At 40.7% G+C, this 141,259-nt stretch overlaps 5 protein-coding genes across 5 annotated transcripts; 4 read left to right on the forward strand and 1 right to left on the reverse strand.

The window, feature by feature from the left end:
- Positions 1-682: 682 nt before the first annotated feature.
- rtkn2 (rhotekin 2) lies at positions 683-7,483 on the forward strand. Its single transcript, XM_070916404.1, has 12 exons — positions 683-826; positions 2,419-2,618; positions 2,932-2,990; positions 3,202-3,255; positions 3,359-3,476; positions 3,676-3,876; positions 4,573-4,667; positions 5,147-5,253; positions 5,347-5,478; positions 6,008-6,176; positions 6,373-6,480; positions 6,798-7,483. The coding sequence occupies exons 1-12, from the start codon at positions 683-685 to the stop codon at positions 7,481-7,483; spliced, it is 2,073 nt and encodes a 690-aa protein (XP_070772505.1).
- A 4,909-nt stretch (positions 7,484-12,392) lies between these two features.
- On the reverse strand, positions 12,393-82,614 carry arid5b (AT-rich interaction domain 5B). The gene is made up of 10 exons (XM_070916205.1): positions 82,594-82,614; positions 82,007-82,261; positions 72,439-72,673; positions 50,628-50,858; positions 30,715-30,878; positions 28,959-29,235; positions 23,908-23,960; positions 22,745-22,842; positions 14,637-14,847; positions 12,393-14,424 (listed from the first exon to the last, which is right to left on the reverse strand). Exons 1-10 carry the CDS (start codon positions 82,612-82,614, stop codon positions 12,406-12,408), a joined length of 3,564 nt encoding a protein of 1,187 aa, XP_070772306.1. The 3' UTR covers positions 12,393-12,405.
- Positions 82,615-95,141: 12,527 nt separating this feature from the next.
- Positions 95,142-102,319, forward strand: LOC139294572 (transmembrane protein 26-like). The gene is made up of 6 exons (XM_070916488.1): positions 95,142-95,335; positions 96,309-96,408; positions 96,662-96,751; positions 99,414-99,622; positions 99,927-100,006; positions 101,881-102,319. Exons 1-6 carry the CDS (start codon positions 95,142-95,144, stop codon positions 102,174-102,176), a joined length of 969 nt encoding a protein of 322 aa, XP_070772589.1. The 3' UTR covers positions 102,177-102,319.
- A 6,168-nt stretch (positions 102,320-108,487) lies between these two features.
- Positions 108,488-120,254, forward strand: perp (p53 apoptosis effector related to pmp22). The gene is made up of 3 exons (XM_070916257.1): positions 108,488-108,847; positions 114,941-115,081; positions 118,247-120,254. The coding sequence occupies exons 1-3, from the start codon at positions 108,643-108,645 to the stop codon at positions 118,456-118,458; spliced, it is 558 nt and encodes a 185-aa protein (XP_070772358.1). The 5' UTR covers positions 108,488-108,642; the 3' UTR covers positions 118,459-120,254.
- Positions 120,255-126,108: 5,854 nt separating this feature from the next.
- On the forward strand, positions 126,109-136,209 carry tnfaip3 (tumor necrosis factor, alpha-induced protein 3). Its single transcript, XM_070916011.1, has 9 exons — positions 126,109-126,244; positions 127,856-128,270; positions 132,344-132,534; positions 132,880-133,021; positions 133,425-133,595; positions 133,712-133,892; positions 134,163-135,154; positions 135,342-135,547; positions 135,765-136,209. The coding sequence occupies exons 2-9, from the start codon at positions 127,964-127,966 to the stop codon at positions 136,044-136,046; spliced, it is 2,472 nt and encodes an 823-aa protein (XP_070772112.1). The 5' UTR covers positions 126,109-126,244; positions 127,856-127,963; the 3' UTR covers positions 136,047-136,209.
- The last annotated feature ends 5,050 nt before the right edge of the window (positions 136,210-141,259 follow it).

Raw genomic sequence — 141,259 nt, forward strand, 5'->3', positions numbered from 1 at the left:
ATCTACAGAAATCCGTATCATGCTACAAAAGTGAGAAATAAACGTCTTATATGCTGCCAACTATTAATTGTAGGTTTAAGTATTTTGAATGGTATTCTTTTTAAATGTATTGTTCCACTAAAAATAATAGCCTGAAAGATAACATCTTTTTTTTACCATCTAAAAAAATTCAAATCTAACACGGTGTACTTCTCTAGGTTGCCTGGCACGATGACGCAATGACGCTCCCTCCCTGTCTACGTGAAGCACTCGGTTTATATCTTTGGAAGTCACGGCAGGAAAGGCGGAGCGTTTATTTTCGAATTGTACACCTGACCCCGTGCACTTTTATAACATTTTCTGGTTTCAGCTGTTGTAGGCTACTTCACCACGATTGGCGTTTGATTGCATTCAAATGTTTTTTAGTCAGTTTTAAAGTTGGTGGTGCCCTTTTGAGAGTTAAATTAAACATCATGGGTAACATGTAACCTGATTCTTAATTTGTATTCCATTTTAACGTTTCTAAAGAGTAACAAATTGTATAAAAGATGTATTCATCTTTTGAATTTAATTACTTGTGTATTTTCTCGACAATATCGTCATTGCGGCGGACGGCGTGGCACAAATCGAACCATCCTGTCCGTTGGAGGGGCGTTGGAAGTTGGAGCAGGAATGCGCTGCTCTTGCTGTTGCTAGCGAATGGATGAACAACATGGACGACCCGCGGGGTGTTCAAACTTCCAAGCGAAACGGGAGCTCCAGGTCGTTATTATCGGCCGGTTCCGCGGTGGCAATGGAGATTAAACGGAAGAAAATACGACAGAGTGCCTTATTCCTGCAAACAGAGGTAACGTTATCGGCAAAGAGATAAGCTAACTTACGGAGTGGTCTTGTGTGTTTTGCCGTTAACTCTGAATCATAATGACAGCTCAGTTGACGCTGGAGGGGGTCCAAAGTGCAACGATACTAACGTAATTAAGCTAATATACGGTGCTTTTTAGTTAACACAGCTTCAATAACAACAAGCTTATTTGGTAAGCTGTGCTCAAATAACTTATTATGACTTGGGTTTTCTAACGTCTGTCTCATTCACTCACACCAACACACAGTGGCTTTCAGTTCCCAGGGACAAAGCTAGCGAGTTGGGCCAGTTATCCAATATGGGAGTTTCCCCTTTTCTCAGTTCCCTGAAACCAGAGCCGCGTACTCTACATGTTGAATGTTGCTGAGCATGTGCAGAAATAATGCTCTTCTATTTGCTCTAACACCGCTCAAACTAATGTCATTTCAGACCAAAAGCATGAAACGAAGCCCAAGTCTTCTGAACGACACTCTGCAGATAGTAGGGGACATGAATTTGTTGTACATACGACAGATTTCTAAAAAGCTACAGGTGCATATATTTTAGTTTGTAAAATGGAGGATGATGATGTTTGTATCCCTAAATCAGCTGTGCATGTACCTCTGAACTTTACTTCTGAACTACTTCTAACCCACCAAGACCAAATTTCCATACCACATTGAAAAGGTATTTTGAATGTAGCATGAGATGTTTTCAGACCAGATTATATCAGACATCATCATACTCCATTTAGGCCACAAATATGTTAGCTAGAACTACCCTGATACATTTTTCCTGCCGCTGTTCTTTTTTTTGCAGCATGCCATCCATACATTTCTATACTACGTTTTTGCCATCCTAATTGCATATGAGCTACATACATTCATGTACTCACTGTTATTGTCATCCCATCTAACATATTCAGTATGTTGGTCATTATTTTGCATCATTTCACCTCACACTGCCACAAAAAGTTGCTCTTGAGTGATGAAAAGAAGTTGGCTTCACTGCCAAGAGTATGACATGTTTAAACATCCTTGTCAAATTAATTGTGGTGGTAGCAAACCAGTGGCGCTAGAAGATCACATTTCCTGAGAGCCTCGTAATATTCGGTTGTCTTATGTCTGTCATTGGCAAAGAACTCTTAAAACCTTTAAAAGGTTTGTGCCAGAAAGACTGTGCCTTTTTGTTGTGTGCTGCAAATCAAATATTCCGTCTTTGCCAAAAAAACAACTCAGATTCAGAGGCACGCAAGGTTAAGTGCACTGAGGCTAGAAGAGGCTGGAGGTCGTCTTAAAAGTGTTCTTGTTTGTGTATATGAAATTTATGTGCATTACTTGTTTACTTGACCTTTAACACTGGAGGTGATTTTCTTCTTGCCAAAAACAACATTCAAGGGCAGCTTCACTCTAACTCCACTTTAGCAAAATCAGCATGTTTGCACTCTCTGTCTCTGGTCTCATTATAGTGTATTGATTGACGGACTAACGCAATTCAAAACATTGCAATGCATCTTTTTGCAAGCTGCTTGTCTATGTTTTGACATGGATTCACTTGGTTGTTTTGAACTTTCTCCTTTGAATATTCTGTCCAAGAAGAACACCAACATACAAGAAAAGCTTGACTTTGAGATTCGAATGCGAGAGGGTGCCTACAAGCTGCTGCTCGCCTGCAGTAAGAGAGAACAGGTTCTTAACGCCTCCAAGAACCTGCTGACCTGCAATGGCAGGATCAAAACTTATCTCACAGAGCTGCAGAAGAAGAAATGGGAGCAGGACATGATGGGAGCAGTCAGGAGGTGAGAATCAGAATTGGGTGCTCACTGTGTTCACAGGAGAGGAAGATGTCTTGTAAAGGTTTTTAGGTTGCACAGTTGCAGTCCCCCGCATTCTGTTCAGTGGTGTTTTTATGTTCAGCAGACATTATCAAAATATATAGTTATAGATTTAATTGAATTGTAATATATAATGTATATCTCAACTTGAGACAGGACTGAGTGGGTTTTGGAAAGAGGGTGTTGAATTTGAAGTGCTGTTTCGTTACAGTGAAGTCGATGTATTCATACGCAGATTGTGATAAATTGTAATGTTATATTCTAAATTTTATTTCAGACTTTCAGATCCAGTTTCAGATGACCGTGTGCCCTGTAATGGGACAATTGCAATGTCTGGTAAGATTGCTCCCACTTTGTCCAGAATCAATCACCACTCGAGAGTGTCAGAAAAGAATAAGACTCCCACTCTTAAACAATTAGATATAGCATAAAATGAAGTCCCACTTTAATAGTTTTTAAGGTAATTAATTTCACAAAATGAATATAGAGCATTTCAGAAATTAACAGTGTTGCTTTGTTTATTAACTTTTCTTCTTTGCTGATGTAGATCTGCGCATTCCTTTGATGTGGAGGGATTCAGACCACTTCAACAACAGAGGGAGTAAGTTTGTTCTTGTTTTTCTAACATGCATGCCCTCTGTTTAGTTTTGCCTCGTGCCATTTTGTGGATACTTGTGTTTATTACATACCCTTGTGTTTATTAGGCTCTCGTCGAGTGGCGGTGTTCTGTCTGATGCAGATTGGCTCGGAGGTGTTTGACACACAGATGGTGGTGGTGGACAGATCAGTCACTGACATCTGCTTTCAGGGAGTCACCATCTTGTAAGTATTTATTGCAGCTGTAGCTTGCCACATGCTGGAAATGTACTCTGTATTTAGTATTATGAATAGCAGAATATGTATTTGAATTATCCTCTCCAAACACGGACACATCTATTGTTGTGGATGTTACTGGTTACTTTTAGTTGTTCTTACGTGATATATATACATTTAATTGAGATTTCCCTGTCCTCCCTCATAGTAAAGAAGCAGTTCCTCAGTTTGAGCTGAAGGTGGAGCTGTGGAGCTGTGCCCTGGAGGAGGAGTTGACTTTGGTAAACACGCCAAAGAAACTGGCCAAGAAGCTCCGCAACTCCTTTGGAAAGACTGCTGGGAAGAAGCTCTGCCCTCTGTTGGACACTCCAGACCCTGACACCTTCCTGCAGTACAACCCCATACCCGTGTATGTATTGTGTTGTCCCATAAAACCCTTTACAGACTCTTGGCTCTCCATTTAAGAATTTTGCCGACAGGAACTAACTCGATTATAGCTTGTTACTTGAACAAAGGGTGTAGCTGCAGGCTCACACAACGGGTTTGTAAACAAATCGCACTGAGTGAGTATTGAAATAAAAGTTAAACCAATATTTGTTATGAATACTGATATGTTTAGCCTTTGGGCATTCATAGATTTTTTTTGTGCCAATAACTTGTACTATTTTATTGTGGAAAAAAAACCCAAGTAAGCTTTTAATGTTTCTGCCTGTATTTTATTTGAGTCTGAGAGGAAAGCGTACTTAACAACATTTAGAGCATCACATGAAACTCAACTGAACATCTGTAAATGATACATACCACCTGTTCAGTGGGAATGAGAAACATTGGGATCATTAGGCCTTTGAAGAAGGACATCATTTACAAAAAGTAAAATACTGTTGAGTATGTGCACATGTTGGATCTTTGTATATTGATGTGTCTTTATTATTATTTATTTTTTGGGTTAGAGTTGAGCAGAGTTGAGTTTATCTTTTATGGTTAAGCCTGGGAAGGAATAAAAATGAGTCAGAGCAGTATACTTGAAAGATTGCTAAACTCTGTGTATGTGTATGTGTTTGTGTGTGTGTTTGTGTTTGTGTTTGTGTGTGTCTACCTGCACCAGTGGAGCCAAGTACAGCCTGCTGGCCTACACTACACTGTGTCTGCCTGAGGCTGAAGGCAGCTTTCAGTCTCACTCCCTCATTGTCCTCCAAGATGGTAAGAAGCAAAGGCACAGAAATGTAATATCTGGGGATATAAAGGGATTATGCTTTTTAGCTCCTGATTTGATTCAGTACTATGGTAATGATACAATCTTTTTACAAAAAGAAAGCTAAAATTAAACAAAATAACCTGTGATTGAAGTTCTGCTTGGATTACTTTTCTTCCTTGCGTGAGTGATTAAATGGATAAGGAAGTGGGTGCTCAGGCAGGTTTTTGTTATCCAGCTCTAATTTCAGGGGTAAACATTTGGTATGAAATTTCACCGTGGTACATTAGCGTTCCGGTCCTCAGTGCATATTATGAGTTTTTACATTACTGTTATTGTTAAATGCTCATATGACAAGAAGCTATGTGACAGACTTAATGAGCACCTTTATCTATACATGACGCATACAGTAGTTTATTAACATTAACGCATGTAGATCTCTATATTTATTGTGTTTTATTGCCACTGCTGCTCTTCATCCCCACAGCTGAGTGGTCATCTTGGCTTCCACTTTATGGCAACCTCTGCTGCCGGTTGGTGGCCCAGCCTGTCTGCATGACACAGAGCATGATGACCGGCTACCTGAGCCAGAAGGTGCGTTGACTGCTGTAGTCATTAGCATAAGCTCCATAGCTGGTTCCTGGGTTGAATGCTTCAGTCCCGTTTTGTTATTCTGGTCATATTCAGCAAAGTGTGGAGGGGATGTACCGCTGCTGCAGTCTTTACTGTGTGCTGAGTGCTGGCTTTTTGTCCTGTTACTTCACCCCGGAAGAAATTGATGCTAAAGTGCAGCCCACTCTCAACGTACCCGTCAACAAGGTGAGACAGAATCCAAACCTTCACAATCCCCACTTTTTTCTGTTGAGCTTGTTGATGAAAACTTTCTGGCACTTTACTACAGAGACAACATAATAAAACACAGTACTGGAAGAAGTTTCTGTACTTTCTGTGTAAATTAAAATTTTAAATTGTAAAGGCGTTAAAGTAATAATGTTAACAACACCAGAAATAGCTATTGTTGCTACCCATGTCACTGTTATTGCTATCACTACTTTATTATCTCTGTTTTAATTGCGCTGTCTGGTTAGTGGAATTTTGAATTGAATATAAACATCACATTCATTATTATTGATTTAAATCTCAGCTCAGAGTTTCCTCTAACATTGCAGAATAATAACCAAAATACAAAATGCCACATTATTCACTGAGATCCTGCTGGCATCTTTGGCATTTTGCTGTTGAATCATTTTTTTTCTGCATTATCAGTGATGTATTTCTTATATCTGACATTGTGCTCTCATTTGTTTACCGTGGAACTCATGATGAGTAATTTGTGTTGTTTCTGCAGGACACCCGGATCCGTGTGATGGAGAAGGAGTCAGCAGGCCAGAAGTCCAGGACTCTGTCCATCATCAACCCTTCACCTGATGGGTCTCACACCATCGTCTTCACCACAGAAACCAGTGAGGAGCTGGAGGACTGGCTTGATGCCCTCCACCAGCACCTCTTTGATCAGAGTGAGTGTGTTTCTGTGTAAACATACAGCAGAAGGGTGTGTATGTATATATAAACTATTACATACAGGACATATGCGTACAGAGCAGGAACATGTTTGTATGTTTCCTGAAAAGGTCTCGTGTGTGTTTGCACATATATAGCAGATAGCATAAACTTTTATCTGTGTCTCTCATGCCTCTCCTTGTTTACAACCAGGCCAGTGGCTGCACTGCTGCAACCAGCTAATGAAGATCGAGGTCGCGTCACCACGGAAACCATCTCTCTTCCTCACAAAGCAGGCTGACTCTGTTTACAATGACCTCAGTGAGTAGAGTAATTGTAACGAGTGGCTGGAGTGAGTTAGATGAGGGTTAATAAGTTGTTGACCGCTTGATGTCGACTATTTTACAGGATTTGTATTTGTATGTATCTATTTATAGAGGATATGATGCTCAAAAGAAATGGGACACCATTTCACATGCAAATTAGAATATTATAATGTGTGCTTATGTGTTCTTTGTGAAATATTATTTTGTCTTCTCTGCATTTCAATAATTCATCAAACATGGAAAAAAAACATGAACATTTGCTGCATCTGTCTGACTTTATTTCACTGTTTGTTTATTTTGTTTGACGCGCAGGTATAAATTCACCCAGCAAGTTTGAGAGCATCACAGACATTATCCACAACAAGATAGAGGAGACAGATGGCCGCTTTCTTATTGGCCATGAAGAGGAAAAGGAAGCGGCTAATTGGTCCACTCTGTTTGATGGGTCCCATTCAATGGTAGTGCAGAAGAGTATTCTGTCCCAGAGCAAAACCTCCACCCCATGTTCAAGCCCCAACCCCAACACCAGCTCTACATCCATCGGCAACAAAAAGCGCCGTGCCCCACCTCCTCCTTCTGACAGGGAGCCTTATGCCCCTCCCACCTGTCCTGCCAGACCTCCGCTCCCTTCTCTTCATCGTCCTCCTCCTCCCCCATACCAGGAGAAGGAGAACTCCGGCACTTGCACTTCACGCCCAGCCACAAAGCCCAAAACTGGCAGACCGTCTCTGGATGCCAAATTCTCTGCCATCATCCAGCAGCTCCAGAGGAACAACGCTGGAGGAGCCGGAGCCCTCAGCCGGAAAAACGCTCCTCTGGGCGTCCTGGATGTACAACCACAAAGTCAGCCCCCTCTTCAGCAGCTGGAGTACCAGAACACTGACCCCTCAGGTGAAAATGGCTTCCTCAGACCAAGTCACGGTCCTGGTCCTGTTCCTGCACCGAGGAGCAAACTGAGGAAGTCTTTCAGAGAGAGGATGAACCTTAAAGCCTTGTGACCTCGACCTTGACCTCGACTATATCTAGATTTAATCAACTAACCCTACCATACCACTAATACAAGTAAATATACTTTTCAACTGAGCTGGGTGACGTTGATAAAACCAGATGTCACAATATATTTGACTGTACCTCAATAGTGATAATATGATGATATTGTGGGCATGACCGTTGGTGTGGTCCTTCAACATTTAAAGGAACAGTGTGAAATTTGGGAAATGGGCTTGTATGCTTTCCTGCAGAGAGTTAAATAAGAAGATCAATACCACTCATACGTGTATGCTAAATATGAAGCTGGAGCCAGGAGATGGTTAGCTTAGATTAGCATGAAGATTGGAAAGTGGGTGAAACAGCTAGCCTGGCTCTGTCCAAAGGTAACAAAATCTGCCTACCAGCTCCTCTAAAGATCACTAATTAACACGTTATATTTCTTTTTAATCCAAAACCTGAATGTAAAAATTAGGTTAAAGGTGAGTTATGCTCAAGACCTTACCTACCGTCTTTATGCTAAGCTAAGCTAACCCTATCTCCCAGCTCTAGCTTCATATTGAGCTGATAGTAGAGCTTATCATATTTCCCAAAATGTCTAACTATTTTTTTTTAACCTGAAGGATGGATCTTAAGAAAAGATCCTCACAATGTCCATCATGACAACCCAAATCCCAGCTGACACCTCATATCACAGTATCAAAGTTATATCGCTACATCTCCAGCTCCACTGTCCATTTATAAACTTTTTTCATGTGCAGCTTAAACCACGGATGAAATTGAAAGCTGCATGTTGGCTTGAGCACTGCCATCATCAATCCCACTAAAATGGAAAGGCTTATTTCTCAGCTCTGCCACTGGAATATGGACCGAAGAAAGAGCCTTTGCAAAAGCACTCAAATTGGAATTGATCCATTGGCCGACTGTGGACGAGTCATTCCTTTTGGAACTATTGACTTATTCCACTTACTGTGACAACTTTATGACCACTATAGCTGATTTTAAGGGAACAGGATTTTAGGAGCAATTGCAAGCACTAATGTGACTTTTCCATTTCCCAGAGGTCTTAATAATGGAGTGACCTTGGTTTTCAGTGGCTACACACTATGTCCAACATAATTTAACACTGCAGCCCATAAAGGCTATGAACATAATTGAATGAATGAGTCTTTTGAGTGGCTAAAATAATGAATGCCCTTGTGTTTGTGTTTTGAACATATCCAATACTGCCAGCCACTAAATATTTCAACCACTTAACCATCACGTGTTGAAGAATGGTCTTCATAATTACACAGAGTGTACAAAACATTAGGTTTAGCTACTTTCTCTGAAATTGCCTGGCCAGATGGAGCAGCATGGTGAAAGCTACAATCCCATTTTTCTTTTATCTCACCCTCTAAATTCAGTTTAATCAAGAGGGGGAGATGTAGATTTGTGGGGAGGCGGATTACAGGAGGATTTAGTTTAAGCCTTGAAAGAACTGAGAATGGATTGTACAAAAGGGGGATGCTGCTCAATATTAGCAGTGTGCTCCTAATGTTTTCTACGCTCGGTGTGTACTGCCAATACACTCACTTTGATGTACTGTATGTACCTGGAAAAGCAAGGGAAGGTTCAAGAGTCAAACCTCATAGCATTAGTTTTACTGATGCTGGTGTTGTTAGACTAAACATGCTAGAGACAAAGAACATTAAATTACATGCCAATATTACTTACAGTTATTGTGAAAGCTAACATTTCTGTATAGTATTTCAGATTAACTGTAGCACTGCGTATCAGTGTAGAAGCATGTGATATAAATGTACACCTGCTTTATAAATAAACAAGGACTGAACATTCTCACTTTAATCAGAGCCAAACTAATGAGACAAATTTATATGAATTTACTGTTTTTAAAAAATGTCTTTTTTTTAATAACATTTGTTAATTACACAAGACGGCAATAACAGTAACAGCAATAATTTGTAATTTTTTTTCTGTAGTGTTTTTGATTTAAAATGTTCTGTGCTTCCTCTTCATAGTGTAGTACTGCTGTGTCATCTCAATGTTAGTTTTAGCATATGAATTATTTAGCCACTGGCACGGTGTTTATGTACTACTAAGTAGGAATACATTAATCTTGTCCTAGTGCAGAATCATTTGTGCATAATGCATTGTAATAAAAAAAGAAAAAAAAAAGATTGTAGTTATTTTTGGTTCTCAAAAAGTGCAATTTTCCCCTCACTGTGTTCACTGTTGTCTTGGAAGCTAACTGTTTTTTTATTTTTATTATTGCTGATCTGCAATAAAACGGCCTACATTCTACCCTGGTGAGGCTGCTTTATTTTTGCTGAGCTTGGAAGAATTACTGAATATTTTTCATGGTAAAGGTTTACCAGGGGGTGGCAATAAAAGTCAAAGCATAGCTTTTATTGCAGCCCAACACACATCCCATAGAGATACATGCACGGGCACATTTCTCTACTGCAGCAAATACTGGAGAGGCTTCTCTGGCTTTGAGCCCAGAAGTAGCCTGTTGTGAAGATTAAGGCGGATGGAATCTCATAGCCAGATAATGGTATTACAATAATAAAACCCCATTCACACTGCATTTACTCAGGAAAAAAACAGAACATTACATTGACATTAGTACACTGGTGTTAAATATCAGTTTATTCAGCCCTCACTATTTATCTGCAGTTCAGTTAAATAACACCACTGAGGAAACGTGTATAGATAGTAAAATATTTTAATTAAATATACAGGAGGTCATATCATACAAAATGTCTTTATTTTTTTGTCTTGCTCGCCAGCTGGGTGATTGGTAAACAGATGGCTACTGTATCAAAAACACTTTCAGGATGCACATTAATGGAAACAACGTGGAGGGAAAAAAAAGTGAAACGACAAACAAAAAGTATCCTAATCCTTAAGTTGTAGTGTTTGTTTAAATCTAACATGATCACCGTGACCTTGAAACACAGCAAACAAGGACACAGCTAGATTGTGTAACCGACTTTTATACTGTTTTTATACTATTTACAGATTATAACAGTTTATATGATAACAACCACGCGGTACTATCTACAGTGCTATTTACACAGAAAATAAGACAAGAGAGAGGGGTTGTCATGAATTGATCCCGTATGAATGTTCTGTACAGGAACCAGCACTAATGCCAGTTTTACCTACACACAGCAATGTACAGTACTTAATCCGATATGAATGTCTTTATCTAAGTATTCAGTAAAACTTTACACATAGACGTTTACAGCATTTTTTTTTCTTCTTTTGAAACACCAGACATGTTAACTGTGTATTTCGACTATCCTGGATTGCAATTATAGTGGTTGTAAAAAGCCAGAGCAGGTGTTGTCTTTCCACCTCAGGCTACGGAGCATGGCAGGCATACTTTATGGAGTCTGGTACCTTTTCATCACTGCTAGAAAACACATAGAGCACACATGCCCTGCGGATGACAGACACCAGACCTGTGTCAATATCAACTATTGGTAAATCTTTTTAGGTTCTGACTGACACAGTTAAGCTAAGTGAATAGATTTACTTAAGCATAAACACTAACCATCAGGTTAAAGCATAACTGTTTAAAAACTTTAAATTTTGTGCCTTACCTATCAAGTCTGGTGTCTGATAGTGTGCCATATAGTTTTTGTATGAGTGTCTGTGTGCTGCATTTCAGACAAGAGTGACAGTAATATTGATATTCCTACCCTGCTACAGAAGATAAACCTTAACAACTGTAGTGCTAACTCTAATCCAAGACTGCGAAAGGCACAGATATTTGCAAAGCAATAATATCCTAAGTGACAACATTCCTATCAAATCATACAGTGAGTCTTTTCAGCGTGTTGAATAAAAGAGTCTGTTCGCCAGAAAAAGAGCTTTTCAAGTCAAGAACAAAAAGATGAAATGCTGACTTCTTGTGGTGAGCATTCCACAGCAGACGGCTGCTTCATTATGCTGGTCCTACAGACAAAAACAAGCTGCTACAGTCTACTCATCACAAAGGGTTCTGAGGGTTCTGGGGGTCAAATTACTTTCAATTAATTATAATTAAAATGTAAATGGCTTACCATTTACTCTAACAAAAAGAAAACATTCATGATTTGTCAACAGATTGAACACGACAACTGCTTATGTTGTATGATCCGAACTGAAATACAGTTTAACGAATAAGAACCCAAACTGAGTAAAAAGTGAGTCTACAGTACATCTGTTACACACAGCACCTCTGAATGTTATGATGAAACTATTCCATGTTATGCAGCACCGTGGTGAGTGTTAATGTCTATTCCAAGGAGTCCAGGTGGATTTACTCTGGCACAAACAGGCAACAGCTTTCAGCGTGGAGACATGTAAACAGATGCAACACCACTGGCTGCCTAAAGTGTAATAATGCACTAAACAGCTGTTGAACATTGTTTGTGATGATGAACGCACCTCTAGTTATATAAAGAATTTCATTTACATTGTCATGTTACTTGTAGTGTTTTTAAGCAAAAAAGTTTAGCCCTCAGACGCAGTAAACAAATGGCTTTTCTCTGTTGCCCTCCACTTTTCACACATCCAGAGCAACAACCTGACTCATGGTGACTGAGAACGGCAAACTGATTTGTGAGCACAAACACATGAGCACTGTGCAAATAAGGATACGACGACAACAAAACAAGATACAGTAAGTGGTGATAAAAATAAAGAACAGTGCAAAGTATATAAACAAATGCATACACAAATAAAAAATAAAAAGAAAATGGAATTTTCACTCTACAGACTGATAAACTCATCAGTCAGGCAATCAGCCAAAGTTTTATAATCAGTGTTTATTTTCGACTGAGCCACAATCCCCGAGCAAGAGAGACAGAAAGACAAAGAGAAGCTGAAAAAGTTTCTGAGGATGAAGAAGGAGAGGGAGAAACAATTAATCCACTCTCCCTCACAGTCTGGTGCTGGGGTGTACCGAGGACAGCTGAGGTGGTGGGAGGGTAGAGAGAGGGTACAGGTGGTGCAGCAGGTCCCCGTACAGTGCTGCCCCACCCGGGTGCCTGTAGAAGGGGTGCGGGCTGGGGCTGGAGGCCAGCAGCTGCCTGTGGAACATCATGGAGTGGAAGGCTAACGGGGGCATGAGAGGAGACACTGCTGACTGGCTCTTCAGGTACTGCAGACCTGGGTGCTGCTGGAGCCCGTCCTGGGCTCCTGGTGAGACCAGGCTGCCAGGTGGGTACATGCCAGGGTAGAAGGGCACGGCGTGGTGTGGGGGATAGGTAGTTGTTGGGTGGCCCTCAGGGAGATGATTATTGAGGTGAACAGCGTGGGCCGGCTCAGCTGGCTTTAGCTCTTCTGGGTCACTGCGTCGGATTGCACCTGCAGGATGGATTGGCGTTACCACACGGACTTTCCTCTCTGGGACGTCCTCACTCTCGGGTTCCACTAGGCTCCGCTTACTGGGTCGAATGGGGCTGGTGAGGGACGAATCACTTGAAGCTTTTGGACTGGGAAATGGCTGCGATGACTCTGCTGGGCTCTGTTTGGGGGGAGAGATGGTCATAGGAGGAACGCGGCAAGCCTTAGGATGGGAATCTAAACCCTGGTGCATGAGGGGATATGGGAGACTGCAGAAGGAGGGCTTGGAGAAGGAGGACACCCTCTGAGAGAGAGGTTTAGAGATTGTGAAGTCTCTGGGCTCATCTTCTGCCTCTCTCCTCTCTCCGTGTGTTTGAGTCCTGTCACTGTAGTGAGATCTGTAGGCCAAGCCCTCTTGCTCCAGGCCGCCACAGACAAAACCCTGGCCGCCTTCGCGGTCCCTGGTGTAGTGCTCTCTCCGCTCTCTGTTGGGGAAGCCGGCCATCCTCTCCTGGCTCAGGCAGTTCTCGGTTTGCCTGTACAGACTGTGGAGGTGAGGAGAGGAGTAGCAGTCACCTGCGTAGCTCCGGGGCTGAGCCGCTGGGCCCTGGAGTAGCGTCTCCCCGGCGTTGTCTACACCATCCTGGGTGTGGGTTCGGGGGAGATAGGGCTGCCACGGCGGATTGACTTGAGGCTGGAGGTGATGGCTCGTCCGGCAGCTGTAAGTCTCTGAAAGCTCTCCGGCAGCACTCCTCTCTCCACTGGTGGCTTGTTGGTGAGGCTTGCTGCTCTGGGCATGCTGGATGACTGATGGCCTGAATATGGGTGCTACCTCCGGGACGTTGTCTGACACACACCCATGCCTCTGTCCTACCACCTCCTCCTCACCCTTCCTCTTCTCCTTCTCCCTTTCAGACACTGATATGACAGGGAGAGAGGAAGCAGCTGTGGGAGGTGGAGGCTGATGAGAAGGAGAAGTAAAGGAGAAAGGGTTGGACTCACTGACTTGGGAGAGGAGCTTCTTTTTGGCTAAAGGAGACATGACCCCCTGACTGGCTTTGCAGTAGGCAGCCGTCTGTGCGGGGCCCTGCGTAGACTCCTTCTTAATGACCCCATAGTCTTCTTTCTCTGGGAAGGAATCTGTGCTCAAGTCTATACACTGTCTGTCTGCCTGCTTACACATTGGTAACACCTTCCCCACTCTCCCACCATGACTTTCTATGGAGTCTTTGACCCTGGAGGAGGGCTCAGGCAGAGCAACATGTCCAGCAGGTTTGTTCTGATCCCAACGGTGAGGCAGGTAGGGGTTTTTAGGAATGAAATGCCCTTCAGTTTGCTGTTCACAGGAGAGTTTTGCTTGGAGGGCCTCGCTGATTTGCCTCCATTCAGGCTGGGGATCTGGCCCCGTGTGGAGCGGTAGACCAGCATGTGGGGCTCTGCAGTCTGGTTCTTTGAGGCAGAGTGACGATGGCTGCTCCACTGCCAAGGACTCCTCTTTCTTCAGGGTAAGATGTAACTCTTCCTCCTCTATTACAATTGGCTCATCTCTCAGAGATGCCTCCTGTTTTATGGCCACTGACAGCTCGTCATTTTCCTCTTCCCCCTTGGAGTCCTGCATGCAGAAAAATGATAGTTGTTACAGTTGTTTCTCAAAGTAAAATACACTCCTATATTTTCTTATCATTTGGCAATTTCAAAGACAACAGGAATTCAGGACAGAGGGTGAAGCATTGATGAGAAAGCACAAGGAGATTAAAATTAAATTGAGTTTAGAGCGAGAAGGAATCTTGATGAGGCAGCAGTTGGGAGAGGCCTGTGACTGACCTGTGATTGTTCTTGGCCTTTCACTGTCTCCCCTCCATCCTTTTTACTCCCCAGCTTGGGATTGTTGGGGCCTTTCAATTTCTTGGCCCCCACTCCTTTGGCTTTGGCTCCTGAAGCCTTCTCCTGGCTGCTCTCCTGCTTCTTGGGTTTGGCCAAGGGGAGGGGTTTGTCCTGCTCGCCTTTAATGTGCCTCTCATAAGGGAGGAGGAGCCTGAGGAAGAATGCAAGCAAAGGAATGCAGATGAGTTTGTGGTATGATCATGTTATGTCATGTCACGCTTGTACACAGTTACTAATTATGTTTTTGTTCATCATACACAAACAAAAATAATATTTTATCAAAACAACAATCTTCGATGGAAAAAAATACACAAAACTATACATTTGAACACCCTAACATGGAGAAGTGAAGCATTTTCTAAGCACATTTGGTGTCCATACCAAAGAGTAGAGAGTAAAGTGCAATAAACCACATAAGTATTTTGTTTGTTAATACCAGAAACAGAATGAGCTGCAGCTTTGCCACAGGCATGAGTATCAAATACCTTGCTTTAAAACCTCCTTGTTTTAATACCTGGCAAGCATTAACAATCCTATTGTAATTAATCTTGGTTAGGGGAAATCCAGGTTCAGATTGGTGCCAGAGTACGTGTGTGTGTTTGTGTGTGTGTGTGTGTGAGTGAGAGAGAGAGAGAATGTGAATAACCAGTTATCTCCTGCTGAGACAGATCACATTTGGTATTAGTTTAACCTTGAGAGAGAAGAATATGTGTGTGCGTGTTGTGTTTGTGGGAGTGTAAAGCTAATGTGGTTGGTAATGAAAAGGAACAAAATGTCTGGGAGGATTGAAATCAAACTGCTTAAAGGAACCTCATAGCATATAACATCTAATTTAATATACGAATATGATTCATCACAGAAGCCCTTAAAGTGGTTACAGTAATAAAACATTTCAGCTGGTAACAGTACGCTCTAGATTGTAACACACTGTCCATTTGACGTGATTAAACACAGGATAGCTGTATATGCTCCAACTTAATTAAGTGCATACTAAGTGACAAGGAACATTCTGTAGAAAAAACATTAAACTATTTTTGACTTCTGTTATTTCTCCTCTGAATACTTCCCAAGTCAATTTTCCGTATCTGATGTCATAACTAATGGGAACATTAAGATCTGGATAACATAACAATACCCATGTGTAAAATAATGACATGAAGAAACCAGCGAGGGAAACTTTTAGACTTTTATTGCTCAGAAAAAGAAAATGGAAATTGGCAATAGACCAGAAATAAGAAACATTGTGGAAGAGGAAACCAAGACAACTGAAAAACTACAACACTCCAAACTTCAATAAGCTGCTCTGAAAATCTCTCCAGCTACTCTGTCAGGTTTTTTTACAATAACAATCCATAAAAGCCAGACAGAAACATGACTTTCTCAGTCATGAGAAAAAATAAGGTCTTCTCGTGTAACGACAAGAGACGGTTGCAGTACTCCTTTTAAGGGACATGGCGGTAAAACAAACAATGAATCAAGAGCTGTTTCGCCTCCTCTTCAAAAGGAAGAAAAAAGCCTCAGAGAGTTCAAGAGGCTCTGTGGGATTTTTTGTTATTTTTCCTCTGAACAAAAGTGCTGGCAGGGAAAGCGGTGAAACTACATTTCATACAGCTGGTCTGGCACCAGGCCCCAGGCCAAGAAAGGAAATGTACTATTAAATGTGACTTATTGGAAAGACGGAGAGCAAAGGGGTTGTGAAAGAGAAGAGGGGAGGGAGAGAGAGCAAAAGGAAAAAAGAAACAGAGGGAGTGAAAGAGAGGATAATGACATGTTAATGAAGAGCAAAAATTATTCTGAATGAAGGAACGAAGAATCCTCGAAAACGGAGATAAAAACATGCAGTCTTTTTTACTTTAAAATAGCAGCAGTGGTATTTATTACAAATAGGGAAGTGGTTCTCGGGCTTTCTGTAATTACGCATTATTGCTCAGAAAAGGCAAATATATACTCTGTATATATATATACATATATATATATATATATGTATATATATATACACAGTATACCAGTGTGCACTATGGACTATCACGATGATCTGTGGGAAAGAGACGGCTGCCTTGGCCTGGGTCAACTTTATGGAATGTCAATATGGGGTGGGGGTTGGGATGTCGCAGGCCCGGATAATGTAAGAGCTGAGCCCGGGAAATTACTGGAGCCTTAAATAGTTCCAAATGCAAAGGTTGGGAAAGAAACCAAAAATCAGTCTCAGGAAGTTCCCTACATTGTCAGAATTATTTGCTTTGTTACGCTTAATAAATATAAGATGATTTACAAAAAGCCTATTAAAACTATTCTTTCTATAAGTAGGACTTTCAATTCCAAGTCATACACCTTTTACAGTTTTATGTAAATGTACAGAAATGGCTGAGTAAGCGAAGGTTCATGCTACAGGGCACTCACTCCACTTTCCATTTTTAACTCTTACATTAAAAGAAAAGCCCTCAGTGAGAAAGACTGGAGTAATTTCAAGCCGTGTATATATAACTTAGTCATGATCGTGTAAAATAGCACTCATAATACAATACCACTTATATAAGTAGCAATTTCCTCCAAGGAAGGGGAAGGGTTGAGCTTGGCAGCCACTGCATTAGTTGAGAGAGAGCCAGGTGTAGTTAGTAATTTATGCCACTGGGGGGCGTGTGCTGCACTGTGAGATTCCAGGAAAGAATTTCATTAAAGCAGGAGAGGCAACATTTTTATGAGGTCAATAAATACTTAACTTCCTCTCATGCCAATTTATCACCCGGCTTTTGTTTAAGCAGCCGTTTTCCATGTTGATAACAAGCAACTAAAATATGCAGAGAAGAGATTAAACGTTGAATAGGCAGAGATAGAAGATGTCTCATGTAATTAAGCTAAAAGATATTGTTTCATACGTGTGTATATATAATGCACTATATCTGGTCTTTTTTAGAATCAGTAAGATCAATAACAGTGTAAACCACAACATCACACCACAACTGTCAACTAAGCACGTCTGTGCCTTTGAAATAATGGATTGCACACAAAGCACCTCCCCCCAAAAAACACAACTTGGCAAAAACAAGGTGACTTTACCAGCAATGTGCTGCTCTCATCTGAGTTTTGTGTTACAGAAACAAGCAGTGTGCTAGAATCCAAGAAATGCCTAAGTCACCAAATAAGTGGAAAAAAGCCTGCGGGCTGTTCCATTTCAACTATTTCCCTCCCATCCGTGCTGAAATTAATTTTAACTGGTGTTGTGTTAAGATCACAAGAGCTGCTTCATGCGTAAAAAAAAAAAGAAAAAAAAAAAGGAAAAGAAACTATTTAAAGAGCTGGTGGACAAGCCCCGGGGGCTGTAGAAAGATCTGGAGGAGAGAAAATGACTTACTTTTACATGCCTGCGAGGAAAAGAGAATAAAATAAAAAAGATAAAATCAAATCTTTATCGCATCTAAATGCAATGATTAAGCATCATCACAGCAATGAGGAAACAATAACTGCTGCAGAGAAAGAGAGAGACAAAATGCCAGCAGAGGGATAAACAGACATTGTAGCTGGTCCCTCTGCTTTGGATTCATGCCTCAAAGCCCCTCTTTTGTCTCAAAGCCAAACCACTTGAGGTGACCCTCATTCATGCAGTTAAAACAGGAGGGCAGCACAGGAATGTATGAAAAACTTAAGTCCTTTGTCAAGTCTGAAAATACCAGATTTAAAATGACCTCTACTGTTCCCCCGGGGTTTGCTCTCATTAGCTGCTGCTGCTGCAGCTCGCAGTAAATGTTCGCCATGGCAGGTGTGAGCCAAGAGTGCTAACTGTTTAAAATAAATGTGTACTATTCCGCATAAAGAAACACTCAAGTATTAATACCCAAAAATATACAGCATATGTTCGCTCTTGCTGCCCTACAGTGGACTGAAATCTCTGCAAGAATGTCATTAATTTAATTTGCTACACTGAACTAGTTATTAATCTCAGTAGACTTGAATAGATTCTCATACAGTCGATTGCCTGTCACACGTCAGTGCCATAATTTGTGATTTCTCATCGCCACTGGGGAAAGAAACCTTGGACCTTTTCATTAAATCCCACGCATAAAGAAATCACCCAATAGTGTGATTTGTTAGATCGTTGCAAAAAAAAAAAAAGAAGAGGTTTTATCACTGAAAGCTCAATGAAGCATTTTGTCTTGGGGAAACCATCAAGCTCTCAGAAGTTAAAATAGCTGCCTGCTATTTTAGTGTAAAGAACAAGCAGCTCTTTGGCTGCATTCCCACTGAAGCTGAAGTCCAGATTCACTAGAGGAGTCACGGATATACAAAGAATTTGGCCATGCTTTTGATGTGGACAACATGTTGAGACATTGTTTACAGTGTTAAGGAATGCTGACAGACAATATGCATCCATCCTCTTGTATTGCAACTTTATTCTCTCCCACTTTAATTCTTAATACTGAATCACTTTTGTTGTTGTTTATTGTCTTGTTTTTGTCTTTCTCTCTCTCTCTCTCCCTATGTCTCTCAGGTTTGGGAATAAAAAGCAGGGAGGACATGGAGGTGATACTCCCTCCCCACCACCTCTTATTGTAATCCAATGATACCCTCTGCTTTAGAACAAGAGACCAGAGTAATTTAAATCTGTGTTTGAGCTACAGTATTAGACAAAGCAAGCCAAAGTGTAATGCACCACATTTGAGGTATCTGCAATACATCAAGGACAATGCGGAGAGATGCTGACGAGTGCAAGACACTGAGCATCCAGCAGAATAAAATTAAGAAAACAATCCCCCTGTCCCCTGTCTCTTCCCCAAATCTGAACTCTATTCTGTTACAAATGTGAGGACTGACTCAAGGTTTCCTAATAATCATGAGCAACAAATGTATTTTTAGTGAATGCAGAGGAACATTGATACCAGGAGGAATGAATAAAGGCTGAATCAATAAAACATCTAGTCGACTAAAATTGGAACAGGCGTGCATCTGTCTTAAGAGAAACACATATCTGCATGATCTGAGCCGGAGAATATTTCACAGGCCTCAGACTCTACGTACAGTACATCTGGCAAACATCTAATACTTTTCAGATGAAATGATCTAATCCGAAACCCCTCATCTGCGCTCTCTGCTATTGCCTAAAACCTCAGAGTTTTTAAATAGCAAATTATTCTAAATAGCTTTTCTGTTGCCATGGATACCCCCCCCCCCCTCCCGCCCCAATACCAACCCCGTTGTGCAATTACATTAGAGTGCCAAGGCATGGTGAGGTATTAAAACTCTGTAACAGGCAGAAATGAACAGAGATAGTGAAATGTGATGTTTCTGTAACAAGAGATCACGTAGGAAACCAGGAAGATTAAATATGTAGGAGCTGTTAAAAGGCGCTGACCTGTATAATGAAAGAAACAGCATGAAGTGCAAGGCAGGGAGTGGAAGAGAGGGAGAGGGGGTGGGGGGGGGCACAGAAAATGGCACAGCACAGAAGCAAAAGGCAGTCTATTTCAAGGTTATTGATGCCATCTTTTTCATGACCTCATTTTTAATTCAGAGCGCTGGGCCCTGACAGCTAATCTCGGGAAACGGTTTAAATAAATATCATTAAAGCTTCCCCGTAGCTGCAGCGGCAGACCTCGGCTTGGACATTTCTACATTGATTTTTCCCTGCGCGCTAATGAATGCCGCTCCACGACAAAAAAAAGAAAAGAAAAAACAGTAACTTTGAAAATGACAATTAGCTGAGGTTATCTCCTGTTCAATTCCAGCTATGTAACTCCATTACTACCAGTGATTACCGCCTGCTCCTGGACAGCATAAATATAGTGATTATGCCCCTGGCTCCATCTTTCACAATAACATCTCCTAGGAAACCATTTCATATGATTTTACCATTAGGGCTGTAAAGGGATAATGTGTATAATTTAAAATGAGAGCTGAATGCTTGTGGATATTCACAATCTTTAACCCAAATAACACCAAGACAGCCAAGAATATCCACTTAATCTAAAGCAATTATGCCCTGAAATATTATTTCCTTTCCTTCCTACCAGCTTTTTATTCCCTGCTCCACTGTATGTTGGTCCACTGAGACAAGTCAGAAGTGATCCTTCTGAGAGAAGAGGAAAACATAAGTGTTGTTCGAGTTTGTACCCTGTACATTCTTCCCTGTGAATTATATTTCTGTAGCACATTGACTAATGATTAAAGGTGGAAACAAAGACGCCTCTGGGGAACAAACACATACCTCAGCGAGCCCACAAACAGCCTCATTCATCATGCGGAGAGAATGGCCGTGTTTGCTGAGTTAATACAATGAAGCTAATTGCCCTCCAAGCAGCCCAAACACCAAGGCTCAGCTAAAATTATTCCCCTGAATGGAAACTTGCTCAGCTTCAGCTGATCTCTCCCTCTCTCCCTCTCTCTCTCTCTCTCTCTCTCTCTCTCACACATGCCCCATCACCCCCACCCCTCCCTCTTACACCTTCTCTCTCTGTCAGCCTGATATTCACTGCAGTGTGTGGATATTATTGCTTTGTATTGATTCAGCATTATTTTCTCTCAGCTGCTTCTCGGTGGCTGGAGAGGGAAAGGCCAGCGCAGCAGCAGTCACACCTCAGCGCTTCCCACGCGGTTTCGTCCCACCCCGCCCACCTTCCTATGACCCTATTTACACCTTATAAACTGATGAACAATGTAGCTTTTCACATCTGGCTTCAAAGTTATTTCCAGGCAGAGACAGATCAGACTGGCTTCAAAGCTAGATTAAAAGTCACAAAACAAGGGATCAAAGACATATTCTGTCTTTTGCAATAAAAGGACATTTGGCCAGCATCATCTCTGAAGCTAGGTGTTGAAAGTCAAATCTATTATTAGTATAAATAAGGAACTCCTTTTAAAACATATCCCAGTTTGAGGCAGTGAGGAAGAAGCACCCTTAGCCGAACATTTAGAGGCACAACTTGTGTACAAATACAACACACAATACACGCCTCACACTCATAGTTTCACAAATTTCCTGGAAAAGCCAAATTCGCTTACAGCATGCGATCTTGACCCAATATGAAGCTGCCCGACTCCCTCATATGATACTTCTGGCATATTGCTGTATTACTGACAGGTGTGAGTGTGTGAGTGTGTGTGTGTGTATGTGTGTGTGTGTGTGTGTGTGTGTGAGTGTGTGTGTGTGTGTCTGAGCTGTGCTGATGCGTGAACCAGCAGCAGCCGGAGGGACGTGGAGAGGGTCGCCGGCCCCGAGGAACGACCTGCCTCATGAGCGACTGGTTATCTCTTGTTGGGAAGATCGTATTTGGCATTTGTTTAACCTTGGGAAAGTGGGCGTGTGTGCAAGTTTGTGTGTGCGAGTGTGTGCAAGTAGTCCTGCATAATACCCTCACAGCTCCCTCAGGATCATATCCATATGCTTGCTTTGGTTTGGTAATACCATCTGAGTGATTATAATGTGGAGGTTCAAAATGCTGCAGTATCTGACTGAATGATTAGATGAATACATTAAACTGGTGTTTTCATTTTGTCTTGCAGCTCTGTGTGCTCGCAATGCATATATGGTGGAAAGTGTACTTACTATATATATGTGTATCCATGTAGGTCAGTTAATAATTTAAATCTCTGCTGTCATTTTGAGCTTTTAAATCCTCTTTATCCTGCTTGTAGAGCAGCATGGGTGGAGTTTACTGAGTAATTGGTTCCATAGTACCACACAACTAATCAATTAATGCTGAGAATATAACTGAACCTCATCTCATCATGAATTCATTTAGAACCATAAGGAATGCATTTCTTAATACTATTAAAACTGTATGCCAGAACAGCGAGAGACAGTGAGGAATGATTTTCAAACTGTCCCCCTGTTGTAGAAGCCCTATTCTTCACGTGTGTGTATAATGTGCATTGACTTCCCCTGAATAATATTAATACTTGTCTTGTAGCGTCCCGATGTCATAAATAAAGCATTGCGAAATCATATTTGATGCAGCTGTGGGGGGAGTTTACTCACTTCAGGCGATGCAAACTGTTCCATGTGTGCATGCATAGCAGTAATGTGTCATATGTAACCGCCGAACATAATAACTCACCTCTCGTAGTGTCTCCGTGTACACGTGGCGGCACTTGTGCTGCTGGGGTTCCCGCCCAATTCATCATATACATGCTTCCACTGTCTGCGGACCGTGATCTGGAGGGACGCATGAGAAGACAAAGACAAAAAGGAAAGAGAGACAAAGGATGACAATGAGATGAATGTAGAGTGAGGAAAATTGAAAAAATATGAGAGGAAGAAAGAATACCAAAAAAACAAAGAGAAAAACATAAGTGGTTGACATCATTTTGAGGTCTTGGGTCTTACTGAGTCATGATGTTCCAGTTATTGAATCCTCAACACTCAATTCTCTAACATAATAAGCTCCGTTAACATCATGCAGTCAGTTGTTCCTGCTATAACCTCTTATCCCATAACAGATGACAGGCTACAACGCAAAACACAAAACTCCAGGCTGCCACAGAGCTAACAAAGCCTCGACATGAAACGTGAGATAATCAGCTGCAGATATGAGGGTTTTAAAAGGATATGAGCCCCAATTATATGAGCTGTATCCTGTTTATGGTCTGGTCTGGCTGTCTGTTTGGATGACATTATGCCAGCTAGCTAATGAAGAAACAGGCATGAGCAATACACTTGACGACTTAACATCAAACATTGACTTCACTTTGGAAACACGTTGCACATGAATAGTGAATGAATAAACGGCAGGTATGGCTGCCAAGTTAAATGCCTCTGCCTCATACGTACTTATTTCTGACTCACTCTGGTTGTGTGTGTATGTGCACACGGCATAAGTGGGTATATATGTGCATTTCACTTCATCTCCAACATGGGAAAAAATGAGCGATTTGACCAATTTCCTTCTGACCAGTGCAGAGCTGAGGAACATGTGTTTTCCACTCCAAGGGGGGTTTTGAAACAACGGCATCATTTTTGCTAAATGTGGCTCTGAGCAATACTTTCTTCTTGGGAAAATAGTGGCTGACCTCAAGGGGCAAAGGGAGGGCAGAAGAAGAAAAGACAGGGAGGGAAGAGGAGAGGTAGGTAAGGAGACGGCGAGAGAGGAAGAGATAATAGAGAAAAAGAGAGCAGGAGAGGGGAGACGTCAGGGGGAGGGAAAGAGAGGGAGATGGAAGAAAGAAGGGAGGGACCTCGACGAAAGAGAAGGAATATATTGCCACATATGTGAATACTTACCAACTCATATCCTCCGAGTTTCTGAGCAGCTTGAAACATAGTCCAAAGGTTGACTGTGGGAGACAGAAGACAAACAAGGCAGTCAGGAACACTGGGTAAAGGACCTGAGCTGAAACACTTGACGTCATACACAGTCATCACACCAGAGAGAGATTAATACAGCGCAGGTGGAAGTGTTCAGATCCTTTAGTTAAGAAAAGGCAGCAAGTACTGCACTACACGTTAGAGTCATTTAAGTATTACCATCAATATTTACTTAAATATCAAAAGTCAAAGTACTCATTATGCAGAATGGCCCCTTTCGTTTATTATATATTACATTATAGGATTATTAGTAATGATGCATCAACATGTAAGCAGTATTTAAATGTTGTAGCTGGTCATTTTACAAACTCTGTATGCTGTTTTGTAGTTTAATGTATGACAATGCACCATGTTTCATATGCTGATGATATATTTGTAAGTAAAATTCAAGTAAACTATAGCTGTGAAATTAGATTATCAGTGTACGCATTAAGTATCAGTACAACAAATGCAGTTTAGCATCGAACCAAATAGTGCAAACAGTAGCAAAGTGCATATAGATATACATATACGAAGATGATATGTACAAAATAAACAAAAACTATATACAAAATGTACAGTACAAGTGATGTACTGTATGGAAATACATGTAGTGGAGTAAAAAATACAATACTTCCTTTTGAAATGTAGTTAAGTAGAAGTATCAAACATATTTATACTTAATATCATACCCAAATAGTTAACTAGACGGACGGACGGACAGACAGACAGACAGACAGACAGACAGACAGACAGACAGATAGATAGATAGATAGATAGATAGATAGATAGATAGATAGATAGATAGATAGATAGATAGATAGATAGATAGATAGATAGATAGATAGATAGATAGAGAGAGAGAGAGTAATAGTAGTTACATATTCCTGAACTGGCAAAATGAAAACAGCTTTTTATGATTTCCACACAAAGCGACGCTGCAGTTCAGCTGAAAGGATGCAAATGAATATTGAGTACTTGTACAATCACCGCTATGTGATAAAATACAGCATATGCTTCATCCTGACAAAGACATTTGTTAACCCTCAGCTGCAGCCTGCAGGTATGAATGAAAACCATTACAAGCATCAAACGCTTGGCACTATGCTCAAACTTCTGTTTGAACTAATGCAAATTCATTTGCATTGATTTTCCCATGGAAATACCGCATGACAGGCCATATCAAAATACAAGTCTTGTGTAACATTCTTCCTAAAAATAGCCATGTAAGCTTTCAGAAAGGCTTCACATGGCTGTCTATCTTTGAAAGAAAATATTTCCCACAAACAAAGAACCACAAGTTCATTGGGGGACTTTTTGTGCCAATGACATTTGTATTTGCTTTCTGTAACATCATTGTTTAACATTTTTATATGAAGGCCTATAAATAAGAAAAGGAGGCCTCGCCTGGGGAGAAATCCATCAAAATTCAATCTGTGCGTACACAAAGCCTTGCATTTGTCAAAATGACATTTTCCTATCTCCGCATTTGACAGCATTGATTTTTTCCTTCCCTCCTCTCTGCGACCGTTGTCAATGCACGGGTGGAATAACAAAGGGAGCTGGGTAGGTTTTTCTGTTTGAACTGAGCACTCCGGCGTATTGTGCTTTCTGACTGTAGAAACAGAAAGATGGTCTATTTAACTAGCTTGTTATGCATCGACTGTAATTACCACAATAGCACACGGGACTGGGAGGGAACAGAACAGATAAAGGAAATGAGCGAACATGCCTTTTCTTAGATGTCTTGTCATTAGCAATTTCTTTTCTTAATTCCCCTCTATTTGGCAGGGGCAATTATCACTGAGATAAGGATGACAAAACAGGAGCACAATGCAGCCTCAACGACACACCGATGGCATGGCAATTAGACAACAAGCCTGAAAGAGGGAGACAAATTGGAACTGATGTTCACAATCACATGCTGATGCCCAAGCACTGAAGCACACATGCGTCTGGGATAGTCACACACAGGCACACACCAGTAACCAGTTAATCTTGCAGATCAAGGGCATTCAGTATATACAATGTAACCACAACCACTCCTGTTTTATTCCCCCTGAATCCACTCTCATTTCTTTCAACGCCTGCACCCATACAACTTCAATGACTGCAGCTGTAGAGCAAAGTCAATATTAACCAAGTCATAAAAAATAGAAGGACAGCAACTCGCATGAATAAACTGCAGCACAAAACAGTTTTCCTCTCCAACTGTATGGCTCAAATGTAACAGCCAGCTATTTTCTGTCATTTCTTGTGATCCAGGTGCTGGTGTGTATTCAGCCTCTGTGAAGTCTCTACTGAAGTCATTTATAGCCACATATTCTATGTCTTTTTCTTTAAATAGTTAGTCAAGCACTATTGAATTTGAGCCATCTTGAGGCATTTCATATAGTAGATACAAAAAAAAGAAGAAGCATTTATTACAGCTGAAAGGATAAGTCGATCGATGGAAAAAATCTGCAACTCGATCACTTTACTGGATATTTTGGGAGTTTTAATTGTTGGTCACACAAAACAATAAATTTGAAGATGTCACCTTGGACTGAAAATATTATTATATAATAGTTACTTTCATAGACTAAACGAATATTTTATTAAATAAATAAAAAATAACAGGCACATCAATCGTTAATTGCAGCCCTAAATGTTAATGATAATTGAGTAATCGTCTGTTTTCAAGCAATACATCTCTGGTTTGAGCCTCTCAAACATTTTTCTGTTTTGCATGATAGCAAAGTGAATATCTTGTGATTATTACAGACGTGGAGTTACGAGGCCGATTGGTCTCAGATCAGTACCTTAGCGCTAAGATGTTTAATGCAAACAAACCCTGGAGTGAAATATAAATGCAGCATGAGAGTGAGGCAGGCAAACAAGTGGGCATTGTGTTAAACCAACAAAATTAACATTACTGGGTTTAAAACATGTTATGAGCCTTTCGACTGAATTTTAGTGGCTTGTATCTCTCTGCTGGGCTGTAAAGAGTCACAATAGCAGTCTTAAAAAAATCAGGTAAGACTCCACAGCTTGGAGATGAGGTGGAATATACATAAATAGTCCATGTTCAGATTCAGATAGGGTGTTTTGGAAGTGAATCAAATGGATATTTTAGTGGCCCAGCCAACAAAACATGAGTACGTCTGGTAAATCATTCAACCATCTGTTGCTTTGTTAAACTCCAGAGAACTTCATAAAAAGATTATTACTCAAACACAACTAAAATAACACAATTTCAATTTCCATTACAGGAAAGCAACTTCTTTGATCTTTTAATGCATTTGTAGCGAGTTTAAAGAGAAGAATATGAAAATGGCGCCTGATTACATCTAAGGGTTTGTTGTATTAATTATGATGTGTTTTCCTTTTTTCCCCCTCCTCTTTACATGTGCTGATGTGTGCTCGCTGCCAAGGACGAAGTTTAAACAGCATGATTTCACCATTTAATGAGGGCCTTGCTTATGATGTGTCTGGTTTTGAGATTCAAAGCATGTACTGTATGTAAAACAGTTGGCGCGTGGACCTCGACTTTATTCTAAGCTCAAACCGAGAAATGCCAACTAAAAGTAAAGCATATTGGGTATGTAATTCTCCCTCCACGTCTTCCTCGCTCCCTCTCTCTATCTCCCTCAACCACAATGACCTATTTAAGCAACAACATGTCGGCAGTCAAGATGACAGGATTGTCAAAATACCGCGGTGAGGTTAGCAGAGTCGAGGCGGCCACAGCTTACCTTCATGTAATAGTTTTAGTGTAATGAGTTTTACTGTGCTGTAAACTGTCACCGTTAAATTCAACAGACGTCTCCCTCTCCCTCTCCCGCCTCTCGTTAATTTGCAGATGTTGTCGTACTACATTTTGATGTGAACGGCTAAATCTTTCTTGGCTCGTTTGACATGAATGCAAATGTGATTTCCTTCCTCGAATAAAGACTGAGAAAGAAGAACATTTTGGAAACCACAGTTTTGAGATGAGAGCCCACGTTCTCATGTGTCTTGCCTCGAGATCAAACGTGCAAAACAAACGTACTTTTTCAGTTTCAAGAGACCAGAGCGCGCCCTTTATGATGTTTATGTGCATGTTTCTCCTCGCACGCCAAGTGCAAGCTAAGCATCCGATCTATATTAGAGATCTTTCATCTCGGGCAGACGTGTTTCCCATACATGTGATGTTCTTCTAACACTGTTAGAGGACGTTCTTGGCCTTCACAGGAAACCCCTTTGACAACTGTGAGAAGATATTCTCTCCTTATATAAAAGCCAGCCAAAATGTGCTCTGACAGGGAGCCTCCAGAGTCTTTTACTAACCGCTAGATGTGATTTTTCTCAACATAGACAATTATTCCTTTAGTTTATTATTACCGCAGATTGAATGTGTTTTTTACAGTTTAACAGCAGTGTAATTTAGAGATTTTGGGCATAATGCCTGCGGCAGTTGGCAGTCAGCTCCAGTTCTTCCCATAAAGCTCTCATATTCTGGATTGTTAGGACAAAGTCTGCCCTTGACTTGACTGAAAAGCAGCTACTGGTTTCTCGTCTGATCACAACAGGGGAGGGGGGGGTGGGGGACTATTTAACATGTAGTCAGAGATGCTGATTAAAATCCACACTGGGTTTTTCCCGGTGTGGATTTTAATGATTTACAGGACTTTCAGAGTGCAGTTTCACTCTGGTATCTAAACTGTAATTTGAAACATATACTTCTGTTTCATTTCTCCAACACAAGACATGTTAGTGTCTCCACAAGACAGCTTTTGAACAGGTTTTGGTACTTTTGCACCTGTTCCTACAGGTGTCTTACTATGATAGTTTTTAATCAGCCTGCTAATCTTCCCCAATGGTGATGTTATGACCTAAATCTCTAAAATAACCCAGGTAAAATGTATCCACACAAACTTTACTATTAGACTACTGAGTCTAAAGTCTAGAGTACTACATTGTTTAAACATTGCCAGTGAGGGAATAAGAGAATAAGTTGTCCTACTCACTCTGTTTGAAGCCGAGGAAGGGGATCCTCTCTATGGGTGTGTCTCTTTCTTTCATGTACTTGTAGAGCTCTACTAAGAAAGCCTGCTCCTCTGCTCGGCTCTCCTCTGATATTTCCTCCTCTTTCTTCTCCTCCTCGCTCCTCTCCTCCTTTTCCTTTTCCTTATCCTTCCCTCTCTCCTTCTCCTCAGCTGCAGATCTCTTGCTGAGGCTGTTGGCCTTGTGTCTGGCTGCCGGGGTTATTTTTCCGTTGGGTACCGTTTTACAGTTGGGTTTGACCTGCAAAGAGAGAGTGTGAGGAAACAAGGGATGTAACTTCAGATGAAAACTGAACCCTTTACAGAGGGTTATTCAGATGATGGCATTCGAGTTTGGGGTTGAGCACAAACAAATATTCTCACAGGCCACAGAGGCAGCCTCTCATTGATTATAAATGGAGCAGCTCTTCTTGTCATCACAGATTAGGCATAGATTAGTTTGACTCTTGCTTCGAGAGAGAATTGCTAATATTGATTCAACTGTCCAAGGTCATAGGAATAACGGTTGTGGAAAGGCTTTTAGGGTAGATATTTCCTTCACTTTGAATATTACAACCAATGTCAGATAGAGGATCGAGAAAAAGCAGCAGAAATACAGAATCAATGACTCAAAGTTGTCATCAGTGAAAATTATTGATTCCTTTAATAAAATGCAGCAGGATGTGATGAGTCCACTTCTTTCTAATACAAATTAGCTTTCAGTTTTCTTCATCTAGTAACATGATTTTGGTGGTAGCTGAGTGATTCTTCTATATTCACAATAGTGCCTGTTGTTTTTTGGGAGTAAAAGTGAAAACGTAATGTGGGATCATGTTGTACTTGTTTGAATTACTATTATGTGGTTTGGAGGAAGAGAAAAGACACACGGACAAAGAGAGAGCTGCTCAATAACTCTGCTATCACGACTGATCTATCAATGAATCAGTCAGGTGAAAGTAAAAGTGACCTTTCTTCAACAGAATTTGTTGCTTTTCTTAGTCTTATGTGGCAGTAAGTTCAATATTTTTATATTTTGGACTGTTGGTCAAACAAAAAAAGACAATTTGATGACATTGCCTTGGGCTTTATTCTGGTATTTTATAGATCAATTGATTAATCAAGAAAATAATTGTCAGATTAATTGATAATGAAAATTATTAGTTGAAGCCCCATATTGTTTGACCTTGCGTACCATAGACATGAAATTTATTTACAAAAAAAACATTTTCCATCATCATCTTAAAAAAACATTTAATTTAATCTGATAAATTAAAAACAGCTTCCTAAAAATAAGATATCTTTTGTTAAAAACGTTTTATGTTAGTTCTCCTTCACAAATCGCGCTACAACTACGTTATACTAAGTCAACCCTTAATGTAACATGTGGCCTTCACAGTCACATGTCTTAAAGGTACTGCATGTGCTGTTCTGAATGTAACCCTGCACTACACTGCTGCTGTGTCTCTCACAGCGAATTGTTTGTTAAAATACTGCAGCCTTGTTCTGTAACTGAAGATACAAGGACGACCTGGAAAGCAGTTGGGTGACAACACAAGTTTAGGTGCCACATGTCAATACTGGAGAGCCAGCACATGTTTACACTATAATACTCTAATAAGCATGTACATGAGTGCTACCTTTCATACTGGACTTATTTTGCACAAATAATTCATTTCTTAGGTTTATTATATAAAGTTATATCTTGTCTTATGTTATTTTATTACACCTTATCTCATCTTACCTTGGCAGTAGTTTTGCTCTCCGGGCTGCAGGGGTCCTGTGCTGCCACTGCTGTTGAACCCTGGGTTGACCCCGATGACCCTTGACCCTGAGCCTGACACTGGGAGTCCCTCCTCTGAGAGATGGACAGCTTCTTCTTCCGAGGTCGCCCCTTCAGGTTGGGAGCTGAGGGAGAGGAAACAGTGACAATGAGAATATCCATTTAGGTGGAAACGCGTGAGCTGATGCAGCAGATGTGCAATTAAATCACCTCTTTGTTGCCAACATTTGGTTAAGTCTGTTAACTGTTTGTACCTTCAAACAGTCGTAATGTAGCATATTTGAGAGGTATGAAAATGTTTACAGACAGAAATGCCTTTCCTCTCATTGACTTCTGGCTGAAGAGGACGAAGGCTATGACAGGAACATTTACAATCAGGGAAAGGAATTTCACAGGCCTGCTAGCCTGTAGCTAATTATTTTTAAACTGGATTAGTGCTACATTGCGCTGAATGGGATAGCAGGCTGCCAAATTGCTCCAACGTGCTAGTAAACAACATCCTCAAGTTCCTTCTCAGCCTAAAAGAGAAACTACATTTAAATTCAGACAGATGTATTTTTAAGATTTCAGACAAGGGCGTCGTAACAGTCAAGCAATTAGTATAATACTGTAAATGACAGATGCTGGTTAACCCACAAACCCACAAAAGGGACGACATTTTAAGAGTTTCTGCTCGGAGAAATATTTGATACAGATGCTACAAATGCTCAATATGTGTTTCTCACCACAACAACATACTGTGTATAATATAACAATGTTGTTTTTCACAGTTGTCATCTCATCATCAGCAGCATCATAAAGAATCATATTATATTAAGGCACCTCAGATGTACTGATCATCATGGCTTTATTTCTCTATTTAGCCTGCTCATGTCTTAAAGCTGAACGCTGTTAATTAAAAACACATGAACATGCCTGATAGGAGCTCTTTGTTTGAAAGGCTGGCAGATATAATTGCTCAGTTCACATTACACACACAATAAAGTATTTAAGCCCTCCAAGTCCTTTGTACACCCACGTTTATGTCAACCCGCGACTGTAATGTAACTTCTTGGCAGAGAGCCTTGCCTCCACGCAGCAACACAAACAGAGATAAGCTCAAAGGAAGGAGAGAGAGAGAGAGAGAGAGAGAAAGAGAGAGAAAGAGAAAGAGAGAAACTTCAAATAATCCAAGTTCAGTCACGTATTTCACAGCGTCAACATTCTTTCTTTCTATCTGCAATGACAATTAAATCACATCCAAGGTTGTTCTCTGCCAAAAGGACTCTGTGATTATTTTCGTCGGATCAAATTCCCATCAAGAAAATGTTACAATAACACCAGAGCTGAATAAAAGTAAGTCGGTCATTAAAAAGGGTAAAATGATCACGACTCAGCAACCTATCACTTCATGTTGTTATTCGCTGTGGAGAAACAGCGCAAGGAAAATTCCAAGGACATTTGTTGTGCATTTGTCATCCCTTTGGCACTAAAAAAAAAGTTTTCAACACTGCAATCTTTACTTAGAAAGCACTGGGTGTGTTTCTTCCTCCATTGTGCTGCTCACTCTGCCTCTTTTATTCTGCCAGTTACTCATTAATGCTGAAAATGACAAACCCTTTTGAAGGGACAAACAGATACATGAGCACAAATTACTCAATGAATAGGCCAACGCCACATATCATAGCATTTATAGCCTAAGCTAATTTGCTTCTGTAAAACAATACATAGAGAATTCAACAAAACACAAACCATAAACAGATAAATGTGCTTTTAAACTAGATAAAATCTTAAGTAACTGATGCCAGACATGCAGAGTTTAAACAAACGCTGCATAGGTCTGAGTGAGGTCACACTCTCAGTGCGGTTCTGTTTTTAGTCCAATCACTAACCCCCCTGACACCCTACACTGAGTTACATAACCTGCCTGTCTGTTTACATTTTTCATCAGGTCAAATACTGCTGCGTAAGAAAATGCTGCAATTACAGCAAAACGCTGCTGCATAACACACGGCGACACGACAGCGAGCGAGTTCAAACACATCGACTTATTGATAAAGGACAAATTGAACGCAGTTAGCGAGTAGATATTCCGGTACACCGGGGTCAAATAGTGCATTCATGTATTTTTGTACGCTCACACACAAACAGGTACACAAGGTCAATCTATCTGTGCTGCAGAAGTTGAGCAGAACTGCTGATCTGCTCTCCTCGTGGCAGAGTTGCATAAGGGAGGAGTCATCAGCTTTAGAATAACACAAAGAAAATCAAACAGGGGCTGACTCTGTGCAGATTGATTTTCTAGAATCATAGAAACAGACATTTATAGTCTGTAAAAAAAAACAAAGCCAACATCACAGGAATAATGATTGTACAGCACCCTGGGAGATGGGATATTTTTACCACTCTGTGGGCATTAAGTGTTTTTGTCAACGTACTAGAAACAAGATAATTTAAGTATACATGATACTTCCCTCAACAAGCCAAAAATGGGCATTATAGTCATACAACAAAAATAATGGCTGCTGACCAAAGCTTCCATGTTCCTTTTTGCTTCCCATCCAGTTGCTTATTTCTCAGTCTGTGGCTTTCTGCTTATCTGAGTGGTTGACATGACTTGGAGATGTGCGTTGAAGTGACCAGAGGACTCTTGCGTGGTCTTTCACAAACCCCAGAAGGCATACTACACACATACATATACACACATGCAGACACACACAAACACCAGCAACAAATACACAACAGCCCCAGACACACACACACACACACACACACACACACACACACTGCTCATGAAGCTGAACATTAGTAAACATTCTGGATCACAGCTTGTTGAAGGGAGGTGAGGCCATGCACACACACACACACACACACACACACACACACATATATATACAGGTAAGGGGTATTCCCCGGGGTGTGAATCCATCATGTCTTGTCACAGAGCACAACCCCTGAGCCATGGAAGTCACGACGACTTCAGCAGAGAGATGCACAGCCTGACAACTTGATCTCCGGATGCAGCCCAACGCTCTCAGCTCTTAACAGCTTTACAACACAGCTTTGTCTAATAATTCCCACCCCCCCCTCAGATTCAATTAAATACAGCCCTAATACCTCTGTTTCATTGCCATTCAGTTGATGCCAGTGATAATGAAAAAGTCATTAGAGACAGCTCAGGAAGACTTCTGACGGTTCTATGCATCAACAGAGTATAGCCACGGGGAACCACAACAAAATGGACTGATTGATTGAGAGGCTGCTGGGAATGCAGGGACATATCAAGCCGACTGGGAATTCAACTGATGGATGCCTCAGCTGATAACGCTCTGACTGAATCGACTGGGGAAAAAAAGCTCAATGTCTACATGTGTTCACTTAATGATTGTCTCTTTAAAGAATTAGGGTTTCAGAAATCCTCATTAAAGTAGATGGAATTGATCGCACATGTTTTGGGGGGATTTGATTGGCAAACTGAAATTAAAAGCTTAAAGATCTAAAAAAAATCTTTGATGTACTTTAGTAGATTAGCAGCCAACTCATTCTTTCATTTGAAAGTTTGGAATGACACTTATGACTGAAATAATCTGTCACAAGTACAGATGTGTGCAGTGGTTATCTATTATTATCCAGCAGTACCGGTCAGTCCACCACTTCCAGACTGAAATATCTCAACAACTACTGGATAGACTGGCACAACATTTTGTACAGACATTCATGACCCCCAGATGATGTATCTTAGTAACTTTGGTGATCCCCTGACTTCTCCTCAAGAGCCACTGTGAGGTTCTGATATTTCTGGTATAGTTTTGAATTAAATGTCTCAACAACTATTGGATGCATTGCCATAAAGATATTCATGTTCCTCTCAGGATGAGCTGTAATGTGGTGATACCCTGACTTTTCATCTAGCGCCAAAGTGTTCATTTGCCTAATAATTTGGGTTATGTCAAAATACCTTCACATTGTTTTGCAGGTATACCAACTCCCTTCAGTCTCCACTCTAATGTGTGTTTAGTGCTAATTAGCAAACATTAGCATGCTGACATGCTAAACTACGGTGGTGAACATGGTAAACATTATACCTGCTTAACATCCCCATTTTAGCATTGTCATTGTGAGCATGTTAGCATGGTAGAAACCAGGAGAGTAGGGACTCTTATTTCACAATCTTCTTAGTAATCTTATTATGGAAATTGGCAATGAGGCTCTTATGAATGTTGATCATTCATTTCATGGCCATTCATAAAGGTCAAGCAGGAATAAATCACTTATAAAAGTTGTTGAGAAATACTGTGGTGTAAAAGTTGCTAATGACATTCAAAACAACTCTGGACCAACATCAGGTTACAAATCCTGCTGTGCTCAATAATTAACATTTAGTTAAATTAAATGTGGACCTCTTCACTGATATAATGACTGTTTTATCTCGCCAAATGTGAAATAGTCACATCTAACTAATCCCTGTACAGACAAACTGACTGAATGAGGAAGAATCTACAAATCTGCACTTTCATTAAACAAAACACCCACTCATGTCTTTACTCAAACTCTTAATTCTACAGTTTAACTTCTACTTCCTCTCACCATAATGAGGTCCAAGTCCAAACAAAGGTGAAGGAGGAGGAGGAGGAGGAGGAGGAGTGAGGCATGACTAGAACAAGCAGAAAAACATGTTTTGACATATTTTGTCATCTCACTTGGTTGCAAATTCACTAAAGGCCTGACACCCACTCAGCAATTATCAGCATACCTCGCAGCCAAAGGTAACATTCATGTTGCAATACATGGCTTTGTCTGTACAGTACATGATGTCCCCCAGGACAGAACAGACTACAATACATTACAGTATAATTTTATAATTATAATTCACCTTCTATATAAACAAGTAATGTCTCTCTGAGATTAAAAGGGCAGCCAACAAAGATCTAACATAGTCAAATACAAAATAAAACGACCAAGCATCCTGTTGATGAATGTTGCAACACAAAACCAGAGCATATGTAACCATTCAAGTCAGTTAAGCAGCGCAGAGACATTTACAAGTAGAGTTACATTCCAGCTCTGCTGTAATCGATGTGAATTCTCCGAGAGAGATCCACTCAGTCAATTTGAAGTCACTCCTTAATGAGTTACATGGTGAAGGGGCAGAGGACTTAAAGGATTTTTAACCAAACGCGGTGTAAAGTCATCTGTAAAACATCCTGCGAGTGCAGACCACAACGTCCACAGCTTCAGGACAGATATGTATCCGCACAGGTGAGTAAGAAATCCTCCCCTGGGATGGATTTGTAAATGAAACTATACCTGTGAACACGCCCACGCACAGACAAAGAAGGTCACTCAGGTCTGTCATACAGGGTTACAGTTGAGCGTTGGAAATTTACTGCCAGTTATAAAACATAAGGCACCGTGACAGGCAGTATTTACACTCCGTTAGCTCTGAGCAGATGCATTTTCATGTATGTAAAAAAAAAACACTCCCGATAATGAAGCAATAACGCTGCTGAAAAAGGGAACTTTAAATGGAAAGCAGAAGCAGAGTTTTGTAAGTCAAATTAGAATGAAACAGAATAAAATAGAATATGATTCATGGGAGTCAAAATATGATTCATAAGCATAGCACCTGTCAGACTGCAAGAACCAAAGTAAATAAAACAAATACAGAACAAAACCTGACAAATCATCATACAAAACCTCTGATACAACTCTTGAGACACAGATTTTAATCTGTAGAGCAGCAGAGCATTAAATGTGTGATCAGTGAAGTGATATTACACTTTGGTGGAACATTTTAACTGCACTGGAGGCACAGGGATGTGACAAGGGAGGCTCCAAAGCAGCAAGGCAACAGTACCAGAGAGAATATAAAAAAGGCAGCAATGACTGATTCCTCAGCCAGTAGTGACAGGCGACGGCGCGTCTTCATGATACATCAAAGATCTCAGAGATTGGAGAGATTTCAAGTATTTCTACTCAAGGACTGCATGTTTCTGACCAGAGTTTCAGGAAGCTACTCTCTCTGTGTTTCTATGCTATTAAGGAACACGTTTGACCTAATGTTTATACCTAAATAAATATCTATAAAAATGTTCTATCTATATCTATCTATATTGGCTTTAATTATTATGGCACAGTCCTAGCAATACTAGCATACAGAGACAACGTATATTCAATATATTAAAGTGACACAACCTTTTAAATCTTTTCAAATAACCTTCAGTTTTACATAATGTCATCATTATTATTATTTGGTGAAGTTTAAAGGCTACCTGTTGAGATTTTTTTGTACCTGTATTGGTGCTATTGAGTCTTTTCATGAGTGAGTCGCTCATGTAGTGATCTACAGGTGGCAATAATGGGCCGAGAAATGCAGCAACAGGTCAGCAAATGCAGGGAAGAATGCACAATTGCAGGATTTAAAATACCGTAAAAAAATGTGGCTTTGCATTCAATGCTGTATCCTTGTTAGAGCTCAAGGATACACACAAAGACACTGAAGATAAACACAACTTTTGTTTGTTTAAAAGGAAACTCGACAGGGCACCTTTAGTATAAATGTATGGAAATGAATAGCTACAACAACAACCACAGACTTCATTGTGTCGCCCCCGTCTCTGAAACCAAAACTAGACTCTTGATTTTCCATATGTAAAGTAGTGAGCATTAAGCGCTCCCTCCTCACTGTAGCCACTGTCGCATTTCACGTACTAATATCAGACATTTCTGAATCGCTCATGAGTCTCACTTTGTGGGAGAGTTATTCCTCTGTTCCTGCGCTCGAGGCGCGTTTCTGCACAGAGTCATTTGAGACACACTGACAGCACAAAAAAAAAAAATGTAATGAGCAGTAATACTTCAAGCATCTCTATCACTGCAATCATCAAAAATTACACAATTCGCCCACAGAGTGAGACAGAGTGTGTGGGTGGACAGAGTACACTGTTTTTATTAATCATCAAAACCTCCGTAGGTTGATAGATGATACAAGTGTTAATTAATTTCTCATAATTATACAGAGGGAGATCATCATTGATAAAGTGTAAAACATTTCACAGCCGAAATGTAAGACAACAGTGTTTCATATTAGGTCAACCTCAGGGGGATTTAACATCAATAACGCTGAAATATTTTCATCGCTGGTGCTATTTTCTCGCCTGTTTTCACCCGTGAATGCAGCTGCAACATAAGAAGATATTTTTATGCGGCTGTGGCTGAGAGCTATCTGAATTTAATGAGGAATGCATTTGGCTCCTTCTTAGGCATGACAATGGATACTAGTTACTGTTATTACACAAACACATCCAAGTTTTACCCGGCCTTCAACAACAACAACCTCACCTTCCAGAGGGAGGAGGAGAGAGAGCAGTAACAGAATCACAGAGAGAAAAAGCTGTAAACACCAGTGAGCTGCGAGAGCGACAATTTAAATTTTTCACCGGTGTTCAGAGTCAGTGAACAGTGGTGTGTTTGGAGAGAGCACCTGTATCAGGAACTCTTGTCCTGACTACTGACACACAGAAAATCACTGTAATACAAGGCTATCAGAGCATGCGCCTGAGTAAAAGGCAGGGATTAGTCCGGCTTGTTACTAAAAGAGCTCTAACAACAGTCCCCCCAAGGAGCAGCCGACTCATCCGCAGGTCCTCAGCAGCTTCTTGTAAACAGGTCTTTCTTTCTATCCACACAGCACCTTGATTTACTCTGCTTCAACCTCTCTTTTATTTATTTTTTTACCTTTCCAATCTCTCTTTTAAAGGGCAAGTACACACACACACACACACACACACACACACACACAAAAGCATTTTGTCATTTTTTCAGGTTTTGAGTCTCTGAGTTTTGAGTTTCTTTCTCTGAGATTTCTCTACCACAATACAATTCAAGTGAATTGAAAAAAGTATATTTAAAACACTAATAGATGTTTTTGGAGGCTGCGGAACAACCTGACAACACAACACTGACTTATTATCACCTCATAAAATTGTTATGGGGAAGTTTTTCGTAAACAAAGTTGTCTATTCTCACATACAGCAGACATGGAGCAACATTAGCATTCATCTGGAGTTCTGTTTGTTGTATTGTAAGTCCAGTATTCACTCTCAGTCTGTTTGGTCTCTATCAACTCACCAGCTAGCTGTCTGCTGTACAGTGTACGGGGGGGTTATCAGGCTTAAAAACTGCTGCCTGCTGTAGCTGGAAACCAGGTCGATGAGAACAGTGAGACTGAAACAAAACAGTAAAGTTGTGGATTGTAAAACCAAAACAATGTGCTGAAAGATGCTAAAGAGCTGAGGGCAACTCTAGAGTCATGATAATTCCCATGATGAGCGATCCTTTTCATATTACGCATAGTCATTTGATCTATTGGTAATATGAAAATATTGATTATCGCAGCTTCAAACAAATGTGTCTACCAAAGAAATGATGAATTATCCAGAGTAACAAAGACGCTGTTTCTGGAAAAAGATGTTGCTGCCAATATTACGGCATGGAGACAGAACCCCTGAACAAATTAAACCAAAACTATCTGCATGGTCAGATACCACTGGTAAAAAAAAACATTTTTTTATGTGTTATTTGGTTGGACCTATACTTAATAATCAAGCTTATTCGCTCTAATGGACACTCATGCATGTGCTCAGTATGAATTTATAAATATACTGACACTGCAAAGACGGGAATCCATGGCAGATTTTCTGGTCTGTGGAGATTCTCACCAGATCTCCTCTCCTTGTTGCAACAGCTCTGACATCTCGTTCCACTCTATTTCCCAAACCCATCATTTCCTATACAAATACTGCATTATATCGGCTACAGTCTGTTTTTATTTCCCTCAAAGACGATTCCCCTTAGCTGGCTGACTGACAGCTGTGTGTGCATGCATCATTATCTCCTTCACAGAGCATGTCTGTTGCCTTAGCCTGTGGCAGACCTCAATCACACAGTATTAGAAATTACTTCTTTTTTCCACGGAGCGCCGCGCTTTTGCCTGTGTCACACATTATATGAACCAATGGGATATGGGGGAACTAGTCATCCTGCCCATCTGGAACTACAGACATGTAAAAATCAGGTATTAATAAGTTCATTTGATTTAGCTTGCGGAAGCCAAGACCTAATGAGTAAGAGAGTTGCTGATAATGTTCCTGTTCCTGGAAGCGGAGGTCAATGAGGCCAATACACTGTGTGGCTAAATGAAAGACAAATAAATAAATAAAAATAAGCAAAGTGAATGTAAATGTACTCATTCTGCTCAAAGAAAACAGGAGCCATTATCTTATGTTTGTGACATAAAATCATCTGAACTGCCCCAATCATGTTGTTTTTACAGGTTAATTAAGTGAAACCTCACGAGGACTATTCTGTAATTTGAGTTTGGTTGAGGTTTAAAATGCCGGTCAGGTCTGAGGTTACAGTCAGGTAATAAGATCCACAATAGAGGGTCTATGCTAATGCCTTGGTAGATAGTGTGCAGTAGATAAATCATGTTTATAGACTGATGTCCTCGTCTATGGCCTCTGTGAATATAACAAGATTGCTTCCAATTGAATCTAAATATGAGCTTTATGCATGCAAACACACTACATAATAAAATACTGCGCACATGGATATGGAATAAAGAGTCTTGCTTGCTATTTTAAACTACAGCCCACCACACTAGTTATTATCTGGTGTTTATATTCTAATATGTGACTATACTGTAAAAGAAAATGCTGCTTCTTTGTGTTGATCCTGACAATTTGTCAAATTTAAATTCAGCAGCACTGAGAGGAACACATCAATTCAAAGTGAAATCAATTCTATCCCCCCTCCCTTCTCCGCCTCTTTTTGACTTTCTCCCACTCTCCTGCTTCTCCTATCTATTTCGCTTTCCTTTCTGTAATAATTATGTGAGCTGCAGCAAATGTAATTACAAAGGGGTGGGTTTGGGGGGGTTGTGTGTGTGTGTGTGTGTGTGTGTGTGTGTGTGTGTGAGAGAGAGATTGCTATGCATGCACAACAAAATGCAACATTAAAAAGCTATTATCAGAAAAGGGAACATTTTGGCAGATATATGGCGTAGGGCAGCTCCCGCCATATGTTTGTGGATACGGGGACAACAAGTCAGGTAGTAATTATCAATCATCATCAGGAGAACTTGTCAAAACGCGAGGCTGGGCACGCTCTGACTAGCGTTGCCATGGAGACAAGCCCACATCCCAGCAAGTGTGTGTTTACCAGGACATTAAAAATACACTCCCATATTTTTATCTCGCACTTATAACATTGTGTAAATCGTTCTTGTAGTTTCTTGTAGTGTGTGTCTGTGTGTGTGTGTGTGTGTGTGTGTGTGTGTTAAGGATTTCCTGCCAAGCCAAACTAGGGAAAGAGATTTTTCAGGATAATTTTGGTTGAGGTTATGGTTTTGGTTTTACACCCATTTCCTTGCCTTCAGGATCAGGCATGTTAGGGGTTACAATTAGCAGAGGGATATGTAAATATTATATTCTCACCATAGTAGTATTAAGATAAATGTGTGTATGTGTGCCTGTGAGCACATACATAATGTATTTGGCAGTAATGAGCTCATTTCTGTGACCATACTGTTGCTGTACACAGACTCTCCATTCAGGCTGTCATTGTTAATATTCCTCAGCCGAGAGAAGAGGACGTTCTCCCAAACCATCATGACTTTGTCAGTTTCAATTTTACATATTCCTTTTTTCCTTTTTTGCATAGCCTACTTCAGTTTCCATTTTACATACACCAAATGCCTTCAAATCAAATTTCACTCCTTGCCATACAGGCTATTCAAAGTACCAGCATTTCCAGTACAGTGTACAGTAAGTGTGACTTTTCACAGAATCACACATGAGGAACGTTTCTGTAACCTTTCCAAACATTTCTAACGACAATGGTGCTTTCAGATGACAATCAATTTCTATGTGAGCTCGATCCATTACCCTTCCAGGAATCAGGATTATTTTCACTTAAAAACAAGCTCTGAAAATTAAATACATAAGCAAGTAAACATGAAGGCAATTTATTGGGAAATTGGTGTAAGTGCAGTATGAATTTTTCCGGCTTTATTATGGCAGTCATTTGAAAAAAAAAAAAAAATGGTAGTGCTCTTAATTCATTATTTGTGCGCTGTTGTGCATGCTCCCTCTGGGGAGAAGCAACATTACTCTTTCATCAGATCAAATGAAGCGAAGCCGTGCCGTTCCAGGAAGAGCCAATTAAACTGTTCAAAGAAGTTTATTATTGCGACGGATTATGAAATCATTCTCATCGGATTCATTGGGGTGTGTGTTTCGACAGGGGTGTGAATGTGTGTACTTTACCACTGCGCAAACTCATAAAAGGCTGTCGACTCAAGCTTTCCATTTACAAAGTAAATAGGAAATTACGGTACACCGTGTTACATGTTTTACAAGAGAAATTTCACAAACGTAATTTATAGTCAAAATAAGCTGTAATCATAGAGAGGAAATCACTCAGTTCTTTCTTTCTTTCTCTTCCTTTCCTTCAGTCTGTCCACCTCATGTGATCGCCTCATGATGGTAGCGTCGCCTGTTAAGTACTTATTAACACACATCACATTTGAGACATGGCTGGGTTTAATCTTAACCCAGATCCAATGACTGACACACACACTGAGGAATGCAATGACCTCTGACCCTGGAGATCTTAATAATATCACCAAGTATTTAGCTTGAGACACACACACACACACACACACACATATACACACATACACACATGTATTTATACAAGAAAAAAACTCTCTTGGATAAAGTCCAACTAAGTCACACTATCTTTCTGTGTGTGTTCAATCTGGAATAACTACCAGCGCCGCTTTGCTGTCAAGACAACAATAAACAAATACACTACAACACAATACAGGCTGTAAATATCTGACAAGCAAACTAGTCACTTCAGCTTTTGCTTGTACCCAAGTGTTGGCAAGTAGCTCTTAATGGATATTGTTCCAGGGGAGGAAATTGAAAAAATAAATCCCATTTTGCAAAGAAATGTTAAGAACACGCAGAGGGACTGTCCCAAATACACACCCTGTTGTTCCAAGAGTGCCAAATGTAAAACAGAGTCAAAGTTACATAATGTGGAGGATTTGCTAAAAACGGGATAACCTTCAAACGCTTCCACATCATTGATACTGACAGACTGCAGCAACAACTCAGTAGGACCAGGGCTTTAAAAATACAGTATTTCAATTTGGCTTTTGGAGAGAGAGAGAGAGAGAGAGAGAGAGAGAGGGATGGGGGGGGGAAAGATGAAAGGGAGCAGTGGATAAGCTTCAAGGCTTATCCTATTCATTACTGGAGGAAAAAAAAATCACAGCATCGACCTATAAATAAATGGATGCCAGGATAAACACGGAGCCCATACATCAATAAAACATATGTATTCTAATAGATCACGCTCTAGTTACACTTGATAGGATTGAGTCGGCCAATGAGCCCAATCACGGGGACTTTATCATTTTGAAAAGCTACACAGCATTAAGCTACGGTGATTATAAATAATCATCGTTCCCATAACAAAATAGGCCAATGGATACTTTCATCTTTCTGTTCTTTTTTTGTTTGTTTATATGCTAATTTATTGTATTTTAGGGATTTTTAAGGAGTTTATTCCAATAATCTACAAATAATTTGGAAAACACAACAAGCTCTCTCCTGTTCTTTGTGTTTCCAGTTTTTATGAACATGAAAGTAGCTGCATATTAACACATTTGTAAACAAATTTCTAACGCAGCTGCCAGCAGTGACACAGTTAACGTAGGCGTTCTCTCTTCCAAGAAATGTCTGGGTCATTTTGTAAAAAGACACCCGAAACATCAATCACATACAGTATAATACTCACTTTGTTACTGTCGTGTTTCAGCGGTATTACAATGATTTTTTGACGTCAAGTAAGTTACACAAGCGCTTTGCAGAAACAACAACCGGTGACAAGCCTCTACCTGCAGACGCTGTGAAAGATGCTCAACACTTAACCCAGCAACCCGGCCAGAAGGCTGCATTCATGAGCTGTTTCTACACCGGCCTCACTGGCAGAGGCAGACTTTGTAAACAGAGTCTACAGTTACACTGATGAGTCAGACGTGTTTGCTCCAGGTTGCAACATGCTGCTCTGTAATTTTTATTAGGGACATTCAGGAGTTGTATCACAGCTCACATCTGGGATTTTGTGAAAGTTTGTCCTTAAAAAGCTAAAAAAAAAAACAACATACCACATCTATTTTTTATCATGTAAATATAATCTTGCTAGATTTAAACTCTGCTCACCAGCTCTGGTTCTTCCACATTTGACAAGTGTATTAATGGAATAATCATGTAAGCCATTATGAATGGGGTCAAGCCGGCCTGGTCAGCTCAAGTGTAAAGTAATTAATAACATGCTCCGCAGTTTATCAGAGTTTTAAATTACACAACTGCTTTGAAAAGAATAGAAAATAAAAACTTTTTTATCTCTAAGCCTGATAATGACCTGTCAAATTATTTGTAACCATCATACCAAAGTGGTTAATCACTTACTTTAGGAGGACAAGTACGTGCCTTTTCAGGGAGGTTACGTTCTCTACCCAATAACTTACTTCTTCAGATTAATTTGAGGCTTTTCAGTTTGCTATGAAAATCAACAAGCAGAGACATGAAGTGAATTTGATGAGTGATCCTTTGCAGTCAACATTTTAATGCCTTTATTATTTTTTTTGTCAATGTTAATATCTTCTGGTACCGCAGTTGCAAGCAAGAGCCAGTCTGAAAAGGCCAGTCGTTCGAGGACACTATGACATCCAAGTTTCAAAGTCTGCCACCACAAAAAACAAACAAATAAACCCCACTGCATTCATGATCTACAACATGTTGACAGAAAGTTGTACCATGAATAAAACCACACATCAAATAGGATAATGTGAATTGGATCGTAACATTCATTTAAAATGGTTCCTGTTTGGCAGATAACTCTCACATCTCAGATGTCAGAGTATCCACAAATGCAGCATCAGGGAGAGATTTCAAAACAGTCACTACTCACAGCTGCAATAACACGTGAAGATAGTGTGACAGTAAAAAGGTGATTTTATGTTACTGCAAACAGATTCTCACACTGTGGTGAAATTGAATATTCTTCCTTTCAGGCAGCCGTTTTTTTCTTCAAGGCCATAGGTTTTAGGTTTCAAAAGAAACATTTTCAACATCAACAATTATATAAATCTAGAAAACACATTTCTATGACGTTGGTAATATCCTGCTTCCCATGAAATGAATAGTAGTCTAATAATCACATAATATTATATGGGGATCTCCACTAAAAAGTGCACAGTCCTTTACTGCCTTTTGTAATATTTTGTATTTGATTGATGTTCAATTCGAGCATCGTTTTAGGAAAATATTTACAGATTAAGTTGTTGTTGTTTTTTTACCTGATTATTTCAGCCTAGACTGGTGACTGCAGTCTCCATCTGAGGCTACAGACACATCCTGAGAAGCAAAACCCAGGGTAAATAAATGCAAGCAAATTACTCACTTAAGCTTATTGCTGTGAGCGCGGGGTAATAATTGAAGGCGACTCCTCTCAGTGTATCACCATTTTGATCAAAAACTTCTCTCATCCGGATTTTTACAACTGGACAGCCAGAGGACTCTTCGATTTTAGTGAGGAAATAAAACTCAAACTGTAAAAGTTGGGGGAGACAACAATAGATTTTGAAAGGAGTTTCATGTTATGACGTAAGAGTATACCTGGGTGTTCTTTCTTCCACTACTAGTCAATTATCTTTATCAGCACTGCATCTCTGGCAAACCTTTGCACTGTATATAACTGGCCCAGACCTCTGAAAAACTTCTCGCCTATAGCCATATGCTTATTTATCTCTCTGTGCTGTCGCCAAAAATAGATAAGCAGCAATGCAAAGGGATATGTGCAGAGCTGGCGTGTTGCTGATGACATAATATGGATAATCAGGAAGATTGTGTCCTTTACAGTCCAAACATCACGCTAATGCTAGAAGAAAGTGCTTTTACTTAAAATAGCACTGTAACTACCAGTGATAATAGAGCAATAAATAAGACACTTCCTGCTCACAGTGTGTTAGGGTTAATCACACAGCATGGCATGTTAAGTTACATGCTGTGTGTAAAAATATGTATCTTTCATTTCTTGTAAAAACGTTATTTTACAGATATGTAAGGACATGACAATGTACTATATAAGTGGCCTTTCACCAGATGTTCAGTTCATTGTGATAAGTCCATGTCCTGATTATGAAATCTGACAATACAGCTATAACGTGCTCTTTTCTCCTCTAAATTTCTCCTCCATGGCCTCTGTATACCATGACATATGGACGATGAAAAATTCATGGGCCGGTGGTTAACACAAATCTGCAGAGGAGATGGGAAAACACGGGCTTAGCAAGCAGTTTGCCTATTACATTAACAGACGGGGCTGTCATGGGACGATATTGGCGTTTGCATATTTCATCTAATCTGATTTCATGTTTAAAGAGGGAGCGAGAAAGTGGTTCAAGTTGTGGAAACAATGACATCATACTGTATGTCCATCTGGTGACCCAACCCAATCAAGCTAGCAAGACTGAATGTTTTTAAAGATATTATCTCAAAGTAAAGGTTTGAGAGTTTTAGCATGTTTAAGAGTTTTTCAGATTTTCCCTTTTCCTCGTCTTCTTTAGTACAGTAGATTTCAGTATCAGTTTCAGCGAGCAAACGTGTGACAGGAAATCACATCTTTTTTCTGTCAAACACAGATGCAACCAACTCAGACATGCAGACACAGCCTCATAAATACACACGAAGCACGACCAAATTCAGCCACAGATGTACAAAACTAGCACACACGCACCACATGACAAAAATAGACTGCAGAATTTTGTTCATGATCAGTGCATCTGGACAATGTTAATATATTGAAGCAATAAATAGTTTTTTATACTCCTCCCACCCTGGAGGATTACAAAAAAGGATTCCAAAGGATTGCACTCAAAATGTTTCTTTTTAATAAAAATCAAACCGGCACAGAGTGAGAGATATTTCAAACAAACACACACTGAGCTGAGCATGAAATATATAGTTTCTGTGCCAAGGAAAGAGACCTGGGGAATATAGGACAAATGAGAAAGAGAAAGAGGGGGAGGAGGAAGAGGAAGGGGGGGCTGCTCCTCTCAACTGCTTTGCCTCAAACATGATTGCCTCACTAACTTTCAAAATACTGTTGATTTAAGCAATGTGCACACAAGGAGTGTTAGGTTCCTGAAGGGGTGGAGGGAGGGAGGGGAGAGAAAGGTCAGCAGTTTGGGAGCATAACTTCAGAATCAGAGAAAATGGGAAAAATGTTGCTCATATTATTTCCCTTAACAGACGCCCAAATGAGTAGCTCTGCCATGTACATGTTGTTTAAATATATCATACGCAGCACCTCTAGGTTGAGCTTACAAATATTTATATTAGTGCTTTGTAGCACACGCTGTATATATGCCAAATGAATGTGAGTAATACTCAACAGAACCATGACAGCTAATAACAAAACCCTGAACCATGTCATCTGTCATTCAGCGCTGCAAAGGCCTGGCCCACTCAAACTATTTCTGGCTTTTTCTCACAGTGCAGGATCCTCAGTAGTGACAATATTATTATAGTATAGTACAGTACATAAGGCCTTCTTTATTCTTAGGTTTATATAAGAGCTTGTATATCATTCAGCACATCAGAGTGCACACAATAAGCACTGGAATGCAAGGTCTTCCGTACAACTTATATTTCCTTTTACTGCCATTGTGCAATGGTAACACATTCCTCCTGGCAAGAAATTAAATCAGGGACACAAAGTAGCATGGGTATAATCAATCCACGCTGGCAGAGAATGCATGATAATTATAAACAAAAACTGTGTCATTCCCCGTGAGGAAAGCAGCTGCAGGGGTGACAGGCGATGCTGAACATAAATATGGATCACAGGACTAAAGATCTGGTAACTGACGCAACCGCAGTTTTTGCTCAAGCTGGTTCAGAAAGCATGGCGGTGACGTGGACAAAAAAACACGAATATAGAGATCGAGTTAGAAAAAGAGCACAGCCTCCAACGACTGACATTGTCATACCTGAAACGACCTTACATCATCGAGTAAAGTCAGAACAAATGCAAGCAGCCAGAGCACTTTTCATTACTCACCTCCAAAAATACAGATAAATCGGAATGAGGGTACACTGGACGTGTTTAAATAAAAAAACAACATATGCTACTGATTATATAATACATTTGTACATGATTATGTTGTACAATCACCTGCTGCAGTGCTGTGTTGAAACCATAATCAGGCTACCAAGAATAGACTGGATTTCACCACCAGGCTTTCATCTGATGGCTACATTTCACACAATACTGTACCAACAGGCTTTCTGAAAATCTGCAATAGCACTTTTTCTTTCTTTTTTTTCCTGAGGCCTCTCGTCTTCTCTACCCCCTGAGGTAGCCTGACACACTTTCATGAATTAGCCTAGACAAGACGGGCGGCTATTAGAGCTGCCACAGCAGATTTGGCTGAATCTAAAAGGTCAGAATTAGCATTGTGAGAAGCATACAAGAAAGTCCTAAAATTGTTCCCCAGATCAATTTTTAACTTTTTAATATTTCACAGCTGCACAGTATTACTTCTTACGTGTCCACAGTGCTGGTATTTATCCTAATAAATGTGGATTTAATATGGCGTTTATAGCTGCTTTTTTGTAAATGGCAGGAGAACTTCACTCAGCAGTTGTGCATGTTTCTGAGTGCATATGTGCAAACATTCATGTGTGTGTTTGTGCCTATAAGTAAGACGCCCTTGAGGCCTTAGTTCACTTGGCAGAGTGATGGAAATTACTTGGCTCTGCTGTTTTGAAACAAATCACAAACAAGTCTCCTAGCAGCAATTCAAGCAGAAATAAAAGCCTGCTTCAAAACTAGTAAACCGTCATGTGAATAACGTTAGAAATCTGGTTGCCTTAGTCCAAAAAAAAAAGTAGAACTCCCTTAGGCTCTGAAAATAAACCTTTAGCTTAAATGTGGCTCACAGAGGAATGGCATTATTGAGCCAAGTGAATGAGCAACAGCAGCCACAGGATGTTAACGTTACTATTCATAACTTATTTTCCTATGCCTAAAACCGTTTTCCCTTCTGGTCTCACCTCTGCTGCTCTCTTAAAACGCAATTACCTACTGGCAAATTTACAGGAAAAGAAAAACAATGACTTTTGACCAGAGGAGCCGTTACTGTGAATGTCAAATTGATGCCGCACAAGAGCCCGCTGAGCTCCGCCGTGCTACCGCGCAGAGGAAATATAAAGAGAGATGAATCACATTATTCCTTTGTTTTAGCCCAGCTCGGGGTTAATAAAATGTGTGGATTCATGAGCGGCAGGGAAAGCACAGTGAATGGCAAATAGACATGTTCTAGCACTTCAAAATTCCTCACTGGAACCACAGAATGCTTTTCATAGGTGTGACTGTTTGAATGGCGGTCACTTGTTTTTCGTAAACAGAGAGACCCAACGGGGGAACTGAGACTAAATGAAAAACATGATGGTCAATCGTATTGTACTGGATTTTAGTCTTAATCAACTAAACTAAAAGAGCATTGATCAAAAGCATGTTGACTTTAGATGGCTGTAATTAATTTGTGCAATGAAAGGTCAAAAAGGACAAATAGAAGAGTTATAACAGAAACAAAGCAGTGACGAGTGACATGAGACCACAGCACAAACTAATGATCGCCACACAAAGACAAATCATAGCTACGCAAGACTTCCTCATTAAGAGTAATAAACAACAAATATAGGATTTGACAGGTGTTATAAAAGCCTCCTGAGTTTTGGGTTGTGTCGTAGTTCTGTCCAGTGAAAACCATGTATCTCCAAATTTGGTGATATAGATTTTTTTTTAGGAAACACTGAATGGTTAAGTGTTCCTTTATTGTTGAGAAAATCTTTCTACTTCTTTAGCTAAATACACCATTTAAAAGAGTAAACCACTGATTTAGCATCACACTTTATTCTACGCATTCTTCTTCCTTCTTCAAACCTGCATTATCCATAATGCCACTCGACTGCCGACAGTACCGTCGGAGATTCGGGTGTGTTATGCTAGTAGCAGCTAATGTAGCCTCGAGCCGCTAGCCTCAAGCAGAGATGAGGCGCGGGCTGCAGAGGTCTGGTAAACTCACATCTTTCCAACTCCACACACTTTTTTCATTTTCAAACTTGTAGTCTTCTGCCCTAACCAACGCTGACACCAGTGACATCACTTGAGGCATTTATCAGATCTCAAGGTTTTATAAAACTGTTTTCACATATGCAGTGGTACTCCACAAGACCTGTAAACAGACTGTTATGTGTAAAATCACTTCCCCTTTAAAAACCAATGGATTATCTAAAAAAATGCATTGGCAACTGTATTCGGCTTTAGAAGCCAAATCATACAGTAGCTCCCTTTTCAGTAGCTCTTAATGGTCCTCATTTTGATAGGCAGCTCTTACACAAATACAAATTTTAAATGGACTCATGTACATTTTCTGGGATTTGACACAATGGGACTAAATTGCTCAGCCCAAAAATTGCAAACACTGTCAATTTCCCACTAAAAGCAGACTTGAACAAATGGTCAGGGTAACCAAAATGACATAATTGAAAGTTTGAGATGAACCGTACTGTGAGAATGAGTTTTAAGTGCATGCTTACGTTCAGAGCTCAGGACATGAGGAGTTTGATGTTTCATAGGGAAACGTGCAACACTGCCATAAACTGCCGTTGTAATGGCTGTTGGCATTTCAGATGAGCTAATATGATAACTTATCTGAGGGCTACAATCAAATCTCCAGCCACCACACTCACCAAACTCGTCACAGATGCTCTCGTTCTGCAGCAGGGCGGGGTGTTCGAAGGTGTCCCGGCAGTAGAGGATCCTCGTGCTCCCGCTCAACGCAGCGATGCCGCCCAGCGCCAGCACTGTGTGGTCTATGAGCAGAGAGGACGGCTGCTCTTGGAGCCGCGCCAAAACTGAGCGGTAGCGGCAATACTGGGGGTAACTGAGGACCAAAACCTTCCGCCCGTCCTCCTCCTGGCCTGAAAAACACACAAAATATGCACACATGGTCAGAAGGTCCACAGATTTTATGCATAGTGTAATTTGACATTCAATAGGGAAAACTCTGCAGGGAAATAGGGAATGTTTTGTTTTTCAAGTTCTCCTGTAAGATTTGTAGAGAATGGCAGCACTTCATTTTACAGGACACATACACTTACTACTTTATTCTCTCTCATAGATCATTCTTTGGCTACTGTTATATTCTGGCACACCTACTGCCAGTGTGCTGTGAATATGATCCTTTTACTATTGGCCTTAAATTGCAAGGTGGCCTGTAATGTTTGAGATCTTATACTTTAGGGCTGTCGTACTGTAACCTTTGATGAGTAGCAGTTAAATCTCAAGAAGGTAAATATGTGATTAAAAAAAAGAAGAAAAAAAAACGCCGAAGCTTTTCATGTACATATTGCTTTGAGAAATCATGCCAAATTGTATTTTATTTTCATGGATTTTCAATAATTCATGGAAAGCAAAGCATCTTTGCTATGTTGCAGTGCCCAACAATAGTCTGTCTCTCACATACAAATATATTCATCTCTCTTGCTACTTGATCTTGATGTGTGTTTTCAGGAAATGCATCACATTACGGAAGGAAACCTGCTCTAATGCTTCTGTTTCATTGCGACTTTAAATCATTTTCATGAAAACTTTCCTTGCAGTCATAATACATTTCACCAGACTGACACGACACCCTTTCACGTCTGCTGTACAAACATGTTATGTTGTTGGGCTGCTTGTTTGAAATGCATGACACGCATCACTGTTGGGGTGACAAGAGGAATGTCAAGAACAACTCTAGACGCTCCATGCTTTCATTGACGAGGTTTTTTAACAAGCAAGTTCGAGGTGGAAAATCTGCGCCGTAATTTAGAGAAGGTAAATCTGAGTGGGCGTTTGTGTACATGCATGTGTGTGTGTGGCCGCTCGCAGGTAAGTGGGATGTCTTCCTGACTGCTGACCCCACGACCATCTAAATGTATGAATCTAGTTATACCTGTTGGAAAAATCAAATATATAATAAGTTAAGAACAACAAACTGTGAATGCACATTACAGTAAGATCTACAGCCTCATGTTTCACAGTTTGTTGATAACAAAGCTTTACTCAGGTAGTAGTAAAACCTCCCATTAGAGCCAGACTTTGTCACCACATTGGGTGTGTTGTTTCTGTTGTGGGTGTCTCATTAATATTCCACTGACAGTGTGTACATGACTAATGCATCATCGCCTTTGACAACTAACCACCAAAGAAAATCTCTTCCGTTATTTGGAGAACTTCTGGACAGTAAGTACAGACTGAGCTGACACAAATAAAAGCTATAAAGATAATAAAATGCCATAAAAGCCAGGAAATATGCTGATAGTGAAATCAAACATTTAACATTACACTTATAACATGTAAGCACAAGACTAAGAGTCTACAGATACATCTACTTATGTACAGCAGTGCAGCCTGCTAACATACTCACAATGACAACACGCTGATGTCTAATTTTTACCATGTTCACCAACCTAGTTTAGCGTGTTAGCATGCTAACATTTGCAGGTATTTGGTCATAAACAAAAGTGTTGGGCAAATAGAAATTCTGAACTGATGATGGTGCTAGATGAATGTTAAGTTTTAAAGTTTTCATAATTCATACTGAGGGGGCATGAATGTCTGTATGAGATTTTGTGGCAATCCATTTAATAGTTGTTGAGATATTTCAGTCTGGACCAAAGTGGTGGTTCAACTGACAGTCTGCCATCCCTCGCTAATAAGAATACCATTAACTTACTGTTGAGTTGTCAAAACAGAAAGTATATTAGTAAGATAAAGTCATACAAATAGAGTGTCAGAGAAATCTCACGAGTCACTGCAGGAACATTTTTAAACCATAGTGAGAAGTCAGAAATTACAGAACAGAATTAACAGAATTCAAATATGTGAAGGTGGCTGTAAAGTCACTAAAACCTACCAGATCTACAGTATATATACACCTGTATTTATGCAGGACTTGACATGATAAACAAAGTGCTCTGTTTCTTTGTATTCATTAACAATATCTGTTGTGAAATTTCCCCCTGCACAACACTTTAACCCACAAACTGAACCAGCAGACTATATGTTTTATTAAATGTAGCCTCTTTGCTTCTATAAAAGTCTCTTCTTACAGCATTTCGTCTTCTGTATGTGGATGATATGCAAATAACAGAGCGCTGTTAAGGCCACAGGTTACTGATGGTGATTAAAATTACAGTTTTTATGCAATCCTGTCTAATTACAACAGGCCGTCTCCTGCCACCTACATAACAGAGATATAATAATCTATAATGCTCAAATATTATTTGTTATGCAGAAGGACATGGAACTGGATAAATAAGGCACTTTAGGAGATAAATACTTTGATGAGCCCATTTGAAGGTGTAGAAGAGACATTTCACAATTTCTAAAGATAATATTGGACTCATTGTTTCCCCTCAGATTGTGTTCTTCTGAATCTGATTCATTTTGTTTCCCTTTAATGTTTAACGCTCTCGCCATAAAACAGGACTAAATATTACCCTCCACAAACTAAATAAAGGAAATGATCTGAAGTATTGTGCATTATAACTAGACATGAGATATAACATCACATACAAAAAGATATTTTGCATAATATTATGTTGGCCTACAATTTATGATTATTTTCATTATAAGCCTGTCACTTCTTTTCTTCATTGATTAATCGTGAAGTCCATAAAATGTCAGAAAATAGTAAAAAATCTTCTTCTATGATGATTATATGATAATAAAATGAATATAAAACAACTTCTGCAAAGGTATTGCAACACAGTAAAGTTCTGCACAATGACTTGAAATTGACATTATACACAGACAAATCATGCATGTGCACTGTTCCTTAAAGCTTCAGTCAATGTCACATTTCATAGACTCACTTGCTTTTACAGAGTGTTGTTTGAAAGTAGAGTGCTAATATTTTTCTAGCTTACAAAGCCGACTCCACGGTTCAACAGCTGACGAAGCAGAGTCAGGCAGTTTGAAACACGATTTTTACATGAATTATTCACTGTCCTGTCTGCTTTTACAAAGCCCTTGGACATGACATTCATGGGAATTTCTCCTGGTAAGTTAATATTTCAAGGGTGGCTAACTAGCGAGCCTTTCACCTTGCCTTCCTAAAGACAAAACATGGCAGATTTAAAAATGCATTTTTCCCTTTTTTGGTGTTCATCGAGCTGGAGGCTGATAGCGGGAGGAAACAGGGCGGGAGGGACACCATTCATAACATATTTACAGCAGCTGCATTCCCGACAATCAGCGTAATTAGTTCCACTGTACTCCAATATGACGACCACTTCAAAAGAAATTATTAAAACCATTCAACCAGCACACACACACACACACATATATATACACACACAGACAGCCTATGTGGAGGTAGTTGCTACAAAGCTCACAGATGTAAAAACATACATGCATATCACACAGCAGACACATACATTCATCAAAGATCGCGGCAGTTGTTGTATGCAGTTACAGCTCAGAGGTAGAGCAGGCTTTGTTTCCAAATGTCAGGGATTTTATTGTAAGCGGTCACCGTCAGACCTGCTCTTTCTCCCGAGGACCCTCACAGCATTTCACTTGATTAGATTCAATTTGGAGAGAGAGCTGCAGGGCATTAATAACTGTACAAAGGCGTTGTAAAGTATGCATGTCGGTGTGTGTGTGTGTTGGTGCGTGTAATGTACATTGAGTGTGCGTACACTTTAAAAATTCCTTTTGTTCTTACAGCCCGACCTTTCAAAATAAAGGACGTCCTTATCTTTAGTAAGCTTCCTAATTGGTTGGGGCTGTGGCTGCAACACTTGAGTGCTGGAAGACATTATGTGAGAACATTATGCAATTTGTTTCTCTCTCTCTCTCTCTCTCTCTGGATCTCTTTTCTCTTTTCTCTGTCTGTCCTCTCCTAGTGGTAGTATATAGCGTGTTGATCAAACAGCTGTGGTGTGGCAGATTATTTTCAGAACACGCTGTAAAGCTCCTGACCTCATAAACTACAATAGTGTCAGGGTCATAACTGCTCTACAGGACAGCTGACGTTATAAACACTCAGTCAGGATAGCACTCAATAAACTCAAATACAATATACAGTAAACTGATACTTACACTTCAGTACAATATTAATATCATACATTTGATGCTCTTTACAAATGTATTACACTTAAAGGGAAACTACTTTTACACATCAACTTGTGCAGTATTACTCATCCTGTGAAAATAGTTATTAGTATGTTTTCTACAGCTCTGGAGGTGCTTTCCAAAAAAAAAAAAAAAACCTGATTATGTCATAGTGATGTCATCAGGGTTGGGCTTGCACACTACAAATGTATAACAGGAAGCCTGTGGTACAAACTGGGGGCAAAAGGCACAGGAGTTTACGAGCCGAGAGAACCCTAATGAAAGACGCTATCAAGTTGCATTGTGGGAATTGTGGGATCCAGTGTCATAGGAGCTTGAGTCCCACAACTTTGTATAAGTGCAATGCTAAACTACCTCACTTAATATGTGTTGTCTTCAATTCCCAAAACAAGAGTTTACAAAGAATTGAGCAAAAAGGAGAAAATACAAGTAGATACAGATATATAAAACAATCAGAGCGCTACAATACAGAACATATTAAGAAGATGAACAAGCTGTTCTATACGGGTGAGTTCTCAACTGTGACTTAAAAAGCACTGACAGATTTCTGGCATTATACTGTATAGTAAACTGGTGCATAGTTTGGCAGCCATAAATAGACATGCTTGTTCTCCTTTTGATTTTTGCCTCGTCAGGCAGACAGCTAACAGACCTTGACCAGTTTTCACAGCTTCTACCAGTAACTTGTATTATTGTTGTTACAGTAGCAGTAGCAGTAGTAGTAGTAGCAGTAGTAGTAGTAGTAGTAGTAGTACTAGATAGTTGAAGACGCCCACAGTGAATTACTGCAGACTGGAGTTCCGCCATGCCAGGCCTAAAAAGTAATACAAGATGATTTTAAAATCAGTGAGTGGTGTGTGGAGTGATATTAGCATACGTCTAGTCTTATTTAGGAGTCTGGCAGAAGAACTTTGTTCAAGCTGCCGACACTTCAAGGATGACTGACTTAGTCAAGTGAAAAGTGCATTACAATAATGTAGCCAGGATGTGACAAAGGCATGGATAAGTTTCACTGTGTCTTGAGATGACAGGATGGGGCTGATCTTACTAACATTCCCCAGATTAAAAGAAGCATGACTGAACCGGTTTGGTAATATGCAAAGGAATCAAATTTTTACACTTTTAGACACTGGCATTACATGACTACAGTGAGAGTCCAGAAATGATTGAACTGCTTGTGCAAACAGGGTCAGCACGAATTATTAAAATGTACGTTTCAACTTAAAGTTTGAGCCATCCACCCCCTGATGTCTGGAAGACAACTAGATAAAATGGATGGTCTGCTAAACTCATTTGTGGCCTCAAATACCATGAATCATCACTCACACAGAAGGTTTACACAGCAACGCTTTCCTTCTTGATTCACAGAAACATGCTAGTATTTCAGGTACTGTTTTGACCAAAGAAACTGTAAAGTGAATCAATACAGTATGTTACTGCTGTGGCTTTGTAGGATTGCGCTTTGTTATGAATCATGATCCAAGGGATAACAGATGCCACACAAATAAAAAGAAACTGAACTCAAAGAAAGTTATATCTGTTGGTTTTCTGAACACAAAAGCATACAAACATCTGTCAGCTGCAGCAATATTGTTCTTTTAATCAAAAACTTTACAAGCAGAGATCAGGAGCAAAGTGCTAACAGTGAACAAAAGGAGTAGTTACAGTGCAGAGATTTTGTTTTCATACTTTTATACTTTTTTATTGATTTGAAGATGTGAAATAAAACGACTGAACAGCAGAAAAAGTCAAAGTCTTCGTTTTTCTGAGCTACAGTGTTTCCTTTTTACCACTACATTTGATTGTATTGATTTCCTGGCTTTCAGGCAGCCATTGTCCTCTATTCACAACAGTATGAAAATCAGAGACTAAAGTCACTATTAATACATTTGCTAATCCATCACAGAGAATAAGCGAAATTCCTTCTTTGATGTTGTGTTTAAGGAAACAAGGAAATTTGAGAGTCGCTTGCCAAACAGCAACTTTTTAATGCAAAACATGATGAAAGTCATATCATCCTTTATGCAACATCTGTGTCTGCTTCCTGTCTGTCTTCCTCTCAAAATCACTGCTTTTAGCAGCGGACTCGTCTTTCTTGGACATCTTGAACTGAACTGAATCACTCGCCAGTGCATATATTAGCAGGTTTTGATTTTCTTGCTGCGCTGACATGAAATGAAACTCGTGCTGAGACAACTAGTCGATTAATCAATTAGATTGACAGAAAATTGACAGTCAACTATTTTGATGATTAATTGTTTACGTGACTTATTGAAGAAACAAAAGAGAGGAGAGAATTTGCTGCTTTTCTTGTAATTGAACATCTTGACTGTTAATGTCTTTATATGTTGGTCAGACAAATTAACTTGGTCTCGAAATCGTGAAGTGCATTTTACACTATTTTGTGAGATTTCATAGAGTTAATGAAACAAATAATCATAAAGATAATCAACAGAATAATTCATAATGAAAATTATCATTAGTTGCAGCTCTGAATTAAACCAAAAAAGAAAAGACTTGTTGATGTAGCATGTTTAGGATAATATGTGTGATGTCAGGTACTAGGGATTCATAGTTAATGTGTAAACGTAACAATATAGTGCTTTAAAAAACACAAATATTGTAGTACTGTATCACAGTACACTGTGTGCGACACTACTGCAGCCCACAGCAGACTGGTAAAGTCATTAGCTACAGTAGCTGTCATGACACAGTCTGCACAGTAAAATACAGAACTCAATCTACTCCAGCGTAGTAAAAGCAACATGCTGTAATATATGCCCACAATATTTGGTTCATAAATATGACAAAATTATATTTAACAACACAGGATGGATTTGATATTTGTGGGGGAAATATTCCACCGAGCCAACTCCTCCTTTGAGGAAAAACGCTCAGTGAAAAGGGGAGAGAGGAGACTAGTGTACTGCAGCCACACTGTATATGAGAGAAACAGGAGCAGAAAGAAATATGATGGGAACCAGCTCTGACAGTGCATTACACAAGAAAGAATTAAAGAATATTTTGTGTAATTACACCAAAGGAAAAATTCCTGCTTCTCTTCCATAACAAGCTTGATAAATTACTCGTCGTAATCAAAATCTCAGAAATGCCGCATACGGCATGAAACTCATTAGTTGGGGTTGAAGCAGCTGCTCCGCTGGATGAATAGCTATTTTAATGTTAGATGAAACATCATTGATATCATTGAATTTCAAACCAGAGAAATAAAAAGAGTGATCTACTGCTGCATCTCTGAGATCCTTTGCTTTTATTGGAGAATTTCTGCAGCGGCTTTGCAAGTTGGGAATAAAACTAGTCGTAATATGAGGGCTGCTGACAGTTAAAAGCAGATCTGCGCTAGCTAATTAAAACCCGAATGTGACTCATATAAACTGTGTCATTTACATTCAACCAAGCTTAAAAATATTCAAACTGCCCACAAGCTCTGACAAGATCTTTCAAGCAAGTGTGCTCATTTCTCTTGTCACAGACAAGCAGGGAAAAAAAGCTGAAAACCATTACTCTCATGCTCTCTGTCACCCGCTGTAGTCCTTAAATCACTCACTCGGCTCAAATTTGCTGTTGTCAACATTTCCACATTATCTGCTCGGCCAAGGAATTTACTGGATCCCCCTGCTGCTTTTGTGGGGTTGGCGAGAAATGGCAAAGGCATGTAAACCAGAGCCAATAATGTCACTTTCATATTTGATGTTTGTTTTTATTAGCACCAAAACAAGTCTAGAAGCTTTAAAAATAGGCAGAAAGTAATACGTCGGCGAAGAAAAGAGGGAGAGAAGAGACAGAAAGAGGGAAAAGGAGAGAGGAGGAGGAGGAGGTTCTTGTTTGGTATTCTCCCTCCATCCTGCAGGCTCTCTGCTCCGTGCTCTGTATTGATCTCAGAGGTTACCCTCTTTCCATTTAGCCTCTTCTCATAATATATAACACATCTCTCTGATTCATCCGCCTTCTCTCTCTCTCACTTCTCAATGAGGGGACATGACACTGAGAGGGGGCCATATACGCAGCAGCAGGCGCCCGATCTGGCTATTGGTTTCATGTTATTGAAACCTGACCAAATAAAGAGGGAACAGCATCTGTCAATGACACCGAATGGAAATTATGCATGTGGAGGAAGGGGGGGGGCGTCACATTTTCACTAGCCGCAACCTTGTGTTTCCTACGAAGACAGAATTACGTGAAACAATGAAACAAATTCATTTGCATGATTCATCGCTTGTCCAATCTGTGAATGACTACACTATCATGGATAAAACAAAATGTGCTAGAACATTTCGCTAATTACACGCTAGTCTGTACTGTAAACAAAATCACATTAATTACACGGGGGGGGGGGGGGGGGGTGCGGCATCAATAAATCACTGTATTGGAGTAAAACAAAGCAAAGCCATCACCCAGTGTGTCACTAACACTCTGCTTATTTTGTTCAAAGGGAGTGGGATTGGAATAATATTTCAAATGTGTTTAATGGATCTGTATTGAGTAACATACTGCGTCTGCAAATGACTCAGTGGCCGTCCGTCATCAACATCACATCAGTCACAGACACTAACTCGCCTTTCCCCGGCTCATCATATCAGCTGCAAGCTGTGCTCTGACACAAACACACGTTCAGCCCTTTACACAGATACTCCACCTAAAATATATCTTTTGAGGAACAAATGGGGCTGATGTCAATATCATGATATTATTATTATTATTATTATTATTGTGAATTTCCCCCTGAGGATCAATAAAGTCTTATCTTATTAAGAAGCTTTTTTCCTTAATCAAAATATAATGATAACGCAAATGTAACATGTAAAATTATCAAATTGATGATGACTTTTTTTTTTTTACACTATATTGTAATCAACTGACTGTAAATTTCCCGTCAGCTCTATGGAAGGTTTCAGTATCTTTCAGCTTCACTGGTTTTTCACTTTTGGTTTTGGTTCACTTTCACTCATCAGCTTTGTTTTCAGCAGGAGAAAGAAGTTCCATCGAACGCTACCTGCTCAGCACCACATGGACGACAGACAAAGTTAGCACCTAGCCGGGGAACACGGTGGAGCATTTAGCAGCTAAAGAGTCAGATGCTTTTCTCAGGATATGGTGGAGACCAAAAGCAGAGTTCAAAAAGAAGAGCGAGTATTGGAATTACAGTCGCCTGAAACACAACTCCAAAATAATGTTGACGTTGCTCTCAGATTCAATATATCACCTTTATAAAGTGACAACATTCACCAAGCTGCCAAAAAGATCAATTAATATAATAATAAGCTTTATGGCTTAAACAAATACTAACAAAATTAGTGATATTAAGTCCTTAACAATTTGCTTTAAATCATTAATTTAAACAACATTTTGTAACAATAACAACACTATTACAACTCATGATAGTCACAATAGATTTCTATGAAAGTTCTCGGCAGCATAATCTACTTCTTTGCTGTCCATTTGTAAACTCTGTATGTTCCAAACATTCATACTTTCAACAACACACTTAAATTTTAACACACTACTCTGTCAAGCATGGCAGCTTGAGTCTGGTGTTTTCTTTATTGAGAGAGTAACTGTGTAAGTGACAAGCCCAGGAGCAAGTCAAGTAGAAGAATTTCCGACCTACAAATAAGCCGGAGGCGGGTTTGTCAGAAGAACAGGACATTTGCAGCGTATTTAGGTGAAAATATGACTGCGCTTACAAATGAGAGGAGAAGTGGTTTAAGCTGTCGGTTTCTATGTTGATATACTGCCGCGCTCTGTGATGGACAAAACTTTTATACCTGATGATTAAAAAGCTATCAGATACAACGAGTGGAGTACGACTTTAAGAGATATCTGGCTTTTACATTCACAGGCCATGTCTGTGCGCTAATTCTTCTAAGATAATCATATTCCCACAAAAGGGCACTAACACCCAGAGGAAATGTTCTATTGAAACCGTACAGAGGGCTGAGAGAGGGAGAGCAACACACAGAGAGAGTAATACATAGAAAGAGAGAGAAAGAGAGCCCTCCATGCATGCTGGCTCCTGTTCTTAATTATAGTAAAGTACTAAAGTGCCTCATTCATTTCAGCAGGGCGGGGCAGTGGCCTGTGACAAAGAAGCAAAAAAAAAAAAAAAAGAAGAAACATTTATATAATTTTCACCTCAATTTATTCAAGTGTGCGGCACAAGGATTGAGGACACACAGCTATGCCTACAAAAACAAGCACACACACACACACACACACACACACACACACACACACACACACTCATAAGAACTGTACACACACACACACACACATAAACACAGAGAGAATTCAACTTCCCTCAGCTTAATTCCATCCCAGATGTTCTTGCGGTTGACAGAAGGGGGGGAAAAAATGGCTGTACCACATTTTCAAAAACACACACCCATATTAAATGTTTTCAGTTAAACAGAGAGAGAGAGAAGAGAAGAAACAACACAAGCACTTTCCTCCAGTTGATTTATGTGATTCTATTACATTAAACATTCTTTCCCCTGAGCAGGCTCAGCTCCCTAGCAACCATCGCTCGCAGCCCTAATGTGTCTGGCACGGGGCCAGGGAAGGCTGCCTGCCTTATTGATTGCCAGATTGAAAAGTTTGCATTTAATAGGTCCTGTAATACATGAAGGAATTATTCAGAGGGGCTCCTTGTCAAAAAAAACCCAACCCAAATTGGTTCTTTTGACTATCAAAAAACAACGGGGGCCTCCTAACAAATGAGCTATCAGAAAGCTCCAAAGGGCCCCTTTTTGTGCCGGAGATGAAATTATACGTAGCTTTGGCCCCCTCTGAGTGATCAGACTCACGAGGAAGAAAAGTTGAAACCGTGATTACTACGAGGTTAGAGGCCACGTTGTCACTTAAGATGAAGAAGACAAGTTTGTGCCATGTTGATCCCCTTTTGTGCAGTGATGGATTGGCCCTAAACACTGTTCGCTGTCTGGTCCCCGGCTGCATCCTGACTAATGAAAGACTACTGCTGGGTTTTGGGGGTCAATCCACTTATGGCGCAGTCAATTCTGAGAGTAAAAACAAGCTGCTCTGCAAGAACCCGAAATGTGCAAATACCACAGGGAGAAAATTTAATCAACTATCTTTGGTTGCAGAAATACAGCTGCCTTTTGACTACACAAACAAGTGAAACCCCTCTCCATGTCTCTTTCCCTCTCAACACACGAGCCTAAAAGCTTTTACACCCAGGTGATGATACTCTATCTACTATAACGGCCACTCTCATTTGTCACGCAGCTCTGTCCGACACAAACTCAATTGAGCAGCTGTGATCAGAGATCTCAGAGGTTGTCACCGACAGAGAAAAAAAAAGAGATACATAGAGAGTTTCCTCGTAGTAGGCAGCATTTCCAACCTCACATATCCTCTCTCCTGCAGAATGAAATGGATGACATGTTTGGCTTTAAATGTATCTTTAATGGGACAGCAAGTTCCCATTTGAGTGAGTTCTGCGGGAAGGTTAGAGCAAAGAGGAGGGAGAGAAAAAAAAAGAACATCTTATCAGGAGATTGGGAATTGGGTCAGGCAAGGAATTACATGCCATTCTAGATCAAAGTTGCCGTGTGTATTTCCTCAAAGAAGGGCCCCTCATTATCAACTCAGACTTATTTCTCAGTCTGTGTAAAAGGAAGCACGATTTAATATGTTTTCAGAACAAGAATGAAGAAAAAAAAGAGCAGGAGGGAGGAAAAGAAATAATACTAGAGGCTATTTGGGACAGGCATGTTTCCCAATGGTAAAATTGTAATGAGAAAGAGAAAGGGGGGGTGGGGATGTTTGTTGGAGATGTTTGGGGGGAGTTGTCATTCAGCATGGCTCCATTGTGAATTCCTGTCATTATATAAGAACCTCTCTTTCCCTCTCTCTCTCTCTCTCTCTCTCTCTCTCTCTCTATCATCGGATCTGTACAGAGGAGGAAGCCTTTAAATAAACAGCCCGTTGAGTTAAGCCAACTGGAACCCTTTTCAATAATTACATCCAGCACAATACTCAATTTACATGGCATTTATTTAGCTGGAGGACTTGACAATGTGGCAAAGAAAAGAGTGACATTAGCAGCGGATGATAACAACTAGAGCGGTGCGCTCCCCAAGGGGAGACGTTTTAGTCTGTGGCTTAGAGGGAGACTTTACAGATAGCAATATGTCATTAAAAACCAGCGCCATCTGTTCAGATTTCTTGTTTATGTGCTGTCATTGGTATAAAGCGTATTGAAGACACAAAAGCAAATCCCAGAAATGCAAACTGTAGGATTTTCTCTTGCATATTTTGGTGTGCAATTAGATGTGATTACACATTCTAACAGCGCCACAAAAAAACAGAAAACAACAGCCACTAAGAATTGTTCTCTCTCCACAAGCCCTAACGATCTCCGTTTGAAGTTCCCCAGCTCGGTCCTGCACAAACTATTTTCACAAGACTGCTGTGTTATTCATGTGACACACACAGTATCTGGCTAAACAAGCAGGTAATTTCTGATAAACTGCTACCAGCTTGGCTTTAAATTCGCTCATTCCAGATTACAGAAAACGACCTCTGATGTGGCAAACCTCCGCTTTACCCACAGAGCTGTAATCACTGTAATGCAGCACATACAGTGTTTGTAGCCGCTTGTCTCATGTTGCACAGGAAAGATAAGAACTTCAATGGAGAATATCTACAAGCTCCGATAACAAGTTTATGTCCACTGGTCACTCATGCCAAAACATGTTTATTTCTCTCTGCATTATTGCTGTATTTCTAACAACCACTCGCATTTAAAAGTCCAATATGAGTTGAACATGACAGTGGGAGATATTTTTGTTTATGTGACATGAAATGACAACAACTTGAATCATGGTCATCTGGCTAAGGCGTCTGTTGTCTAAGAAGTGATGACTGGCAACGTGTGTGTCATAAGGAAGAGGCGATAAATGATCAGAAAAGCTACTGGAATCAATTCCCTGCTCATGAAATATCAGGTTAGCTTACCGCATATGTATCTAGCTTCATCTGTGTGCAGCCCTCCATCTACACAGCTGTTCTTCCTCACATTCAGTAATTATCGTCAACAAGATAAATCAAAGTTGCACCTTCTGCATTGGAACACAGAGATTCTGTGACTCGGCTACTGTTAGCTTTAAATATTATCCTCTGACGCATCGAATGAAACAACAGCTTTCCCTGAGTTATGGCTGAGGGGAAAATCGGGGAAAAAACAAGACTGGCTGAATGCCTCTCATTTTGCCAAGTGCTCCTCAGGCCAGTACATAACAAGGAAATGGACTGACAGGTTGAGAAAGAGGACAGAGAGGCATCAGTGATCTATTGTTTGCAGCCAAGGCGCTCCTTCCAACTCTTCTGGCAGTCGATATATCAAAGAAACCAAAATATATTACACCATCTGCACAGAGATATTTTACAAATACAAATTACGTCATTTGTGTTTCTTTGGCTTAATAAAAGCATTAAGAGCAGTTATGCACCCAAGCAAGTATGTGTGAGCACACACACACACACACACACACACACACACACACACACACACACACACACACACACACACACACTGTTCCCACCAAAGGTCTGGAATCTATCAAAGCCCCCATTGCAATTACCTTTCAATGCGGGTGAAATGCATTACCTCTGTGCTGGGAAATGAACACTATGTTGTTCCTACAAGGCTAGAAGTCTATCTTCCATAGTGTGTAATACAGTATACATCGTGCAGCCGGGCTCTGTGACCCTCTTGCATCAGTTCTGCCTTACAGATTATGACAGATATTAAGAGGATGTTGAGAAGCTGATCTGCAATCAGCGGCAAGACGTATTTCTTTACCTCGACGCAGGTCTGACTGAAAGTGTTTTTCCGACACGGAAACCTAGAATCCAACCTAGAATTAAATGGGTATTTAATGTGAGAGTTCATTTGTTCACACACCCTCACATACGGTAGATTTAAAGTTATTATCATCAACCTGCGCAGTTCAGTCTTATTAAATCATGAAACCACAGCGCCTGAAATAAGGGAGCCATGATTCAATTTCTTAAAGAGATAGAGCTGGATCTTTTACACTCACACTGAACTGTACAGACAGTGACGACAACAGAAAATCACCCTGTGACCAGTCACCAAGTAAATCTTTTGTTTATTTTTTAACGTCAGTATCAAATGAAATGTTTCTCTGCTTCCCAGATTCACTTCCAAGATAATGCCATAATCTGAATCATGTTCGTGCGCCTTTATCGGAAATAGCTCAGCCCCTGCTGTTCATACTCAGTGGTGGAAGAAGCATTCATGTACTTAAAGTATCACAATTTAAAGTACTCATAGGCCTACTCAGTACTCATAAATGCTCCTATGAGTATACAGGATTATTATTACTGATGCATTAATGTATAAGTAGCATTTTACTGTTATAACTGGTTCAAGTGGGGCTAATTTAAACTATTTCATATACTGTTGGGTGGCTTTATATATAAAAGTCAATCATGTTTGATAAACTCATCAAATGTTATTTAGGTGAAATCTTAATACGTCAAATTAAGGTGGAGTAAAAAGTGCAATATTTCCTAAAGAAGTATAGCATATAATACTCAATATATATAGTACTCAAATCTGTACATTTCATCACTGTTCATCTTCCTTTCACGAGGCTATGTCCCTGTGTGTGTTTTTCTTGATGTTGATTTGAACTTGAAGTCCCTTTGATACGCACAACAGGGCGTCCAGAAGAGGACAGTTTTACATGCATTCATAAAGCAGATGGACTGGCATGCTCATAAAATATGCAGAGTTATTAATTGTACAATCTGTGATGCCTACTGAGCAGCACAGAATCCTCCACATCTATCCGTCTGAAGGCAGAATGTGAAACTGTCAGGAAGAAATAAACATAACGGGGAGACATGTACAAAAGGCAGTTCTGTGCTGAAATATTAATGTTGCTGTAATACTCAAAATGAGCATCATTTTGACAAAGACGGATATAGAAATCTCTCCAGAAAGGCTGCTGGTTGGGTAACACTTAAGTGTGAGTCAGAGCGTAACTGGAACTGGCAGCCAATTTGTTTAAGAAAAGAAAGCAAATGTTCCTCAATCAACACACAATCTCAGATAAAACCTCCTGATCCATGTGATTTTGAGGCATAAATTCATAACAAAAGAATCATAAAAGAAACAATTTAATAAAGAATAAATCTATCAGGAAGACGCGCTAGTGCACTATGAAAGAACCTCACTCCCTTTCTGTCTATTTAAGATGCCTGGCAGAGGTCACATCAATAGCATCTCTGTTGTTCCAGACCTGACTAATGGAGAGAAGAGAGACACAAACTGTTGTAATGGAGAGACGGAGCTCTTCATTTCCTCTGAGGCCGTTCTCATTGTTTAACCGTCCACCAGCCTTCAGCCCCCTCCCTCATGCAAGTCGGAAAACACATTATGTGACATTCCAGAAATAAAATAACACAAATTATTAATGAATATAGCTATCCAAAGAAGCTGAATTTGATTACGGTGCAAGCCATAACAGGATATGGCTCGGGTGTTGGGTGGTCTCTCTCTCTCTCTCTCTCTCTCTCTCTCACAGTGTTTCTTTCTCTCTCTTTCTCCCATTCAAATTCGAGGCATGCTCAAACATCTAATAGATTTTTCCACCCCGGCACACAATTTACTGCTTACAGATTTAGAATTCTTTGGCTTCCGGCCAGTCAGAAGTGAATTAATGATATGAGCACATCAGTGAGGAAAAACAGCTTGTGATTCTCTCTCCTACAGGTCTGAGCATAATGAAGAAGATACTGCCATAAACCCCCCCCCCCTCTCTCTCTCTCCAGCACCACCAAAACAGGAAAAAAAACATACCAGAGAAGGAGAGAAAGAGGGGAGGGGGGTGAGAGAGGCACATAATCAATACAAACACTCCATTAAATTACTTCAAAAGGGATTTTGGACAGTTTGTAGAATTAGTTCTGCAGAAAAAAGCAGAAGGGAAGGCAAATATGTTTGAGGGGCGGAAAGCAAACAAGTGCAAACGATACAATCTGCCACATATTCTGAATGGAAGAGTACAGTGTGGTGTGTCTTACAGAAGCACTGCATTCTTTCTCTGTCAGAGTCACAACATACCATTACTCTTGTAACACCACGGCACGTTCTCTTTATCTTTTCCAAGAAAACGCTTACCCCTTCCCACGTTGCAGTCGAAACATAAAACATTTTCATGTACGATAGTGAGTCAAAGTCCCAAACATTGTTCTGTATTGTCACCAAGACAAATCAACCATGAGAAGACAGCATCTGTCTGTTTCCTTATCACCAGTTCCTACCCGCATAAACATACTGTGACGCACTGAACAGTGTCTGAAAAGGGACAGAATCTACCCTCTACATCAAATTGAAATGTTCCGACTGAAATATTGTCGGGATATCAACTCGGGTATATGTGCCAAGCCTGGCATACAGATCAGATGTTGCATCAGAGGGAAATACAGTGGTTCTATCCCCGAGCGGGAGAGGCTGTAAAGAATCTTGAAATGCAGTGTTATCACTCCGTGCCTCACTGGCCTACTGCACCTTCCAGCTCAATCAATGTACGTTTAGCTCGGATCACACGTATTGGTGTGCCCCGATTCCAGACTACACACTAATTCTAAGCAGGTTCTGACTATAAAGTGTGCTCGCTCTAGGAAAACGACAAAATTGAATATACTCACAAAAAGGCTTAAAAAAAAGCTTGATTTGTTAATGTACACTATTGTCCCACAATGCAATGCACAAAGCCAATTGAGGAGATGCTCACAACTGTAAAAATGTTTAATTATAATGCAATTTTGCAGCTCAGTTGGTAGAGAAGGTCGGCCATTTATCATAGGGTCGGTGGTTTGATCTGCACCCCATCCTGATGTATGCATATGTAATACATACAAGGCGCTCTGGACAAAGGGCCTGCCAAATGAGTGTAATGTACTTAACTCAAAATATAAAACATGCACAGTAATAAAGGTCAGTTATTATGGATTATGGGGGGGGGGGTCCATAATGTCATTCTTTTTATACATACAACTCACAACAGAGTGCCTTTCGATTCAAATCAATCGCATCACATTTTACACTGGACACTGATGGAGATATTGGATGGAAAACATCAATCAAGGCACACCGTTTGCAGCAAAGAGATGCATGATGAACATGTCTCTCCTTGAATAATAATAACTGACCTTCGTTACCATCGCTAACTGAATATTCAATGAAAATGCTCACATTTTCTGATGTCTAATCCATCATGCACCCTCGCCTAAAGTGTGATCCACTGTATAAATTTGTTTGGCAGGATTGAACAATAATAATATGCAGAAAGCATCAAATATCTTAAACAAATATTTGTCAGAGATAACAATAAACCCAATAATATTATTTTTGTCATTTCATGGCGCTTTAAGGTGCTGTAGCACAAAAATAATATGAGGGTGACTACTTTTGCAGTACACTGTATCTATATTTTTTCCACTTGCATGGTTACTTTTTCCGGTCGGGATGTTTTCTCACAGAGCCCTGATGCTCACAGTGCTGGGTGAGCCAGCTACAGATGATACTATAGGTGAGGGCAGGAGTTGGGAACAACATCTATGCTCTCTGAATGCAGGAGTCATAAACTATGACCTTGTATAATCTTCCAAAACATCTCAACTCTGCTCACTGTTTTTTTCCGCACTGAAGGATTGAATTGAAGTAAAACAAGACGGTAAACCTATTGAGCTATTTTGTGAGCAAGAGCCATCCTTTGTGTTTTCTTTTTTTGCATTTTTTATTATTCTCCATCTACGGCTCTCAGTTTCTCCCAGCACAAGCCAACAAACTGTATCAGCAGATACAGCTCTCCAAAACTCGGCCTCCTAGTATACGACCAGAAACCAATTTCGGCAGGCAGCAATGAAAAAAAAAAAGAAAAAAGAATCAGGCCAGTTCTCTGGGGAGAGATAGAGGGGCAGAATGTAAACTTCCCTGGCAAGCCATCCCTGGTGGATTGAACTGTAAAAAGAAGCTCTAATGCTCACTTCAATACAAGATAAACTGAGTAGACAGTTTGCATTACCTGATTAAGTGAATTACATTACAGATAATGTAAGAACTGCAAACTACAATACATCACTCTTCATGCACTCAAAGAAATATGTTCTCTAAGTGGGAAACTTATGTAATACAATTAGATTATTCTATACAGACAATTAAATGTCGTTTGTGGGCCACAAGATACATACTTAAAGGAAAAAAAATCTGCATTTTTGCTATGAGAAGATTGATAACACTCTCATGTTTATACAGTAAATATGAAGCTACTGTCAGCAGCTGGTTAGCTTAGCTTAGCACAAATACTGGAAGCAGGGGGAAACAGCTAGCCTGGCTCTGTGGTAACCTTACAGTGCCAACAAGAGGAAGAAGTTACTGTGCTCAGCCAAGAAATAGTCTATCAAATGACCCCTGTAAAACCACAACATGTTGTTTTTTATACATCGGTGAAGGGCGGATTTAGTTACCATTGGACAGAGCCAAGCTAGCTGTTTCCCCCTGTTTCAAGTCTTTATGCTAAGCTAACCAGCAACTGGTGGTAGCATCATATTCACTATACAAACGTGTTAGTGGTATCAATCTTCTCATCTTAACTCAGGACAAGAATGTCAGTTGTTTCTTTAACTGTGCAATTTTTTTCCGTTTTAAGGGAAAGTTGCATCATTCTCAAGGTCCTCTTATGTCAGGTCAGCCGCTCTTTTAAAACACTGCATTTCAAGGCCTGGCTACAGCTGTAATTTGAATTATGATACCAATCATCTGTCTGCCTCACAGGTTTTAGAGTCACAGCTGTCGATGCTGCAGGACAGCAGCAAAGGTCACTTGTTTCTCTAATCATTTTACTTTGTGCAGGCATCTTTGCTTTCACTCTTTATGCATTTTTGAGGTCAGAATAGAGCTTTGTTCGCAAAACCATAATGCTCCACGTAATGCAGATCAAGAACAATACAGTTGTCATTCGGCTATTTGAGACACATTTGTCTCGTAGTATTTTTCATTTGCTGCCTGTGAAACACAAATCCATAACAGTGCACTTAATTCACATTGGCAGCGTGCCAGGAAAAGTTAGGATATGCACTTGGAAAAAAAAGGAACAGTTTCCCTCGATAACAATGGCACACTTTATTGCTCTTTAGCTCACAATGGTTTTCTGTGCAGCTTGTGGTATTGCTGCTGTATCCTGTTATGGGGAACAATCCAATTCCTCTAACATAGTTACAGATCAGCCCGAGAATAACAATCAGCGAATACATCATTCAATGCAGCTAGCAGCCACCTCTGGCTATTCTGTTTATTCATACAACCCCAAAAAAGAGTGTGTGGCTATATCATAAAAAAGTCAGTTAAGTCAACGAGCCAACATATTACACTGCATTACAGACATTCAGCTTTAAGGGTAGTTTTATATCTGATCTGCTGCTGCTGTGGCATGAATATTTCATTCCAGTATTCAGCAGCATTGCAGTGGCATATTTCATATTTCTATGCAAACCCTCGCTCAGAGTAACATGCGTTTGCCTTGATGAATAAGTGATCTCTCTCCCAAACTCTCTCTCTCTCATATTGTTCGACTGTCAACAACTGACACACGCCAAAGATGTAGTGAACAAACAAACAAATGGATAAGTGAGTGCACGCCACTGATTGTCGGTGTGTAGCATGTGTGCATGTGTCCATATATGTGTGTGTGTGTGTGTGTGTGTGTGTGTGTGTGTGTGTGTGTGTGTGTCTCTGGTGCCCTGCCAGAGTCTGAGCCCGTTCTGCTGAGTGGGCAGATTCTCTGGCGGAGTGTCCCATCGGAGTGACAAGTGCATTTAGAAACAGCCTGATGGAGTCATTAACGGCAGCGCTGCTCATTAGCAACACACGCACGCACAAACACATTTACACACACACACACACACACACACACACACACACACACACACACACACACACAACCCCTCAGTAACAATAACATCATCGTCAGGTTATTACACTGACAACAGATAAATCTATAAAATCTGGACGATACAGCACGTTTAGAGAAAGCCATGATATGGAACATGATATCATTTAAGAAGCAGGCTGACACATCTGATTATGGATGCAAGCTATCACACATAAACACACACACAAGCACAATCAAACTATATTGATTACTGGAATAACAACAAAGCATCCATTATTGATCTCCTTGTCCTTTTTGCGTATGAGATTCAAGCAAAGTCGAGTAATCAAGGGCATTACAGCATTCCTGGAAGATCCAGAGCAGAAAACAGAAGCGTCATCAATAAATCACCCGTTTCTAAAGAAAAAAAGGCTCGTGTTTTTAAGCCTACAGCAGTTTCACTTCCACATAGGCTTTAGGCATAAAACAATTATTAAAAATGAATTTATAGAGGATCAGAAAGCTAACATTCTGGCTTAAATCACCAGGACACACACTTATAACCTGATGAGGCATACTGTAATTGTGATGGCATTCATAGCATGTTTGCTAAGCTACATTATACCATTATAATCAGCATTAGGCATTACATCACAGCCATGTGAGAGAGAGGCAAATAAGTGGGAAACGGCTTCAAAGGGAACATTATGTTCTTTCTGATTATTAGGCTCAAATGCCAGAGTTTCCTATTTGCATCGGATGACTCATCCACAGAGACATCCAGAATTATGTTGGGCCTGATTCATGGGTAGTGCTGTAGTGAGACCCCGAGAGCCCGATGCAAGAATCAAACAATCACTGACACTTAATGACATCGTGTACATGACGAATACGCCAGGCACACAAACAGCAATGATCTTTAAAGCTCCTGAGATACACAGCCAATTACGATCTGAACTGAGGGATAAGAAGGTGTCAGAGGTGCTGGGGACTACAGTTTGATGTGACTCAATTATTTAAAGATATTACCAGCTGAATTATGTGATTTTTTTTTTTTTGCAATGCTGCCTTTGTTGTTGTCACACTTGGAAAACAGAGCTGTTCTGCTGTAGGATAGTAATGCGCTGGCAAACATACTGCCATTACCTCTAGCCTGCCTCTATTAGTGTGATTCTCAGCTCATTATATCGGGAGGAATTCCAACTACATACTGATGAATTACTCCAGTCAAGACAACACTTGTTAAACCAACCAAAGGACAATAAACATAAGCTGATTTATGGCGGAGACGGGACACAAATACATAAACATTCAACACAGCAGCTCAGAGAAATTGGAAACACTGCAGTAACCTTTTGGAATAAAGAAATGCTTTCAAAATAACCTAGAAAAAAAGACTGAAATTGAGGTTTCTGCTGGCGCTCACCTAGCTGTGCCCTCTCCCTCTGGACATCCTTGAAGTTGAGCCCACTGGTCAAGGTGCTCTCTCGGTAGCGGTGGAGGGCCTCTCGCCTCCCGTTGGTCCCCAGCTCCCGGAGCACAGAGGGCTTGAGAGGCTCGGCCTTCAGACAGTGGGCCCATCCTGAGAAGTCTGGTACAGTCCACTTCACCAGGTCCTCCAGTCGCACAATCACCTTCTCAGAAACTGCAATTACCTCGTGCTGAAAGGAAGCAGGGCAGAATCCCAATCACAATCAGAAGCACATAAAGGGAGTTACATAAATGCAACATTGGCAAGGTCATGGATCACTTACTTGTGCCACAATTGTATGGCTCTGTTTGAAAGTGTTTTGTTGAACAGACACAAAAACAGCACATCTGTAGGTACTGAAATTGAAAACTATTTTGCTCTGTAAACAACTGCACAAACAATACGATGCCAATAAGGTACAGCCTACCCTTTTTATAAAACATGACCTATTTGACGTCATTTTCACATTATCCCTACTGTACTGATGCCAACATGTCATTCTGATCAAAAACTTTTACAGTTAAACATAAACTTAAAAAGTGTGCAACACAATATCAGTTCCTCAATACAACTGATTCATAACTTCACCCCTTTAACAGAAATACAATGAATTTTTACATTACTCCTAACCCTTTGTTTCAGTTAGTAATTTGTTTTTGGCTTTATACATAATTTGTACTGTTTTAAGAATCTAAATAAAGAAATCAAATCAAATACCTCAAATTTGTACTTAACCCTAGTACCTGAGTAAATGTACTTTAAGTAATGTAGGCAGTACAAGGTGATCATGATAAAAAACAAACAGTATTAAAATAGGGACAAAGATCAGAATCAGAATCAGAGCTTGTAGAGGAAACAGGACAAACAACAGGACGTCCTTATTTATCAACTAAATTGGTATGTGCGTCAAGTAGCATTACGGCTGTGGATGCACATTAATGTAAGTAAATTACGGCACCATGAATATGGATGATGTGGATGATTGCTGAATTGAATTTATGCCAGCAGTTAAATCAATGTCAATGAGGACGTAGATGTTTTGGACTTTCTGATTAGCATTTAGGAAGTCAGGCTCCTGATATTCACCACGAACGTTGAGATGTTATGCTTTTTAAAGAGTGTGTGGAGGAGTAAAAGAAAATGTAATGTGTGTAATGAATGAACACACGATAAAACTAATGTGACACTGTCAGGAAGCTATAAATGTAAAACTATAGCAGTGATGTGCATGGCTAACATGGAGGTAGGCTGAATACAGCTGTGGTGGTTTTGTGTACATACATACTACTCTCTCTCTCTCTCTCTCTCTCTCTCTCTCTCCAGTATGTGCTTCCAAAGGTTGATTCAACCTCCTTTTAATAACTCTCATACTCAAAGAAGTCCAATGTAGAGGGGAGGAAGCAGAGATGCTTAAATGTGTTTCCATTTGAAGGGCTAATGGCTGAAGTGTTTGTTACCAACAGAGTGGAGTGGTGTGCTGGAAGATGGCTATTACAGAAACAGGGAAATCTGGGGGACAGATGTGTCCAGGCAGAAACGCAGACACTCTGAGCAGGTCTCTGATGTTTACCTTGGTTATCGCCAATTTACCAGGCATCTGTCTGCCTGTACACATTTCCCCTCAAAGAGCCTGTATATTACTGGCTTTAAAATAACATTTATTCTATATTGACATGTTTAAGCACTCTGTGTATGAATGAGTGTAGAGAGGATGGACGCTATAAAAGCTACACCTATGTGATCTAATAAAATCCCTAAGAACAACTAACTGCAGTAAATCCTTCCTTTGTGAAGCTTAAAATGTCACGTTTTTTAAAGCTGCATTTCTTGTGTTTTGATGGATTATTTCAAAGTGTTCCTGTTATTTTGTCGCCATATTCTAAAAACAAACGCATGACTTTTCAGCGCTTCAGATTCTCTCTGGGCGCTCTGTCTATACAATTACCCATATTCAGTTCTCACATCATCTGCAACTACAGGCAAATCAAATCCCAACCAGTTGGAGACAGTATTTCCTTATAAAGGAAAAGCCTGCGAGGGATAGCTTGATATAGCTGTGCCTCCCTCACTAAGTAGAAACATCAAACATGGGTTTTCGGTCTTCTTATAATGAGCTGTCTTCAGCTGTCAAGTGGTGGCGGGTGGTTGTAACCGGCTTTCCATGCAATGAAAAACTGACTGCTTTTGCTGCCTTCAGAAAAGCAGGCCATTTGAATAATGTAAAGCAACAGTAAATAGCATCCAGCCTGCAGCCAAAAACCACATTGTTCTGTATCTCCACAGAATTAGCTACTGTACTTTGATGCGATCAACTGACAGCACAGAGAGAAACAAAACCGTGGAATTTTGCAGTTGAGTCCATTCGAAACAAAAATAATGCACTGAATGTCCTGCTGCTGATGTATGAGTCAAACTGCAATACTTCATGTAATTCAATAGCACACCCGAGCATACACACAGCAACAGCAAGCCTTAAAAACACACAGCCATTCCCTCTATATCAATCAGCTGAAAGACATGGTGCCTTGTGTGAGTGTCAACAGATCCTGTTTGGGGACTTGTTCGGCTTGAGAGCAAAACACAACAGGTGAGAGCAATTCAGCAGCTGTCAACACAGTCAAGAATATAATCAGTCTATGAACGGAGTTGAAAACAGGCCACATCCATTTCTTTTCTTTTTTCTTTTTTTTTTTTACTTTACTAGCCAACTTTACCCCTCCTGAAGTCTGTGGGCTGCTGAGTGATGCAGCACATACAGTCAGGAAGCTGAATGCTGTCTTGTGGCTTGCACAAGTCATGATATTTGATTGAGAAATGTTTAGGCAGACACTGTAAAATTAAGAAATGAGCTGTGTTTTCCATGAAAGGGGTTTCTGAGAAGCAGCCAGCCCCGTCAGTTAATGAGAAACGATCACAACAACAGCATTGCGCCCGCCTGGTTTCCCACTATGAAATAAAAAACAGAAGGATTTCTACCAATAATGAGAAAAAGACAAAACTAGGGCTGCAACCGATGATTGTTTTCATTCTTGTATAATCTGTTGATTCAATTCATCTTTTAGTCTATAGAGTCAGAAAACAGTGAAAAATACCTAAACAGATGACTTCAGATGACTTCTTTCTGTATTTCTTTCTTGTATTTTACAAACCAATCAATTAATCTAGAAACTAATTGGCAGATTGATTAATTGTAGCCCTACATGTTTGATAAATTGTTGACTTAAACGATTCATCTTGCACCAAAATTGTCGATTCATTTTCTGTCAAATCAATGAATCGACTAATTGTTTCAGCACCAGACCAGAAGCATTCAGGGGTCTCCTACTCACTACTTGGATGTTCGGTTTCAAAAGATGTGCTTTAGGAACATGCTCTCCTGGAAATGCCGCCCATCAACACTGTCCTGTCATTCCGAGTTAGGCAGCTGATAGTTTAGCAAAGCGGCAGACACAGCCAGCAGGCCACTTGATAATATAGGTCAGAGGACTGCAAGCCCACAGCCAAGAGGTGACACTCCACATCAGCAACACACCAAACAGCCTGGTGTCATTTCAGTGACACTTCCTACACAGATGCATTAAGAGCATTTATACACTCTGAATCCTACACTGAATGTCTTAATGTACAACCATAATTTCACCTCCAGTACGTCAATAAACGCACACACTCTCTAACTGTTCATTTTATGATTGAGTTAAAATGCAAGATAACACATTAACAGCTGAATGTTACATTCTGTCTCCGGTCTTCTATCAATAATTCATGTTATTACTGCAGCAGCATTATATCTCCAAAAACATTACCGAGTGAATTTATTGCTATGACTGCACATAATGGACTGAAAGTGGGGGAAAAAAAAAAAACAGACTTCTGCTGTGAAACTGTAGATAACTATGTGATGGCAACCCATGACTCCAGCAATCTCATTGAAATTAAACTTGCTAAAATCCATATCATTCAATTTATATGGATGCGGCGGTGTACTGGTGGCTAAACAGCACATAAGGGACATTCCCGATTCTATATTCGGTGATCCAATTAGAAACAATGCACCCTGAAATATTCCATATCACTCTGAACAATTCCCTGCGAGACATCCACGCCACTGTGTGCCAACAGCGAGAGAGACATTCCTGACTGTCAGCGTTCTGCGGCAGAGCGTCTCATCGCTCGGACAGGACTTTCAGCTCGGGAGTCGAGGGGTGCACACTCCCCGTGGGTGGGTGTCTTTCTATACTGTGGGTACACACAGTAACACACACACATACACACAGTGCTCCTGTCATGCCGGGAAGGTTTCAGCCTGCTGCCTCAGAGAGGTCAGCACTGGAATTCCTAAGGCCAAAGGAGATTAGTAATTGAGTAATGGACATGGTGACATGGACAATGAGGAGACAGAGAGGGAGAGAGAGGAGGAGAAGGAAAAGAGGAAGAAAGAGAGAGAGAGAACGAGGGTATGAAACACAATATGAGTTCATTATCTACCTCCCCTCCCCATGACTGACCTTGGCTTCAGTGTCCCAAAACAAACTTATCTGGGAATTAAAAAGGAGCTCTGGGGAGTGAGCCAGGGACAATTGAATTAGAATATGTTTTTTGAGTCTGCCTCAAGACTAGGAAGAGTTCAAGGTACAACACTTAAAAAGGTGAGAATTATTGTACATAATGTTCTGCCTCTTAATGCATGCAGTTTATTCATATGCATAAAGTTGCTGTAATATCTGCGGGGTGCTGAACTCATCTTTTATTCACCGATTCCATTAAGAGATTGCTCTTACTTGAGCTGGGGTGATATATGAAGTTAGCATTCTTTCTCAGTTATAATGACACAGAAGAAATAGCGAGATAACAGGAGTTTTCAAAGCCTTTCTGAAAGTGGGTGAGGCATCCATCATGTAAGGTGACACCACAAAAAAGCTGCGTCAGCTGTCTCGAATCACTGCGTCTTTGTACTCTTTGTATTTTAGCAAATGCACACAGAGAGGAAAAAAGAAAAAAGACTAAATGTATGATGATTCCACATGCTCTATCTAAGAAACCGCCGTTAAGAATGAAATATATCGGCTGGACTATTAAACAAGAGCTTCTCATCTGTGGCTGCATTCTCCTCAAAGGTTATAATAACGATCCACTGGAGCTGGGGGCACTGGAGTCATGCATCAAGGCAAATGTTTGCCTGTTCAAGTGGTTAGTCAATGACAAAGTGGAAAAAACTGACTAAAGAGCTCCAAAAGCCTCTTGTGTGTTGACAAACTGGGCGCTGCTGTAATGTGTCATTACTTAGGCGGCAAAGACACAAAAACAGTTTGGTGAAAAGAATCAGAAGATTGTGAAGGACGAGAATGACAACTCCTAAACCAATGGGAAATGTTAGTGGGGTTTTTATAGCCTTTGAAGTCCAGGGTATTCCATTTTAAAGGTTTTAAATTACACTATCCTAAAAAGCTGGTAATAATTTACATGCTATTTCAGCAATGGTGAGGAATTCACTGGAGGGCAGTGTTCAGAGTTAATGACTTGTTCTGCGGCAGGAGGAGGCACACATGCGCGCACGCCACACATGCACACTAAAAGCCCCCCCCCCCTCCTCCTCCTCCCCACCCCACCTCTAAATTCCTGCCATTGTTGTGTGAATGGGGAGATTTGGTATAATGCACAGACTGGCCAAGACAAGGCAGCCGTATGGATGTTCTGAAAAGATCACTGTAAAAATGTGCCATATCACATTTACACTCGAGTCATTCAGCAGAATGACCTTATCCATCAAAATGCTGGTCGCATATCTAAGCCACTTACTCTTAATTCAACTAGCATCCCAGATGCCTGAATTACCCATTCAGGGTTTTTCCCTTAGGAAAAATCAAAGAAGCAGCAAATGAATACAATCTAATTTCCCTACAAGCTGGCTTTCCAAGCATTGAAACACATGCATGGACTACTGCCATGTACTGAAGAAATGGCTCTGGATGCATGCCAAAGTGTTTTCCACAGCAATCAATACTGGCCTACTGCTGCAGTCCCCAGCCTGTCAGTGTGTGTGTGTGTGTGTGTGTGTGTGTGTGTGTGTGTGCCAAAGCCTTGTCAGCTAGAGGGACAGAATAGAGGAGAAGAGAGGTCAGATGAAATCAGAGGTGATGATAATAGCACATTAATATAACATGATCCAGAAATATTCTCCGCGGTTGTGAATTCCCATTAAGAGCGCCTTGCTGTATTTGCACTAAAGTGGGATCTATAGTGTAAGATAAGCATAAGCAATTAACCGCCTGAAGCAGAGTATACAATAAGTGGGTGTTGTGTGGGGTGAGCTGTTATCTACACATGCCGTACAACAGCTCTCTCCTGAAATGGGGAGTCCAAAAACAGAAAGTATTACAGGCAGCGAGCGGTACCAGCAGGAGAGGCAGGCCATTTGGAGTGAGAAGAAATAATGTGTCACTCAATGAGTTTTAAAACACATGTGACTGTTTAGTCGGTGGCAGTTTGCAGGCAGACAAATAGAGCAGAGGCCCCAATAGAGGGTTTGTCATAATGGGTGAGCAACTCGACACAAAGCCTGTTTAAAGAGCAAGCAGAGCTCAACTGGTGGGGGTAAACACTGCTTGTCAAGCGGAGATACAATGAAAGATAGAGCTTCCTCCACATATGGACTTAATAATTAACTCACAATAAACAGATTAATACATTTTCTCTGGGATCTGTTTATCAACTATTCTGCAAACATAGGCGCCGAGAGTCGGGGTTTGTTCAATGAATCATTATTTCTATTTCCAGCCAAAGCTGCCTGGATTTAAAGGCTGGCTGCGTTTAAAAAGGAATTGACCTCCAACCCTGTGACAGAAGAAAAACAAGCACAGTAGGTCATGGGTTGGTTCCTCTTGTCACTGCACAGCAAAGCAAAAACATGCCAAACACAGTGCAGGAGAGGCTGAGAGCAAACAAATACCTGAGAAAAAACCAGGAAATTACATCATACCTCAGCGCTGAGAACACAAGTGAATCAGTAATCCAATTCCAGTGAGTTAGTTCAATATAAGGCTGTCCTGGTGTCTTGGAAAAAGCTGTGCCTTTTGGTATTTGGAGGATATTGGCTTCAGGCTTAAGATAATAGCTATCTACAAGATATGAGGTGTGATCTCATAGAGAAAGACAGCAACAAAGCACTGGCTGTTTACATGTCAAATGTCAAACACTGTGTCTTGTTTAATGGTGTGTGGGAAATATGAAAGAGTCAATCTAACATGATCTAAGAATAAAAGTCTCACGAGCCTCAGTGACGCCAAGTTGTGGCTTTACCTCACGATGTTGCCGGTGCTCTTTTAGCACTAAAACCTGAGTGAAAATAGCACACTTCCTGAAAGCTGCAAGTTATCAAGTTCATAGCTGTATGAGTCACTGAGCTAATTGTAACTCCTGATTTTTAGCCAATCAATTACAGATTTACAGTTCAGTGCAACTCCACGGCCATTAACGTCTTTATACGCGACCAGAGTCCTGAAGAAAAATGACTAATGTGAGGTTTATAAACTCCACCCCCCAGTGTGGCTAAAATAAAATGAGCTCTTCTCTAATGTTTACATTTTAAAAACAAATGCTCACACTTGCATCACTCAGGTGCAGAATTTAACAGCCAATGAGCTCTAACATCACAGCTTAATGTGAGGCTGGTTTACCCTTGCTGTTTGTTTTTTGGATTATGGGTTGCATCTGTAAGCGCTCCTAGCTGACTCATGCAGTGCAGATTAGTGTTATGGGGCAAAGTCAGCGAGAATCTGAATGGGCTCAGTGAAGGTCATAAACTGACTTGAAGTTGTCAGGGCAATTTCCACTGCGTAATATACAGTAAGTAGTCCGATTTGCTGAGAGCAAGAGCTTTGACAAGCCCTTTAATTGAGGTCAGCCTGCAGGCACCTACAATGCACTTAAACATATCATCTGCAATTTTATATTATTTCATAGTCTGGTTTCTTCTGGAATCAAGACTGCAATTTCAAAGCAAGTGTGCCGGTCTCTGCTGCTTGCAGGATCGTGTGTTGTGATGCAAGTTGCTGCATAATTCATGCAGGGGCATTTCTTTAATTCCTCTTGTGATTTAAAACACAAACGGTATCATTCTGTGTTTCACTTTAAGTCCCAAATTCGTTGAGATTTGATTTGCATAGGCAGTGCAGCCCTCCTGGTAGTTAATATAATATTTTCCAGATCTACCCAATGAACTGGAATGTAAGCACTTTGCAATGCAAATAAGTCTTTGGGAAAGGGGCGGAGCTGATGTGTCGTTGCGCAAGTGTGGCCTCAGAATCGACGATGCATGCACTCAAAGTAATTACTAAATAATTGCAGCGTGTTAAAGGCTAAAGCGAGAGGGCTCCAGGAGATGATACCCGTTCATAGAAGAATTCTGCCCCAAAGATGATAGCTTGTCTAAGCGGCAGGCCATAAATAGCCACCTTTCTCATGAAAGGGAAATGTGATAGCCACTCTATTACTCAAGAGGAAAGAATGTAAGTAAACCATCAGCGGAAGAGTCGAGTACAAACACGGCTTTGTCCTTCCCTATAAACAATATAACAGCAGCGGAGAATCATTTCCATCCAGCCGCAAGTGATCAAAAGCAGAGAGTAGTAATTAAAGTGCTGTTGTCGCTGGCGGAGGAATATCAGAGAGAAAACAACACATCATTTGTTTTACAGCCGGTGAGAAACACTCAATATCTGAGTAACGCCGTTCAGTGCAGCGATGTAACCGGATCACAAGCGCCACATATGGCCACAGTCAATCATAACTATTGCTTTTCTGAGCCAACAGCGGCGTAATGTAACACAGAGGCGTTTCTTTTTTTTCTTTTTTTTTTAAAGCGCTGCCTCAAATGTGAGCTGACAATATCACATTGTTGAAGAGGGAAACGTCCACATGGAAAATTATGCAAAGCTTGGAGAGTAGTTAAAACGTGTCAGCGCTGGTTTCGCTCCGCCACGCTTTATGACTCGCTCTGCCTCTTTCAACATCAGGCGGCATTACAAAATATCTAATAACTATCGTACCGAACGATCTGAGCCTAGTTGACCCCATGCATTCATTACCGTTTCGCAATTTCCGCCCATATGCCAGTATTTGACACGCTTTACCAAGAAATGAAATGACAGAGCCTCGGCGCAGGATTGTTGCGGATTTTCCCCTTTATAACACAATTAACCCCATAGAGCGCAGCGGCAGCCTTATTGGGCGCAGCTGGACAAGTGCACATTCAGCAGTTGACACCACAATAGGCAAATAGAGTAAAACTAGAGAACAAATTCCGCTGTAGCTCAATCCTTTTACTGCTCGGATACATCAACGTCAGTATCAATACATGCTCTATGAATGCCTGCCACCGGAGACTACACGTCCGCTGCCAACTCTTAATGCAGTAAAGATGCTGCTTAATAAAATGCTCGCGGACAAGGGAGAACACAGCGAATAAACACGAGAGAAAAAACCAACAGCGATTTATAATTATTCATCAGGCGATTAATATTCCTACCTCTCCGTGGGTGACTGTCCGTCCCTGGGGAGTATCCTCGGGTAGAAAATAAAGTTTGGAGCTTGATAAAAGTTGCTTGCTTGTTCTTTCTTCCCAGAGCAGCTGAAGCTCCGCTATGCAAATAGGATCCTCCGGTTTACATCTGACGAAGAAAAAGTCTCCGAGAGACAAAATCCTCGGTTTGCCGTCCCGGTGAAATTTAAAGGCTTTATAGAATATATATGGTCCATGTAAACCGCAAGACGAGCCCACCCACTGTAGAGGGAAAAAATCACAAACGGAAGAATTAATGAATGGCTTATCAACTCATTTGGTAAACAAATCGAAGCTAAGTGGACACAAACATTTAAAACACCCCTGCGTGATTACGCACGGTTGGCAAACATCACATTAGGATATCTCAGTTTTCTGCACACAATTAGTATCATGTAACTATTTTTAGATGTTCAACATATGACACAGATGTGGTCACACTAAATGCAATGTGACAAAGTTTTGTGGATTAGGCACGTGAGTACAGTTTACAGTAGGTGGCGATTAGAGCAATGCGAAAATAAAATAAATCGACGGCTGATAACAAACGTTACCTTCAGTGAGTTCGGCTCCATCTCGACGTTATGAATTGATTAAACTCAACACGCTCTCCAAACTTGCTGGCTTGAATGGATTGCCGAAGGTCCTGCAAGAGACATACATCTGTAGAGTTTAAAACATCGTGTATTAGTCGATAAAGAGTCGTGGAAAATATGTTTTGCCGTAAATGCACTGCAGGAAATATTGTGTAAGTCTGCGTATTTATTTATTCAAGTAAATATGTGATTGCGATTTTTTGGCGAATTTCTATAAAGCGTAATCACGTGTTTAGCCACAACATTAACGTATAACTGTAAACATATCAAGAATTTTCAAAACTCGATGAGTAGTAGTTGTGTATAAAAATATAAAATACCCAAAATGCAAAATGATCTGCCCGCAGAAGCTTAATTTGGGGTAATATTCTGCGTTCATGGGCTTTTCTTGGACTGTGTGTCTTCCAGGACTTCTGTAAAAGACGTTCAGTATGAAAGCACATTTCTCACAGTAATGACACTGAGGCGCTTGCTGTGGATGCCTTCAAGAAACAATGTTACATGAAAGTTAATAGGGCTATCAAATGATTCCTCAAAAGGCGACGTGGGACCCGTGAGGTGCCGGCTCTGCTTTGAGCGGAACTTGCAATGCGTTTCGGCTGAGGCACGCAGGTTGCCTCTAATGCTGAAAATAATGGCCTTTATATATTTTTGAGGCGAGCATGAAAAGACAAAATTGGCCGAGTTAGTAAGCGGGGCGTCACGAGACAGAATTCACGAGGCGGTCCATTATCCGGACATAAATCATCTTAAAACGCTGCGCTGACCTTGTGAAGACAGCGGGATATATTTGTCAGGGTTAACACATTTGCCTCTTATATAATTATGTTGATGAATATTTATTAGTGTAAACACCGGGGAATTACAAAGGTATTAAGAAACCATTATTAAACTATGAATTATTAATTATATCTATGATGTTTGTACTTAGTTACGCAAACTTCTCGTTTCTATTTACATCTGTGGACCCATTGTCCTTTCAGTCTCCGCTGCTGAATGTGACAGCTGTATTTTATCGGCTGTCTGGGATTATTCATGCATTGAAAAGTACCCGCTCCGTCCACAGGGCTGTGCTGTTTCTCCGCTGTCGGCCACCCTTTGCCCTGCTTTTATCCTCCACTCAGATCACAGAGCATGCAACAGCGACATAGGCCTACTTCTGACACCAGCTATTTCAAGTACAGTATTACGCAATGCGCTTTTTTTTTCTCCTGAAATGACGGGCAGAGCATACAGACGCATTGATTCACATCCAGTAAAGTGTTTTCCTGTCTACCAAACAGACATGTTTTCTTATTCTGGTTCTGCTGCTGTCTGGTTGTTCTCTTAAAGACATACAGGGGCTGATGATGAAGATTCATCAAGGCCCATACATAATGATTTCCACCTATTATACCAATGGGGTTCAATAGACCTATATAATATAATATATAATAAATAATATTTGGGAACAAGATCATCACCATCTGAGTTTCTCTCCACTGTCCTGTATTCAAAGAAGCAGCAGTACATAATGTATTCATATTAAAATAACTGAGCCAATGTTCTGTGACACTCAGATATTTTAAGTACCAGTTTAGTGCATTGGTTCGGAGTAAAAGGTGGATTACACAGAGGCTCATTGTCTTACATACGGCTGCAGCAGTGTTGGGATCCTGCAGTGAATCTAATATAAAGCGCAGCTCTTAGTGTTATCTTTGCTGATTTCTCTCCTAGCCATTTCAGTGGCTGAATCAATGGGGTTGCATTGTTAATGGCAGCCACTATAATGAAGTCCCTGGTTAATCAATGGCACCACTCGAGCTCTTATCTGGCAATTGCAAGTGTTTGCTTGTCAACAGCCAGAGCCCAGCAGCGGCTCCAACATTGTGATGCAGTTATTGGTGTGAATGGAGCTTCACGTTGAGAAATCTTTATTAGAAAATGAATTTAAAAAGTAGGTGTTGAACGAGGCAGAAGTAGCTACAAATGTGATGCCGCACATGCCGCATAATACACATGTTGACAATAAAAATCTAAATGTACAGTCTCATCTGCTTCTCGTTATCTCAACATGTCTTTGTGATTAGATACGATTTAATCAAGGAAATCAGGATATATTTACATGCTTTGACCTCGAGTGAACTTGACACATGAATGAACGAATGAACATGAATAAACAGAATAAGCATCCAAAACATTTTAGTCCTTCGAATAAGTAGCTTGAGGAATATACTGTAAACCTGTGATACTGTGGGCCAGACTGGGTGCCAGGTGGCCTGCCGACCATTTTCTAATCCAAAATGAAAATAAAATTATTCACACTGTGTGGAATTTTTGTTTATACCAATTAGTAAGTGTTCAGTAATGTCCCTTGGCTGGTGAAGTTGTGCGCAGAAGCGGCAACACTCGATTTCTGTGAGAAGTTAACGTACCTGACGTGCTCAGGGGACGTTGGAGAAGTCTGCCTTCAGTGTTTTCTGACAGAAAGACGGGATTTTCACCCAGGAGACCGCTGTTTGAGTCCCGCGTGAAACCAAAAGTCAACGTTGACTTGTTATTTTAACCCAAAACATGATCTTTCCCTAGACCTAACCAAGTAGTTTTAGTGCCTAAACCAAACTGCGACTGTTTCACAACGTTAACCACGTTAGAAAGGATTTCTCGCAGACAGGCCTGAGGCCTATTAATGTTTGTTTACTAACTGGCCCCTGGCCTCCTGTCATTTTGCAAAAGTGGCCCCCAGGCAAAGCAAGTTGAGTATCCCTGCTGTGAGCCATATTGAACAGTTGAACATTAATTTCAGGCACACGGGTAAGAATTTAATTGTTATACAGTATCACGCTGCAGTGCGGCAGCTCACATCCCCTTTAGTAAATCTGCAAGTAACCCCCTTTAAGTCCAACCTTGAATGTGGGTTGTGAATCTTGCAGGGGTTTTTTTTCTTCCACTTTCGCAATCACTGCTCTCAAGTTTGTTTATTGGAGCATTTTGGGGAGTGAAATAAGATCACTTACTATATAAATATCCTTTGTTTCGTTTTCAAAGCTCTGACACAGAATTGTTCTTAGCACTACCGCCATGTGTTGACTGCATGAGTGAGCAAAGACGCCTGAAAAACCTCCACAAATTAAGGCACTAAAAAGGCAGGATAAAATATGTTTCAGGCAGATTCTTGCTTATTTGTTGCCTATAGCAGAAACGTACAATGAGTGGATAAGTGGTAAAACCTTTTCTCAGCACAGGTGTTCCACATTCCACATAATGAGGCAGCCTCAGCAGGGAGCCACAAATGTGGTTGGAAAGTCACCTCAATATGCAGAGCTGGAGTTACAGTTTCAACCACAGCAAAGCTATACAAAAGCCATTAAAATAGCATATCCCTTGATAATCCTGACCATATGTTGACATGTCTTAATGTTGAATATGAATTTTAGATTAAAAATAAAAGTGACTCTTTAACCACCACAGAGCTACAGGTAAGAAATCAACTCACAGACAGCAATAGAGATACGTTTAAATCAATCCTTTGATGGTGCCACACAGAAGAAAGCAATGGAAAATCATTTTTTCAACTGACCACACAGTTATTTTAGCTTCTACCAAACAGTAGAGACGGACACTTTTCAACCATCTGCATATATTTCACCCCATTAAACTGAAATAAAATACTTTTTATGGACAAGAGCATTATGCAAACCCCCCAAAATAAAACATATAAGTATTTTTTAAAGATTAAATAAGACAAATTTCACTAATGGTCATATAAAAACAACAAAAAGTAATTTAATATGCAGTGCAATCTTTGTAGATTTCTGGCTTATATTGAAACACAATCAATCTAGACACATTCTTTGGGCAGAGGCTGTACTAAACCCAGTGGTTGGATTGGTCAATACTGTTATTGTGCTAAAGGTCAATATTCAGTATTTTTATATTATCAATGGCTCACATGATTTCATGTATTTGAAAGGGGTCGTTCGTAGTGATGAACCCACTCATAATTAACATTTGACTCTGCAGTTCCCCACAACTCTACTTAGCCTTGTAGTTTCTTTCCTGTTTTGGTTCCCTCCCGCTGCTCTTTGTTTTCGTCCACAGCAGCCTAACACACTTCAACCAAGTGCCGGAGATGTCTCAATCAAGTTGACTTGAGGAAAAAAATTTTTGCTACAGTGGTGGAAGGAGTACACAGATTCTTTACACAAGTAAAAATAGCAATACCAAACCGTAAAAAATACTGCTGTAAAGTAAATTTTACATACGTATTATCAGCAAAATGTACATAAAGTATCAAAAGTAAAAGTACTCTTTGTGCAGAGAGTTATACTATTATAGACATTATATTGTTGTTTTAACATTATATATAATACTAATAATATATATAATAAGCACATTAACATGTAAGCAGCATTTGATTAGTAGTCATATGAATATAGTGGAGTGAAAAGTACAATATTTCCCTCTGAAATGTAGTGGAGTACAAGTAGAAGAAAAAGGAAATACTCAAGTTGTACAGTAAAAGTACAATACTTGAGTAACTGTACTTAGTTACTTTCCACCACTCAAATATGCTCCATCATTCAAGGAAAAAATCACCTAAAGCCTTCTCATTTACTTAGATAGTCATCTAATAAAGTGTTGGAATTGGAAATAGCCTTAAAGAGGATTGACAGCATTGGGCAGAAAGGGGATATGTGTACATGGCCAAACATCACTTTTATTTACAATAAAAGCTCTCACTGTGATCTTAGGATCCACATTTATAATCGCACTGCCAGGTATTATGAAAATCTACAGATGACTAAAGCAAGAAAGCTTCTGAGAAATTAGGGCAACACACTCCATCTCCGACTCATTCTGCATGCACAATTGCATTACCCAGTGGATATCCATCTATCATCAATGGAAAGCCCTGGGACATTAAAAATCCATCAAGTAAATTTGTCCACAGGAACACGTTTCAATAGTAACTTTACACCTGCGTCTTTGTGCCGCTGTAATCACATGACAATGGCTCCCGTCTGCAGTGTGACTTTAGGAAAGGTAACAGGAGCTGTGAGTGATGTTGCTGTGCTAATTTTAGCCTCTTAGACTCATTATAACGTGGTGTTACATTTCTCTCCATTCAATCACATGTGAGTCCACCCACAGTGGGCAACACATGCACAAGAAATCCAATTAGTTTATTGAAAGGATCACTTTTAATCAGGACTTCAGTTCGATACGTTCACCTGGAGGCTGTTTCAGATGAGGTCTGTGTATATTTGCAGGTGTCAGCCAGTGTACTGTAGGCTGAATATTAACTTGACTTAGCTCATAAATATCTGTGATGCAGTGATATCTTCAGAACATCAAAGGAGGTACCTCATGCAGTGAACTGTGTGGATTATTACTGTCCACAGCTGAGATACATTTCTCTCTAATATCACACTTGTTTATCTGAGCTACCATACCGCATCACATTTTGTGCATAATTTATGTTTTCTGCAATCCATCTTTTCAATTACTAATATTCAACATCGAGGTCCCTCATTTCCAACAAACCAATTATTGTATCCATTCATGGCTGCGGCCATTGGTCAAACCTATAATATATTTATATGTGTGTTAGGCAAAGTAATTCATAAGGCAAACACTGGTTGGCCCAGACTGAATGACTGCCATGACAATGAACTAATTGCCTGCAAAACACAATTTCACATTCATGGGCCACTATTACAGCTGAATTGTTTGATAATGTCAAGTGAGTCATTTTATTAAGCGCCACACAAATGTAATCATGCGGCAGGGCAACGTGAATTCGAGTGTATACAAGTGTTAACATCACTATGGGTTTTAGGTTATTACTGCCGCAGCAAATGTAAATTTGCCTCATTGATGGAGAGTGCTCAGCTGAATCAGAAATGTGCAAACCACAAACAAAATAGGCTGCTGCACTCCCCTGCCATCTGCATACACATCAGGACTCACACACACACACACAGAGTCGCATTTTATATCTCCCCATCTGAAACCGGGATTAGAACCATGAATAATGTATTTATGTAAATGTCTGATGGGTATAACTATAAAAGATGAGAGTGATTGAAAAGGCATTTTGTTAGATTGAGTTACAGCTGCCTGTGAGTTATGGATGTTTTCAGAGCAGGGAGAGGCGAACACCACTGAATCTTAAAAAAAAAAAAAAAAGGGATGTATTTTTGAAGCAAAGAGGTCACGGTGTCACCTCCACATCTGAGGAATACATTAATGCAGAACCCGATCTCAGCATTTACGATTTGCTCGGTGCGTTTCAAACATCAGTCAGGTTATTACACCCAGTGGTCAAACCATCATTGACTATGAAGTCGCTAAGGACAGTGACCTCAGCGTTTACCATCTGTGTAATGCATCACCACTGCCTTTTCTGTCAAACACTGAATTGTTATTAAACGGGCATAAATGTCAGCAGACATCTATGATCAGATTATTCACTGGTGCGTGTCACCCTCCCATCTGAGCTGAGTGTACTGCATTATGTATATGTCAAATAATCGTGTGTAAAGGCAATTACAAAGCAGCTATTTTACCCTGGCAGTTTTCAAGATTTGTCATGAGGTTTTCCATTTGAATAACAGCTTCAGTTGTCGTGTGCGCAATGCTGTTGTAATCTGTGTAATCCCTGTGATATATCTGCAAATCAGGACACAGCAATCAGCCTATTCAAGAATGGAGACAATGGACACGTTTGGAAATATGACTGACAACCGCTGAATTGTTCCATTACAGCAGCGCAGGAAAGGAAATACAGTATTTTTGTTCAGAGCTCAGAGCCTGAGCACACATATTAAAGAAGAAAAAAAAAAACTCTCAGCATTAATAATTTATCTCATTTTATAAGGCAATTTAGCAGTCACTTGAAGTTGCTATGGTGACAGGGGGGTATTTTGAGACAACTAATGACCTATGCGAAACCCACTCACTGTAAACTTCACTCAAGCTAAATGAGATTGCTGTCTGTGCTGTGTGTGATACATGGCTGAGAACTTAATCCCCACGCTATGCTTGGCCTTTTTCTGCACAGGACAAATTAAGGTTCTTAATATCAATGTAAAACATCTGTGGGCTGTTTACCGTACAGGGAATATGAGCCAAGTAGCAACCGGGGGCCAGCACTGCACTGCATAATAGTCTTTTGTTTTGATTGCTAATGCAGAATTCATAACAGTTGTCAGGTTAAGGTCAGGAAAAAATCCAGCGAGTGGAAGGAAAATGAATACTCATGATATGGTTTGAATGTAACTCAATATGTTTCACACTAAATCCCTTCAATATCTCTTTATTTTTCGGCTTACGTCAAAGATTCCACATTGGAAAAGCTTTGAAGACTCGCTCTGTTCTGAGGCAAATCATATTTGTCCAATAACCGCTTGGCCTGTTGCAGCTGTCGGGGCTGAGACAGAATGAGTCATGTGTTACCCATTTAAGTCCAATTTCTCCCATGCAAATGCCTGACATGTGTGACTCTGCAGGGCCCTGAGTTGAACGGTATTTTTGAAACAAGGAGAGAGAGAGAGAGAGAGAGAGAGAGAGAGAGAGAGAGAGAGAGAACCAAGGCCAGGGCTGTGTGACCATTTAGCCACCTGCTTCACCCATGACCTGTGCTGTTTAAAGAAAGTTTATATTTATGAAACAATCCACTTGTGTTGTTTCTGACGTAGCTTTAAAGCAGGCGCAGCTGCCATGAAATTAAATGAATAAACAAAGGAGGAATGGATTCTGTGGTTTCTCCTTAAAAAGGAGCTCTCTTTTGGAAAATATGAGTTATATCCTCTGAACTGTTAGTGAAAACATTTTTCATCCCTAAAAATTGACACACACACACGGAGCAATGGCTGCTAATCTTAATAACACCACTTCAGTCTCTCCCCCTCTCCTTTTTAAATAGTGTGCTGAGCCTTCTGCACATTAGCATAAATGGCAGGTTGACTAATAAAGGTGCAACATTCAGATCTTATTTGCTCTGCTGCACCTGGAAGCTGTGGTGTTGAGTGCCACCTGTTGGCATACAACAGTAATGACATGGAGCTGTGACAGCTGCCTTACACAGGATCACAGTGAGTAATTTACACTGTAACATAATAGCCAAGTTATTAATTAGCCAGTCTTGAGAGAGGTGTAGCTGTTGGTCACAAACTACTGATAAAAGCTGCACTGTGGCTTTCTACACAACGAAAGGCATCTTCAGGGGCAGCTTGCAGCTTTGAATACAACCTGAAAGGTCTCTAATGCCTCTAGTATTCTGCTGAAGCCCAGTGTTCTTTTAATATTACCATTTTGTGTGTTTCTATTTGAATTTCCTTCCCAATAGGATGAAAAAAAGCCGTTCAGGCATCTGAAGCCTGAGCAAATGATGGTTGGCAGATTTGTCTGTCAGGACCCAACACATCTAATGAACCTCAAGGCTGTATAGGCCTGTATAGGGTTTAAGAGATAATTTATAGAAATATATAAGACGGCAACAATGCAAAACCACATTCCTTTGTGTACCGTAAACACTGGAAGTCACGTACTTAAAGCTGACACACAACATATGAAGCATACAGGGTAGTGATGCACTAATCCTGTACACCGGTTCGGTATTGACACCAGTTATTATAAGGATCAAGGATGAATGCCGTCAACTCGTCTCCACTGCACCATCCGTTACTAACCAAACATTTCTGGCTAAAAAACTGTTTTCGGGTATCTTGCCTTCATCAGAGTGGTGTCTGGGGCAAGATAGCTGAAAACATTGGGGGAAAGAAGCATAATGTACTGGAAAAGAGATGTGCAACATGTTTTTTACATTTATTTTGATGGACTTGCGTTAATGCTTGCACTGTTCCTCACCTCACTGTGTGTCAAAGTTAGAAATTGTGGCGTGCAGGAGTTTGGGTTTCACTCTGGGAGAGAAAAGGTGGAATCATGCATCCCTAATTTAGGGCTACGTTGCCTTTTTTTGGTATGTAAACATAAGTTTCACTGAGCTAGTTTTGTTTATATTTTTGGCTTAATTTGACTTTATTTTTCAGTTCTTTTTATATATCCAATAGCCATCATCCTTTGTAGCAGTATTTCAAACAGTGTAATTTCCCCCCGGGAATCAATAAAGTATTTCTGATTCTGATTTTGATCTCACAGCTGATACAGATTATTACTCCACTGTGGTCTATTTTATTCTATTCTACATTAGAAATACTTTTTTTGTGCTGACACAGGGAACAGGCCCACGCGAGCTCTGTAGCGGCACTGATTGAAGCAGCAGCATAGAGGGAATCACTGTTCTGTGATCAGTGAGCAGAGCCCCTCGGCCATCGCTGTCATCATCGTCTCCACACAGCCGAGAGCTGAGTCTTGAACAGCACCCTCACACAGAATCACTGGATAACACCCGGCCAGGGGAATGATGTTGGATGGCCTTTCTGTCTCAGTCAACAGACGAGGGTTTGTTCCCCTTCATGACTGACTGACTGACTCTCACTCTCTGACAGAATAAGTTGCTGTAGTCAAGAGGGAACACTCTCGACTAAAATTGGTTTGGTTTTTGTTTCAGTGCCACTTTTTTGTTTACAGTTGATTCTAGACTTCAATAGCTTGGAAACCAGGAAACGGGATAAACACCAGGGACATGTTTCACAAATACACCAGTGGTTTCTTAAAAAACTCAACCCACAATGTTTTTTGATGCAGGATGTTAGAGAACTCTTTTTTTCTCCTGCTTGCAGCTGGATACTCTTTTCTCCTGCTTGCAGCTGGATACTCTCTACTCTACTTTTTTTTTCTCCACTGTCTGAAATTCTCATTTTGATTTCACATGATGCAAACGGATGGACGGAGATTGACAATTTGGAACAAAGACAGGAAAAGTCTGTCTCCTTTCCAAGGTCAGAGGCCTTTCTACTGTTTCCTCTCTCCTGAACTGACTGGCCAGATTGATTTGAATAGAAATCTACTCAGCATGCAGCCAAGTGGGGCAAGACTTGAGTGTGTGTGTGTCTGTGTGTTTTAGCCAGGGTGGATTTGGTATGACGTGTTATTTCCTGCATGGCGAGGTAATAAGATATGTGATTAGACTACGTGATTGTGGTTTTATGTTGGGCAAATCCTAATGACTGATGAGAAATGTGAAGCACTACGTTGTGTACATTTACATATTTTATGAGAACAGTTCAATTTAAAACTCTTCAATTTACAAAAACATAAAAGAATGGATATGTATGTTGGTTAAAATTACATTACATGTGCTTTTTTTGTTTTTTTTATACTGCTTTTATTGTTTTTGTATGGTCTCATGTTTTTGTGTATTTGTTCTATGTATTGTGAAAAAAATTTTTTTTGCATGTTTGCATGGTTTTACAATGCTAGGTATATGAACATAATTCAGACCCACCACTAAAAACATGCATCCATAATTATAGTGCTGGACTGTAACTAAGTACATTTACTCAAGTTTGAGGTGCTTGAGTAACTTTATATACGTTATACTTCTAGTCTACTACAGAGGGAAATACTTTTTACTCCACCACATTTATTTGACTGACATACTGTAGTTGCTAGTTACCTGTCAGATTAAGATTTTAAAACCTATAAGGCACATATATGCTCTTTGTAAGTTACTCAATAACAGTAAGATGCATTGTTACAGAGAGTGAAGTGACTGCATGGATAAAGTTCCCTCTTTTCATGTTTAAAGTGGCAAAACACTTTTGCTTTCATTATCATTATAAGTAAATGTTGCTTGCACAATGTAATGGCTATGGAATAATTACACCATCAGCGTTAAGATCGGTTCCCTATAAGCCTCACCTTCACTGTGCCTTTCTGTCTGCCGCCGGGTACGATCTCCCGGGAAAATGAAGGCTCCAGTTATTGCACATAGGAAGTGCCTCGACCACTGCAACCAAAACACAGAGAGGATAGTGCTTTAACCATCCACTTTGTACATCCATGTCTTTTACACACGCCGTTGTAAAAGTGTTGTACAATTGTTTCAATAAAGTTCAAAAAAGGAGAGGCTAGCACTAAAGTTTTCGAGAAACTTTAGCCAGCCTATTGGTAAAAAAAAAAAAAAAAAGCTAGCCTATTGGTTGCTAACGCTAGCCCCATGTAGCGGAAATTGCGAACCGGAAATTGGAACAACTGTGGAAAGTCTACCTGGCGAAAGGTAAAGAGTCCAGTTGACTGAGGAGGCAAAGAAAGCGAAAATGCTGAGTTACAATAACAGAGGGTCAACCTACAAACCGACATTCAGTTGGCATCTTTCTACTAGATCAGTAAGTAACAAAACCTGCCTACTTATTGATACTATCTGGTGTTTTACTCTGCCTTTATCACAGCACAGAGGTCGGAGTTTCTAGTTCAAATTGGGAATGCTAACGGTTGTTTCTTGCTTTGGACAAGAGCCAGGCTGCTAGCGGTAACCGTTAGCCAGGTTGCTAAAGGTAACCGTTAGCCAGGCTGCTGGCTGTAGTTACGTGTTTGCGTGAAGCAATACTCAAACTCTGTTATAACTCAATATAAAATTATGACAATTTCACTTCACCTCTTCAGTGAACATTTCTTATCCCTTATTCCCTAAGTGGTTGTGATCGTTTCTTCACGGACATTTTGAAACAAATCCAGTGTTGTTGGAAGTTGTTTGGCTTTGAGGGAAACGGGCAGCGATCCGGTTGTCTTTGCGACAGCGAAACCATGGAAACGGTAGGGGGTGGGGGTGTCTATTGCCACTTTAAATAGGCCTAGAGATAACTTAAAAATAAAGACATGTACATATGTATGAATCTCTAAAAGCATATTTGATATGATTTTCAAGGGGGGAAATATATAAGGGGTTTGCTCTTCTACTTTTCAGAGTAGTAGGCCTGTTGTGCTTAGTGAAAGACTTGCAACAAGATGTGAAATGAAGGTCTTTATATAAAAACATATGAAAATAGTGCTTATTTCACTTTAGTAATGTTCGGAAACAATCAGATTCCCGTTGGTGTTAACTGAGGTAACACAAACATCCCTCGGGGGTGCACATGTGTATCCTATTAGTTTTTCTACTCCACGATACAGTTTGTGGTCTGTGGTGCATTACAGATTCCTGGATTTAAAAACAGCAGAGGAAGTGAATGAACAGCTGATGTGATGCTGCCCTCTCCTTTACAGCCACAGAGTTAGTAATGGACTCATGATGTGATCCATAAATCAATTAATGAATGAATGATTGGGAGTGAGCTCTCTGATATGAGGCTGCTTGCTCTGTCATGTATTTAGCAGCAGCTCATTGGGTCCGGATTTATGCAGCAGCGCCATTACTCTTCACAATCTGATCCCCGGTCAGGTAAAACCGGATGGGACTTTCTTTCTAGGCGGGGCTTAAACTTTGGGGACTTTGTTTAAAAACTACATCCAACAGTGGGTTTTATTCCTCACCGTTGAAGCAGCTGCTCTCTAGGATCTTAACTTTCAGGAATAACGGGAAACTGTCTGTGCACGATACTGACCTGCAACCAGCCAGCATGACGGTCCTGTTCAAGTTTATACGTGCGATTATTACGAGAGCGTTATTTCTGCTCGCCTCTCTGGTCGGGGTCTGGAGGGTGTCATGGGTGAAGGAAGAGCCCCATTACTGGTTGCTGACTCTGCTCTTTCTGCCGCTTGTCGTTGAAATGATAATAACACTGAGCAATCGAAAGGGACAAGATTACAAATGGTAAGATGAGGTGCATGTCTGTAAATGTGTTGCAATTATATTATGCTTGAGGATGCAACTTGACCTAATGCATTTATTTTTTGTGTAAAACTATTCTCAACTGCGTGGTTTGTACATCGTTTTTGAATATATTTACAGTCGAATATATAAATAAATTAAGCTGTTGTCATCTTCCCCCTGCCCCCAACCCTTCCCCCACCTCCCTAAATACTCTGCATCCTGCTTGTCCCCCCGCTGCTATTGTTAAGCCGGTCCTGGGACAGTGAGGATGGGGTGGTACCCCCTTAACTCTTGCTCCAGGAACTCAACATAATCTGTAAACAATACGTTGTATTTCATTTTCTTGACGTGTAGTTTTTTGTTGAACCGTCAATGACAGCAGACATTTTAATTTAAAATACAATAAAAACCAGTGCAACACAGTATACAGTAGTTAAACAGTTTAATTATTAAACCTTTCAAGAAGCAAAGATTTGTGTGGGAGTGTCTTGATGTAGTAAACTGAAAGCTAAGTGATAATATAATACCTTGTTTTAGAGGATGTAAAAAATCAGATTAATTGATAATGAAAATCGTTAGTTGCACAATCAGTGTCATTATCAATTCATCTCATGATTTTTTTCCAGATTAATTGTTCGGATTATAAAATGCATCTGGATGTCAATAGTCAACAGTCACACAAATATATTCAATTTACCTTCATATGAGAGAAATAAAAGCATCAAATCTTCTAAAATGACTCCTCCATTGCAGATTAATTTTCTTTCAGTTTAATAACTGATCAATTGACTAATCTTTTCAGTTCTAAATGTATTTATCTATATTTATTAACCAATATTAGATTAGTATAGGCTTAATAAGAAAATAAATAAGTTCTTAATGCACTACTTTTTAACGCAAGGTTTGTATTAATCAATTCCCAATGCGTCTCATTGAAGTTGTGTTGATAAAGTGCTTTTTGGTTGTCTTGCAGGTTTTCTCCTCCTATCTTTCTGTTTCTTATCAGTATTGTTCCCTCTATCTGGATCCTGGAGCTCCACCACCACCTCCAGGATAACAGCAGCGACCTTGAGGTACTCTACACCAGAAACAAAAACACTTATTCAGTGTGTAACTGCTTAAAACAACAGTTTTCATGCTTTCCCAACATGTCATCTAATGATAGATGTTGGCCGGGGGGGGGTTGCAAAACTCTAGCTCTCATACGTAGCTACATCATTCATCAATTTATTGATTCAACTTGAAGCTTTTGAGCTTTAATAACAGTGAAAAGTACAAGTAGTCTGTGAAATTCAGTCTCTAAAAAACACTTTCAATTGTTTGCAGTGCAAAAGGCTCAACTCTTGGAATAATTTGCGGGACGTGATCACACTGAATGATACCCTGGGAAAAATTGCACACCAGAACTACTTGAAGGTAAGAGTGAAAAAATTAACTGAAAAACTGAAAAATTAATTTAACTTCGCTTGCGTCTTTTATTAGAACATATTCTCTGCAGTATGGATTATACACAATATGGTAGGGAACTAACCAAAAGCTCCAAAATAAAGCAACAGAAAATTACAAGAAGCTCGCAGGAAAATTGCTCATATCTCCTTATGCACATTTCCATTTGTTTTATCCATTCGTTGTTGTTTTCTTTTACTGCGATTCACAGTTTAATCACAGCTCTGTCTCGTTGTCACTGTGAGGCTGCCAGGTAATCAGACTCGAGGAAGCCACTGCATCCAACCAGGAAATCATCAGGCACATAACCCCTCATTAAAAAACCCCACAACGTGACGTTTTTACTCTTCAGTTTTTGTACGGATTAAACAAACAAGATTCAATGTGTTAATTAGTGAGCTTTAGAGGTGCTGGTAGGGGGATTCTTTACCTTTGTACAGAGACAGGCTAACTGTTTCCCCCTGCTTCCAGTCTTTATGCTAAGCTAAGCTAACTGCCTGCTGGCTGTAGCTTCATATTGAACGGACAGATATGAGAGTGGTGTCTCCCAAAATGTCGAACTATTCCTTTAACATGGAAATCTTTCCAATCTTCTTAAAAATGTTGTTTATGGCTCGGTGTTCATGTCATAACTAGTCAGCTGATAAAGAGCAGCATGCTTGAAACATCACTCAGAATAACTCATTGTCTGCGTTGGGAGAACATAAAATGTAAATTTATATCCATTCTTCAAGATATTGAAGAGTTTTTTTTATTTGTTTTAAGCAAATAGTCAACAGTCTGAACTGAGATGATTGGTAAACTAATTGCCTGATACTCTTGAATGATGCATCTCGCTTGTAATTTGCTGTAGAAAACTAAATTATGTATTGTCACACTGTCAAAAATGAAAAGGAAGAAAAAAACGTTCTAACTGTATCCTCATCTTGAGCGACACCAACTCCTCTGGCAGCAGCACCGGGGAGGAGCAGAGTTTTGGACAGATTCTCTGATTGCCAGTTTGGAGTGAATACAGAGGAAGAAAACATGAACATCAGAGGATTGGAAAGCCGAATGCACCATCAGGGGTTAAAGAATTCAGAAAGAAGTCACCACACATACAGGCCTGGATTCTTCAGAAGAGCCACTCCTCTAATGGAGATACTGAGACAAAGTTGGCTTAAGAGTCAGTTAATTGTGCCGATAACAGGATCGTCAAGGGTTCTAAAGAATCTTAAATGCAGCCGGCAAGAGAAAGAAAGCTATGAGTCATCCAGGTACAATTATGCTAAGTAGAGATGTTACCAGGCTTTACAAATACCAAAACCAAATATCACCAGATAGGAATGATAAGAGATGGATAATGTGCCATAAAAGCAGCAAGTAGAGCAGCAATAAAAGGGGTCCATGAATTGACCCTGCAGGAACTCCACAGATCAGAGGAGCCCAATGAAGCAACCTGTCAGAAATACAGAAAAAGAAAAAGAAAGTCATACACATACAACTCATTGTACCAGATATCTCAGCCCACTTTTTCAGACAAGCTAGTAAAATATTATGATCAACAGCAGCAATGTAACGTTCACCCTGATCTGACTGCAACAGACTGTCATAGGAAGAGATGTCTTTTTGCTCTGCTTTAGATGAAGAGAGAAATAGACCTGAGAATAAACCTAAGAATGCAGTGAGACGTGCACTGCAAACAGCAACAAATGAAGCAACAACATTACAGACATTAACACCAACATCTACATGAAAACTAAGATTCACTTTGTTATTTTTGCAACCACAGCAGCAATAAAGTCATATAATTTGGTTGAAAGGTTTAGCTTAGATAGATAGACATAATGTCTGCCATCGATAACAAACAAGAGCCTGAAAACCAGTGTGGCCAATAACAGTAAGAGGGCAGCATTTGAAATAATTTATAAATAACAGCTAGATTGGCACCACACCCACTCAGCCGAGGAGAAACGCTAAATTGTGGCGCACCTCCAAAAGCTGGCTGCATGCTGCAGCCCTTTACTGTGTTTCTGTTACACTGCTGCACTGAGTCCATTATGATGTGCATGGGCACTGTAGTTTACTTTGAGTCAATCCCACGTACACCATCCTGCTGCCTTAGATACTCACAAGCACACCACCAAATCTGCAGTTGAAATAGTCCCCAACGAATGTTTGCTTCTGTTTAAGTTTGCCAAAAACTACAGTGCCCAGCTATTTTAAGAAAGTCTTAAGCCTTTTTTAAAAGGTCAAAGTATATTTTTAGATTTCCGATTTTTTTAATTTCCGTCTTCAGTAGGAATGATTTTGCTTGGGGCTGAGAACCAAGGACAGTGTAGGGAAGTTGGAGAGTTTTGGAAGACGGATTAGCACATTGTTGGTTTCGGTCTTTTCATTGGATTTGTTGACAATAAGAAAGTATTGAATGTCTAAATAATTAAGATTATGACATTTAGCAGAGCAAATAAAACAGGGTCCGTAAATGGAGTAAGAGGTGAGATTTGGACAGCAAGCATCACCAGGTTAGAGTAATCTCTGCATACTTTTGCAGGGTTTTATTGCTACCAGAAACTAGTAAGTAACATGAGGATTCCTGACTGAAGAGATCCAGCCATCCGAGAAGATCTTTCAATCTCTCTTCCTTTTCCAGAATATCAACGATGCATTATCAGCCGTCTGTTCCAACGACTGGATCCTGGCTCTTCATCAGATCCTGCTCATCCTCCTCATCGTGGGGAAGTGGCTCCTCCCATTGGGAGGCGGAGTCACGCGGGACGAGCTCTCGCAGCTTCTCCTAATTTTTGTCGGCACTGCGGCAGACATCCTCGAATTTACCAGTGAGAGTCTGTCAGACGTAAAGTGGGTGGCTAATCACGTTTCTCGTTGGTTATGAATATGCTTCATAGTTTTATGGGTGTCTACTGAGTCTGTGCATGCATATAAGTATGTTCACACTTATGTATAAACGCAAAGGTGTAGAACCTGTGCACTTTTATGGTGAAGTTAAGTGTACTCAAGCACTTTTAAGGTGAAGTTACCTAATCTGTGTCCCCAAATCTTATCCCTGCAGTGTTGACATTATATCAGTGCATTAACTGAAATAAGCATAATTTAAAACATAAAATAATTTTTTTCACTACATTTTCTAACTATACTTTTCCAGAGAGAAGAGCCCTCAGGTGGTCTACATCATCTTAGCTGTATGGACTTGGAGCATGTTGCAGTTCCCTCTACATCTGTCCGGTCAGTGTGTGATAGCGTGTTAAACAAATTTGGTGCTTATTAAGCAGTTACAGCCGTTTATTGATTTACATAACCTCTCCCCAGTGTGGGACAATCCAAACAATGTGTTCAGAAATTTGGCAAAACATTAAGTAAGTCAGCAGCGTCCAGGCCAGTGCTGTAAGTAAACAGTGCAAAGCAGTTCGGCTGAAATAATTCGCTTTGTTGAATTATTAACAGAAAAATCTGTTTTGAGGTTCGAATACACCACAAGATTTCTTTTATCAGAGACGTGGTAATTTCCCTATTTTCAGCAATATCAGAGTCCCCGGGGGGAAATTTTACAGTACTGGTGCTCCCTTTCAAGAGTAGAAAGCAGCATAAATTTAGAAATAAAAGTATGTACAAAATATAAAAATAAAAAATAGAAAATAAAAAATATACACATTTACAATATTTAAGTTAAAAATATATACAGCAACAATGTATATGTATGTCTATATATATATATGTATGTATTGCACTGTCACATAGTCGAAAGTTCTAAAAACAGACTTACCACAAAAGTAAATCACTAACAGGAAGGGTGTACTTAAGGAGTTTGTAGGTCTTTAGGAGGAAATCCAGTCTCACAAGTTCATTACATAAACAGATTTGGACTGACAAAGAGTCCAGTTCTCGACTTTGCTGATAAGAGGAAGCCATTATGAGGCGAGGCCCAACTAGCAGATGTCTTTCTGAAACCTTTTGAAACTTTCTCAGCACAGAAAATAATGTAAACCCGCCTGCTCAAACCTGAGTGAACAAAGGGTAGGGTTTCATGAAAGAAAGAAAGAACATTATAAGTAATTAGAAACTCTGTTCTCGGAAAAGACAACTCCAACGAACGATCTCAATTATTCATTACCCAACCTTTAATAATTTACAAATGGATGAGATTCTTAATACTTTCATGTGTAGCTTTACCATCATAATGCATTGTGAGCACTCTGAGCTTGAATGCGCAGTGTTCTGTTGTGTTTACAAATGAAGCTGTTTCCCCTTTAGTGTGTAGAGTGTGTAGAGTGTGTAGAGTGTGTGTGTGTGTGTGTGTCTCTGTCCGCTCATGTGGGTGTGTCTGTTGGTTAGTGTAAACCTGCAGTCACGTCCAGTGTGTTTGAATGCCGTGTAAACACAGAAAGTGTTGACACACAGGTACAACATGTTCATAGTTTCAAAGTTCATTCTTGACCAATTAACAGAAAAGTTAGGTCCATTTAGCAGCTACTCTGGAGCTTTCGATCACATCACACGATCTTCACCAGCTGATGGAGTTTGCCCAGTTGTCATGGAAATGTAGATGTCCATATTGTAGTATTGTAGCCATGTTGATTTAAAAGCTGAGGGTTAAAGGTAATTCTTGACATTCGAAACAGTAGTTGATAAAAAAAAAATCTCACCACAAGGTTCTGGAGCTTTTCATTGTGTCACACAATCTTTCAGTATCACCTTTTAAGCCTATATTGACATTAAATGCCCAGGCAGCTACTAAATGGACCTACATTGTTTTGTCAACTAAATTTGAAGTTTTATTCAGCTCTGTTGTATTGGAGTGGCGGCAGAAGTCTCAGTTTAGGATATCTCCAAACTTTAGCCAAAGAAATCTAAACTATCTGCACGGCTTGTATCTTGATTGTGGAAATGGGAATCATACAATTAATACTTTTATTGTATTTTTTAGTTTATTTAACAGTGACAATATGCATAAACAGTGTCACTGCAACAGATGTAATGTATGTAGGACATGTGGCTGTGGTTGCTTTGGCTTTGAAATTCAGGTTAAAACAACTAAACAAACAATTGGATTAACAGATTGTTCCTTTGTTTTCTGTTTTTTGTCGCTTGGATTTCAAAAGTGGTGAACTCCAAGCCAGACAGTGAGGGTGAGCAGGGGGTCCAGGAGGTGTCCCTCTTGTCTAAACACAGCAGGGATATATGGAGCGTCGTGGAGGCCTTGTTTATCCAGGACGGCCCTTTCTTGGTGGTCAGGCTCACCATCATGACCTACTTCGACGTCTTCCACCAGATGCTGGTTTTCTTCGCCATCAAGAACTTCCTGGTGGTCATACTGAACTTGTACAGGTTGACGGTTGTATGCCAGGACTTCAGATCCTCCAGCAGAGGCAGCGGAAGCGCCGTCCCATATGTGTGACGAGTCAGCCCAGGGGGAAGAGGAGAACCGGGGAGATGGAGAGGTGTTAACTCAAAGTTTTACAGTTACAGTAGACTGATAAACACTACAATTGGGGCAGGAAAAAAGTGAATTCCTGGTTTTCTTCTCACAATGTACTTAACTCTGCGGAATCAATTGGTTGTAAATAATTAATACTGTTGGGAGCAGAAAAGTGTGAGCAACCATTTTCTTACAGATGAAGATGAAGTTGCCAAGTTCACATTCCACACTTGACTGCCTAGCGTTTGACACATTTCGAAGGTTATACTTCACATCATTGACATTTCAGTCCTTACGGAGTTTACCTCAGTCAACTCAGTTAAAACACCACCATTTATTTCAGTACTTAAATATGTGCATGGACATGCTTGTTTTAGTCATGTATAAAGAGGCCTTAAAGATTGCAGTTGTTGACTGAATAACTGATTTGACATTAAAATAAAAGACATCAGGCAAATAGTAGGCAGGAGACACAGAGGAAAAGAAGGAAACAGAGCAGGGGCAGGAAAAGGTGTACGATCACACAACAGGAAATGACACATTACGAAGACCATCAGCACAATATAACGAATGAAAGTTTTCACAACCTCTGCTTGTCAACACAGCACCTACAGTAACTGAAGCCAGGCTACTGCTTTGATAAGGACTGGACAGATTTCTTCTTCGTCGAGCGGAAGTGAGGACATGGAGAGCAGGAAGAGAGGAAGACAGAGAGATATACTAGATGACACCACGGCTGTGATGTGTTGACAGAAACTGAGATCATGGTAGCACAATTTTCCTGTCTTTACCCACACAGGAAGTTCAAACTGATTGGGAAAACATCCTGTCCTGTGCTAGTTGGCAGTTTGATAAAACCACCATATCAACACTGGACAAGGAAGACCATTAATTCTCGTCATTTGTGACATTTGAATGGGAAATAAATCACTTCGTTCGCACTCGGCTGCAGACAACCGTAGGAAATCAGTATCTTTCCAAAATTGTATTGTTTTTATGTATCTCTTGGACAATCTGCCTCTAAAAAAAGAAGAGGAATGTGATTCACAGGCCAAAATATCTTTGTGTTTGTTATCTCAAAGTGATTCTGTCCTTACTATTACTGTTTGTAAGCTTTGATGCTATAAATTCATTTGCATTGTGCAATATCTTTAAAAACAAAGAGGCTGAAGACACATACCATTGCAGTAATCAACTCAATTATTATCGATGGTCCGATAAAACGCACGCATTACTGCTGACGCCACACCAATCCACGGGTCGATCTCACACTCCATTTAACTCTCACTCATGAACAAGACCCCGAGATACTTGAACTCCTCCGCTTGAGGCAGCAACTCCCCCCCAACCCGGAGGGAGCAGTCCACCTTTTTCCGGGAGAGAACCATGGCCTCAGACTTGGAGGTGCTGACTCTCATCCCGATCACTTCGCACTTGGCTGCAAACCGCCCCAGTGCACACTGTAGGTCACAGTCGGAAGCCAACAGAACCACATCATCTGCAAAGAGCAGAGAAGTGATTCTGGGGTCTTCAAACTGGACACTCTCCTCCCCCCGGCTGCGCCTTGAGATCCTGTCCATGAATATCACAAACAGAATCGGTGACAAGGAACAACCCTGGCGAAGGCCAACACCCACCAAAAATGTATACCATGTATGTACAGTGCATCCGGAAAGTATTCACGGCGCTTCACTTTTTCCACATTTTGTTATGTTACACCCTTATTCCAAAATGGATTAAATGAATTTTTTTCCTCAAAATTCTACACACAACACCCCATAATGACAATGTGAAAAAAGTTTTTTTGAAATTTTTGCAAATTTATTAAAAATAAAAAACTAAGAAATCACATGTACATAAGTATTCACAGCCTTTGCCATGAAGCTCAAAATTGAGCTCAGGTGCATCCTGTTTCCACTGATCATCCTTGAGATGTTTCTGCAGCTTAATTGGAGTCCACCTGTGGTAAATTCATTTGATTGGACATGATTTGGAAAGGCACACACCTGTCTATATAAGGTCCCACAGTTGACAGTGCATGTCAGAGCACAAACCAAGCATGAAGTCAAAGGAATTGTCTGTAGACCTCCGAGACAGGATTGTCTCGAGGCACAAATCTGGGGAAGGTTACAGAAAAATTTCTGCTGCTTTGAAGGTCCCAATGAGCACAGTGGCCTCCATCATCCGTAAGTGGAAGAAGTTCGGAACCACCAGGACTCTTCCTAGAGCTGGCCGGCCATCTAAACTGAGTAATCGGGGGAGAAGGGCCTTAGTCAGGGAGGTGACCAAGAACCCGATGGTCACTCTGTCAGAGCTCCAGAGTTCCTCTGTGGAGAGAGGAGAACCTTCCAGAAGAACAAAGAAGGACAACCATCTCTGCAGCAATCCACCAATCAGGCCTGTATGGTAGAGTGGCCAGACGGAAGCCACTCCTTAGTAAAAGGCACATAGCAGCCCGCCTGGAGTTTGCCAAAAGGCACCTGAAGGACTCTCAGACCATGAGAAACAAAATTCTCTGGTCTGATGAGACAAAGATTGAACTCTTTGGTGTGAATGCCAGGCGTCACGTTTGGAGGAAACCAGGCACCGCTCATCACCAGGCCAATACCATCCCTACAGTGAAGCATGGTGGTGGCAGCATCATGCTGTGGGGATGTTTTTCAGCGGCAGGAACTGGGAGACTAGTCAGGATAGAGGGAAAGATGAATGCAGCAAAGTACAGAGACATCCTGGATGAAAACCTGCTCCAGAGCGCTCTTGACCTCAGACTGGGGCGACTGTTTATCTTTCAGCAGGACAACGACCCTAAGCACACAGCCAAGATATCAAAGGAGTGGCTTCAGGACAACTCTGTGAATGTCCTTGAGTGGCCCAGCCAGAGCCCAGACTTGAATCCGATTGAACATCTCTGGAGAGATCTGAAAATGGCTGTGCACCGACGCTTCCCATCCAACCCGATGGAGCTTGAGAGGTGCTGCAAAGAGGAATGGGTGAAACTGCCCAAAGATAGGTGTGCCAAGCTTGTGGCATCATATTCAAAAAGACTTGAGGCTGTAATTGCTGCCAAAGGTGCATCAACAAAGTATTGAGCAAAGGCTGTGAATACTTATGTACATGTGATTTCTCAGGTTTTTTATTTTTAATAAATTTGCAAAAATCTCAAATAAACTTTTTTCACGTTGTCATTATGGGGTGTTGTGTGTAGAATTTTGAGGAAAAAAATGAATTTAATCCATTTTGGTATAAGGCTGCAACATAACAAAATGTGGAAAAAGTGAAGCGCTGTGAATACTTTCCGGATGCACTGTACATGGTGTTTCAGACCACACACACCTACCTTTGATTTGCCAAACTGGGTCGTACTTTACTGCTGTTCTGTATTAAGGATAAGTCACTAAACGGTTAAAGCTCCATCCTGTCTCCTGTCTAGTGTGACACCCCAGGGAAAGTACTATCCGAAATATTTCATAACCTTTCAACCTTGGCATTTTAACTTGTCAAGGAGCAAAAATATATTATTGTTTTTGTCATGTTATCTTTTTTTATTTTTTACCCAAAAATAGCATTATATCCTATATTATAAATGTTCATTGTTGGTATGACACAGCCCAAATAAAACTGTCCATACTATCATCAATGTCCTCATATTTGTTTCTCATTATTTCAAAAACATGACAAGGTCATGTCTTATTTTTACACAAGCAGTGGTTTCTAGATGGACAATAATACTTTTATGATTAGGTGTGTTGCATCCTGTATTATTTTACAGTAGCATTTATTTCTTCAACCTATATTGTTGCCAGTGATGGAAAGTACTCAAGTTCTTCAACTTTGAGGTACCAATTTATTCTATTTTATACTTTGTACTCAACTACATTTTAGAGGAAAATATTGTACTTTTTAACCTCACTAAATTTATTTAACTGCTATAGTGACTAGTTACTTTCATTTCACAAATTATTAAATATGATGTATTGGTATGAATTAAAGTCACAGTTGTTTGGTGGTGGTCTCAGGTTGGAGCTGTGAGATGCCACGTCAGGTCATCATGTACTTACAGGAATAACAGCCCCTGAAGTTCTGAATATTTTTTTCATCTTGTTGCACACGATGATACCTTGTGTGTACAATTTCTTATCTTATTTTTTCTGTTTTATAAAAAACATAGATAATCTCTCTGGACCTTGAAGGCTCCATAATGTAATATTCTGAAGGAGGGAGCGTATTTATGTTGCCTAGCTCAATATCCTCTTAATATGACACATATTTCAAAGGGTTTTTTACGGATTTTTACCATTGAAACTGCATTTTCAACCTCAGTCTCCCTTCATTCTTTTGTAATTTGAACAGTGAAGATGGCCCTCACCAGTCTCTTATAATGTTAGTTTATATCCAGAGACACACATTGCTCACACATGCTCAAAACGTGCCACGTTCCCTGGGCATAGGACCCTGGGAACACAGGGATGAGCCCATTTTTGCATGGTGAGTAATACTTTAAGTACAGTTTGGTGATATTTATGTATTTTTACTCAAGTAAAGATCTGAAATATTTTTCTACCACTGATTGTTGCTAAAGTACACGAACACAATTACGTACTTATCCTCCGGCCATATTTGTTTTAATCTGATGATTCAAAGAATAAATGATGTGAGCAAGTTACACTTCTCACCTTACAGTAACAGCTACTCTCAATAATAACATAAAAATCCAAATTTATGTCATGCTTTTGGAATTGTTTTGGACAGCAAATGTAATATCTACAAAGAGACTACTGTCTCCCCTCTGTGGACATCAGAGTATTAACACTTGAATTGATTATGTCATCTAGTCTTTTGACAGTAAGCCAGCGACAGACTCTGTTGGCTCTTACAGTTTTTGTTTGAGATATTGCATCACTTTTACAGCTGTTTACAGCTGTGAATCACAAAGTGTCACCTTTATCCCACAAAAATCACCAGGGCTGGTGTCAACGTGTCGTCAGAGTTGTTCTGTTATTCACCGTCTATGAAGCACCATAGATCGTCTCTAGGTGTCAACCATTGTTCCAAAACATTTTCCCTCATTTGGTGTTTTGATGATGGTGGAAACACCAAAATCTCCTAGAGGTATTCATGTGGGTTGAGATGTGGTGACTGTGAAGGCCATAGCATTTGATTCACATCATTATCATGCTCAGTTACGCCTGACCTGTGTCCTGTTGAGAAACATCTGCGCTTATTATCTATCTATAAGAAAATCTGTTTACAAATGAAGCATGAAAAAATATAATAAAAGCCAATAAATACTATATACACCAACGTAAATACTATTAGGCAAAATTAAAAAGAAAAGAATTCAACACAAATACATACAACAAATGCAATACGTATCACCAACAATAAAACAAAAACATCAAGAAATAAAACATGTATAAGAAGAAAGCTTACATTTCCAAGTTTCCCACAAGCCATAATTTCATTTTCTTTCTAAAACTGTGTTGGTAACTTTTTTTGGGGAAAAAAAGGGAAATACTGAACTTTTTACTCCACTAAAATATTTGACAGCTGTTGTTTCTTTACAAATTACTTTAGAAAACTTACAAAGCGTTTATAAAATATGATGCTTTGTTATAAATTCAACTACCCAACAGTACAGCTGAAAGGATTAGTCAAAAATTAGAAAAGTAACGGACAACTATTTTGATAATCGTTTTAGTCAAGTTTAAGTCATGTTTCATGCAAAAACTTTTCATGGTTCCAGCTTCACAAATGTGAGGGTTTTCTGCTTTTCTTTTTAATTATTTCAGTTATTTCAATGTATTTATTTATACTTGCTCCACCACTGACAAATACCCATGTTGGTATTGAGGGCAGTACCTTAGATTTACACGATCAAAATAATAATATATGTGCCTTTCTTGTAAAGAGGCAAACAAGGTAAACAATGAACGATTACAGGAGAGTAATGTTAGTATAGTTCTCCTTGGGATGCCATCTTGTGGCACCTTTATTTACTGCACCATCTCGCTATCCGTTTCATTCCCCCCCTTTTCTACCTTTCTTCGTACACTCCGCCCTCTCACAGCCCACTCCATGTCTACCTGTTGTATTTGTAAAACCTAAAAATGACCAAGTTATTGTTAAAAAGCACCGCCTTTGCATCGGAAGCCAGGACTGAGTTGAAACAGCCGCATCAACAGTTGCAGCCTCTGGGTGTAATATGACTCAGTGAACGGGGCTGGGCCTGATTCAGCTTTTACAGTCAGACAAGCCCAGCCCTTCAGGTCCTAGAACAGGTTGCATTACAGTCTCGGGTGGGGTTTTTCTCTTCTATCCACACCCTGTGACACTGTGTTTGCGCTAAAGACGCACAAGGCACTATATAACCGGACAGGCTCCGCCGCGCTGTCACCACTACTTGTCCTTCTCTCCAGTCCCGCTCCACACACTCCAATCGTCGGTCATGTTTCGCTGTGGGATCGCCTACCCCCGATGCAGGTGGATCGTGCCCCTGCTGCTGCTCTTCGCCATTATTTTTGACATTATCGCCATCGCCGCCACCTCGGGATGGGTCGAAGACGAGGACGCCAAGTCTCACTACGCCAGTATGTGGGAGCAGTGCCGAGGCAGGAACGACGAGTGGACCTGCAAGTCGCTCATGGAGTTATGTAAGTGTCGGCTCTATCACCGCACATGAGACAGAATAGGTCAGAAACAATGAGGCTGGAGCGAATGGCATGAAAATAAGTAATACGTGACTTAATACAGCCGATAACGTGGCCTGACTCAGTGTGTGTCTCGCTGGGGTGTAAAATTCAACATTCACATATTGTAAGTTGAAGGACTCGACCTCTGACAGCAACTCAACAACTCCAGGCTGAGTGGAGGAGGGAGGCCCACAACACACAGTCAGTCCGACGGACTGAACTTTGCTCTTATTTATCATCTCCAGCCTGTTGAAACGCTGCTGTATAAACAGCCTCTACTCCAAGTTAACTTCATGTTTCCCACGCTAGGAGAAACATTTCTGAAAGTTTCTGTTTCAAAGTTTAATCTATATCACATGAAGTGTTTCAATTGGGCTTTCACAGGCCAACAACATCAATGTTTCATCAATTCAAAGAGAGGTACCCCCTCCTCATATGGCCTACTGTGCAATAAGGTGGAAAAAGACAATTAAAGATCAGAAGCTTGTAACATTTGTAAGTAAAACTCCAAACACAAACATGCAAATTGGATCATTATTCAGTTTCCTTCCATTACCTGTCTTTACCTGGTCCAATTAAAAAGGTCTAAAAGTCCTAGCTGCTCTGTAACCCCAGGCTTCTTCTAAAACCTGCCACTGCCAGGAAATACTGCACATTTTCTTCTTTAATCTGCATAGTGATTTTAATATGATATGCAGGCGGGTTCATATTAGAACGATTCAACGATACGCTGGATAAAATCTTAGGAAACAGACAGTGGCAGTGCATTCATCCATTTTCAACAGGCAAGAAAGCAGAAGATGTTTGCTGCTACTGTGACAACCACTTCTAATGCCACTGACAATAATAATAATAATAACATCTGAGCTCTGTGGAGACTTATAAAGGGAGTCTTTAGAGGAACAGAGTTAACACGTAGCTTTGAGCTTTAAAATAACTTAGTTCTTGTAAAAGCACTCACAGGGTCTGTTTGTATCGGTTTGCTGGAGGCTAAAACGAAGTGTGGAGATCTGCCTATGCGAGACTAGCTGGAGGCAAACGTTCAGCAAGTTTTAAACCCTCAAATTCACACAAAAAAAAACCCTCAGGCAGATTTTGAGCATTTTAAATAGTTTGTTACCTGCAAAGTGGATGAGCATCAGATTTTAAGATGGCTGTCATACCTGTTCACACGAATATGGCTATTTATAGACAAACTGTTAATGAGTTTTCAGTGTAGAGGTCCAACCAAAGACATACGGATCACTGTGACACACACATAACTGTGAACAGAACAGACTTCTGTTGTCCCTCTCTCTCCTTCTCAGGTTGTATTTGTGTTATTCCACACCCACAGTCACCAACAAAGACACTATTGTTGCCCTTATCAGACTCCATGGAAGTCTCCTAGCTAAAGCAAGCTCCATAATGTGATCTCCAAAACATATATATGTTCCCTGAGACGTGGGCAATATTAAAAACATGTCGTCTGTCCTTCATCTCATCAGTGATTTTGACCAGTTTGAACATTCGTCTTGTTGTCCTTCAAAACATTCACTTGTATCAGAAGAGACCATGCTGCTGGTTAAAGGTTTAAATGCTTCTGCAGAGCTACAATGACCTAAATATTCCTTCACATTTAGGAACTCTGCGCTGTTTTAAGTCATAACTACATAATCCCAGTGCTACCCTCAAATCCTGACCTCAAAAGGCTGATTTGAAGTGAGGCTTGATGATCGATTAAACTAAAATGGGAAAGATTTGATGGTTCCAGGTGTACAAATGTGAGAAATTGCTGCTTTTCTTGGTCTTACATGATCGTAAATTGAATATTTGGTTGTTGTTTTTTTATTGTTGGTCAGATGAAACAAACATTTAATGCCGTCACCTTGGTCTACAGGATATTATGATGTCATTTTTACTGTTTTCTGACATTTTATAGACCGAAGGATTCATTGAGGAAATAATCAGCAGATTAATTGATAAAGAAAACAATCATTCATTGTAAAAATCCTCTTTAATGCGATGTGACCCGTCTCATCTAGATGTAAATTCCAAAACATGTATCTTTTTCTATTTTTGTGTTTCATCGTATGCATGTGTTCCTGTGAGTTTGTTAATCTTTAGACAATAGTTAGATGTGAACTTGTGACATTTTTGTCATGAAGTCAAGTCCAGATCTAAGAACAAGTTGTTGTTTTCAGGTCTCATTTGAAGTTTTAGATCAATAGTTTTGTTCTTCGTCTGAACTGCGCGCTGCTTACTGTTTTGGCCGGATGTCCCTCAGTCTCAGCAGGCCTGAAGTGGTTTAAACAAAAGACAACCACAGCTGCCAGAAGACTACTGGCCAGATCTAGGACACATTTCTGCCCCGAGTTTCCTCTGAGCATTCTTGTGTCATGGCTCTGGCCAAATACTTGTGGGGATATGTTAGTGAACTGAAAAACTGATTAAACAAACACAACCAGCGCAGCTGATGTGTGCGGATGTAGTGAATATTGGCATCGGACCGGATAGACTCCCTGTCACTGTGAGGCCGCTCCCTGTATACGTGGGAAGGCTGTAGACTCCTGTTACCGACAGGAATATACATGTTTTCATGCTGTAGTGAACGCGTCATTGGCAAACATGAAGTAGGTCATTATTGGTTTGATATGATAATTGCTCAAGGGTAGGGCGAGATGACGATTTGTGCCATGAGACAAAAACAGATTTGGCCGTACCAGATATAGCAAGGCAGCTAACCCTTTAATATTTCTGAGTGAGTTACGACAACAGCAACAATTGATTTTTATATGATTTTTGCATCAATACAATGAAATACTTGGATTTATATTGCTGGGTTAGCCAAAAACAGACATCCCAGTCTGCGTACTTCATCCATGAACTACTTTTCAATTGATTTCCTGAAAGTTTACCATATCCCACAATATACTGTAATATAAAATAACTATAAGGCTGCAATCGTTTCGTCTAGAAAATGTCAGAAAATAACAACAAATGCCCAGTATAATCAGATTTCTTATTTTATCTGACCATTAGACCAAAACCCAAAGATATTCAGTTTATGTATCACGTATGACAAAGAAAAGTAGTAAATCTTCATATTTGAGAGGCTGAAACCAGAGAGTGTTTGGCATTTTTGCTTGTAAAATTACTTAAAGTGATTTATTGATTTATAATATTGTAGTCTCCAATTCATTTTCCATGGTCCCCGCTCCTCTACCACTGAATTCCAGTCACATGATAAACTGAAATGTTTTTGTTTTTCACCAAGCAAGTAGCTACCAAAGAAGAGAAAAGGCACTTTCTGAAGCATTTCTGAAAACATCGGCACTGTATTCCCAGCACCACGAACTGTTGGCTGGGCAGGTGTCCTATTAAAGTCTTTTCAAGGAAAGGGCAGGGTGTCGAGTTGATCCCTGCTGCCTGCGTGAAAGCCTTTTTCTAAGAGGTTTGATGAATATTATTCTTGACTGTAAGACCGGGGCTGGTCTGAATACAAGCTTTCAAAGCCACCTCCAGTTTTTGTGCAAACACATTGGTCATGACCGAGGCTTTATGCAATGTATGTGGGAGAGTCAAAGCACGTTTGTGTCAGAGTGTGTGTACAATTCATAGGTGTGTTTTAATGAAAAAGCCACAGTTAAGGCCACAATCCTGTGCGTACGTAGTTGTGTAAAAGTGATCTCTTTTTAGTTTTGATCAGAAGAAGAAAACAGATGTTGAACAGCTGGAGTGAGTGATAGGACAGGCAGTTCTAGTGCTCACACACACCCAATGTTCCCCACCTTAAAACAGAAACAGGCATGAGGACAACACTGCCAAGCTGTAGTAAACACGTATGGTAAACATATTTTACTTGCACTGTAAGTATAAGAGAAGCACCTGAAACATCTGGGTGTGTAAGTAGACTGTTGACGATGGTTTAATAAAAAGAACAATGTTAGAATAAAATTTGGCAGCACCTTTAACGACTTTCATATGAAGGCAACAAGTAGAGCTCCTTCCGTCCTTTGTTTTACTCATGATTGTACACATTTTAACTTGAAAAACAAACCTGGGCTCATCTGTAAAGTGTATAGAAGTAATTCAACCACTCACGTGTCCGCATGCAGGTTGCTTAAGTGGAGTTCAAATCGCTGTCTCTAGTTTATGACCCATAAACATCCTTCCCCATAATTTCATCGACTGTGGTGAATTAAAATCTTAATTTTTTTAATTCAGCACAGCACAGATGATGAATTATCACTGTGTCACAAAACCACAGAGTGCTGGAATGCTAAGCTAATTGCAACATTTTGTTTTCATTTTCACGCTCCTTATTGGGAGAACAGCAACCTTATGCTTTAAACAGAAATAATCTGACTGGATCTTCAGTAAGGTTGCATGATGATTATATTAATTTGTATTCTAATACACAGAATCATAGAGTCACAATATGATATCTGTTCAGTTGGTTTTATTTCCTGCGTCTTCATCAGTTTGCGCACAAAAAAGGTTTGAAACATCAGTATATCATTACTTGAATGTGTTCCCTTTGTCTTTGTTTCCTGAGTTATGGATAAGATGCTCTCTCTCCTACATGAATACTTCTGTATTACCTGTAGTAATACATTATTTCAGGACAGTTTTAATGAAGAATCCACTGTGAGGAACATTGTGTTGTTAGTGAGTTAGTGATTAGGAGTGTGGTAGAAAATTGAACCAGTCGAACTAGTCTGGGGTGTGTGTGTGTGTGTGTGTGTGTGTGTGTGTGTGTGTGTGTGTGTGTGATGAGAGAAATACCTCAGGCTGAGGAGGGTAGGGCATTACCTGAACACACACACACACACACACACACACACACACACACACACACAAAGAGGTATGAATAATTTAGGTGTTGTCCGGGAACTGGGTGTGACAGGTGTTCAGGTCCACACAGTGTGCTTGGCTGTGTTTTTGCCATTTAGAAAAATGTTTATCTGCATTAATCATCATTTTGTATGTTGAAATTTGACCTGCATGTTTACATGGAGCTTCATGCATAGGCAGGCTTGTATTTGAATCCTGGGGGGGCTTGTGAAACCTGTTCAGAACACAATGAACACTTCAAAAAATGTGTTTTCAGAGACATGAGATGTTTCCCAACAGAGATTATTATACACGGTAGATTCTCTACATACACTTTGTAAAAAGAGTGCAGTACACTCAAGATTACACAAGCATTTCATTAGTTTTCGAGCCCAAACATCTAGAACCACGCATGATGGGACCTGCCTGTTTCTGTTGTATCGCTGTTACAACTTCCTTATAATTAGAGCGCGCAAAACGTCACAGGGGGATAAAGAGAGTGAAAGTGTTAAGGGTGTGACGGGTGTGTGTGTTGCAAACAGACAGCCTGCCCCCCCCCTCTCTCTCACCCTCTCGATATCAGCTTGAACCTCACTAAACGCCTGGAATGTGCCGTCATGAGTTTAAGCCGTTAGCAGTGAGAGGGAGCTGCAACAGTGACTGAAGACACGTTGCACAACACATAGCTCATTTATTTCCAGAGACAAAGCTAAAAACAACTGCATACCTACATTTACTAACAACCTACTGTACTAATCAGTCAGAGGTTATTGTTATATTTACATCAAACATAAAATATAATACATCCTGCGCTTCTACACAAGGGAGTAGTTCTGGTTTCAGAAGTGTGGGGGGCACAATGAAGTAAAAATAACAATAGCACTATAACAAACATCTGTATTAGTGATGCTCTGATCCTGAAATCATGTCACTGCTCTCTATCTTGTCAGATGTTCATTTCTAGCGTCTTTTTAGGAGAATATTAAAGTAAATACAGATATTACCGCAAAAAAAACAGTCTGTATCTCACTGCAGCTCTCAGTACACATGTTGACATATCAACCTTTTTATCACCTCAGATCTTCTCTCATCTGGATGATGATGGCAGGACAGTCGGAGAACAATGTCCAGAGGGACTTTTGTAAAAAAAAAAAAAAATAACCTGAAGAAAAGTTTTTACGTGTATTTCTGTTTGCCAGCATGTAACTAATCTTTACGTTTGTTTGTGTTGGACTCCAGCTTGGGCCCAGGCAGTGGCTGCTCTGATGATCATCGGCCTCCTCATCCTCATCCTCGCCTTCATCATCTCCATTGTGGCTCTGTGCGTCACGGTCAACATCACTCTTCTGCCCCTCATAGGAGTACTGTTGATCGTTGTCGGTAAGATATATACACACACAAACACACACACACACACACACGAACATGCATACAAGCAAACTCCCAGTTTTGGCTAAGTGTGACCACCAGCCCATTTTGAAATTAATTAGAAATGTTTGAAGCAGAGCCAGGTGGAGCTGGCAGTAATAGAGAATGAAGCAGAGCACAAAATCTACAGTTTGTGCTTTTGAGAAGAATTCAATTTAAAGCAGTTCAAGTCACGTGCATCACCCAAAATCCCCCTGTTTCAGTTGCACTTTGTTAGAAAATGAAATTAGCCGTCACAACACAAAGATCAACACTCAAGCATAAATAATATGAGTTGAAACTGATAACAAAGATGCCTGATAACAAGAACATGTTAATGCTTGCATGTGTTGCCTTTCAAAGGGTTTAGCAATTTCCTTGGGTCAATGCCTGGTTGGATTAAAGAGTCGGTTGACCTAAATCACAAAACATATTTTTCACTTAACCTCAGTGGTATTAAGCTTTTATTAAGGTTTTTAACTATGACCGAGACTTCAGCCCTCACTGTGGACAGTTTTCACTGGGACCACTCTTGTACTGTGGTGGTGGCAGTAAAAAACGGAAACTATCTGCATGATTTGGAAAGTCTGCAAGCGTATCATGTTTTGCTGTACTGGTACTAAAACAGCATCTTACTTTGAAGAATATGAACATGTTTTTCTTCGAAACCCTTTTTTCATAGAGCAGAAGAAGCCAAAGTTCTCAAATGTTAAATGTTGTCCAAACACAAGCAGCCATTCAAAAGGTTTGCCTAAATAAAATAGTCTAAACTCGAAATAATTATGATTTAAATCAGTAAATATCTGATTAAAGAATAAGTAAACAGGGCTATGAATCTGATCTGCCAACTTTCTCTACTGAAAAGTTCAATACTTGCTGCTACATGCACATTTTGATTGTACCAAAAAAGGAATGAGTTTCATCAAGTGAGAATTTTATGATTATTATATTATTTTGTGATTTGCTGAACCTAACCATTAAATGTATTGATTTTATAAGACCATATGGAAGGTAGATTTTCATTAGATGTGAGAAATGAAGACTAAAAGGACCTTAAAATATCAGGGTTTTCCGTTTCGGGAATGTGTGTGTGGAAGTTTCCACAGACTGAGAGGGAGTATGAGACATGAAGGTCAGGCAGAGGGACAAAGGTTAACAGCATGTAAGAGCAGAGGAGTTAAAGTGGAAACCAGAAAATGTAAAAGTCAAGCTCTCTTGAGAAGGGATAGATTTGAACCTAACCTGAATCCCAAAGAAAAAGGGGAGAACAGGTGGTAATGTGTGCAGGTTTGTCGTCAAAAGGAGAAGTAGTTGGAGAGAAAGGGAGTGGAGGAAGCAGAAGGTGAGTTAGGTGTTCGCTACAGGAGGAGGGAAGGGCGAGGTTTTGGTGTGACGTTACCATGGGGACAGCTGGTTTGGTCTGTTTTATCTTGCTGACTCACCCCACAGAGAGTCTGAGAACATGAGACAGAGCCAGACACACAAACACACACAATCACACACAGCGTTTCACTGCCAAAACTGACAGGAGAAACAGCCAGTCACAATTCACAGGTACTGCGATGTCGGCTTTAAATCTGCCGCAGGGAGTTGGATGTAGTTTGCATTGGCGTCACGCTGCGTTAGCTACAGAGGAGAATTTTGGCACTTGGCTCCCACAGGTGGCAAAAAATGACTTATATATCAGTCAGAAAAAGAAAAGAATAATTAGATTACAACTACAGTGCTTTCATCTCTCATCAGCACAGCAATTATTAAAAATAATACTTTGATCCGTGCATCATACGAATCATCCGAGATCATTATACAACACTCATTGATGCAATCTGATGGTCACTTTGTGCTTATTAATTTGATGAAAGTGCAGTGCTATCCTTTTCCCAAAAAGACAGTGATGAAAAGCATCCTCTTACTCCTTCTATAAGCCCTTTAACATCTAGTTTCCTCTCGGTAACAATCCCTCAAACTTTGGGCGTCAAAACGGCCCATGGACGCTACAGAATATTTGCGGTGATAGATATCTATTTAGGGCACGTCTGCAAGTTGCTTTTCATACCATACTGACATGAACTGAAAGCAATGGCTGTCTGGAAGGTAGGAAAATGCACTCTAAACCTCTTTGTTAGGCTTTGGAAAGTAGTGCGCAGTAATGTGAAGCAAATGAGCTGAAAGAATTTGACTCTTGTCGGGTCACCAGCAACATCCCTCTGACCTCACCGGGCAAAAAAAGAGCGCGTTTCGGATTAAATCGAACCGGCCATCTGTGATTGATAAAGTTTGTGTTGGGAGAAAGTATCGCACCTGACTCACTGCCTGCCCTGCCTCTGCTGGAGGGCAACACTGTCGCAGAAAAGCGCGTCACGGGGACGAATCAGCGGCACACCTTTCTGGAGAATTAGTCTGCAAATCTCGGGGACAGATGTGATCGCTGTCTGCAGATACTGACTCACCTCGATCTCACAGACGTCGATACGTTGATGTAACTCTTACACACACGTGAAGATATTCTCCACATCGTGCTGTCAGTGTCAGTGTAGTCTTGTTTGTCCAACTGGCTTCATGACTGACTGTATGCTTTTTACGTTTCTAGCTTATTTATTTATACATTTTTATACATTTTTTTCTGAATTTATGTGAGAATTAAATTGTTCACTCTTTCTGTCTGACCATATCTATCTATCACTCACAATAATTCAATACATCCATTTATCATCTTTAAAGTTGACTTTGAGTTATAAAATGATTAATTACTGAAGGAATCATCCCTGAAATAAGATACGGAATAAATGATCATATGTATTAATAATTTATAATTATCACATCTAATGAATTCAACATACAGTTAAATGGAGTGAGCCTCAATTTTAATATTTAACAAGTGATTTTATAATTCACACATAGCATCATATACAGAAATCTTTAAATAAAAATCATTAACTTTTTCCAATATGTGCTTAGTGCTTGCTGCTGTGTTGTAATTTTGATCATTTAAAGGTCTTAAAACCATCAAGTTTTTAGCAGGTGGGTGTCTGCTGCAACTCAATGAACACAAAGAAAAAAAGCGTGTGTGTTGTACTTACAACACCCATTTTCCTTGCTCACTGAGCTCTACGTAACCTGTTTCACCTCTCTCTGCAGTGATTCTCCAGGTCATCGCTCTGATCATCTACCCCGTCAAATTCAACGAGATGATCTTCGAGGGCCACTATTACTACACCTGGGCCTACGGCTTCGGCTGGGGCGCCACCATCCTCTGCATCGGCTGTGCCATCCTCTTCTGCTGCCTGCCACGTTATGAGGACGAGCTGACCGGCCTTGCCAAGACCAAATACATCTATTCCTCTGCTTAAAGACAAAAACCTGCACACCCTTCCCAGTGACAGCCATTTCCACTTCTCGCTCTGAGCCGGATCTGTTCTGACCACCGAACATTTTTACACTTTACCATTTCACCAAAGATCCACGATGGCTCAGTTCAGTTAAATTTGGTTCAGCTGCGGAAAACCCCTCCTCTGCCATCGAAGAGTGAAGTTAGAAGCAAGGGGCGATTTTTACTGGAAGTGGACTGTGATTGGATGTTGCATCTGCTTTAATGTACAGACCTCTAATTTAGATTAAGTCAGCATCATAAAAAAAATGTTTTTATCATAGTGTTTTTTCACAATCTACACAAACATATTCCATATTCCTCATTTTATCTGTACTTTTTACCTGGAATTCTCAATGCAAGATCACCCAAGTGCACTTAACCCAAGGGGTGTAATTGTGTGTAAAGCATAGCTTTAGCCTGATTTATTTTACATCTCTAAAACCTTGCTACACTAAAATATCTGCACAGGATGCAAAAGGAATCATTAATCATCATTTGCTTTTGCCCCACGTGTTATAGTTCTTCAGTGTGTGTCTGTGCATAAGGTAAGAAGAAGCAAAGGCTCGGACTAAGAAACTGAACGTAATCTGTCTTCATATGTAAAAGAGCGTGTAGTTTAACAGTCATGTTTGCACCTTTTTTATGCATTTTTTGATCATTCTTATCTTCATTTGTTTGTCTCCAGACTTTTTTACTCTTATTTACTTATCAGCAAAGGGGTATAACCGAGGGAGGTCGCTGTGCTGACTTTGTATCTGTTCTGAGCAATTACTAATAATACACTTTGTGAGTAGACGCAGCGGTCTGATTGTCGAATGCAGTTGTTGCTGCAGTTGTTGCTTCTCTGTCACTCTGAACTGGAAGCAAATTAAGATTAATTTCCATTGAGCTTGATAAGATCTGTCTCATGCAAATTTAGAAAACATAGTCTTACTCAAAAGGGTTTTTTTCCCGTTTTGACCCAGATTTGTTATAATATTTCCTTCAAGAGAACCGGTATTTTGCAATCTGTGGCTAAAATGGAAAAATTTTGAATGTAGAAATTTTACCAGTCCAAACTCATGTGAGCTGCCTTGTTTAATAATGATGTCACACACATTTTGTTTTAAAGGGAACAATCTAAACTCAGAAGCTCATTATGTGTTTTTCATGTAGATGATGCTCCTGTGGCTAAACATCTGCTGGTTTGATGAGACACTTGAGACCAAGGTGTACAATCTTCTGACATACTGTGTGTAAAACGTGTGCCTTAGCCTCTTCAGTGTTGTGTTGATGAATCCTTGAATGTCCTATCAGACTGGTCAGTCTGGTTTAACTGACTCACGCTTCATCCCAGTCATCAGTCTCATAGCTCTGACCAAATTCATGCCCAAACAAGTTATTTTGTTGTATTACATGAAAGAGTTCTGAGGAGAGAGGCGTAGATTGATCTTAGATTAGCTGCCAAGTCTTTGAAGTTGTTGACGCAGCAAATTGCTGCATGAATAACTACAATAATTTTATAATTTGGCAGCAACTGAGAATAGGGACAGATTCAGGCAGGTTTACACTTGAAGAAACTCTGGATGTCTCGAAGGTGAGGTGAACGACATGTTTCAACGCCAGCTTTTTACTCATTATTTGTCACTATATGGGTATATACTGTACTATAGAGAATGTCTTATTAACATTCATCCACCTCTGGGAATCACCCAGCTGTTCTTCTGCTGTAGTATGAAGTGATTATTTTTGGTAGTCTTGTGTATTTTTATTCAATAAAGAGTTTCTTTTTTTGAAGAGGTTTCATTTTCTGACTCATTTTTTACAATCCAGTGACCATGTTTATGCCAGTTTGAACTTTTTATTCACAATGTCAGTGAGGTCAGGCAGAAAATCCAGTTGCAGCCTGCATGTTAATGATGTTCCTGTCTCAGTTCATGCTCATATGGGGTTGTCACCACACACATAGATGCAGGAACATAGTTGATAACAACAAACAGATCCACAGATGTGAGTCAAGACTTATGGCATGCACACACCCAGAGAGCCCCACCCTTGGACAGGCCTGACTGTGAATTAGACTTTGCTCAGCATGTCTTGACAGCTCTGGTTTCTCTGTGAAAGGGGTGGAGAGAAAAGAGTGCAGAGAGGACGGGAAAGAGAGAGAAAATGACATGAGGGTGAGAAATGCAGTGTGAGGGGGGAGGAGGATCGGCAGTATGGTAAAGTTAATGAAAGACTGGAGAGAGAGTAACTGGTTAAAGTGAAAAGAGGCGCACTCTGGCTCCATATGCACTTCTCTTTTATTCGGGTGATGCTTCAGCCCTCAGGCCTTCTTCAAGACCAACAATCATATCAGGACACAGTCTGCTATGTTATATAGGCCACACCTTAGCAACACATAATGTGCTTACAGTGTAAAAAATAAAAAGTACTCATTCTGAAGAAAGAAATGGCCCCTGTGACTGATGCGTCATTGTAACATGATACGATTGTTAACACACATTGATGCATCAATGTGTAAGTAGCATTTTAGTCCTGAGGTAGGGCAGAAGAAAAACTAAGTTCTGCAACACAAATTTATATTATTTTTTTCTTTAACTTTTCTCTATCCTTTGCTTTTTTTGAGAAATATTGATATAATTTAGATATAATATTTAGAAATATTTATAATTTTACCTCAAACTATTATTTTAATGAAACCATCCGAGAAGTGAAGGGGAAATAAAAACTCGGACATCTGAAACATTTTTTTGTAGGGGGTCACAAGCCAAAATAATTAGGCCACTGGTTTAATCCTTAATGCGTTGTATTTTATAAGCTTCTCATATGTTTCACTTTTGTTACTTTACACCACAGCTCAATAGTACATCAATCTCTATCTCGAGGTAGCTATTATTGACTCGTCTAGTGACAGTTTTCCACCAGTATGTATCATGGAATGAACTGGAAACATCAAAAGGAAAATTTAGCTTTCCAGTTTGAGATTATGAGTATTGGAATGGATAACTGCATTCTGCCAAACGAATGTCTGATAGATAAACACATTCAGGACGATTCTGACTGACTTCTGTTGAGCTTTCAACCACATTGTGATATTTGGTGAAAACAGCACCGATTCAAGCACTCAGACACTCTTACTGTGAAGATATCCTGATAGCTGAATACTATTTTATGTCAGAGGAGGTCAGTGAGTACTTCCCGTTTGTCTGTGCTTCTATGTGAGTGCCACTAGAGGTCAGGCTTGATCAGGGAATCAGCTTCTCTGTCTCTGTCATCTCCCACCTGTCCAACTCTCATTGTTTTCTCTCTCCAGGTTAACTTGAACTTTTAGAGGTGTCTCTCCAGTAGTGCACCCCCCCCCCCCCCCCCCCAAAAAAAAAGAGACATATATGACAATCAAACAATGCGAATATAATGTGAGCCCCTACCCCTACTCAAAGCTGTGTTAAGTGATTTTCAGTGGGGGTGGGTTTCGATCCGCCTCCAAGGTGCTTTCCGCTGAGAAGAAGAGCCAGAAGAACATTGAGATGTTCCCCTTTGCAGTTCTCCTCAGGGTTCTCCCCGCTGTTCTGCCACCTCATACCAGGACGGGGCCCCGAGGCTTTTGGGGCTCTGATGGAACGATCTGGGTTCAGAAGGGACTCGCCACACTGTCAGAACACAAGAGACGTATGACTCGGGAGGACGTATATAGGTATGTATTATGAGGCTTATACACTAATGTTAAGTACCCCGATTACCAGTAGACAGCCATGTAAATGGCCAACATGTTTGTGATTATCATAAACCCCAAATTCCAGTTGTACTGTGTCTTTTTTTTAAAGAGAGGAGAGGACGGTGCTGTGCTGCTGTATCCCACCATAAGATACAGTTTATAATGTGACTCAGGGAGTCCAGAGGAAGACATGTGACAAAGGCCCCATGCTGGATTCAACCACAGGTCCATATGTTGCCTTTAACTAAGTCACAAGTTCTCAACAACTTTTTTAACACAGCACATGTGCTGTACAAAGAAATGCAACATGAAGGTTATGATCAGTCAAAGTCTCAGTGACTCAGACTCGTTTAGTCATGTTTCTTAACATCTTGCGTCCTTCACTGGAGAATAAATAGAGTCAGATGGCATCTGGGCCTCTTTAATCTGAGGTATTTATTAGCCAGCCAATGCATATTGAAAAGATTTGATTTAATTTTATTATATTTTATTATGGAAATCTAGTATACATTCAGTATGCATATGTTCAACTTTTGTTAAACGTTTATGCTGTTGAACATGACTTGACATCAGAACATTGTGAAAGCTGTGATATACTGTATGTAAGTAGCACTGAGCTACTGTGGCAGTGGTGACGGAAGTATTCAGATCCTTTACTTAAGTAACAGTAGAAATAGCACTCTGTTAAAATGCGTTAAAATGTTACTTAAGTAAATGTATGTATGTATGTATTGATCAATATCAATAAGACCCTGTGAGTGACCAATAACTTTAACTATGTTATATACTTTTGAGCAGTTTTATCTTTTTTTTTTTTACAATGCATCACATTATATTGTGTGAAATCTTAATTTTTGAAATGTAGCTGTCAAATAAATGTAGTGGAGTAAAAAGTATGATGTTTCCCTCTCACTTGTGGTTGAATAGAAGTGTAAAGTGGCTTGAAATGGAAATTAAAATCCAAATACCTCAGATTTGTACAGTACTTGAGTACAGTGAATATACTTAGTTACATTGCCCATGTTGATTAAAAAAATAAGAATATGCATCTGTGCTCCTGTAACTATGGTAACAAGTAAGTAAGTTCCCAAGAAAGAAAGGACTTGACTTAAATCTTTTCATCTTTCTAAACAAACTTAACATTTCCAGAATGTATATGAGGACACTGACAGTACAGTAGAGTCAGTGTGACTGATACAGGACATTTAATGAGGGATAAATTCAACTTTATTAAGGGGAAACTCTGAGTTGTTAAGAGTTTCCTTCACACTCAGAAACAATCCAGAGTTTAATTGTTTCTCAGCACGTGTTGTATCTGACCATCCCATGTACAGTAATGTCGTAAGACATTTGGACAGCGAGGAAGTTAGAGGATTGCTCATATCGAACCACCTGGTGATTTGGAACAACGGAGTGGGCCAATTTGTCTGTTCTGGGGTTTTCCATGTGCTGATGACTGCTTGGCTTTGGCTTTCACCGCTTCCACAACCAGCTAGTATTGATCATCCCAACCTGTGACTCAGACGACATGTGACCCAACAAGGAACCTGTTTGGAGAGTTTAATCATCAGCATTATTCACAATAGCCACATCAGTAGTTGACAATACAGCATCCAAACAATCAGATGATTTTTCAAGAGTCCAAAGACCTCATCTGAGTTATGAGCATTTGTGAAATCAGTAAAGGCGACATTGTACTTGTTCAATTCGACATACATAGAACGTGTTAAAAGAGCGTTGTGCCCGCTTTGAACTTTAAAAGGTGAGGCTGACTCAGACAGCTCATTCCTCATGAATCCACGTTATCAGGTGACTATTGAAGTTTCTGTTCCCTGCATGAGTAGGTAGGAAAGGAACTGTGGTTTCCAGTGTTTTAATCACAACACAGAACAAGGACTCCTTCCACAGGGAAGAGAAAGGAAAATAGAAAGTGAGGAGAGAACCAGCACAGGGGTTTATCAGTTTTAGTGTGATAACAGGTAGATGAGATGAGATGTTCTTTGACAGCAGTAAATCTGGATATTTGTCCACAGTGAAAATGCAGCACATAGTTGATTTTCTTCTACCTATTTTGTATGTCATATTCAAACATCTGGAAGTCAGATTCTTGTTAAATCTACTTTGAGTCTGGCCGGATGACATTAAATGTGATGCCAAGGAAGTTGCTGTGGTTTGTCTGATAGTAACGTTCTTAGCACTGAAAAGATTAAGCAGATTAATTAATGAATCTATGAGTCAATTGTGGAAAAAATGTATGTGAAAGTTTGAGAACTATTTAAGTCATTCTGAAAAACAAAATTACAAATACTCACTGGTGTCAGATTTGCTGCTTTTCTCCATTTTATATCATTGTAAACTGAATACCTTTGGGGTTTTAAACTGTCGGTCAGACAAGGCAAATAATTAATTAATTGAAAAATATTCAGTAGATTAAGCACTGAAAATAATATTTTGTTGAAGCCCTATGCTGAAGAAGAATCTCTATACATTGACATATTTCTCTGTCACACACATTTACACAAGTACTCAAAGGCACACGCTGGTGTTTGTCCATTCATGCCACCTAAATGTATCACGCCTCCCTGTCTCACCTGTCATGCTTACAGATGCAACACCAGCAAGCCAGATGTGACAGTTGGAGCAAAAACAGTTGGGACTGCTTTTCTGTTGTAGCCTCTGTGTTGGTAGACCAAAGTAGACAGTTGGTGTGCTTTGCTACACACTGGTGGCTCAGTCACTGATAATACAATCTGTTAACCACCATAACCCACAGGTGCACAAAGGCACTGTAGAGTTTCAGTGTTTCAACGTCTCTGACGGCCACAGACAGGCGGGATGCCGAGTGATGGACCCTGCTGTATGTTTTTGCTACGGAAAGATGATCTGTTGATGTTTGGCGCAAACCTAGATTATGAAAAACAACTATTGTAGATGTATGTGAAACTGAATTTAACCAAAAGTCAAAGGTGCATTGCTGTTAGTAATAGAAACAGGTAGGTTTAATGGTTTCCCTAAAGAGAAAAGTATTTTTTGTTATGTGATTTAGGTGAGATTAAAGACAAACATTCATTTCATGTTTTATCGCTCATTATATGATTATTTATGGGCTAAACTTTATTAAAATGTCCTTAATTTCTGACGAATTCTCCTGGTTGGGTGTTTGTAAAAAACATATTTCTTATTATTTCTGTTTGTGGCAGATTTGATTTGTAGAGTTTAGAGTTCTTTGTTTGCAGTATAATGTAAGAAGTTATGTTCATGTCTGACAAATGTTTAACCTCTGCAACAGTATTATTTTGGTGTCTCGTGAGTCTGCGTACTTGCATCTGCATGAAACAATAAATCGCAAACTTATAGAGGCAGATTAGTTGAATCTTCCACGCATCCAGCATGGTAGCAGAGAGCCCACATCTGCTTCTGGGGTGCCCTTGAGCAACACATCAAACCCCTCTGAGCAGCAGAAAGTCTGTTTTACAACCTACATAAATACTCAAATAAATACATCAGCCAGTCAAAGTCTACTAAGCATCAAGCGATGACTTTTTCTTTCGCTTTCCTGACTCATTTGCTGAGGCTGGACTCATCGCAGGATAATGATTTATTTCTGAGGCTGTCTCATGAAATAGAGTATGACGCGACCTGTCTGTCTCCCTCAGTGACGCTCCTTTGTGCTCAGTAGGTGGGATATGCTTTTCAGTATTGAGTCAGACAGATAGAGAGCCCCCTGGCGGCCCTGAGCTGTAACGTACCCAGGTTGTGACAGAGAGAGAGAGAGAGAGAGAGAGTGAGGGAGAGAGAGAGATAGGAAAATGGGTGGACGGAAAGTCCCCGTGTGGAAATCCCCTTGACTTGGGCTTTTTCCTTTTTTTAAAAACTATCCTTAGCGGACGTGTGTACTCTTTTGAAAGGCTTCGCAAGCTGCAAGGGCTCCAAAATAGATCTGATACTGAAGGAAAGAGAAGGTTGAATGGCGCCGAGGACCGCTGCGGTGAGGCTGAGTGAAGTGGCTGAGAGAGGACTAGCCTGAGCATCCGGGCGGGCTTTGTTATTACCCCGACATATTACACAGGTAAGACACCCGTCCTCCCTCCCCGTGCCTCCCCATGTGGACAACATGTCTTACCAAGGGGGGAGTGAGACTTGCTGGCTACCTCACGTTCGGGCCTTGAGTAATGTATGGTCGTGTTTCTGGGGACATGGAGGAAGCTTGAAGCCTGCTCACGACAGTGGCTTTGACAGCCATTGTTTACAAAGACGTCACCCTCAAGCGGATAACAGGGCATTTAAAACAGCCAAATGTAGCATCCGCGCGGCCACACTGTGTCAATCCCCGCGCGGTGAGACGCAATTGAAGGCTACATTGTTTCAAAGGTAGTTGTCATTGGAATTACGTAAGCCTTTAACGTCAGCAAAGTCTCCTGTTATTGTGTTTTTGTGTAGCCAGCCGTGAACCGCAGCGTCCACCACTGTGCCTCTGTCTGTCTGCTTAAAGTCTGCCAGCGGTGCCAACACACCAAACAGCGACTAATGATTCGTGTCAACAAGCTCACTGACATCCAGGTGTCTGTTGTCTCGTCCCTCGTGTGACTGACTAGCCCTTTAGCATGGCCTAGTCTATTGTTGCACCTGCTGCTGTTTGGGTAGTAAAGGCACAGAGGCCACTATAAGCCAAGTATTCAGGTGGTTGTAATTGTGGACTTGAACTGTATCCACTGACTGACTGACTGGCTGGTATGAGGATGTTGTTGTTGAAGTTAAAAAGTCAGCAAAACTCCAGGCCTACTTGCTGACCATCACTTTCTACTTCCTGTGTGCTGACACTCTCTTTATTTTGGGCGAAATGTTCCTTTAAAACCTCAAGAGTGGCACTTCTACTGTCAGGTGGTGTGTTGAACCTCAATACTTCTGAAGTACAAACCAAAAAAAAAAACAGCAGTAGGTGTAAAAAAGTAGTGAAAGTTAATGTCAAATATTCTCAGTTTTGTTTGTTTATCGTTCAAACTGACCTAAATCAGGGAACTCTGCTAACTGGTTGTATTTGAGTTAGGAAACAATCTTGTAGACCTACAGCTGCTTGTGTTAAGACAATATTAAAATATACTTTGAAATATGTATTTGCCACAAACTATGGTATTGGAAAGAGTACCATTTTGGTATTGGTACTGAAACTCAGGTATATCTAAAATGTTCCTAGCCTTACTCTGTGCTTTAAACAAAGACTTTATGCAGGCTTTGGGGCAATCAGTGTGACCTTCCCAGCAGCCTGGGAAGCCCTGGGTGGCCTTCAGTTCAAGTCTGGAAAGCACCAGTTTATTGTTGGAAGGCTTTGAGCTCAGTGGGACACTGGGGCGCCCTGTTTGGGGAAACTCAAAAAACCATCAAGACGAAAAGGAGAATTAAAAGAACAAACAAGAGTACAAAGGCTTCTCTGTGTACTTTATTCCACTTGGCCCACCAGAATCTCCAGTGAGAAAGCACCAAAGAGCTTTCACCGTGCACTGATCGTATGTGTTGGGTGGTTTCCCGAACAAACTGTAAATTAAATTGTGTCTTGGGTCTTAATTAATGAGGAAGGGGAATCTCCACTATGAATTTCCCACCAGTCCCACCAGTCTATACTTTTATTTTCTGCTGCACTCTACTGTGAAATAACATATCTAATCCCCTTCTCGCCATCCAGTTTCCACGTTGTTCGGTCAGCGGCGGTTGGTGCCTCCTCCTCCTCCTCCTTTCCCACTCCTCGTTCCTCTTCCTCCCCTCCTTCCATCCACCTGGCCACACATCCGCCATGTCGCAGGGTCAGAACTTCCTCCCCAAATTCCTGTTTGTCTCCAACCTGCTGAAGGCGGTGAAGATCCGTCAGCGAGTGCCCAACGACGTGGTGAAGCCGGCTGCCAGCGGTGGCCTGATGCACCACCTGCGGGGTATGCACCGTTACACGCTGGAGATGATCGCCATGAACCACTTCCCGCAGGCCTTCAGGGAGGTGGTGCAGGCCGCCATCCTGGACCGAGCCATGCAGGCCTCATTGGAGCAGGAGAAGAAGCTCAACTGGTGTCGGGAGGTGAAGAAGATGGTGCCCTTACGTACTAATGGTGAGAAAGATTTTGCCGATGAATAGGAATTTATCTGTAAACCAGGTTTTTACGATTTTCTTTCTCATGGGTGAAGCTCGAGAAGTTGGGAGCACTTTGGTGAGGGTTTGGGTTGTTTTATCACAGGTTGGGAGTTAAGTAGTTGTGTATTTCCGGATTTGTTTATGAATACATGCTGTTGGAGCAGGAAGTTGTGGTGGCATTTAATACAAATTTCAACAACGGGAACAGCAGATTGGTCGCAGAGCTGATGTCTAACTTTTGTTCCTTGGTTTCAGGAACTGTAGCGATCTTCATTGCTCAGGGCGGAGGATGTGTTTTGGTTTTGTTTCATTTTCTATGATAGAGGAGGTGCGTATATATGAGTCAGGGCTATTTGATATGTAAATTCTGAGATGTCATTACTCACAAGCAGGGTTACTGTAAATGACAACAATGGATGGACACGGTTCCGCTTTCACATGCACTCATTTAGCAGCCCCCTTGGTTTTACTGTGCCGAGCTGAGGGTTTGAGCTCAGTCAACCCGATGTTAAGTCATGTTTTCTGTTACGTGGATGTCGTAACACGGGAACATCCCAGAGTAGGCAAACATTCAGACATGGGCCTGATTACTTTTGATCATAGCCCTCTACTGGGAAATTCTCTGGCGTCACATGTAGGACTGTTATTTACTGTCGATGATGTTTCAGACCCGACTATTTCCACAGTTTTTCATTTACAACCTTAGGGGTATGTCCCCTCTGTTTCTGTGTAGGTGTGTGTGTTTAAGGAGTGTGAATGTCAGTGGATCTTAAAACATCTCATGTAATTTTACCTGAAGTTCCCCCCAGCCTGCCTGACTTGTGACCGTCAGATGTGTCACAGCTCACCGGGCCTTGTTAAATCAAACGTGACCAAATCCAACTGCGTCTCACTGTCTCTGCTGACCTTTTTATTTCATATTTTAAATCTATATTACAATCACTTAAACACATCTGGTGTGTGCCTCAGACTCAGGTCTATTTTTAGATGAGGGGAAAAAACAATCTCTGAAGGGAAACATCAGCCATAGCATTCACAACAGAAGAAGGAAGCGGAAATCAAGCTGTGTTACAAGTTTGTATTAAACATGAGTTTCCAGAGGAAATAGTTTCTTTATTTCTCAGAGGAAGCTATTCACACTTAACAGTGAGAAATTCCTGTATCGATCTCATATCAGTGTTTACTTTGAACAGTTACTGGACGGATGAGGAACTTGCTGGATGTTTTGTGTGTTGTGTCCTCATGCATGTTTTTCTTCAATAGCGAAACTCTTTGTGAGGGCCCCTGGTGATTCTGAAGGAGTTACTGTAACCCTCATCAATGCAGTGGTTCCTCTTCAGAAAGACCCCTGAATTGATGACGGACTCCTCTGACTTTTGCTGCCAGTAACCTGGACGGAATTTCCTGACTTGAGAAGATGATGTCATAGAGATGAGACAGAATTTAGAGCCGGAGCGTCTAACTCTGAAGGACCCAGACGTGACTTTGAGCAGAGGACGGACAACACACACACACACAGACACACAGACAGAGGACTGACTGACTGCTGCTGAGTCACTGGAGCTCAGCAGACGCACACAGACACACAGACAGAGAGAGAACGTGCGAGAGCAGAAGTCCGTCAATGAACGTCCAGTCAGAGCAGGTCATATTAATCAAGCGTCTCAGAGTTACAACACGATCTGTCTCCACATCGTCTGGGACCTAAATTTACCCGTTAGCCCAAAAAGTGTTTCTCAGGTCATCATCAATTTACGAAGGATTAAAAACCTCTCAACAAATTTCAGTCCTCCCTAAACCCAACTTCATTCCCAGGCTAGCAAAAGAAATACAACTGACCATCATAAAAGCAAAACAACTTCATAAAACCCTCACTCCCCGGCAATTAAAGTAACCGTCTTCCTGTTTCATGCAACTTTTCCATCCAGTGTTATTGAAATTCAGTATGTCTTCTGTCTCAAATGTCTAGGACGCATCCGAGGGTTTTCCCCAAACAGCATCCCATGTCTGTCATGTGTCCCCAACAGGCAGGATTTGTTCAGCTACAATACACTGACTCTACATACTGTAGAAGCAGAGAGGACACACATACATACACACACACACTGCCTCACTGTTCTTGCCTTATAAGTACAGATTTCAGGTTGCTCTTGTGTGGTATCCACATTATTTGATTAAAAAAACATACTGCAGTGTAATATCTCCAGTTCTTATCGAAGCAGAAGCAGAAATAGTCTTGGCCAGGACCTGTTTTGTTGGACTAGCCTCACTAGACAGCTTGCAGACAAAGAGTGGGATAGTGGATGATGTGTGACACAAACCATTGGAAAGCACAACATTGCAAACTTGTGGTAAGTGTCACCTGGATGAGGATTAGGTCTGGTCCTATGCGGTGTGTTTTCAGGAAGTGTCCCAGCTTGCCACAGAGGAAGTGTCTATATTTAGACAGATGGGACCGGCAGACCGTCTTTCATCTTTAGTCATCAGGCATCTCAAGTCAGGGTCAAAAGTCTGTGTGTTTTTGTGCACAAGAGGAACTGATTATACATGCGTGTTTGTGCCTATTCCTTCATGCCTGTGCATGTATCTCTTCTGAGGATGGTGCTGTTGAGGATGCCTTTTCTCACTAGAGAGCTGTGCATTTTATGTTTTTGTTGAGAGTGATGCAAGAGCGCCGAAATGCAACAACAGCTAGCTAGTTTGAAATAGGAGTGGATGTTTTCTTTTTTTTTCTTTTTCTCAAAGTACAGTGGGATGTTCCTTCAGGTTGAATGAAAACAACTGTGTCTCACATTACACTCCTCTCGCACCACAGATATTGTTATTGTGAGAAATGTGATCGCAGTTTGTTCTATGGCATGACACGTACCACTGGCTAAACTCATTTTAGTTCACTTTTATTTTTGTATTGTACCTTTTTCTTAGCTTTGATTGAAATAGCTTTTCCTGTACAGAGGTTAGCTCTTGTGATATGAGCAACTCTTAGATTAGGATTATATTTGTCTCAACGTTTTGTTTTGATGCAGCAATATTTTACAAAGAAAGGTGTGTATGCTTAAGGTGTGTGAACTTTTGCCAGGTAAACTTTACTGAACAGAGAAGGACAGATCATAAAGGTAGACAGAACATTTCAATACATTTGTATAGTTTGTGCATGTGAGTGTTATCTAAGCGATCATGAATCATAGCCTTCATCAGGTGTTGATAGCAGTAGTTAAAAAGATAACATTCCTTCCTGTCCAAGCCACACCCCTGTGGAAAGTCCAGGACCAGCTGAGTAGCACTGATGAGTTGGGATCATAGGAGGGGAACACACACACGCACAAAAGGCAGAAGTTAGTACAGGGAAATTCCTGTGTTTAGTGTGGCAACAGTTTTCATTGCTACACACATTGACAAACATGGGCTCTCCTGTTTCACAATGAGAAAAAGACCCAGCGCTGCCATAGGAGACTAAATAAAATTCCAGGGTTTTTAGTTGCTCACGCTCGCATGCGGCCGGTTGGTAGAATATAGAGGAAGCAGTTTTCTAAACATGAAACAAGACACATTTTTGCAGATTAATGTAGTAAAGGAGTTTTTTAAAAATGTATTTTCAGGTGAATTAAGGACCATTTGTTTCTCAGGCCAGCTGGGTAAAAGCTGAGCTTTGTCTGTATTATGTGTGTGCTTTCAGACATGTGAGGGTCATATATAACTGTTTGGTCTCTGTACTAATATTATAAAGAGTACGGTCTAGACCTGCTTTATTTGTAACGTGTCATGACTTTTGTTGTGATTTTGCACTATATATATAAAATTGAATATAATAGTCTAGACACCAGATAGTGCAACAACCGGCCCAACAGCCTGGAAATCCCCAGACTTTTGTTACGCTTGTGTGTGTGCTCACTACATTTGCCTGTTGTGTATGCTGTGTACACACTGCATTTGCATGTGTGTGCGCGTGCCCCTGCACAATTTTAGACGTTTGTATCCCGTGTACAAAATGAACTACGAGTGGTACTGACATCGTATGTGTTTGCCTGCCTCTTCTGTGTGTGTCTGTAGGAGATGGGAACTGTTTGCTCCACGCGGCCTCTCAGTACATGCTGGGTGTTCAGGACACAGACCTGGTGCTTCGAAAAGCCCTCCATGGTGTTTTGAAAGAGACGGACACTGGCGTCTTTAGAGCTCGCTTCCAGGCAGAGCTGGTCCAGTCCCAGGAATTCACCCAGACCGGACTCCGATACACCACCATGGTATGAAGATTAGACTAGGTCCACGTTAACAGCTTTTTCCATTACTTTGCATTAAGATTATTGCTAGCCTGAGCTAAAAAATGCAAATTATGTTCTGGTGAGACAGTCAAATTTCAGTCCTTGGTTCCTTGTCTTTTGCATCCTTGTATGCAAACTGCAAATAAATAAAGTAAATATATTTTTTGTTTTTATGGGATATTTAAAGCCAGAGTATAAGGAAACAAAATAAAAACAAAATAATTCCTACCTACAAAATATTTTATGGAATAATTTTATGCAAATTGAATCCATTACACAAGTGTGCCCAAGTTAATAGCCTACCTCTTTGTGTGTGTGCTGTCACAGAACTGGGAGGAGGAGTGGGAAAAGATTGTGAAGATGGCATCTCCGGTCTCCAGTAGCAACGGCCTCCAGTTTGACTCTCTTGAGGACATTCACATTTTCGTCCTCTCCAACATTCTCCGCAGACCCATCATCGTCATCGCAGGTACTCGCTTTTTTTAAATCATCTTAAAGTTTGTTTATTGCTCCTTGTTAGCCATCAAAGACTCACTGGTCTTGTTTCAACATGTCTTTTACTGATAAAGAAGCTGAAGGCATCTCCTCAACCACATGCCTCAACATTTTGCTGTTCGTTGTTTTGAAGTCTTCATAGTGTTTTTTCACTGTATCACCTCCCATATATTTTGGTTAGTGGATGTAGAATGTGCATATGCAGAAACTTGTTTTAAACTATATACATGTTCTTTGTTGTTCTTGCCATACTCTTGTGACTTCATCAAATCTTTCTTTATTGGCACTAAGTTATAGGTATTAGTTACCTTTGTTCGGAGGTTAAAACGTGATTTAATTCAGAAACATCTTTTAAACCGCTGTTCTTTTTTTAACAGACCAGGTGGTCAGGAGTATGAAATCTGGCTCCTCTATCTCTCCTCTGAATGTGGGTGGGATTTATCTGCCGCTACACTGGCCGCCCACAGAGTGCTACAAATACCCAATAGTGCTCGGCTATGACTCCCAGCACTTTGCACCCCTCATCACCATCAAAGACAGTGGCCCAGGTAGGAAACACAGATGTTACATAGCTGGCATGAGAAGAAGGGAGAAAGGAAGAGGCCTGATAGGAAGTTGCTCGTGCTTTTATTTCAATGCAACATCCTGGTCTGAATTTTTCCAGAGATCCGAGCAGTACCGCTGATCAACCCAGGACGGGGGGGCTTTGAGGAGCTGAAGGTTCACTTCCTGATGGAGAAAGAACAGCAGCAGAAAGAGAGGCTTCTGAAAGACTACCTGCTACTGATAGAGATCCCCGTTATAGGCTTGGGCTACGACGCCACACGGATCATCAACGCTGCGCGGTACCTACAGATTATAAGCGATTGACGTCCCAGTTGTAGTTCCTTGCCACAATGTTAAATGCAGTTTTGCAAGTTGTAACTCAGGAATGAAGAGGTTTATTTTTAGGTTGATGATCACAGATATTGTCATAAAACTGGTTTAACTTCTTGAAACCTAATCGACACACTGATGTTATACAATCATTATATTAACTTTTAAATTGAACTGAAAAAGTATAAAATCACACAAAGTGCAGTTAAGTAAAGAACTTTGTATGTCTCTGTTCCAAGGCTGGATGAGGGCAACCTCCCTGAAGACATGAACCTGATGGAGGACTACCTGCAGCTAGTCAACCATGAGTACCAGCGCTGGCAGGAGGACAAGGAGCAGGCATGGGCCGCCCAGCCACAGCGCCCACCTCCCTTCTCCGTCTCCCAGCTCTCCCTCATCGAGATCCGCTGTGCCACACCGCGATGCACCTTCTATGTCTCTGTGGACACACAGCCTCATTGCCACGAGTGCTTCGAGAAGCGACAGGCCACTACGGGCGGAGGAGCGAGGATAGAAGGGGTGGTGCAGACCAAGGGAGGAGGTGTACAAGGTGGGGTAGCAGTGGTAGGGGGATCAGAGACTGAGGTGACCTCCAGAGGAGCCCGAAGCAGCAGCCCCCCATCCTCCTCATCTGGGAGAGGGGTGTCCAGCCCCCGCTCCGCCCCACCCACCGCTCCCAGCCTCAGCCTGTACAGTGAAACTCATGCCATGAAGTGCAAGACACCCGGCTGCCTCTTCACCCTCAGCGTGGAGCATGATGGACTTTGCGAGCGCTGCTTCAACTCCAGGCAGAACCATGGACCCCCTGGAGCTGGAACGGCTGCTACAGGACTCCCAGGCCCCAATGGGGGGCCTACAGTCCCCCACCCGGCCCAGGGCTCCGGCTGGACCCAGTGGGGGGGCTGCGAGACAGAGACAGAGCGCTGCAGCATGTGCAGACAGGAGGCGTTCAGGATATTCAATGGCCTGTGTCCACCCTGCATGCAGAGACAGCAGGCTCCAGAGAGGGGAGAGCCACAGCAGAACAACCCCAGGACTGAGGCCTCGTCTTCAGCTTGGAGCCAGGCCAGGGACGCTGAGCGGCCGTGCCTCACCCTAACCCCAGGGCACACCTCAGCCTGGCAGGCCCCTCTGGCCCGCCCTTGTAAAAGATCTGGCTGCCAGTTCTTTGGGACGCCAGAGAAGTTGGGTTTCTGCACTATTTGCTACGTAGACTATCAGACCAACCACCGTAAGTCCTGAAACTAAACGTCTGTCATGTTACAGGGTTTTCAGACATAGAAAATGTCTTATCAAGTCATTTTAAACAAAAGTCTTTGCCAATGTGGTTTGCATTGTAGGAATTATTGTTGTATTTCTCTTTACTCAAATGTCAAATCATATGGGACATTGCTTATGTTGGCCACTGTGTGTTCCAGACCTGACCCCTCCCCCTGCCCCGGTCCAGAGCCGGCATGGTTTGGAGGCAGGCTTCCAGAACGCCTCGCGGTGTCGTGGGCCTGGGTGTGGTGCGGTTGGCAAGGCAATGCTGGAGGGCTACTGCGACAAGTGCTACGTGAAAGAGCAAAGCACACGGCTCAACCAAGTGGCACATCGCACACCACACTCCCCTCCTCTGGTCATGGTAGGTGTCTGCCATACCTTCTTAACTCCTTCTCTCTTACTGTACTTCACCTTTGTCATATGTTGTTTGTGTCTTGTCTTTCTTTTGTTTGTCTTTCTTTTTGCTGCCTATCTTCTCAGCTCTTGAGATATCCTGCTGGTCCACAGTTCCCTTTCAGTTGCCAATTGACCTTTCTCCTCTTTCTGTTTGCTCCCCCTCTCTTTCTCTGTACAAAAAGCGTGACCGGGCAGCCAAACCTAGATCTTCACAGCAATCCCAGACCCAGACCCAGACTCAGTGCCGGCGGAGTGGCTGCAGTAATGTATCCCCGGGTTGCACAGACCTCTGCCCAGAGTGCCATACGCGTGGCCAGGGCAGAGAGGCGGGCAGGCGGGCGCAGGCGCCCAAGGAAAAGTCCAAGCAGCGGTGCCGGACGCAGGGCTGCGACCACTACGCCAACCAAGAGAAACAGGGCTACTGCAATGAGTGTGACCACTTCAAACAGATTTACCGCGGCTGACCACATACACACCCACGCACGCAACAATGATGATGACACATTGCTAGCACGCTAGAGCCGCTGCCCTGCTGTGGGCACCCCATGCCAGTCAATGCACCTCTGATACTAACTAACCAACTAACTAACTAGCTAGTGACTAACTAGTAACCTTATGGCCTGAAAATCAAACCCCCATGTAGAATGTGAAGAGAGAGTGTGTGTACGTGGGGGGGTGGGGGTGGGGGGGAGTGAGTGAGTGAGTGAGTGAGTGTGTGCGTGTGCGTGTGCGTGTGCGTGTTCGCAGTAGACATGGCCTCCAGAATACCTCTTTGTGCAATTATTATCATCAGATGTGCCCTGTGCACTCACAAGGTGAGAGGTTTGGCTTCATGTCAGAGCAACTGACTTAACTCTTGTGTACAATATGTATTTAGAGGTACGTACTGAATCGTGCCGGACAAAATGATTGTATGTTGACATAACAAGAAGCATCTGACATTGCTTTCTAGACCACAGCCAAGGATTTATACCCCCCCGTCTGTCTGTCTGTCTGTCTTAACCCATCTGTGTATCTGTCTGCCTGTCTGTCTAGCATTTGCTCTGTAGAGTGAGGGATGCAGTGGTTGGGGAAGCCCAGCAACAAACCTGTGGAAGTAGAAAGCAGAAGTGAGCTAAACTGGGCCCGAGTAAAGCAAGTGAAGTGCTATAAACGAAATTAAGTGGTGTCCACAATTGTTTAGCTTAGTTCCTACAACACTCACATGTGTGTCCTCTCAAAATATACAAAGACTTTGCCAAGAAAGGCTCTTGCAATCAATATTGTAAAAATGATAGTGTTATATTTTGAGGCAAAGGAACCTTATTATTGTTACTTATCTGTTATATAAAGTTAACATTGTGAGTTGCTAGATATGGAAAGTAAGAACAGACCATGTGTCTGAACAGTGCAAGACAGACAGGGCAGGCCCCTGCTAGTTTTGGTGCTACATGTACAGAAATACAAGCCTCTCCATTGTAGCCAACATGCTGGCGGTGTCAGCGGACAGAAGGCAGAGAACACAGTAGAGACAGGACTCATTCTCTTTCTATTCCTCCTGTCCTTCCTCTTGTTTCCCCTCTTCTCCTCCAAAACAGATCTGTTGCCTTGGACGTTGTTTTCCTGTTTACTGTACACTTAAGCACCTAGAAATGCATAGACACATACCTACACGTGCGCACACAAATGTAGTAGCTCCGGTTCTGTCAGAGGGGGATTGCCAACTGGAGAGAGAACTGAGAACATAATGACATCTGGGTGATTATCCACCTTACCACCACATACACACACATGTATGCACACACATGCACATGCAAACACGGCTCTTTGAGATTGTATGCGCCCCACCCCAGCCTGAGGTGATGTGTAGGTAAATAAACCCACAGAGAAATGCATTCCTCTCTGCTTCACCCCACTGGATGTGCCAAGGCGACAATTTCAAAACTTCAGAGAGCAATCCCATTGCCTGCTTTGGCTAATCTTGTTTATCTGAATGTGTTTTGTGCTGCTGCTACAACAGCACAGTATTGGGGCTGATCCTCGATAAGTTTTGCCTTTAAGTAGTGATTGAAATTTTATGGACCAGAGGGGCCTGATCAGTGATCCTGGATCAGTGCTCCCACCTATAAAATGCTTTTGTGAATATGGATCTTGGTCCATATTGTAGGACCTTCCAACCCGATGCCTCATCTCCAACACACACACACACACACACACACACACACACACACACACACACAAACAACGCACGCATGTGTGCGTCTGGAATACGCAAAACTGACATTCCTGTTTTTTTTTTTATTTGTTTTGGGATTTTTTAATGTATTTTGATATATTTGGTTTTGTTTCTGCCAAAAAAAATACATGTGCCATCAATCGCCAAACAGTTGTTGTTACCTCCTTAAAAATGGCCAGCCTGGACCATTCTGAACTAACTGGAGTGCCACAGATAGACATCTCCAATTTTGTGTAACCACAGACTAGAGCATATCAAGCCCTCTCATGTCGAAAATCCCCAAATGGGCTCTTTTCATGAGCGTCTATTTTATCCAAATACAAAGAAATATTTATCTACAGAGATAACCTCAAGCGTAAAACATTTATCAAACAAACTCAAATGTGATATCAACTGGAACAGTTATTCCCCCTCATACTTCTGCTGAAGAACTGCTGTAGGCAGATGTCCATCTGTGGCTCTAGTTAGAAAAGCATAGACAAACAGGCTCTCGGTCTGCCTTTTCATTCAACTGTATCTAAAGCTGTCGGGCCAGCCCACGTGTTGACGGCCTGTACGTAGATCTCTGTGTGCTTTAATCACCTCTAGACAAACCTTAATCAATTAAAGGCCAATTAGTGGTAAGCTCATCAGGACCCCTTAACAAGGTTTCGGGGCTCTTGACTGAGTTTGATTGGGAGGAGATCACATAAGTTGCACATGACTTGTCTAAGCTGCTGAGGTATTTAGGAATGGTACTCCGACTCGCTTAGGGACATTCCAACAGTAGGAAGAGCATCCGCTTAAGAGCAGAAGGTGTAACAAAACATGCAAACTGTGTGGAAGTTTCTTTGTGTGACCTTTCGACAATAGGGTATTGTATGGAAAAAAAACCTGGTTTTATTTGTTAAGTATTTATTCATATCAAGATATCTGTATTGTGTGATTCAATAATTATTTATATGTCGTCCTGAAATGAATTATTTTTATTAAGAAATCTGAAATCTGTCTGATGTTGTTCTTGTCTCTAGTGTGTGTGTGTGTGTGTGTGTGTGTGTGTGTGTGTGTGTGTGTGTGTGTGTGTGTGTGTGTGTGTACTTGCACTATCAGAATATGTATATGCAACACAACCATGTGTGCTACCCTACAAGCACTTGCACATACAGTATGCTTGTGTGTTGCTCTTTGAGATTTCAACATTGCACTCTTATTACAGCATCTCTCTCTACTATGCTGTGTATTTTCTAACACTGTTTCTGTTAGAAGAAAAAAAAAAGCTCACTTTTTTGGCACCAAATCCATCTCCAGTGTAGGAAGTACAGTGGGTGCTGCAAAAGTCATCAGATAACTGATCACTGAGGCCTGGTTCAAATGTGGCAGAGTGCACCATTTTTCCATGCGTAACTGGGTTAGCTCGTTTTCTCTTCTTCTCTCCGCCTCCGTTGTTCTTATTTCTTTTTCTCATTGTTACATATTTCCATACAAAAATGTTCAAATGATGAGGGTTTTCTTAGGTGCTTTTTTTTGTCACTATTCAGTTCTTTCCAGGCTTATGTTAGGGCGTCATGCTTTTAAAATGAAATAAATGGGAACCCCCACCTTCACATAGAACAACACAGTCCACTCAGGAGGAGTGGATCATGCAGTGGGAGGGGGGAGTTTGGAGTGAGGGGAGATATAGCAGTGACAGGTGGTGAATTGGTAATAATTATATATGGCAGGGCAGAGGTGACATTTAACAAGTGTGGGACTGCAGGGTTGTGCGTGGGCTTTCTCATCAACCTACAGCCTCTACCACAGTCAGATTGGTAGGCTGATGTGGTTTCCTGGAAATACCCCTAGCCTGCAAACACTCCCTTGTATAACTGCTCCTTGCAGACGAGCGCTGTTTCACTTGACGTGCGAGCGCCTCACTGATGTGGTGCAGTAGACCTTCTTATGCAGAGTCTATAAAATAATTATGTGAAGCAAACATATTACAAGTTAAGAACTGAAATGTAATGGAGGCGCACCCAAAATTGTCCTTACCAAAGATCTGTGGTTAAAGATCCCCTCTAGATATGTATCAAAACATACAGTTGCAATCGAATATTCAACCCCCTCACCTCAAAAGACATTATAGTGATGTGGATGAAAGACAATGACAAAAAACCTCATTAAACAAAAAATATTTATTGATACATTTGAGTTATTTTGACAACAGAAGTTGACTTAACTCTTTAAACACGTGCATGTGCAGTATTATTCAACCCCCAGCTTCAGTACTTTGTGGAGCATGCTTTAGCTTTTTTTACTTCTAACAAACGTTTTCGGTAAGCGCTGACAAGCTTCTTACACCTCTCGATCGGAATCTTTGCCCATTCTTCACGTGCAAAAGCCTCTAGCTCAGTGATGTTTGATGGCTTCCGTGCTGCCTTCTTTAAATCCCACCAAAGATTTTCAAACGGATTTAAATCTGGTGACTGAGAAGGCCACTCCAGGACGTTCCAGGATCTTTTTCTCAACCAAGCTGTGGTTGACTTGGAGGTGTGCTTGGGATCATTGTCTTGCTGGAAAATCCAATGATCACCAAGGTTTGATTTGTCAACAGAAGGCATCACATTCCTCCATGATGCCAGGTACACGATCAAGATTGCTAGTTCCTGCTGCAGAAAAACAGCCCCCCCTCCATGCTTGACCGTGGGGATGGTATTCTTCTGGTCATAAGCCTGGCCTTTTGCACGCCAGACATACCGCTGGTCCATATGTCCAAACAGTTCCAGTTTGGTTTCATCAGTCCATAGAACTGTCTCCCAAAACTCTGTAGTCTTATCCAAATTCCTCCTGGCATATTGTAGTCGACTTTTGATGTTCCTTGTGGTCAAGAGTGGAGTGCGTCTTGGAGTCCAGCCATGAAGTCTGTTTATTCAGTGCACATCTTATAGTTGCCCCTGAAGCACTTGTACCAGCCTTCATTACGTCATCCTGTAGGTGTCTTGCAGTCACACGGGGGTTTTTCTTAGTTATCCTGACTAAGTTGCTAAGGTCCCTTGATGAAATTTTGGACTTTCTTCCACGGCCAGACAGGTTTGCAGCTGTTCCATAAGTTTTAAACTCCCTTATAATGCTCCCAATGGTGTCTCTTGGAATGTTACATTTTCTGGAAATCTTCTTATACCCAAGGCCCTTCAGGTGTGATGAAATAATCTCCTCTCTCAGCTTTTGTGGAAGCTCCTTTGTCTTTCCCTTGATTGCAACTCACCTTGAATACCTTCATGGGTGGGGTTTATATATGCATTACAGCTGAAGCAAATGAAGGATCATTATAGAGTTCCCAAAGGCAGGAAGTCAGAAAGCTTTAAAAACAACAATATTATATAGGGGTTGAATAATTGTGACATGGCTATCTTAACAAAATATACTGTTACACACAAATACTACATCATGCATTTTCTGTGTTGATTTTATGTATCACTCAACTCATAAAGAAGTCATCCAAAGCAG

Source organism: Enoplosus armatus, chromosome 12 (assembly GCF_043641665.1).
Source record: "Enoplosus armatus isolate fEnoArm2 chromosome 12, fEnoArm2.hap1, whole genome shotgun sequence".
Classification (NCBI taxonomy): Eukaryota; Metazoa; Chordata; class Actinopteri; order Centrarchiformes; family Enoplosidae; genus Enoplosus; species Enoplosus armatus.

Excerpts from the sequence above, each read along its gene's own strand:
- rtkn2 (XM_070916404.1), top strand. The coding sequence starts at position 683 with ATGAACAACATGGACGACCCGCGGGGTGTTCAAACTTCCAAGCGAAAC. Across the intron at positions 3,256-3,358 it reads CCACTTCAACAACAGAGGGA|GCTCTCGTCGAGTGGCGGTG; the intron begins GTAAGTTTGTTC and ends TGTGTTTATTAG. Across the intron at positions 3,477-3,675 it reads TTTCAGGGAGTCACCATCTT|TAAAGAAGCAGTTCCTCAGT; the intron begins GTAAGTATTTAT and ends CCTCCCTCATAG.
- arid5b (XM_070916205.1), bottom strand. The coding sequence starts at position 82,614 with ATGGAGCCGAACTCACTGAAG. Across the intron at positions 50,859-72,438 it reads GAGGGAGAGGGCACAGCTAG|GCCAGGAGGAGGACGGGCGG; the intron begins GTGAGCGCCAGC and ends TGTGTTTTTCAG. Across the intron at positions 14,425-14,636 it reads AAGGCCAAGAACAATCACAG|GACTCCAAGGGGGAAGAGGA; the intron begins GTCAGTCACAGG and ends TTCTGCATGCAG.
- LOC139294572 (XM_070916488.1), top strand. The coding sequence starts at position 95,142 with ATGACGGTCCTGTTCAAGTTTATACGTGCGATTATTACGAGAGCGTTA. Across the intron at positions 95,336-96,308 it reads AAGGGACAAGATTACAAATG|GTTTTCTCCTCCTATCTTTC; the intron begins GTAAGATGAGGT and ends GTTGTCTTGCAG. Across the intron at positions 96,409-96,661 it reads ATAACAGCAGCGACCTTGAG|TGCAAAAGGCTCAACTCTTG; the intron begins GTACTCTACACC and ends AATTGTTTGCAG.
- perp (XM_070916257.1), top strand. The coding sequence starts at position 108,643 with ATGTTTCGCTGTGGGATCGCCTACCCCCGATGCAGGTGGATCGTGCCC. Across the intron at positions 108,848-114,940 it reads CAAGTCGCTCATGGAGTTAT|CTTGGGCCCAGGCAGTGGCT; the intron begins GTAAGTGTCGGC and ends GTTGGACTCCAG. Across the intron at positions 115,082-118,246 it reads AGTACTGTTGATCGTTGTCG|TGATTCTCCAGGTCATCGCT; the intron begins GTAAGATATATA and ends CTCTCTCTGCAG.
- tnfaip3 (XM_070916011.1), top strand. The coding sequence starts at position 127,964 with ATGTCGCAGGGTCAGAACTTCCTCCCCAAATTCCTGTTTGTCTCCAAC. Across the intron at positions 133,893-134,162 it reads CGGATCATCAACGCTGCGCG|GCTGGATGAGGGCAACCTCC; the intron begins GTACCTACAGAT and ends CTCTGTTCCAAG. Across the intron at positions 135,155-135,341 it reads AGACTATCAGACCAACCACC|ACCTGACCCCTCCCCCTGCC; the intron begins GTAAGTCCTGAA and ends TGTGTGTTCCAG.